Genomic DNA, 144,179 nt, shown 5'->3' on the forward strand with positions numbered 1-144,179 from the left:
ATTAATAGTGAAGGCAATTCACAATTCTAGTAATGACACACGAATTTGATGCACAATTTGTTTTCGCCGGCCACATAAAATGATGTGGCGGGCCGTATCTGGCCCCCGGGCCTTGAGCTTGACACCTGTGATCTAGAGTACTGAACGGGTACCTAGAAATGCGTTGGATAGAATCCAATATGTCCACAACTCTGCTGGTCCACACACACTTAAAGCCTTGGCAGCTCTTCACCCTCACCATCAAACTTCTCCTAATTACCTATAAATACCTCCATGGTTTGACCCTACCATACATCATCAGTCACCTTGTGTGAAAAGCAACTCATAGATACACAGTCAGTTAGTGCCTGTATATGTAAATATAATAAGTGAGCTGTACTGCAGGCAAGCACCAACACACACACAAACAGTCAGCTCTAAAGTATGTATCACTGGGTGATGGTGCAGTGGCAGAGGTTGACAAGTCTCCAAGAGTGCCACCAACAGGGTGGTAGGTGTAGAAATCTGGAAAGAACCCTCTGGCATATGTTTATTCATCAGCATTGAGTTGCTATAGACATGTTTATTTCAGGGGGGTCAACCTACTCTACCGCAGTGGCTTCTCCACTGCAGGAAACTTTTGAAGAACTTTTCAATTTACCATGGCAATTTGAATTGGCACAGTTATTTTCTTATAGAACAATGAGTCTGCCAATAACTTTCCCACTTCACTGCCCAACATGCATATTATTATGGTGTTTACTATGGTATTATGGTGTGATGTGAATGAATATTTAGTCTTTTATAATTCAAAGTTTTAGAAAACAAAAATAAACTGAAAACACAATAGATATACAAGACTGAAGAAATGAAAAAAATGAGTTTCACACTGAGAAATAAACAGATAGAGCCTGAAGAAACTAACCCAAAATTGTCTTGCAAAAGTTCTGTAAGTATATCAATACAGAACCAAAACCTGCACGTTACAGTAGATAAACTATTCATATTGTAACAATGCACATCCCCCACACAATGCAATGTCTACTATTTGAGCTCACCTTGTACTCCATTACCAGGTTGAAGACCTGCACCTGGTGTTCCAGGTGTGAAGGTAGACCCCAAGGGTACACTCCTAATGACTTGCCAGAAGGAGAGGGCACTCATACAGCTGCACACTTTACAGCCATCTATCTTCATATACACCAAAATTTAGAGAGGATGCTGACGATTTGTTTTCCATACAATACAGAGAACGTATTTTAAACAACGCATATTTTATATCAATAAATATGAGTAATGTCTCTTGTTCGGATGGGCTCATCTTCAATGAGGCATGATAATTAAAGGAGTCAATCAATTACGCTCGTGCATAATTTATTGCTCTATATGTTAAAAATTGTAGGCGATCACAGCATGCCAACGGCTGCGACAAGTAATTGATGACTGCACCTCACTTGAGAGTGGAATACATTATCACCAGCCATTCATTTACAGGAAAAAAAAAACATATGGGCTAATGATTACAAACCACTTAGGTTAGAACTACAAAGCTGTTAATTAAAATATGCAAGATAAGCATTTAATGGAGCCTTTCTTAGAGGGTTGACACATTTTTGGCACAAATATAAATGAGTTTTATTATGCAAACGTTAGCGATAACCTTTAAACTCAACGCAAACTACAACGACATTTCTCATTAACCAACTATAGGAATGGCATTTCACCACTTAATGGTGAGTGAAACATGGTGGTGTACCAATTAAGGCCATTTTAGTACTAAAATAAATATATTGTCTTTCTTGGATCAGTATAACGATTAAGTTTCCCATACCATGTGTTTGCTGTGATTTGTATTTGAATTTAGTGTATCCTACATTATTGTTGGATGAAAGATAACATTTCACTAACAACACATATCGTCTATATTGTTGTAATGTATCACAAGATACTACCATCAAAATAGAAACAAATGTGATAACTTGACTACCACAGGATGATGTTTGCATTCCTCAAGCACCAACCACAAAGTTTTCATTATTGTCCCATTCCTTCCTGACATCAAATCCTATGAATGGTTATTCACTGCCTCTTTTCAATCCTGAGTGTCTCAGTGTGTTTGACTTTCACATACCTGACCCAATTATTTCAGCCCATGCTCATCTCTGGTCACAGCATCCAATTGACACCAATCACACTGCAGATCACAAAGGTCAATTGATCGCAATTGGTCTCTGCCGACTCTACTACACACCACAGGCTGTACGTACATTCATCTGATGTCTACCCCACCTATCCTGGTCAGGGTTGCAGGGAGCTAGAGCTTATTCCTCCTGATTTTGGTTGAAAGGTGGACTGCACCCAAGAGCGGTCTCCAGAGCAGTCAATGACATAAGACATATAGAGAAAAGCAATTCAGTCACTCACATTCACAGATGGAGGCAATGGAGCATAACGGAAAATGATGTTCTAAAAATGCTGTTAAGCATGATTTGATTGTTGAAGTATTGTTATTGACTTTCGAGGCATGTATTTTAGTAGTTGCACTTTTTTTTACGAGTGTCTGTTCTCCAAACAACCATAGAAAATTCTTATTTAAACTGATCAGAATACTGATTCGGCCAGAAGCGAAAGTCATCACTAACACATACATCCATTTTCTGAACCGCTTTATTCTCACGAGGGTCACACAGGTGTGGGAACCTAATTCGGCCAGAAGCGAAAGTCATCACTAACACATACATCCATTTTCTGAACAGGTTTATTCTCGCGAGGGTCACACAGGTGTGGGAACATCCTGAACTGGTTGCCAGCCAATCGCAAGGCACACACAGACAAACAACTATTCACACCCACGGACAATATGGAGTGGTCAATCGGCCAACCATGCATGTTTTTAGAATATGGGAGGAAATCGGAGCACCTGGAGGACACCAAACCAGGCACGGGTTGAACATGTAAACTCTGCAAAGGCAGGCCTGAACTGGAATCAAACCTTGCACCTCTGAACTGTGAGGCAGACGTGCTAACCAGTGCATAATTGTGCCACATTATTGACCTTGTTGCTATAATTAAAAGTCTAGTATAATATTTAGTCGACTATATTGAGTGTGCTCGGCTGGCTAAACAATAATATCGGAGCCCAATTATATGCTTAAAAACTTGCAAGTCGATATTTTCTGAGCTGCTGTGACCTCGCAATAAAACATATATTTCCATTTGACTTTTTAATATAATCTATTTACATGTTCCATAAACCTCCCTATTTAAGTACTATTTTAATGTATACTTAAGGCATAGGCCACATGCCACTGTATTTGTTTAAGAGTTTAGCTCTTGCAGTAATAAATGGCTATGTTTCTTCCATTACTAATCAAATCCCAGGAACTATGCAACAATGTCTGATTCCACTAATCACATCCTAGGAACTATGCAATGTTTCTGTTTCTGCTTCTAAAATATGCATTAGCCTAAATATTCCCCTCTGTACTTCAGAAGTCTGTTCCAGCCCCCTCCTCCCTTGGCAAGGATGACCCAATTGGATGTCACTGTACGGAAGCTTCCCCGACTGATCTGGACAAGATTGGAGGTTGGTCACCTCCTTGAAGGCACTGCTATAGAAATTTCCCCACTGACCAACCAGGCTGGGTTTTGAGGAGGACCGACTTCTACAAAAATGTCCCCTCAGCAGCGCTTCATCTTATTCAGTGGACTCTTTTTATTTCAATTAACAATGTATATATTTTGTTAGATCTTGCCCATCCTGCATCCAGGAGCTACTTCTCAATGTTTGTCATATTTCTCCCAGATTTATTTTTAGGTTTGGATTGCCCTCCTGCAGGTTAAGGGGACGCCGTTAATGAATGGGTTCCTGTGAAGACCTTTCTGTGATTAAATGGGATATAAATCAACTAGCTGTTTAATGTACATGTTCTTCATGTATCTTAATTTGTATTAGTAGTTTTTTACCATTAAACCAAATGTGTAAAGTCTGTTAATTAATCTGCTTTGGTGAGGTAGATATTAATACGCAATATCGGATGCTCAGTTCATTTTGCTGAAGGGGCTGCAGAAAAACGCAACATTGAGTCTAAAATAAATAAAAAATGCACCAGGCTTCGAAACCAACATTTCAGAAAGCACATAAAGTGATGACGGATAACTAAATATGGACACTAGAGGGCTTTTCAAATTCTCTTCAGCACTGCTTTCATTTTCTATCTGTATCTCCATTGGGATCCTTTGCTTTGATCAGTGAACCTGTAATGTTCTCATGCAGATGCACTCTTGACAGTATGAGAGGAGGCAACTGTTGGGCAAAGGCAAAGCAAGGGACTGTAATGCGAGATTAGATATTCAGAACACCAACGTCAAGGGCAGAGAAGGCACATCGTGCTGCAGGCAGCCTATCAGAAAATTGCTAGCTTTAAAATGGTTCAGAAACTGAAAAGCAATACTCAAATCGCTAACATGTTTGAACATCATGAACAAGGCAAAATAATATATATATATATATATATATATATATATATATATATATATATATATATATATATATATATATACATTTGTTTATTCATTTATTTATTTATTTATTTTTAAGAATGAAAAACCTAATAACCTAATAATGCCGTCAGCGTCATCGAATTTGGGTTATGTGTTTGGTATGCCTCACTCAACTGTTTAAACCGGGTTTTGTGATAATGATGTATAGACACTCATGTATGGCCAGCCATGCATGGCCCACTTTTGTAATTATTCCCTGATGTAATACGATACCGATACATCAGGTGCTGGTAATATGGTGCTCAGAGGAGCATATAATTTTAAAACCCCAAATTACTTGAAAGTTTAACATCTTAGGAAAGACCATCTGTCACAACTTCCAGTGTCACTACATGCTACTTCAATGTTAGTCATCTCTTATTTGTGTCAGTGTTAAAGGGAATGTTTAAGAAAAATGATGCAAAGATTGGTATATAATGTGTTCTATTTGATCCACATGTAGAAAATCCAATTTTTTAGGTTTTCAGAATTGTGCAATCATACATAGAGGACGTCACAAATATATTTAAGATTGGGATATGATGCAAGACTTTGTAGTATAATGCAATGATTACTGCGAATTTTCACAATAGTATCACATTATAATGCAATACTATTGCACTCTGATGAAGGCGAAAGTACACGGCGAAACATGTCAGGTAAATAAAACAACCTAAATAATTTGTGATAAAAGAACCAGTCAACAAATACTATTGCACTTTATTGCAACATTTTTGTGTAACAAGATATTTTCTGTTTTTATTGTGTTATTTCGTAAGAGAAATACTTATTACAGAACTAATAAATAAAAATAATTCCACTTACAGCGCGAAACTTTATTGTACAGCTGCTCTGGCAGTAGCATGAATGACGCTTTGGGGAGATTTTTATGCTCTAGGGATAGCCCACACGAGAATATACTTTGAATGCAAAAAGAGGGGTGTAAGTGGAGTTCCTTCACAAATAGTTTGTGTTATTTTGCAATCATTTCACTGTGGCACAAGGCCATTGCATTATATTGGAATAATATTGCCTATTACGCAATCTTAAATATTTCCGTGATGTCCCCTGGCAGGCTCTGTACAATGGAGAATTGCCTCAGGTAAAGACAAACAAAAAACAACCTCAATTAGAGTTAACCTTGAGGCAGTTTGTTTGTTGGAAGACAGCATGTAGTACATTCACAAACACACAGTGATGACTGCATTAAAGGCATGAAGGTTGCCCGACCATATCAAGAAGATAGCTGATTTTTGTTATCCCTATTAATACAGGGCAGAACTTGAATTGTGTGCACTCTTTGGGAAATAAAGGAAAGCGCAAATTAAAATGCAATGGATCGCTTTCATATGGGCACACTGGGAGCTTTGCACTTGCGTTTCTGTCTTAAAAAAACTGTTTATGGGCTTAAAATACAGTTGAGACAATGTCTTTTACTACTTTATGTGCTTTAAAGTAATTTCTTGCTCACAGGAGATAAAGACTGCGGACCCTTGCTAATACTGAGATGTTGGTATGGTGAACAATGACATATGATCTGCTGTGGATATCTTATGACTGAACGGATTATTTTGCACACAGTTGTAAAAGTGTTTGCATGTACTTAATTGATGTTATGTTAATTAGTTAAAAATTAATTTCCAACTACTAAGGATTCTCAAAATTAGATATTTCCAAAATAAAGGTATTTCATCACGGCACATACTATTTAGAATTAAAGTAAGAGTGTATACATTGTAGGCCTATGCCCTTTCTTTCTTTAGACTTATATGGCCGTGTGCCAAAAGAAAGTATTATGTGACCTAAATTAAAACATTAGTGGGTCACATTAGCATTTTATTGCATTATTCTTTTGACCTTAGCTGGAATTATCTGGAAATACATAAAAATAGTTGTTAATTTATGTATAGACCTATTAAGGAAATGTATGCTCCTACAAGTAAGAAACACAAACAAAAAAAAAATATTTTGGCAGCAAAGGACCTTTAACAATTGTATTTTTCATGTTGCTGTGTTGAGAAATTACATATCAGTATTTTGACTCATATTTTAAAGTCCAGATGGTGATTTAAAGTACAGCAATCGTAATGGTGCAATGCATTTGGATGAGTTAAGTGATTAATGGGTTGAGAAAATGCTCCGTGGGTTGCTTTCCCAGTTGCTAATGAGACTGAAGCATTAATGTTTGGGTTTTTTGGGGAGGTTGGTGTGAAAAGAGTCTTTTGTAAGAACTATAATTTAACATGGTCGTGGTTAGCCTCCATTGTGGATAGAGAGATCATCGAGCGGCTCCAGTTTGGGGGTAAACCATGGCTCAGAAGGAAATATTTCTGGATTCTGAAGGGGTCAATAAAGTTGACATATTGTCATTGTCTTACGACAATATCACCTGGTGTCAGGAGGTTCTGAATCCAATTGTTAACATACGTTAGTCAGTGCAGATGTATTTACTGACTTAGTGTTTTAGAACGTAATGGTGTGAGTGTATGTTGTGTCTAGGCTTGGCAATATTGAATAAAGTAAAGTAACATGACCTCTTCAAGTATTTTGACAGAGACACACACACACACACACACACACAAAAGTGATCGTGGATTTGGGGTAAGTCCGCGATCACTTTTGGTTTACAGTTTAAGCACCATGTCCCGAATCAACAAGAATCTTATAATGTTGAAGGTGCACCTTGAAAGCACTTAAGTCAGACTATTGGTCCTATTTTGCCAGACAGGCTGTGCGGCCAGCATAAAACTACGGGAGCAAACCCATTTTCATGCACGAGCATGTATAGTTTTTGGAGATTTGGCAAAGCATGTTGTGCCTATTTGCGTATTCTGGCGCATGCTCCTCAACCAATGCACCTAACAATTTGGACTGCGCTCTGCATACAAAGTAATGCATCCTAATCTTTGTAGCAGGGCAGGTTCAGTTGAGCGTGTTTGTAATTTTGGCAGACCATGCTATGACGCAATAGGTGTTCCAGCCTATTGTATTGCACATGGTGGGCGCATGTCAATCTGTCAGTAAGCAGGTAACATGTTACAGCCAATCAGGATTGAGAATTACAAATATTCATCACATGCAGGTGCTGCACAAGCAGAAACTTAGCCCTCCCAAAAATAAATGTTTGGTGAAATAAAAACAACATGGGATGATGTCATTGCCGTCTGTGGACTTAATATCTACTTGTGCAGTGCCCGCATGAGACATCATACCAGTAAGTACATACCCAACACCGCCATTCACTAGGAAAGAATGAGCAGGTATGAAATAATGCCAAAATGATGACTGACAGATCAACATTGGTTATAATATGATATTACTAAGAATGATTTTAGGTTCAATGACTATGTGTAGATAGGGTGTCACCTTAGCACCCTCTATTTACCAGCTGTCATCTGGTCTGTAAATTGTGGCCAGTTTTCAAACTGAAGGAAGTGCATTGACTGTCGTTTTCTTTACAGGGTATTATATTCATTACAAGCAGAAGTATATTATGTGTATTACTAATAGTGGCATCTAAATGAGTCAATTTTTTATAATAAACCAGAATTGTAATTTCTTGCTGATACTACATGTACTATAATCAATTTCTCTCTGAAACACAGCCTTAGCAGCTACTCCATACAGTTGCTGAGAGTCTGCAAATAGCCACATGTATATGTTGCTTGAGAATCCTCTACAATGCAAAAATAATTGTCACAAACAGCTCCACTCCACTGGGAGGTGACTCTGGTCTCCTCACGTTGGTAAATGACTGGTGTCTGGGAGTGGATAATGGAAAACTATTCAAGTTCCTAGCCAGGAAATAACTTGCACAGTTTTGTGCAAAATATATTATTGTTTCCACCTGGCAATTTGTTGAGTGCACAGTCTAGTATTAGGGTTATTGGCATATGATAAGCAGGAACATAATAGATCACGCTGTGAAGTCGGCAGAGTTTGTGATGTGTGCATGTGCCACATAGACACGTTGCAGTGGATAAACTGCTCCCAAAACTTCATTCCCGGTTGTCAAGGTGACAATACTTGCCTGAAGTTTCTGAGGCGTCACCCTGTCTCATGCTTGGTCATGTGCAAACAGACTAATCTCTGTAAAACTAGAAGCAGGCTCGGTAAAATTTTCTCTAACCATTGACGAAAGCACATCACAGACATGTTCTTAAGATTTTAAGTTAAGAAAAAATGCAAAATGCAAATATCTCCTCCTCCATTCTCGTGATGTTTATGCCTGAAATAAATATGATGTATTTAGTTACTACCTCACTATAAAACCAAACTTACTTACAGTATAGTAGCAGCAGGCTATAACATTGGTTGGACTCTTCACTGAACAGTCTATTAGTAGGCTACTTGTGGCCAGTTCTGTTCGGGGAAAAAAAAGTCAGATATATAATTTGCATGCTATTAATAGCCCTTCTCTCATTTTATTTAGGAATTAAATTTAAGGAGCACGAGCACATCTTTCAGGGTAACGATTTGTATTCTATGCCACTCTGTCCCACTGTCTCTATACACGTCACCCAGCACAAGCTAACGAAAGAGAATAAGCAAGGAAGGCGGATGGCTGAAAAAGGGAGGGAGTGTATGTGAGAGCGGCAGGATGAATGTGATGCGTTGCAGCAGAAAACTGTGACAGAGCAGGCAGTTATTTAAGCAGAGACTGCTGTTGTAGCAGGAAGGGCACAGGAGCAGCGGCAGCAGCTGCAGTAGTCAATAACTTAAAAGTGTTCACACCACTGCTGACGACAATGTGGACAAGGGTTGGAGGCACACACTGGGATCAGTAATGTCTGGAATTCTGTGTTGCTGAGCTCTTCAGATTTGCCTTGTAGAATATAATTTCTCTGTTGCTTCTCCGTTGTTTTTAAGGAGTTTTCATTCCAATGGCTATGCGGCTTGAATAGAAATGAGCAGTAGTCAGACATTAGTACCAGAAAGAGAATACTCAAGAGACAGTTTGCTCATCATGAGAATGTGCTGGGGATACAAGTTGTGTTATCCAGTAGGAAGAAATCACGGGAATATGATAACACGTGACTAGCTGTTGGCCTTTGCTTTTCTTGTGTTTTGTATGAATGATTCACTTTTGGAGATTCAGACAAATACAACATATTGAGAGGAGTTCTACTTTTTGTGAAAAGGGATGTGACACTGGGATGCCACACACACTGGTGAGTCATCTAGATCTTACTTTTTTGGCCTGCTGGACTTGCCTTTTGTTATGCAATAGTTGTCTTCTAGCTTGAATGTGTTTTGATTCATAGAACTGCAACAGGGCAGATCCAAATGTTACTTGGTTACTGGTGTTTGCTGTGTCTTTGAATGTGCTACTGTCAAAAAATAGCTTCATTTACTGTGTTTGCACATTAATAAAAGTAAATAGATGCTTTTAGTTGGAGAGTAATGTTTATCTGCTACTTAATAAACCAGAAATAGACCTGCTGGAGTCCATGCAGAATATTAAAGCGCGCAAAGTACGTTTGTAAGGGATTGAAATAGGTGGATGATGAAAAATTGGCCTGGGCGATCACAGATCACCAATGTCGACTGGGCACCTTCTGCTTCTATCGTTTATGTTCATCGGAAAAGCTTTATACTTGATTCAGGTGTCCAATATACAGCTCATGATAACATCCATATTTTTCTCATTTTGAATCTCCATTGTTTAACATTCCAGTTCATTCATTCATCATCTGAACCGCTTATCTTCATAAAGGTCACATTGTGCTGGAGCCTGTCCACGCTGCCTTCGGGAAATAGGGGGTGGACACCCTGAAGTGGTTGCCAACTGCGGGGCACATATTGTAATGTTCCAGTGTTTAAGAAAATAGCATACACATAAACCTTTATTGCCCGCTCGGACTAGCTGCTTTATTGGTTGTCTGTGCATTATTCACTCTCACTCAATGTCCTACAATGAATAAGAACCCCATATCCATTAAGGCTATACTGCCACCTATTTGTGACATGTGTTAACACGCATGACGACAGACGGACAACCATTCACACCTATGGACAATTTGGAGTGGTCAGTTGGCCTACTATGCATGTTTTTGGAATGTGGGAGGAAACCGGAGCACCCACAGGAAACCCACACAGGCACGGGGAGAACATGCAAACTCCATACAGGAAGGCCAGAACCATAATCAAACCCTGCACCTCAGGTCGGGATGGCCGGCAATCGGGCTTAGTCATTGGACAGACAAAGGTCAGGACAGGTGGCAATCGGGCTTGGTCGGATGGACATGGATTTGAGTCGGCAACTGGGGATCAGACCGAAACCAGAGAACTCAGGGCACAGGAACGGACAGGTAACTCATAGGGACGATCTAACAACAGAGTGGTTGGATTGTGGTGTTCAGAAAGTGGACCAGTAAAAGGCAAGAACAGATGTGGGCGATTGACTTGATAGCCGGGGCGTGGCTGTGAACGGTGTCCATGAGGAAAAAGTGACAGGAGCATTACCAGGAGATGACTGGTGGCACGGTACGTGAAATATAGCAATGTGGACAAATGCATACCTATGTGAAGACTAAATCAAGTACAGTCAAACCTCGACCACAATCGCGCAACTGCAGCGCATCGCCGAACGCGCAACCATAGCGCGTCACCGACCGCTCAACTGCACCGCGCTAGTCGCATTATTGTGACAGAGCCGTCGCTGAAATTGAGAAAATCTTTTTAAAGTCCTGATGTACTTTCGATCATTTAAGTGGACCTCAGTGCGCAGGAAGTTTAATTTTGACCGATCGCACAACTGCAGCGCACCGCCGAAAGCGCAACCGTAGCGCGTCACCGACTGCTCAACTGCACTGCGCTGGTCGCATTATTGTGACAGAGCCGTCGCTGAAATTTAGAAAATATTTTTAAGGTTCTGATTTGGTTTCAAAATTTAAGTTCACCTTTGTGCGCAGGAAGTTTAATTTTGTACGATCGCGCAACTGCAGCTTACTGCCGAGCGCTCAAGCGTTGCACGTCACCGACCGCGCAACTGCACCGCGCTCGCATTATTGTGACAGAGCCGTCGTCGCTGAAATTTAGAAAATATTTCAAAAGTCGTGATGTACTTTCTGAAATTTAAGTGAACTTCAGTGCGCAGGGAGCTTAATTTTGTCCGATCGCGCAACTGCAGCGCATCCCTGAAGGCGCAACCGTAGCGCGCCACCGACCGCGCAACTGCACCGCGCTGGTCGCATTATTGTGACAGAGCGGTTGCTGACAAAGTTTTCATGTCAAAAGCTCTTTCTCTCGGCTTGCTGGCTTTGACCTGCCACATTGATTAACACAAATTTTTCCACATTAGACCAACTGTAATTTTCACATAAGAATAGCTTGAGCGCTTATTGTATTGTACACTTTTGCCGTACAGTTGACTAAGGCACCGGCTAAGGGTGGTTAGTATCTACTACAATCAAATTTCTTTGTCACACAGTTCTGTTGAGATAAGAGGGAGCATTGCATTTACACACAGTACACAGGGGACACATCCATCTGTTTGGATGCAGTCAATACATTCAGAGATGGAGGACAAGTTGTGTGTATATTTAAGCAACCATTCAGAACCACATCTGTGCACTTAGGAGACCTGATTATGAAAAGATAGTAATTGCTGCTGATTAAGCTATAAGAACAAACGTTTAAACATAGATAATAAGTCACGTGCCATGTTTAAGAGCTGACATACTTCAATTAGTTCAACTCTATTTGATGAGAAGTACAATGATCTCAATTTGCCACCATTGCCACCGTGTCTATTATTTGCACAAATGATATTGATTACAGCTCTTTATTTGGTATACTTTAACAAACTATGGAATAAATTATCCAATGTTGATTTTAGTTTGGTTTCCATTCTACTCTCCTGATACTTAAACAGCTCCAACCTAGTAATCCAGTGGGGAGCTGTGCATGCCAGCTTCGAACAATGGACAGCAAGCCAGGCTTTTGAAGCTAAATCCAGCACAAATCCCTCTCTAAAAACAAGTTCATAACAAGCATATGTGCTATATATTATTGAACAAGGGAAACAATAGGCACAGCATCAAAAAACAATAGTGAGGCAGGAGTGCACAAGTGGCCCTAAAAAGTAAGCCACAACTGACTATTATCGCTGCTGGTTTTATGTGAACCTGGTGCAATTGGCAACTAAATATCATGGTCTTGCTATCTTTGATTAAGTCAGATTGTATTTGTAACCATGCAAATCAAGCTTTCTAGAAAAGCCATTCATGGGAACAAAATTAGTATGATGTGATTTGCAAAGCTCTGTACAGAAATGGCGGTAACATTCATGAGTTCCCTATCCAGATCTAACTTGAGGTCCATAAACTGCGGGTTATTTTGGAATCCACCCTATATTTTCAATCCAACATCAAACATATCACTATACATCAGGCTTCTTTCACTTTTCACAAAAAGCTTTCCAGATTCCATCAATCATTCCATGACCTTCATAAATGCCCTGATAACCAATTGAATTTTGTCTGGAATGACTAGCCAGACCCTGGAAAAGCACTCTGTTCCATCCATAACTCTGCTGTCTCCTTGTAGTCTACAACTCCTCCACCAAATGTGCAAACTGGCTCATATGTATGCATATTCACTGTCTTCAGTCAAGTTCAGCAAAGTCAACCAAACCCTGCCTACTCACTTTACAAATCCTTCCATTACTTGGCCCCAGAATACATCCTGTTTGGACCTCTTCCCCCCCAACAACCCTGAGAAGTTGCATTTATCAGATTCTGCCTTATTCTCCATTCCAAACAGGCAAATTGCAGACCTTAGATGACAAAACTAGGACACCCAATCGAACCTTTGCCAGCGGCATGAAAGATAAAAGCATGCACCGCTATACAAAATCGACTTTGTTACCTGAAAGATTGTTGTCATTGTGAAAAGCAAAAGCCCTGTACTGTGTTGTTATTTTTGTCATACTTTATCACCAAACAGTAATTACACATTATACACACTATGATTTTCAAATAGCAACACCTGTTTTTGTCATGGATCTGCATGACCGGTACTCTGGACAGCTCATCTCTCCTGTCCCTCACGTCCTATCAGCAACATTTACAATGACTGCTCGCACTTGGGGCCTTTTCCACACCTGCTTCCAGCTTGTTAGCCACCCTGTATAAACCCTGCACAGCCAGCCCTCTGTGTCAGATTGTTCTGTTGCCCTACCAGTCTGTTGTCCCACGCTGCTATCCTGTATGCTATCTGTGGGGTACCCCGTTGTCTGTCCTGTTGTCTGTCCTTGCTGCTTCCTGTTATTCTGTTCTCCACTAATCCTTTCCCTTCAATAAACCCTTTGATCCAAGCTGTATTTGGTTTCCTTTTGTTCCAACTAATCTGTAGTTTCTTATTTTCACAATGTTGTGTGACATACACCCTTAAAAAATAACCAAATATAGGTCAAAGAGTTGACTGACCCAAGAAGTTGGGTCATTTTGCACAAAACAGCCCATTTTTTTGTACCAAATGTTCCAACCTATTGGGTTGTTTTTCTGTAAAACAACCCCAATTTGGGTCATATTGCACATACTGTATGTCTAAAAAATGGTGTCTGAATTGCAAAACATATCTGAAGGCACTCTGACAAGTCTTAGGTGTGAGGGATGGGTTCTGACAATTCCCACCAAATGCTAAAGTACAATAAAGTGGAACATGTGAGGATATGAGTTGATGTTGACTCTGGTGGAGGTTTCTGGCTCCCGGCACCCATATAGTTGGAAACAAAAACGAAAGGATTATTTCTAATAGTTTTATTGTGAACTGCTGTGATAACTAAGTTAATCACAGTAATTCATTTACACAAACGTACTAACAGCCATAAAAATTTCATCACTTGATGTTGATGAGTGCTCCCACTTTTAGCACAAATTCACACAGTGCCTGCAGGAATTTGTTCTGTCCAGAACAATTATGGAGATTCAGCCTTTGCCGCGGTCTTTCAACTTAATATACTTCAACAGCATTAGACGTTTCAAACAATGGACAAAGTGTTAATTTTAAACGCAAACCAAATGAGACAGTTAGAATCACAACAGTCTCAGGTCCTGTTCTCTGCTTATGCAAACAACCATGAAAAAGGTCTCTTCCCTTGACATCTTTTGTGCTTGCTGCCATTTGGAGTAGTCGTTTAGGCCCATAGTCTCCTATGTGAGTGAGAGAGAAAAGGTGCCCAGCTGTGCGCTTTTCTGCTAACAAGGATTCTCCCGTCTACTTAAGTCTATCATTTGAATGCCACACCTTCATTCCAGATATGTGCTCTGGGTGGAGGAATCCCCAAATGTGGCTGTCTCCTGTCACATCAGACTTTCGGCATATTCTCCCACTGTCTTTAGAACTTTTCTTATTATGCGCTTCTGAGACTGTATTACGTCAAGCACCCTGGTTGGAAGAACTATCTAAATGCACCTTTAAAGTATATGCCACAAGTACTGTTAAAATTGAAAGAGACATCTAGAAAGCTATCAAATGTATTTAAACTGCCACTGTCACAAAGTTGTTTTTTATTTCACGATAATCTTATGTGGTATGCTTATATTGGCATACACCTATACTACTATACTTGTCATGTTGGCAATCCATGAACTTGCTAGTACCATATTTTCTGGACTATAAGGCACACCAGACTATAAGGCCCACCTTCAATGAATGGTCCATTTTAAAACTTTGTCCTTATATAAGGCACACCAGACTATAAGGCGTACCATTAATGTATCATGTCAGATATTTAATCCAAATAAAATCATTCTCCATTTCATCCTTTTTATTTCAACTTCAGACGCAACAAATTACTTGATAATCACAAAATAATGATCATAATCTTTTTGATTCATGATTCATAGTCTTCAGCGGGCCACTTATGATTGATTTCATGACACAATGCCTTCTTTATGTAAACAATCTGGGGAATCTGAGCTGCACTCTCCTGTCTCTGGGGTTAAAAAGGCTATGCAAGGATAATATCTGCTCAGAGGTCCTTAAGGCTCTGGGTCTTGTAAGGTAAAATAGTCACGGCTCCTCTGCATTGGGAGAAGCCAAATGATATGGCTTGGGTATCTGATGAAGATGGCTCGTTTTTTGGATCCATAAATATGTTCGTGATTTTCAGATGTGTTTTTATCGTTCTGTGTGTATTTATTATTTGTAAATATTAAATTCTGTGCGTGAATTGTCGAATATGTGATGGTGGATCAGCATTTATTTTTGACGCATTTAGCGTTTTCAAGTGACCACCCCCCCACACACACACACACACTTCACTCAGATTCTCATGTGTAGAAAGGCAATCTGTCTTCCATCCGCCGAGAGGCAGTGTTGCTGTCTCCATTAAACAGGAGCGAGCCAACTTCTGTTTCTCTGTTTAAAGTTGGCGATTGAAAAATGGAAAACGAGCCAAATGAATGACATTGACTTGACTTGAAAAGATCACTCACTTTTTGATTTAGTGCTTATTTTCTATTAATTTTCAGTTTATTAATTATAATACATCTTTTTGGGGGGGTTGGTTGAATCACAAGGCATGCGGCCCTCAGTGTTGTGACTGTAAGTCTGTGAGTTGGCTGTATGTATACTTTGTTGGCAGGCTGTGGGAGTTAGACAGAGTTTAACATTTCCTCTTCCTCCTCTTCAAATCCCTCTGTCAAACGCAAGAGTATGCAAGAGTATGAAGAATAGGAACCCAAATGTATTGGGCTTCTGTGTAGGTGGGAATAAATAGATGGAAAATTGCAAAATGTGCCACAGGATATTTTCTGTCACCTGTGGAGGAAAATGTGATGTTAAGTAAAATGCCTAGGGAAACTTAACAGAAAAAAATAAAACAAAATTTTAGAAGGCTTGAGCTTTAATATGCCTCACATACTATACAGAACTTAAAAAGGAAATTGTGATTTTGGCTATTAGATGTTCTGCTTGGGTCAATGTATCTCTTTTGTTATTGTGGTATTCATGAAACTCGTGATAGCACTGTTTTAGAAAAATATCCTATTTTCATAAACTTGGTATATGTACACGTTTAGATATATATTGAGGCATTCCATTCATTCTTATGAATGATTTATTCTGTTAGTACCAAATATGTCAACAGAGAAAAGCAAAGACTGAATGTGCACTTGTTTTCTCAGTGTCTATTTGTTGCTCAACTTTCTGGTGTGTGTGTATATATATATATATCTATATATATATATATATATATATATTGTATGTATATATATATAGATATCTATATCTCTATATATATATATATAGCCGGTTCAAATCCTGCTCTCTTGTGTCCTTGGACAAGACACACATCTTGCCTCCAGTGCCATTCACACTGGTGTGAATGTTTGGTGGTGGTCGGATGCGCTTTAAGCGTACTCTGGAAGTCACCCCTCCATCAGCTGTAGCTACATACTTCGCTTACCACTACCAGAGGGTGAGTGCATGAATAATCATCCATCTATTCAAAGCATCTTTGCATGTCCAGATAAATCCTATATAAATCTGCATTATTATTATTATTATTATTATTATTATTATTATTATTGAGTGCCCACTTCACAGATCTGTGATTTCCCTATAGCCAACTTCATATCATTCACCTGTGGAGATCTTGCAGTTCTTTATAAATAAATATACTATATGCAGTTTAGCCTCCCACCAGACAAGAGCAAATACGTACGTCATACCGCAAATGTATTTGTATGGGTGTAAACGCATATGTTTCTCTCACATTCATCACTTCCATCACACAATCCCAAAATGATTAATTAAAAACCATTTTAATGCAGTAAAATGTTAAAAGGCCGATTGAAAGGGCAGTTAAGCCTGCATTTTATTTACAGCAGCTTTCAAAAGTACTTTGATCCTTAGTGAAGAGCAGGGAAAACATTTTCTTTCAACAGATTGACATGAACATCAGACTAGTGGAGAATGAAGCAGCAATATGCAGCCAGCCGAAATGTCAGCAACAGGCAGCAGCAGAATATTCTCATATATCAGTACTGATCCCACTGGACATTGTAATAGGACTGTGACATTTAAAAGAAAAATGACGAAAAGCAATGCCAAAGAATATCAAGCACAAAAGATGGACTAGCAATCATGTTCAGCCACTCTCACTCATTTGCAATGCAAAACATAGCTATTTAATGACACAAATTATTTCCATCAAAGATTTCAAAGTGCTGCATCTTTTTGTTTGGTTTGTGTTTTTCCCCATGGGCCGTAGATTTTTTTTGTCTTTTTGTCAACACAAAAGCATTGCCAAGGGAGTGTAATATTCATTTGACAGTGATGAATTGCTTCCATAAAATTATGAATAGCTGTTCACTCCACAGGACAGTGGTCGGCTTACATCCAGACAGTATATGAGCTTTAATCATGCAGCTTTAGGGTGTATTCAGAGCTGACTTTTTGGTCCGCTTTCAACAGACCAGGACTGGATTGTAACGCTGGTCTGGATCTTTTGTGCAGATGTGAATACACGCAAACGAATCCTGGTGTGGATTAAAGAAACAGACCAAGACCCACTTTTTCAAGTGGTCTCAATTCGCTTCCAAACGAACACTGTTGCAGTTCTCTTCAGATGAGAATACAAACAGCGTAGATCCGAACCAACAGCACAAGAACACAGTGCGTAGGACTTGCACGTTTTCCTCCATTTGTGGGTCTCTGCTCTGTGTGCTGCCCTGGTCATTGCTGTCCAATGGGAGCACAAATCGTCGCAAGCGTGCAAGGAACTGCACCAAACAAGTAGACTAAATGGCTTTTCTGGTCTGAATATGGGTTTAAAGTACTTTGGTATGAGTCAGACCTAATTGGAGATAATTAATTAACAATAATGAAACAAAGTATTCCCTAAATGATGTTAATTATATTTGGCAAGGCCCAAACGTTTTATTTTCTGAGCCAAAGTTTTGATCCAATAAATATAGAATATATATATTTTTTTACATTTGTTTCAGAGGATTTGCTTGACTACTGGCTTTATGTGTGGCAAATTGAGAGGAAAATATTGAAAAACATTTCTGTTTATCAGTCAGCCGAGTTTGCCACAATACAAGGTTTTCTATACTGTACTTGGGCATGCCCTCCCCCTGATTGCGCTCTCCCCAGTTGTTCCTTTTTGACAGAGAGGTTGACAGATAGAGCACAAAGATGCACAATCATTGCATGGTCGGGACTAGGATAGAGTGCACCCATTATTCTAAAGCAAAGCTGTCTGGCAGGGAAAGGCTTGCGTGCCACATGGTGCCGTGATAGATGGGACCATTAATCAATGTGCGACGAAGCCTGGAGATTGATGTACAGAAATTCAAATGCTCAAGCAGCATTTGTAAGATTAAGGCTAGGTGGACAAGGTTGGGAGGGGGCTACCTTACTGTTGTGGGAAAACAGGTGTAGTGCGGAGGCCCAGAGGTGAGGTGGAATGAGTGTATATTGGAAATGGTTTGCCCTGTCACTGTGTTGCTTTTAATGTTCTTTTCCCACAAGGCTCTCATGTTTCATATCGAATCAGATGTCCTACATTTGTCATTGTCTCAATGACTTTTTCCTCCAGGGTGTTTTGGGCTCTGCAGGTGCTTTTCCATTTCTTATGGTTCCAGTATAGACTGGTAATAACTTTAGTCTAGATATTTTTGTTCATTTTGATTTAAGAAGGTAATGCTGGAATAATTAACATAAAACATCCATAAAACCCCAACCCATCCATCCATCCATCCATCCATCCATCCATCCATCCATCCATCCATCCATCGTTCAAAACATATTACTGATGACAAATTACATTGTTTATTTGTTATGAATCGTAAGTTTAAATACTAAACCTCAAAAGGCACTCATGGGATTTACCTTAATTTTAAACTGTGGTAATGGATATGCAAATAACATCAAATTCAGTGTCACAGTGGAGCACTGGTTTGCACGTTCGGCACACTGTGCATTAGTTGTGGGTTCGAATCCGGGCCCCAGCCTTTCTATGTGGAGTTTTTATGTTCAGATCATCTAGATTGCCCATTGGTATCAGTGTGAGAATGAATGATTGACTAGCTACCATTCCTGCTGGTACATTACATTTTCACCAAAATCAACTGGGATAGGCACCAGCTCACCCATGACCGAGTGGAAAATAGATGCATGGTGTTCAACTTAAGCTGAGCTGCTTGTCAGTCTGTAAATACCTTCTACCGGCTACCTGACACTGCAATCCCGCTATGAAGGATTACTCTGAATGCTGCACTTATTGTAATCATTTCTTCTCCACACCTACCCTCCAGTGATGCACACTCAAATGTAAGACATTACAGCCCACAAGCTGTCAGTATTGATTTTTATTTATTTAGTTGACACTAACCGCATCCCTTCTTAACACTATTATAATCATCTTTAAAATATGTCAAACAATTTCAATACGTGAGTGACCCCAATAGAGATTGAGGCAAGAAAAAAAGGTTATGTTCAAATTCTCTTGAGGTTGTTGCAACTTTTTTCTACATGACTGAACAAGTGTTTCTCTTGTCTGTTCCTTCCCCAAGTTCACCAAGTTGACTGGCAATTGAAATACAAATTGACAAACCTTTTTTGAGAAGTGAGTGGTGTTTATCTAATGCAAAATGAAAGACGGTCATGTCCAAGCACGAAGCGGTCATCTTGCTTTGATAAAATGTATTATATCAACAACCCACTGAAAAAGCCCTGCTTTATCAATTTTATATTGTTTCCATGACAAGAAAGACCTTCAGCAGCAGCAAATCTAAACCCACCCAGAGAAGCGCATTGTTTCTGAATATTTCTCCCCCAGGGAAGGCTTAACTTGAGAGAGTGAGAGAGTGATAGAGAGAGAGAGAGACAGAGACAGAGAGGAAAAGGTTGCGAGTCAAAACAGCCAGCACATCTGATTAATATTGCTCCAGGGAAAAGTGCTACTATAGAGGTGCCAACATTCATCTCACACAAAACAAGCGGGATATAGAATCGAGAAGCTACCATCTCACCTGTATCGTTGTAGTTACTATTTGTACAGGCTTTTTGGTAAAATTAAGATTCAATTCTCCCAACAACAGTGCAAGAAAAGACAATATGTTTTAGAAAAGTAGAATAAACAGAATTTGATATAAAATGTATCAAAACAAGTGTCGCTCTTGTTTCAAAACAAACATCAATGCTAAATGTGAGGTTTGTAACAGGGGTCTTATAGTAAGAATAAATACTATAAAGAGAAATTTGACATTAAAAATAAAATCTAAGGAATTTGGAGAATACTAGCTGACAGGGTATTAGTTGAGTCTTCTGGTTTTGGTGTTTGAATGTAAAATCCTCATGCTGCACATTTTTTTTCACAATAAAAAGACTACTTTTCAAACATTTGTGTTTTCAGAGTCAAAGGTTTCTTTTTCCTTGTTTCTTTCTTTCTTTCTTTCTTTCTTTCTTTCTTTCTTTCTTTCTTTCTTTCTTTCTTTCTTTCTTTCTTTCTTTCTTTCTTTGTTTTCCCCAGAATGTATGAGTACCTTAGTTTACTTTGCCAGGCATTATGGGCCATGTTCTTCTCTGTGCACAAGTTAAAAAAGTTCCACAGTTGCACCCAGCAATCTCCCATGCACTTCAATCAATCTTTTCAAGACAGATACGCACCCTGGGTGGAACCACCTAAAATGTGGGCGTTCCCTAAAAAATCTGGCCCTGTGCCCCTGGCGATGGCATTCTCACAGTAACTTAGGCACTAGTCTTCCTCATTCGAGAGAGAGGTGCATGGTTTTGAGCAGGTATCTCAAATTGATTAGAATCTAGACATTTAAAGTTGTCAATGTATCTTCTCTGAGTATTGTTGGTCAGCTATTTTAGCTTTCTATGCTTTGCTTCTGAATGTTGTTCTGTTCTGTTTGTAAATGCTTTTAGGTATTGTGTCTTTACTTGTGCGAACCTCATTGAGTTGCCTTGTGTTTGAAATGTGCTATATCAATCTAGTTGCCTTGCCTTGTCTTGAAATGGCGGTCCACTGTCGTGTTCGGACCAAGGTCAATTGCTGTTAAACACAGATAAAGTACCAGTGCCCATCGTCGTGTACCATCTTTTTCTCTCACATCAACCTCTGTCACACACAGTGTACACAGGTATTTTTTTTTTATATGCTGGTATTTATTTTATATTTATTTTACACCCGACTGGTTGTTTGTCTCTGTATGTACCCTGCGACTGCCCAGCGACCAGTTCATGGTATAATCTGCCTCTCGCCCAATGTCAGCTGGGATAGGCTCCAGCACCCTTTGGCCCCGTATAGGGTAGGCAGTGTTGAAAATAATAACAGAATGATTTGCCTTGGGTAGGACTAGTGATATGGTGAATGTCATACCAAATTACATTTTGCTCACAGATTAATACTCTCGCAGAGTATATACTTAGACCAGTTTTTGCTTCATCCTTCTCAGATGAAAATAAACAATGTAATGTTATTATGAAAAACTGCTGACCGAGTGAAAAGGAAACAAAATAAGACCTTGGGGACTGAAAACTCTAAGACTTACTTACACTCTCCCTAGCCCCATTTCTCTTTCAGTTAAACACAAGCCAAAGGGAGATGGTACTAAAAGTTGCTTCTGTTGAATGCACTCTGCCTTTATTGCTTCCTGTAATTTATTCACTGTTCTTTTTCTTTTTTTTTTTTTTCTGTCTAAGAATTGAACGTTATAAACATGGGACAAACAGCAGCTGAGTCATGGAATTGTAGGTAACAAAGGTTTCTAAAGTCACTCTGACTTACCTCTGAGTACATATGTAAGAAACTGAATAGATAAAATAAATTTTTGATACAAACTGAATTCAATAGAAGTTGTATTGTACTCTATTGTAATCCATTTATTAAGATTCATTATCTCTCTAGAATCGATATGATGACACAACACACTGACTTCAAGCCTAATGTAGAAAACAAAAGTCGAGTAAAAAAAAAACCATATATAGATTTTTTTTTTTTTCTCAACTATATGTATATCAACTATATATATATATATATATATATATATATATATATATATATATATATATATATAGAGAGAGATAGATAGATAGATATAATTAACATAAAAATTCTTGTGAATATTCTCACTCTATGTTGCTGAAGATGGTGGTGGGTAGATGGAGGTTGAGAGTTGATGAAGCAGGCGCTGGGCACTTGTCTGGTTTGAATGAAGGAGGGATGAGAGGTGTATGGATGTCGTATAAGACAACTGTACGGCAGGACTAAGTAGCTGCAAAAGACGTGTTAAAATATAATCTAGTATTGACCCGTCTTCTCTGAACAAAGGATGCTAACAATCTTCTATCTAGTCTATTAAGCCTGTCCATAAGTAAGAACACCCACGTTTTTGGAGCAAGTTACCATGGAGACAGATGCCCTGTTATGACTTGTCACACTCATTCTGGCCTGCTGTTAGACATTGTTATTTGTTTTGTTTAGCCTGTGCTCATCAAGCAAACCTTCTTTCTTCACCATCTTGATGAACCACATTACTATCTACACATTTGAATTTTGCTTTATAAGGCTTGTGTATATTTTTTGCAGGTATAATGTTATTAGGTATGACATTCACCGCATCACTAGTCCTGCTTAAAGTCAAATCATTCATTTATTCTTTTTTCATTCATGGTTGTTTGTATTTAAAAAATATATATCACACAAAAAATTCCAAGTTTCATTGCATGCCATTTGTACTCAAGCATCTTATCATTGGTTGTGTTCACTTTCATTTGTGAACCAGGGTGTACAGTAGGTCTCTCCCGTTGACATTTTTGTTCTTAATGGTGCTACTGTGTCAAGGGGGCTTTACAGAGAGCCACATTAAAATTGTTTATGAGATCATCAATAGCATCAACATTAGAAGAAAACTATCCAAGAACTGTGGGTATTATTTTAGACAGCATAGTATTAGTGCAAGCATGAATATAACAGCTGCTACAGAGTTGTTGTGCTTGGATCAATGGCAGTGGGCCAAGACCTCACATTTTGAGAAGGAGTGGCCAAACATAACAGTGGAATACCATTACCATAAAATTGGAGGCTGTGATGTGATTGTTGGTCCCATGATTAGGGGTTGTTTGAAGTATGTATTACATCCATGAAGCCAAAAGTATATATGTATTTTTTGTCTGAAATACAGTGGAAGGCTCAGGTGTTGAGTTCATACCAACATTAAAATCCTTCATGGTTAACTGGAGTATTACTAGATGTGTATGGCTTACCAGATCAGCAACACATTGGAAGAACTACTCTAAAAAGCCAATGGGGGCCATGGTGGCACTACATCACTGCAGGGTAAATTGGCACACGTATTTTAACTTTATTTCTAGCAATTGAACTTTGACTTGACTTTGTCGGCATCTGAACCGGGGTCTGCCATTTGACATAGTAGTAGATAATGTAAATAACCTCACCTTGTTGGGTTGGTGACGTGCTGCCCAAAAAGTCCTGAAATGAGACCTGTTGGAAGAAAGTTGCGATCAACAGCCCATCGTTGAATCCGATCACTTAGAATACAGTTGGATTTGACAGCCATCAAGGACTTTTCCAATGCTCGTCATTCTTAAAGATAGTGGGGACATGCCACTATGTACTCGTGTCTACATCAAAAACATACATGCAGAACAACATTATGGTCCTTGTAAATCCCATTTTAAGATAAGTTGCCATGGTCTCCAAATACGTCTCACCTTGCGAGTTAAGCTCGACAGCAACTCTGAAGCAAGCCAAAATCCTAATTAAAAAGGTATGGCTTGAGTGATAAAAACTGTTCATGAGGTCTCCACTCCTCTAGAGTAAATTTCCAAGCAATCTCCAAGAGAAAGCTAGCTAAATTAGTTAAGACCCGGGCCATGTGAGAAGAGAGCAGAGTCATAAAAACATGAACAAGTGGATTCAAAACAGCTTCCTTATGACAATGGCCTTCATAATTGCAAACATGGAGGCTTTTTAGGGAATGGTAAAATACCATAGAATACCTCTTCATTAATCATCATTTAAATTGCATTAACCTGTTTTACCGACCTATAATTGTATATTTGAAAATCTTAAATCTAGCTTTGTTCATTGATAAAACACACCTTAGCGCAATCTACCATACATGTAACGGCAACCACTATGGCCATGCAAATGGTAACACTAAGTCAAGGGAGGAAAACACACTTTATAACCTTCCTGGCTGGACACTACTTACTATCTGAACGTATATTCACACAACTGAGAGTAAAGCAGGTGTCAGTTTGCAGTAAAAAATATTAAGTTGTGGGTATGCGGCCAACACAAGTACCCTTGCAGAGTTACTGTGGTCATTGGATTTTAAAAGTGTATATTGATAGGTTTATGACGCATTTTAATCATTTCAACAATGCTCTGGCTAAGACACCATTTGATGCTCCCTGACCCGGAATGAGAAAAAGGAAGTTAATTTATTATTTTCCAATATTTTCACTCTTGTAATCATGTGTTGACTACTTTAATGAATGCAAAACGTTGACCTCCACTCTTTAATTACTTGCCAATCAATAGGCAAAACTCACATGGCTGATTGGAGCAATGTACTAAATGGCATTTAGCTACCGTATGTGACTTAATTGATTGCAACTGTCGCACAATTTTGCAAGAGATTCAATAAACAATCACATAAGCATAGGTTTTAATCTTTACGTTGTGACCCCTTTTGCCTGATTAATGCCTTCATCATGATTTGCTGACAAACCAGGTTACATTTAATCATTTGCTACACGGACCATTTCACAATTTATTTGGCTAAAACTTGTATTCACCATTTTTTAATTCCGCTTCATTGAAGGTTTGATGCAATTTACATGGTGAGTTATGTTTTTTTCATGCCAACAATAATACGACATGTATTTACGACATCTTGCTGCACGGTACAGCTATATCTTTGGGTTTATGTGTGTCATGAAAACCTTGGTTGTGACCATTTATGTTAGTTAGCGTGATGTCACAATTCATCTGACCATGAAAAGTGTTGGAGCATCTCCTTAACCTAGCATAAAGATTGTTACACTTGAACCTGACACAGGGGCACATAGGTGATTTTGACAGCGATAGTGCACTGGCTGGGTTGGAATTGAGGCTGCAGAGAATGAGATGCCACCAGCAGATTTACACGCCTCCACTGGCTCACCGCACATCATTAAAACCAGAGGCCGCATGGAGTGGCTTCATCTCTGTCCCAGCCCACACAGGCTACACTGGGCCCCACACACTGATTTATTTCATCTGTCTTTCGCAACGGCAGTGAGAGCATGATAGCGTGAGAGAGAGCGAGAGAGAGCGAGAGAGAAAGTATTGAATTTATTGAGTGAGGAAATAGGAAATAGACGAGTTTAACTCATGAATTTGACTTTGGGTGGTGAACATGCATCCTCTGTCAAAGGAAGCTTTTTTTTTTTTCACCTCCAGAAACATCTTTTTCATATGATGTTTGGTATTGCCTTTGATAATTCATTGATTTGTAAATGAACCCAAACATGGAGAAAAATGTAAAAATAATCAAATGAGGATCCTAACAAATTGTAATTATGAAGAATGGCATTAGGTTAGCAACATTTAGTGTTAAAATAGCACTTCTTATCTAATGCTCTTAGTCTGGAAGACAAGGTGCACCATTTCCAGTAACGGAAATAGCTGACTTAGAGTTCATACTATTGATGATTTTTCACCAATGGACATAACATAAAGTAATTACCGTAAGTCACGGTTTTTATCATAGTTTGGGTGTTTTTTTCACTTTATTGTAGATTTTATGGCTGGTGCGATTTATACTCCGGAGCGACTTATAGTCCGAAAATTACGGTACACATACTGGTAACAGTCGTTTTGGCTAACGGTAACAATGAAGTGAACTTGTATCTTGCTACTAAATTGACACCCATAGCCTAACAACATTTATAATCGGGTACAAACACACTACCAGTTGAGTCACACACGAGTTTTTATTGTTCAAGTTATCACATGAACAAGTGGGTTTTGGGTCAGGGGGTCAAATTATCCCATAGCAAATATTTAATTCTAGCAGCGGATCAAGCGAATTGTATCTCAGTCCCGTTACTTAGATTTAACTGATTGAGCTCATTTAGCATCTTGGATGGAATGCAGTAGCAAGAACAGCCAGGTAGCAGCTACTGGCCAGCTGGCAAAGCTTTTATGGCAAGGCATGTGGTTTCTGATGAATGAAAGTTTTGGGTTTTTTGCAGGCAATAAAGCCACGGACCTTAAAAAGAAAATGCTGACTTTCTCTATACCTGGAAAGATGTATACAAAAAAAGTAGAGTATAGTACATAAAGAACAAGACTGTGATAAGGAAGAGTGAGATTTTATTTTATTTCATTTGCATTATATTTCTTCAATTTGACTTTAAATAAATGAGAGATGCTGCAGTAGCTGCATCTATTGTGTATGCTTAACTGTAAGTTGTTAACTGTATTTCTAAAGGTAATTTAAAATGTGTTTGAAACGATATTTAATTGTTTTTTGCAATAGATGTAGGTTGTGTTATATTCAGAGTTTAAAAATGTATAACTGGTATAGGCTATTATAAACCTTTTGGGGGAGGTCGCTACATTTTACATAATTTGCTATTCACAGCAGCGTTTTGAGTCCTGATCCTCCAAAATAACAAGGGTTGACCATATTGCTGTTGTCATGACAACCTTTATTTGCTTCTTCTTTCCAATTGTTTATAAGTAACAGGATTAAGTAATGGCCAGACTGCCTTGTTTCTGATGATATCACCTATGGATGCTTCCCCACCCCAGGATTGCTGTGAGATATAGTTGCTGCATCATGACCTGGGATGACCTCTGGTATCCTCTCAGTTGCACATACCTGAAGTACCTCAACAGAGAGGCATTAGGGATTCATTCAAAATAAACAAGCCAAATCACCTGGCTCCTCTGGATTTGGAATCTCTCTACTTTGAGTAATTCCTATATGATTGATGATAATCGTGAGCCCAGCCAGCCTACGAAGGAAGCTCATTTAAGCAGCTGAACAACTCATACCCTAAAAATTGTGACTAAATTACTGAGGATCCAACTGACAGTTTAAATTAATCATCCTTCAAGGTTTACCAAACTGAGACTGAGGCCCAGCACAGCTCACTCATGACTGCTGGACTACATATCTACTTACACCCTTAAAAATGTTGGTTTAAAAACATCTGATTTGGGTTAAAAATTGGACCGACCCGGGAAGTTGGTTTAATTTGACCCATCGAATTGGGTTGCGGGGCTCGGTGGAGCACTGGTTAGCACGACCTCACAGTTAGGAGGGTGCGGGTTGGATTCCACCTCCGGCCCTCCCTGTGTGGCGTTGGCATGTTCTCCCTGGGCCCACGTGGGTTTTCTCCGGGCACTCCGGTTTCCTGACACATCCCAAAAGCATACTTGGTAGACTGATTGAGTACTCCAAATTGCTTCGAGGTGTGAGAACGAGTGCTGATGGTTGTTCGTCTCTGCTATTGGCTGGCAACCAGTTCAGGGTGTCCCCCGCCTACTGCCCGATGACTGCTGGGATAGGCTCCAGTACGCCCGCGACCCCTGTTGGGACAAGCAGTATAGAAAATGGATGGATGGATGGATGGATGGATGGATGGATGGATGGATGGATGGACGGATGGACGGATGGAATTGGGTTACTCAAGTTGGGTCAATTTGATCCAATTTACTAAGTGGATCCATTTTTTAAACCAGCATTTTTAAAAGTGTACAATATGTATCTGTATCCAGATCTTTTTTGTGCAACCACTTGACAAAAAAAAAAGTAAATTCAATACATTTTCCTTCGGTGTAGATCTGTTAAGCTGGGCAACAAGAAATCATGAATTAACATTATTTTTGGACCTAGTGCAAACAAACATGAGAAACACTTTTATTTTTATTGCAGTATACCCTCTGTCCAGTTGAATTGAATTGAATTTGAATGCTTGAGGTGCTGACACAGGCCTCATAATATGCTTGTTTGTTTGTACTATCTGATCAAAGAGAGACGAGTCAGCATGAGTCTTGGAAAATCTTTGAAAGGCTGGCCCCACTTTACTGGTTGCAATGTTCAACTCATTTCCCTTTCTGCTCATTGCTTTCGCTGGCCCACACACTGTTGATGCTAACATTTGTATTTATATAATATCTTTTTTTTATGTAGGATAATTTATTAGGATCAAATTTTGAACGTTTGTGAAATGCTCACCAAGATAATACACAGTAATTTATAATGTGTTGTTGTTTGAAGGCCGGCATTAGCGGTTTCCTGCTGGGGGATTGTTTATTGTCTTGTCAACACTTCCCATCTTGTACTTGTTCAGCAAGGCTAACCACAGTTCTGCTGTTTCTACACTGACTGTGCATACAGCTGACAAATGACTTTTTTCCCCATCGGACTTCTTGTGACATTTTGTAGTGGGTAATATTACTCGCAGGAAAGTTTTTCGATACAATCTCAGCTATTTAACCTGCCCTTTTGGCCCTTACTTTCTTTTTCACTTCATTACATCACAGTACAGACTGGAGACTAGTGTTTATGTTAAATTTCAAATTACCGAAGCATTTCAATTTCAATATCTATTTATTTTTATTTTTTTAACGCGGACTTTGGTGTCTAGAATTTGGGAATCGCGTTAACCCCGAAAGTGCGTTGTATAGAAACGATACACATAAATCTTGATTTTATGCAGACTATGGGGTCCAGAATTCGCGTTAACCTCAAAAGTGCATTGTATACAGTATACAGTAAAGGCATGTTTTAAGGCAGCCGAAGAATCCTTTGTTACGTTAATTTAGGTCAGGAATGTTATTGGGCACCCGAAGGAGTCCGTTTGCTTCGGACACATCGGTCTGTTGACATTTTATTAAAAGAGAAGCAAAACTCACAAGACAATATTAGGCTGGCTGAGTATGTCATTTTGATGCCATGTGAATTTGATGGAAGGGACAATATGCAGCCACTTATTCTACTACTGTGTCCAGCCACGCCCTTTGACTTGTGAGTGACTGTGTGCATGAGGTGCGAACATAGCCCTTTCCAAATCAAACATGATGCTAGCTATCCGTTACACTGTAATAAAGCAGTCATAAAGATCAAACAGTCTGACTTCTTATTATCTAACGCTTTTAAATTGGTCATGAAAGTTCATTTAGCTTCGTAGGGTCCTTGTGTCATCCATTGACCAAACCGTGTCATAGAAATAAGGAGCCCTCCAACCTAGGCCCTCCACCTTAGACAGAGAAATAAGGAGCCCTCCAACCCGCTTTCTCTCTCTCTCTCTCTCTCTCTCTCTCTTTCTCTCTCTCTTTCTCTTTCTCTTTCTCTTTCTCTCTCTCTCTCTCTCTCTCTCTCTCTCTCTCTCTCTTGATTCTTGATTAAATATGAAATAATTGTAGCACACAACAGCTATTTAGTTTATTTATGACACAAAGTTGTATAATATTTTGTATTCATGTTTCTATCCATTCTGTGGTGAGTAAAACATGTTTTTTTCAAGACTTTGTTGCTTCCAACCTATCCACCCATGCATAGAACTGTATCAGCTCCAGCTGTCTCACTGCTGTACACTTCTCTACACAGACACTCCGACAGGCCCCTTCAGCATTAATTACTTTGGTCATTAATCAGACCAGCACATAGCTGTGTTATCCCCCCTAATTCAGTTTTCTGGAATGGGGCAACAATGTTAACTGGATTTGATTGGACACTTGTATGACGCAGCACACGAAACCTTCTTAAGGTAATGTGGTAGTCACTTTGTTCTTTCAGCTAAGAACTTTTGGATTTCTCACAGCATTAAAATTGATGTCCTCACCGAAATAAAATAATTGTACTTACGGTAACTGCATGGAAGATTCAAGGAAATTGATGATTAAGGGTAATTCTTAACGTGAAGCCGAATCCAACACATTTAAACAGCTTTTTTAAATATATATATTCTTTATTATTTGTAGATATGATTAAATCAACAAAGTGTTTACAGAAAGAATGAAAATGAAACATTGTGTCTGCATTTGCTTATAGGGGCAGACATTTTTAGGTTTTTCACTGGTGCAAGAGTGCAACTTTGAAAAAATGCATTCACCAATTCTGTCTTGTAATCCAACTTTAACTAAACAAAACATACAGCACTACAAAATATTTCACAATGGAATGCAACGTACATGTTATTTCTGTCAGGCAGAATCCTCTCATCTCCACAATCACTACTTTTCAAAAGTCGCCCTCTTGTTTGAGTCACCACACATTGTTCAATTTGGCATTCGACCCTTTACTATTGCAATCATATACATTGCACACGACCATTATCACAACACCATCCCAAAATCATGTTAAATCACTATTTTGAAACTCAACACAATTGCTCATTTATTATGCTGGTTGATTAAAATGGTGAAATATGGCACGCAAATATGGCTCGCTTGACGTCTTCCTCCTAAAAGTTGTTCAAAGGTCTTGGCGCCGTGAGTGATGTAACATGAAACGATAAACTGAATAGGCTTTCTCATTAGCGGAAATCAATCTGCAGCACTTACCTTTGTGGCTGACAGGGTTTCTCAATCCATTGTTAACAAAACTAACTTACTCAGACTTTCTAACGTCCGTAACTCTTTTTACTTCTTACTGTCTTAAAAGAAACACATCCAGACAGAGGAGATGAGGTATTAAAACACCTCAGGCAATGGAGATAGTCAATTGTTTACTATTTTTAACATTTTAAATTGGTTAGTAATGCAGAAAAATAACAGATGGTGTGGGGACAAACCAATAGTGCAGCACCTGCAAAACCCACTCTCTGCAATCTGTTAGCGTAAACAGTTCGAACACATCACTGTGGCACCAGACAATGCTTTTCCTTCGCCGTCACTTACAATCTGCAGCTTCCACTAGGGTTGGGAAGATTCACCAATATGCATCGGAAAATCGATACGACCTGTAAGATGCAGTTGCATTGTATCGTATCGCACTGTATCGCATTGTTTTAAAATTAAATCGTACTGTATCGCACCGTATTGCAGGAGATGGGAGAATCGTATCGCATCTTATCATTGGCAATTTCATGAATCGTGAATGCATCAAATCGTTGGCAGTGTATCGAGATGTGTATTGTATCACTTTGATGGTGAAGATTCCCATCCCTAGTATACACACTGTAGTAGGGTTGGGAAGATTCACCGATATGCATTGGAAAATCGATACGACCTGTAAAATGCAGTTGCATCGTTTCGTATCGCACTGGATCACATTGTTTTAAAATTAAATCATACTGTATCGCAGGAGATGGGAGAATCGTATCATTGGCAATTCCATGAATCGTGAATGCATCGAAACGTTGGCAGTGTATCGAGATGTGTATCGTATCGCTTTGATGGTGAAGATTCCCATCCCTAGCTTCCACCCAACATGCTGCCACCCTTAGGTTGATTTGCTATTTTTTTGTTTAATTCTTATTCCAAAAATGCAACATTAATTAGAAAACCATGCTAAAGACTGGTTCCAGCACATACAATGTCTTTATGATTGAGAATTATGATTGATTTCCTCTTTAAATTACATTAAACTTTCCTTTGAAATGCTTCATCTGAAGCGTTTTTATAACGAAGCTCTGAAATCGACAGCAAATGTTCAAATATCTATCTTCGCTACCAAACAGAACAGCAACTCCCTCCGGCCACTTCCAATGCAGTAGTTTCATCTTTTTTTTTCTGTTTGTCAGATTAGAGTTACATTGCCGTAGTATGTCTTTTTTCTGTTCAAGTTCATATTGTGTAAAAACCCTTCAGCCAGTTACATTTTACACCAGTGGACCAAATACATTTGAAGAATTAGGACTAAACAAAAAGCATCCAGTCTGTTGGAAAAAAGAACTCACCAACCTCTGAGTACGTTTGACATGGGTATTGAAACCACTGTGTTGTGTCAAAATGTCTTTATCAATTTACTTATTTCTGCTTTTGTTATGTATACACACGTTTTGAACAAAACTATATAGGAATAACTGTCACAGTGCCGCAATTATGGGGAGGCATCCCCCAAATTAGTTATTTTGATCCTCAAATGTGTACTCAAACAGTTATTGATAGGGTACTATAGGCAATGGTCATTCAATTATGGGCGCAGTCCGTGGCTTATCTGCGGCCTTCAGTTACTAAAAAGACTGCAGCAGTTGGAATTTGGGCAATAAATGTCACAATGCACAATGAGTAATTTAATGATCAGTAAAGACCCGCCCAAGAGCAGTGAGTCAAAGCAGATGAAAAATAAGATATCACTATTGTCATGCAAAACATAACCACTTAACCTCGTAAATAAGATGGATCTTTGTTCCAACTCATTGTCCTGGACACTAATTGTATATTTGGCTGACCTTGACAGTTGAGACTGGGATCAGATGAGTTCTCCACAAGACTAAAAGATTCATAGTGGACCAGATGCCTGTCTCGCTCCCGGAAGAGAGTGATGCAATTTGGATGTCACAAACTTCCAGGATCAGAACTTGCAGTGAACAGGAAATAACAGAACACTGAGAAATACTGGTCAGGTCACAGCATTGTAGCATTTGGTGATATATGATTTGATAACAGCATTATAATCCATTACGGCACTGGATCTGGGTACCAAGTGCACTGACAGCTCATTGCGACATTATGTTGAGGTGAAAAGGATGAGGGTCTTGAATGGCTTCGATCTTGTTAAAAGGTACAAGATTAAAGCAGCTTGGGACATGCAAAATGATGCTCTTATTGAGACAGTCATTGAAATAGAAAGCTATGATGATGTGGGAATGGATGATAGCAAACCAACTAACTGAGCAAAGCAGCTTGATTTGGTAGTCCGCATGCTCCAGTAAAAAGCATTGTGACAACTGACAACTTAAGTTCCCCAAAATACTTCAGTAATACTGCAGTTGAGTGACACCCATTGGAATGTGTGTATACATGGTGGTACTTTTATAGCTGTGATACCTCACTGTTTACAAATATCTAGGGGTGGGGGCATCCGGTCTACTTCTCTAACTCACACAGATAAAAATATACCTTTAGACAGTGCAGAAGACATCCATTACGCAAAATAGGCAGGGACTAAGGGGGGCTCCAATTCTCTCGGGGCTGTAAAACTTCACCTTCAAAATGCTATAATTATATCCAAACAAATTATTCCAAATGAGTCTTAATTTAACGTCAAAAGGAAAGACGAGCACATTGAAATTGATGTAAACAATTTAATAAGCGAAGGGACATTAGATGAATTAATTTGAAATTCGTCAGACACAGCACTGTGCTGATTCATTGATCTAACTCCTGAATTTTATATTCCTTAATGTTGGAAGGTTGCAGTTTCACTTTCAATGGTATAGGAAAATAAAATAAAAAATACATAGTAAAGCAACAACATTCGAAATCGACTAATTTTAGTAAAGCTATTTGCATATTAAAGCATCTATCCATATACAACACAGTATATCCTGTTCTGGGTTGCGGGGGGTGGTGGAGCCTATCCCAGCTAACATTGGGCAAAAAGCAGCCTACACCCTGAATTGGCCGCGAGCCAGGCACAGGGCACATACAGAGAGGAACAATCAGCCAAACCCACATGCACACCGCAACCGAGCGGGAATTGATCCCACACTGCCTGTACACAAATCAGGCAGGTGTACCCCAACCCCATCAGCGGCTTCAAATTTAAAGCAATGCCAAATAAATAGTACTACAATTGACAATACACTGAGATACAATACACTCTGTTAGATTTACATTTAAAAAGTATTGAAAATGCACGTATTAAAAATGTTTGGGTTTGTCCCCCCCCCAAAAAAAAATAAAAATAGAAGTCGGTGTACAAGTGTGCCTCAGTGGTTAAGTGGTTGACTTCCAACCCAGAGGTTTGGTGTTCAATCCAAGTGTCCTTTAGCAAGACACTGAAACCCCAGTTGCTCCTGATGGCATGTCATTAATAGGTGAATGAGGAAGCATTGTGAAACGCTTTGAGTACCTAAGGTAAAAAGTGCTATACAAGTATAGCCCATTTACTATTGGGGGCAACAATATGGTGCCAAGGGCAAGGGCACCATATTTGCTTGGGCCAGCACGAGATTGTGTTTCCAACAACTGTTCCAGACTTCAGACTTTATTTGAGGTTTATTCTAGTGTTGTATTTAATCTAAACTGAATCAAACTACAGCACAACTTGTTTGCGAGTGGACTAAAACCTTACTTTTCAAGTGATTTCTGTCTGCTTGTTTGATGTATACCAGGGTTGAAATTATATCACACACTTGATCAAACTGAATACCACAGTTACAGAAAGTAGTAGTAGTAGTAGGAGGGAAGGCGGAGGAGTATTATGACCTTGAATATAAGCACTGTGTGTGTGTGTGTGTGTGTGTGTGTGTGTGTGTGTGTGTGTGTGTGTGTGTGTGTGTGTGCGTGCGTGCGTGCGTGCGTGCGTGCGTGCGTGCGTGCGTGCGTGCGTGCGTGCGCGCGTGCGCGTGTGTGTGTATGTGTGTGTGCGGGCGTGCATGTGTGTGTGTGTGTGTGTGTTTGTGTGTGTGTACAAAAATATCCTGTTTGTTCTGAATTTTTTTCTGTTCTGTCACTTTGAAGGATTGGTCATGTTTCATCAAAATCTCTAATTGCAAATAAGCACTAATTACAATACAATTACAGTAGCCTCATCTCACTGTAATGAAATACAGGAAATGCTGTACTTTTCACTTTACCTAGCACTCTATTTTTCCATTTTGCTAAAAGTTATTATTAATCACCTCCACTCTACTGGCTCCTGTGAGTCACATCCTGATCCATATTACACATTATAGTGCTTCATTTCAGGCATGGGACATGAGTGAAGCAGATTGCTTTGAGGAAAGTCTATTTTTTAAATAAATTGCAGCAGCTCAAGTGAATTTTGTCCAGTTTTCATTGGGTCAAATTTAGAATTGCTTAACTAGACGAAAACCCTAACCCTAACCCAAATCTCACGACAAACACAACAGCAATACATCACAGCCCCACACCTCACCAAGGAGAGACATTGCGTTCACCATTTGGGGGTCAACATTTCCACGAATATGCAGACATCCATTTTGTTATAGTTTGGATTTTACTGAAGACAGCTTGATTTTTTTCAAACACATTTGGCGCATAATATTTTTTGGGGAAAATTAATAAAAGCTATAACATTCTTTCTTTTGTAAATATAACAGGGACAGGGACAGATGTGAACGAAATAATGAGGAAAAAAAGGCTAGGACACCAACCTGAGACCCACCGACAATATCTTACAATCATTTACAATCTTTACATTGAATTACAATTTGTTCCATGAAATTATGTCATGCTATCTATGTCATTGATTTTCTCTTTCTTCAACATCCAGTGCATAGATGTGGACGTTAGATTATTATTTTTTGTCTATTCAGATTTTAATCTGTACGAGCACACAAGTCCAATGTATCTGTCCAGCGCTTTCTGAATGAGTCGTGCTGGCAGACATAACTTGACTAACTATAACTATATTAATGATGGGACTGCTCCTCGAACCAACAGAGTTCAAATTTGAAACCGTTATTCTTGACTTATGTTGCATGATGCTGTGTGACACGCCGTCCACTGCTGTCAACATGTCTTTTTTGTTTGTTTGTTTGTTTCCGTCATTTTTATGAACAAAGTCAACGGGAGACAAAGTACAATTGCCAAATGCTGCTGGATATTGGTTTCTCTGACAAGATTTCTGTTGAGTTTAACCATGATGGACATATGAACCCCTTCCACTTGCTCCTGTCAAACATCCCAGCCAGCTTCTCTGTGCACCAGTCAGGGCCCTTTGAATAAAGTATCACAGATTCCAGAGTAAACACACAAGCCTGCTGCTAAGGCTGAAGAGCAGGTTGAAAGGGGTCATTAAACCTCTTACGAAGCAAATGGAAGCATTTGGTGTAATGGGTCATGTTGTCCCGATTCTTTTGCCAAATAACATCCAATTAGCAAACACGGTTTTTGTACGTGTCACCACGACATGCTATAACAATTTTTGTTTACTGCACGGATGTGCCCTGACAGAGTTACTTAATATTTTGTAAGCCAAATTTAAGTATGGCGGTGTGTACCGTAATTTTCTGACTATAAATCGCATTTTTTTTTCTTAGTTTGGGTGGGGTGGGGGGGGGCGACTTATACTGAGGAGCGATGTAGCAAGGAATTCATGTAATTAAAATTTCAAGTGACGTCAGCAGCGTTTGTTTACATAAAGGACAAAGATTCGATCTAGGGATAACGAAGATGACGAAGGGCCCCACGGAGCTTTCTTTCACTTCCGTGGATGGAAGTCTGGGGCCGGCGCTCGGCCGGGTGGCTGTCCGGGGACGGTGGATGAGGCTCGAACATGGCTTTTACGCACGCCTGGTCCTATTCTATGGAGCTCTCTTCCACCTCCGTGGATGGAAGTTCAGTAGTTGTTGCCTCGTTGAACTCTTGTTTTGTTAAATAAAGAGCCGTTTCCCAAACCCACGTCTTTGCTTGTACTTTGTTAACGCTACAATATAGTTATATACTAGATCTGTGGAATAACGACGAGACTGACGTCAGGGCCCACGCGCGGCTTTGTTGACAAAGGACGAGGAATTTGATTGATGGATTTAATGATTTGGAGTGACAGATGGTTTTATAATATTGTTCTAATATGATAGTTATTTGAAATATACTTTATATATCGTTATATGGGTCTGTGGAATAATTTGACTAGTCAGACGGCGCGCGTACGCAGCATTGTTTACATAAAGGACGATCGATTGATTTAATAAATTGGAGTGACACAGATGGTTTTATGAACGTGTTATTAATGTAATAGTTATTAGAATAACTCTGAATGTTACGTCAGGCCCGTTCTCAGTTCTTCGTTTGCGTTTATGTCACGTTAGCATACCTATCGTTTAGCCTGTTGTTGCTCGTTCATGTCTGTTCTTGGTGTTGGATTTTGACAAATAAATATGCCCCAAAAGTGCGACTTATACTCCGGAGCGACTCATATGTTTTTTTTTTTCACTTTATTTTGCATTTTATGGCTGGTGCGATTTATACTCCGGAGCGACTTATAGTCCGAAAATTATGGTATTATGGGGTGGCACATGTAAAGAGACTGCACAGTATGCCAGACTGTAAACTTGACCTGGAAGAGACAGCGACGAATAACACTACAACAGAAGCCTCCTGTGACAGATCGATGGCAGAATGTGACTTTTGTCAGTGTAGGCGTACTGAAATCAACCACCAGTTGGAAGAGAACTGAACCCTGAAGTGTGAGCTTGAGCAGAGAAAAATGGATGAGTTCTTGAAGTATGACCCTGTTAAAATCAAATGCTACATTGGATATCTATGTGTGTGTGTATGTGTGTGCGTGCGTGTATTTGTGTGTGTGTATATATATATATACATATATATATGTATACAGTCATAACGTATTTTTTGGGGGACAATTTAAAAGCCTGGTCAGGCATCCACGACAATCATTGCCTGCCGTGTTTACTCGTCCCCTTGCATCATATTGTTGTTGTCATGCTCGTGCCATTTTGTCCCTGGTGGCCAGAAACATGTTTGTTGTGGCCGCCGGAAACAGAATGTAAACAACATTGGATCATCAGATGAGCCACTGTGGGGCATTCACTTGGCAGTTACAAAATAAGAAATGGCAACTATTTAGCCCTGTGCAGTAAATGAAGAATATGAAAAGTGGGTTTTGATAGATTTAGTTGATATCCATATTCTGTCAGCCCTCTGACATTCAACTAATACAGTACAGTATATGCAGGCTGGTTTCATTTTGTCTTCTTCAAAACTTGTTTTTCTTTTATTCTCAACCATTCTCACTTTCAACATCTAATTTTAGTAACATATTTGGACTGTTCAATCAATCAAAGGACAAAAAAGCTAACTTTTTAAAATGTTAATGGGATTTTACTGCGATGAGGGAAGTGAGAGTTCATTGTTTCCAAAGTTCTTTTTGGAATGACTTTTTGGAAGTAAAATGAAATTCATATTTTAATGCACAATCAACATTCAATGCCAGTTTGAAATGTTTACTTAGTTTGAGTTTGAATTAAACATATCTAAAATCCTGGCGGGCAGAATTTGCTCTTTGCAGAGATGAGATTAAATGTATCTTCATAATTCATGGTTTCTATTTTGTCATCTTGCCATAATGTGTTGATATACTGAACTTTTGTAGGGGTAAAAACACCGGACATTTCGACTGCAGGATAAATCTTTGCCATCAAAACAAAACAAAAGGAACACTTTTTGATCCATGGAGCGTTACTCATACAAATGTCATAAATACTAAACACACAAATCATTGAAGGGTAGATCAGAGCCATCAAAATGATGGCCACCATAGGGTGGAAATGCCTCCCCTGATGTGCTAAATATTTACCCCCACCATACACTAACTTAAAGCTTGCAGCTTTTCATCCATTCATGAAAAGGTAACTGTTGGCATGTAGCCTGCTGCATCAAAGTAACACTTTTGATTCGTCTTCAGTCTGATATGTTTGAACATTTACGTAAATTTCTGTTGAGACATGTAAACCGATTATTGTGATTGTTTCAAAAACTGCAATTTTGACCTTTTGACTGCATGTAAACGTAGTCAATAGTAGCGTTGATTGGAATGACACCAATGTGTGCCAAGCATAAAAATGTGTCCCGGTGTGTGCCAAGCATAAAAATGTGTACTGTGGAATGCTTGTTAAGTGTCACAAAACATAGAAGTTCAGAAAATGATGAGAAATAACTAACAAAAAATTACCAAGTTTTTAAATAACATATTGCGATGGTATTAAACTTGCATAATTATGAGCCATACGGAGATTCTTTTCAGTTATAAGCAACGAACAATGAAGACATATTTTCCACAGGACTACAACCCAATGACTTTGATTAATCATTCTCATTGGAATTATGTCACATGTCCTTTATTCGCTCATTTTGTGTGCAGACAGAACAGATGGTATTTGGGAGTAACGTTTTCTTATTAGGGGTTCCAGAATCTGAATATCTGAAAGAGAAAATGAGAAAAAGGAGGAAGCAGGGGTTAAATTTATTTTGGCATGGATCAGCTCTCTGACCTTCTGTCCAGTTTGCTTGTTGATGGGCAGCAACAAAGATAGAGCAGTGGGAAATTCTGACTGTTGCCAAAGAGGAATGCTGCTAGAATGATCTGAAGTCACTGGCTTGTGGCTTTCATCTTTTCTGACAAAAAAAAAGGCAACACTACCCATTTGGGTATGCAGTTTATGTAAATTCGTAAGAATGACATCTGCCTTTCATGCTTTAAAGTGACGGGCAACTCCAATTGTGGAATGTATTCTTTTACTGCATTTCACTAGGAGTTGACTGCCAAGATGTCTCTTATTGTCTGAAAACCTCTTGACTTCGCGGAGGAAGGATTTTTAGTGCCAGTCAAAGAGATTCACTTGAAAAGTATGGAGCACCACAGCAGGACCTTTTCTGTCATTCCGAATACCTATTGAACTTTATATTGAACTTTAGTCAGCTAATAAAGGCAATGTAACTGATACTATAATATTAGACTTTAATTTAGCCATAATGGGCACGTAGAAAATGATTGCCACAAGCTTAAGACAAACTTTTATAGCATTAAAAATGCTGAACAGAAATCTTGCCTGCAGACAACAACCATAAAAATAATAATTGTAATTACAGTATTTTCCGGACTACAAGTCACTCCGGAGTACAAGTCACACCAGCCATAAAATGTGTGTAAACCTAAGCGCTAACGATTCGATGAATTTCTGTGACCAATTCAAAAGCGTTAGATTATAAGAAGTCTGACTGTTTGATTTTTTATGACTGCTTTATTACAGTGTAACGGATAGCTAGCATCATGTTTGATTTGTAAAGGAGGATGTTAGCACCTCATCTACACAGTCACTCACGATTCAAAGAGCGTGGCTGGACACAGTTCTAGAATAAGTGGCTGCTTTGTTCTCTCTTCCATCCAATTCACAAAGCATCAAATTGACTTACCCAGTCTGCCTGATATTGTCATCTGTGTTTTGTTCCCCTTTTGATAAAATGTCAATAGACTTCGATGTGTGTGGAGCAAACAGACCCCTTCAGCTGCCCAACAACATGGCTGACCTAAATTAACGTTAACAAAGGACCACTTCGGATGCCTAAAAGCGTGCCTTTCTTAAATAAAAAACAAGACTTTCTATACAACGTGCTTTTGGGGTTCACACAATTCCCAAATTCTGGACCCCAAAGACCGCGTAAAATCGAGATTTAGGTGTATTGTGCTGTTTTATTTATTAGTGTTGGGGGAATAACATACATGGCGACAAGGAAATATGATGACTTTCTTGATTTGACTCAGAAATTATCGATCAGAAGACTGAGTTCTCAGTTGGCAACAGCTAAATATTTACTTAATTATCAGAAGCGCCAACATGAAAATTAACAAATCAGCTTGCTTTGTAGATTTGTCACCAAAGCAAGCCTTTAATCAAACCAAATTTCCCGAGTGCTTAAACGCCTAATCTTAATCACATGTTTTCTTCATTATGTGATTTTGTTTGGATGATACAGATACATTTGGATATGATGATTTGGCTGTATAAAGAACAATTTATTTAATCAGAAATGCCTGAGGATAATGGAGTATACACAGAAAAATATTGCACCTACAAAGGAAGGACAGTGCCCAGATTCAAATCTCCAACCTTGGAACTGTGAGGGTGTGCTGTATATTTCACTCCTGTAACACCGTCAACACAGTGAGAAACAAATGTATGTCTAATGACACGTGACGCATTTCAACAAGTCATGAACAAATCTGGAAACAAGCATAAGAACTGCTACATTCCAGGAAAACACCCTAATGGATGGAAGGATGGATGGATGGATGGATGGATGGATGGATGGATGGATGGATGGATGGATGGATGGATGGATGGATGGATGGATGGATGGACAGATGGATGGACAGATGGATGGATGGATGGATGGATGGATGGATGGATGGATGGATGAATGATCTCTGGTCATAAAAATTGGTGCAGAAACAAACGATGTGTTTATATTGTTGTTGAATGTAACAAAAAGCGTTTTGACAGGAAACAATCTACTGCTGGGGTAGACAGGATGTATGCTCAAATGTGACTTTAGATTCTAATGTTTGAAAATCACCCACCTCTGTCACGCAGTTGAGCATTTGACAATGCTCACTGAGCAATCCACAACTGCCCTTTGAACATGGCGGCAGCATCTCACGCTAACATTTCAAACTCAGTCACCAAGCCAACATCAACAAAGAGAAAAAGCATTTAAAAGCTCCATTGGTTGGTTCATTATATTGTTGGTTTAAAGTATTCAAATGATATGTATTATTACTGACCTAAACCAATGTCCTAGAGTAATTGAAAAATCATGAGAATCATCTGTAACAGTAATTTTTTTGTACTAAACATTCTAGATAGTACTGCTGTTAATGTGGAGCTTTTTTTTTTTCGTTTATCTTATATGATTTAGGTTCTGTTGGTCAGCTCTCAAAAGCCCCCCACTTTCACTCATGACTGAGACAAGTGATTTCACATGTTTACTGAGGCACATGCAGATTTTAAAAAATATATATATTTCAGTGTAAAAACGGCCCTACAAAACCTTAGTTTGGTTGACTTCAATTTTCTAGGCATAATAATTTCGATGTTAAAGTGCTTAAGTGCATACCTTTTTTTTTTAAACTTGTTGGTTTACTGTGCAAGCCTTTTTTCTAATCAATAAATTGCTCTCAATACTTTGAATGTAATCTTAATATCAGAATGGTGAATGGTTGAAATGACTGTTTCATATTTGATCCGTAGATATATTTTAATATGGGTAGACTATATTTCCATGTAAATATGGTTAATGATTGCATGAACATATTTTCCGAATTTGTTGCGGAAGAAAATACTTTTTTTTGGTAAACTGCGACAGGTATCAAACTAAAAATAACTGCAAAAACAATAACAAGAAAAAAACAATGAAGTTAATTAGTTCAAACATTAATCTTTTCTTTGTAGTGAATTCAAATGAATACATGAAAAATATTTGAAAACCACTGTATCCAGTTTTTCTCCATTGTGTTGTAAAACAACAAGTATTTTTTTTAGATTGGGATTTGTTTGTATCTCCCTCCCCTAGTACTTTAAAAGAGCAATGATAAGACAAAACCCTTTATTTTTTTTTTTAAAAATAGGGACGGCATAGTGGTCGACTGGTGAGCAGGCCGACCTCACGATGCAGAGGTTGCGTGTTCTATTTCAGCTCCGGCCTTCCTGTGCACAGTATGCATGTTTTCTCAGTGCGTGGGTTTCCTGCGGGCACTCCGGTTTCCTCCCACATGAATGGTAAGCCGTTTGACCCCTCCAAATTGCCTGTAGATGTGAGTGTGAATGTTTGTTTTTCTATGTGTGCTCTGCGATTCGCTGACGACCAGTTCAGGGTGTCCCCCGCCTACTGCCCGAACTCATCTGGGACAGAATTAGCACGCTCGCAACCCTCGTGAGAAAAAGTGGTTCAGAAAATGGATGATAATAATAAAGCCAGTCTATACAAAACACAAGAGTGTAGATTTGTAAGATAAATTGCATTTCAGCATTTCCTTTACTGACATTGCGGGACAACATATAATTCCAAAGGTTCCTGTACAAGTTGACCTTGTAAGATGAAAAGTGGTTTATGAATGTGCAAAAACTGTGCTGTAGTCTGCAGGTACATTTGAAAAAGGTCTCCGAAAAGTCACAGTTCAATGTATCAGACATCATGAAAATAATAAAAAATGTCTCCGGGTCCATGACACCAGGAGCCATCATGTTTATGATGAAATAGCAGGCAAGACCTTAGTCTCTTAATGGTCTCAAATATTTTCCTGTACTTCTAACCAGGCTGTAACAGTTACTTTGTGTGTGTGGGTGTGTTTATGTATATGTATATGTGTATGTGTATGTATATATGTCTTTGGGTATGTGTATATATGTATGTCTGCATGTCTTTGTTTGTGTGTATTGTTTGTGTGCGTGTGTGCATGTGTGTGTGAGTATTTATTTTGTGTGTGTTTGTGTGTACATGTGTGTGTTGTTTTAAAAGTGTATTCATAGCCAAAGGCTTCTTAACACATACCATTTGAACACATGATGACTAATCATCATGTTCTTGTTTAATTTTTGTCTGTCCTACACAATTTTTATTTTATGAATCCACAGATATTACTATGTTGTTCATTCATTTTTTATTAATTTGCATATATGTTTCTCCCGTGGCATGTTGTATGATATAAATGCATCTCCTTCTATATTCTTGTAGGAAAAAGAAATACAATCCTAGAAGTTCACAGTATGGGAAAATTGACTATAATTGTCACGTAGACATCATGAATCTCATCGAAGTATTTCGAGAACACGCTGCACAGAGGAAGAGCAGAACCCGGATTTTAACCAACAACCTTAGGACTGTGAGTTGGCTGTATGAATCATTTTTCAACATGCTACCTGTCCAGAAGTTCAATATAATTTTCTACATGAGGTGTCAGAGTTCAGATTGTGTACCATTCTTATACAAAAACAGAAGTCATAGTTCATGAGGTAGAATGAGAAGCAGAGCCATGAAGTTGACCTCATGTTCCCTCAGTTGGTGCATTTTTAGTCCTTTGTTCTTTGAATAATGGCATTTAGCTAATCCCTACCCCGAAATGCAGACACGCCGATTAAAGCACAGCACAGAAAGGTTGAATGATTTTTATTTTTTTTTCCTCAACCCAAAACTCAGCCAGTCAAATGCAGACTCAGAACAAAGCTTCACTCAGTTTCATAAAGTCAGTTGAATTCCTCAATAATAAACTGCCATGGGTTTTCTACCCCAAGGTTAAGTGAAAATAATATTTTAGGAATATTGTCTGAATTTAATGCTAATATTATGCAAACATTTCTGAGGTTGGCACAGCAAGCGTAACTGTAGAATTCACTGTTTCAACATTTTCATTTAATGTATTTCAATATCTTACAAATGACTGGAACAGTAAATAAACGAACCAGTCTTTACAAGAACAGTGAACTGCTAACTCCTTTGTCATGATCAGTTATAGTGGTTCAGTGGTTTTGCATTTGCTTGTGTCAATTTGAATTCACTGATGTCAAATGCACAGTGCATACCTTTCTGTCATCTACAGTCTGACATTTCTTTTCTTTCAAAAATGAAATATTTCCTTAGAAAGTGCAAATATTTAATAAATGTATAAATACAGTACATACTGTACAATCAACTCAAAATGTCTGTTTACATTAATGCAATATATGGCACAATATCAACTCCTATATGAATAAAAAAAAAACTGCATTTTAAAGCAGATCCTATTACTTTAAATATGAAGATTCAATACAAAAAACTAGCCTATGTCCATATCTTTGAACAACAAGAAGAAAAGAAAGAAAGCATAGCAATGCAACAGCCGTCAACTCAAATGCTTTTGCCATGTGGGCATTCACTGCTAGCAGGACTGAAGGCTTCTATATAGTGTATTACATGACCGACACACTGAGTCGCGCAGCACCTTTGCAACTGATCAGCAACACACGATGACGGGCACACGATGGGCACCTCGCGTGTGTGTTTATGTCATCAGTGAGAAGCTATAATTTCAGGACGTTCTTGTAGTGATGTTGGTAGCAACTCTGTGATGGCAATTAAAACTGGGATAATGCAAGCCGAGATCTCAAAAAGGTTAGGACACCACTCGCTACGAAGGCCTACTTCAAAATAACAGCTTACTTAGGTTCTTGTAGTTAGCCCATGCGTTGGTGGTGTTACATTGTGATTATATTTGCAGCTTCCTTCTTTTTTGACATGTCTAAATGACAGGGGCTCATGTGAAGTCCCGTTACGCCTCAAAGAGTACTGGTACTCTTGAGGCTAAAATTGAATAGTGCCAGTGCGCTCTCTTGAGTCACTGGCAAACAACACTGTGAGGTAAACTAGATTGGACTCCCCTCCAACAATTTGGAAATAATTCCTTTTTATGTTCAAGATTTTGGTAATTGAAGGCAAATTGATTGCTGAAAAAAGTCATGTAAAAAGACCAGAACATCACATGCATTTTGTTCAAACATTCTTCCTTCTGGCAATTTGTTTTTCTTTATTTTAGCTGTAACACCATCTTGGCAGAGTAAACAAGCAATTTGGAGTAGCTTGGGTTGAGTGGGATACACACAGTATTCCTTCTGCTTGAAACCCACGTGGCATACCCAACACGATTATTACATTATCTAATTCCATCCCAACACATGTATTATTCAGGCTCTGACAACATAATACTCAGAGGAAAAGGAAGAGATCTGCATGAGTTGAGTCATCTCTGAAAGCCACAGTGATGCGTTTTCTTCATTCTGTCAAAACATCATAATTTCAGTGATGTCGACATCTAATTTTTGCAGAGCATGGTGTAGTGAAAACATGTATATTATTATATATGTGTATATATATATATATATATATATATATATATATATATATATATATATAGACCGAGAGAGAGAGGGAGTATTTAAAAGTTGGACGCAGCCTTGTGTTCGAAATCACATTGTTAAAGCCATTTCTTTGTTGTGTGCGCTGAGAGTATAACTGATAATCTATGCTGAAGTATGACCTTAAATAAGGGTCTTGCCCTTACCACTTCAGAAATAACTGCCCCCAAGAGACTTCTACTATGTCTCGTCCTTTAAAAAACAAGGTCACGGGGCTTACAGTACTTTACAGTCCTCTAAGGGCGTAAACACCAGCATAAAGTTGTGTCATACAACCTGAGGACCTCTATATTAACACATTTTATTTGCAAATGTATATGTGATTTGGCTGATTAACACATCTCACATGCACTTAAACAGTGATTAAACTGATTGATTTGTGCAACAATAATTGAGGATCCCAAAGCATCACTTTAAACACTTAAGTGTTTCCAGCAGCAACGATACTGTGGTCTCAAAAGCCACATAAACAAAGATGAAGGGTGGTGTTCTCATGGATGGCTCCCATGTTGCTCATAACGCCAGAATCAGGAAATTTGGTCACCAGAATTCCACATTTTATGATTAAAATGGCTTACTTTTACCAGGACACAACTCTGCATTGTAGCCAAGGGTAGAATCAAATCCAAGTCCGTTATTGTTATGTCATATAAAATGTTTTCCGGTGACCATTAGTGGCATCCGGAGGTTGAACCGACGTTCTCTCTGGGGAAAACAGTTTTCATTTGTTGCCATGTGTCACAAGAGAGAGGCTAATGGCAGAAATTTCATAATTCGTCAAATAAACATTTAAAGCTAATTAACTGCACCCTTAAAACTGCTGGGTTAAAAATTGGAGAAACTTTGGGTTGTTTTAGAAAAAAAATGGGGGGTAATTTGTTGAAAAATGATGTTTTTTTTTTAGCAAAACAACCCTGGAAGTTCTTGAGTCCATCCAATTTTTGACCGAAACTGCATCATTTTTGATTTAGCAATTTTAAGTGTGGCTAATTTAGGATTCACATCTACGTACTTGACTTAAGTGCAGGGGCACCCACTTCCGGGTAAAGTTCACATTCTGTGGGAATATACGTAGTGTTTTCTTTCCTCTCTTTGTTGATAAAGAAATACTAATAGCTATCCATTAAATACAAGGATGAACATGAAGAAGGTAAATACAAATACACTATTTATTTTGGGGACACACTTGACAAAGGAGCGTGTTTCCAAAAACGGAAACCCCTATCTTAGTGTGCTGAAACGGACCAAAGGACGGTTTAAGGTTAGTCGGCATTTGACCTAGATAGGGACAAATAGACGGGCAGACAAAAAACATTTCTGTCCTCCTAAGTCTCTACCCTCATTCTTTGTCCACAAAATGGTCATTCGTCCTGGATGGACTGCCTCATCCCTAGGACGGAATGCTCACCCCTGGTAATACTATATGCCCTGGCATAGAGTAAAATAGTCATGTCAGGGCTACAGTCACGTACCAGGATACAATAACAACCCCCCTCTAACCCCATAACAATGTAATTGTTTTTTATTGCTTTTTATTTGGTAATGAGCATTTTGTGAATGAGGGACCATCTGCCACCGGGAACAATCCATCAAGGATTGGGGCAGGTTGAGCCAAATTCTATGTGTTTGTTTGTTTGTTGGTTTGTCTATTCTACCTGCATTGAGAGTACTACTTATTAGTCAATGTTGATGCCTCAGAGTCAATGCAATTGGATGTGATGAGTCAAGTGGAGTCACCATAATACAGGAAAATCACAGCCATGTTTGGATCAAGGTCCCTGAGCGAAATGGATGTTGTAGAAAACCCCATTAGTTTTTGGCAGTGCTTTGTATCTGTTGCTCTATGTCCCAAGGCATTTCCAAATTTAAATATGCAGTATTAATCTGAGATCTCCGCAAGTAAAATGTATTATGTCCTTTGCGCAAAGAGCCCCGGGCACATGCTCACTGCGAGTGGGTTCGGTAGGTGGCAGTCGTGTCCTTTTTGCCAGACACATTAGCGGTCCAATCTGCCATACTTACAGCAAACCTCATTTCTCCCTTGCTGTCTCCGACCCTGGTGCACCCCCCCCCCCCCTCCACCCCCTTAAAAAATCTATTTTTGACACAGCATAAAAGCCAACAATAAATACAATTTTGCAGAAAATGTGTGATGCTCCAAACTAAGTATGCCTGTTTTGGGAGCTGCGCAAGTTAAAGTGAGCAACACGTCGACTGAGAAGAGAAACATCTTGCTGCTCCGCTCCTGATTCAGCAGCAGTGACTGAGGGAGTACTTTGTCAGTGGGAGGTAACCCACATAACTGCTTATCAATTCTACGCCTGTCCACTGTGCTGCACCGTCCGGAACACGCTCTGAGATGCTGCTCCACATCACGGTTTCATGCAAGCCTCCATGCGCGGACTGCAAACCGGATCTTGTGGCACAAGCCCGAAGCGATTGCAGCCAAGGGTGGAGGCAAAGGACGGATAGAGGGACACTTGAATGAGAAGCTCTCAGTATTATCCCGCGTGTGGATCACCTGAGTGGATAGGTGAGACTTGATTTTGAGAGATTTACGCACGCGTGGCGCAGAAGTGAAGCGGTGACTCGATCGGGTTCAGTCTGCACATATCAATGCACGGAGGGGAGAAGAGTATTTCATGTTTCAGAGCAACATTTCACACGGAATGTTAGAGGCTGTAAAATGTGGAGACTTTTTTTGCGCATCCACAAATCTTGAGGAGACTAGGCAAACTAAAGCTACACTGAGCTGTGCAATCAAATCCATTCAAATTCGGTGGGATATCGAAGGCTAAAAGTAAGAGTCTTGTTGAGTACTGACATTTATTTACAAATACGTAGTAGGAGGATATTTTTAAAATATGCCATCTATGGACGCTGATCTGCGTTGAATGGGGTTTTCTTTCTTTTTTCCAGGATACATCATTCTGGAAGGTGAACCACCTATCACATGGGGAGCTTTATCCATATCAGATCTTGTGCATTTACCGAACTGAAGAATAACAAGTGTGCAACTCAGGAGAAGCGCGGGGCATTAATGAGTCGAGCAGTTGCAGCAATGGCACTTGTGGGTCCTTCAACGCAAAGAGCGTCGTGGAAAAAGGCAATATCGGATATATCACCAAAATTTTGAGAGTTATTTCCACATCTGGACTGATGGATGGAATGTTTGTTGCTCTAAGAGTGCTGCTAAATAGCCTCGGATTGTACAACCTCGCCTGAGAATTGCAGACTTTTTTTTTCATTAATGCAGTTTTTTGTGCTTTGACCAAAAGGCGGATCGATCTCGTAAAGCCTCATCCAGCAGGATTGCTGTCTACACGAACAAGTAAGCTTGATTGTGTGCGTGCGTGTGTGCGTGCGTGCGCGCGCGTGTGTTATTAGTGTGCATTTGCCTACGTCCCTCTGCCTGTCTCATGTCTCATTGTACAACGGCAAATTCTATTAGACATGTCACAGTTGTAAACGGTGTAAAGGAAATTTTAGCGCCGAAACATCAGACTTTTGAAACAAGGCGTTCTTTATGATCTGAGACGATATGTGATCAATCTTTAAGAGAGCACTGATTTGACAGATGCGAAAAGCTGCACCGCGCTCCTATAAGTCTTGCTGCTTTTCCATTTCGCTCCCGAGAGCGTTAGACTCAAGCTCACGTGGGGTGCAGAAAAAAAAACGTGGTTTTGCTTTATGGAGAAGTATACAACATTAAGAATCATAGGCACCACCATGGAATTGTTCACTGCACCACGTTGTACACCCCCTGAATGCAAAGTAGGCAACAGCTATTTATTCATCACGCAACCAATCTGCACCAAGCCAAATTCATTAGAGTGTGTAGTATAGCAGTGTTTTTGTGACTTATAAATACAATGTGAAATACTATTTTGCTTGTATTTCAAGAGAGGCAGTGCTGTTATCACATAACTGGTTGCCTAAATCGTCAGACATCGCCTGTCACGTCGTATTCTCCTGGCATGGCCTGGATCTACACAGAAGGCACTTGTTCTTTGCTTCCATGGCTAGGTCCTTGTGACGGAGCTGTCCCATTTTGAGGTGCTGAAATAGAAAGCAGTGTTTTGTTTCTTGCAGCAGCATACTTTATATGGCGGTATGTTTTAAGATGTATGCCTTCATTGGTCAGTTGTTGCTTCTGAATCTTATTTCACCAGTCCAATCTATCACATTCCTGATTCAACAGCTGTTTGTGGCTCAAACGTGGCTGTGCATTTGGCAGAGTGGGGCCCTAAATTTGTAATCAGATAAGTTTACCATGGAAGATTTATTTAAATTTGTTTTTTGGGTGTAATATATTCCTTGTTTCATTGTACAAGCGCTACTACTTCTACCCCCACCCCCCAGAAATTCTGAGTATGTCTATCATTATCAGTAAACCATACACCATTGCTGGTGGTAAATGCATAAATGGGGTGAGCTGTCACATTCCACATAAAGAATGAATCTCATTCACTGTGTGAGAAATATGGAGATTGTGTAACCCGCTCAAAGAAAAACTTTGATATGTATTAGAATGGTGATTTTGCTGTTTTTAAGCAATGAGGTCACCATCATAATTCCTCCCCACACACTCACAAGTATGCCGTTTGTAAAGTGTTGCAGGATGATTCATAGCGGTTCAAAGACAGATGATTCACTTTCCAAATTGTAGACCGACATACAAAATGGACATCTATTATTGTCAATGAAAACATCTTAACTACTTTAAAAAGCACAGGTAATGATGTTCTTTTATTATTAGATTAGCCCTCCATAGCAGTTGGCCTTTGAGCAGTTCGGAGATCAAAAGTGTCTTCCTGCTGTTCACACCAAGACAGTGTTCCTCAGGCATGTGTTTTGAGTCCAATTTATCTAGTTGTTGCTGTCTGATTCATCTATTGAAAATTGTTCCAGTCATGTCAGGAAATTAATGACGTTGCAACTAAGGAGTATAGCAATGAGAATCCGGGGTCATGACATACTCTACTGTATACACATGTTCGCTTCCAACGCTCTTGTCATTTATTTCCCACTTTAGCCTGTGGCCCGGTTCAAATCGAGGCCAGCACTTTGGGTCATATAATGAAATGATCATTTCTCAAATCGGATTAATCTCTACAAAGCCCATCTTAGAACACCATTAACATTCATTCCTTTCACTGATAGGGACTTGTTTCCATAATAGAACTACTGCTAAATTTCCTTTATTCTCTACTTATGAATTGTCTCGAGAGTTCATTTAATGACAATATTGCAATGGCATAGATATATTTTCTGTTCCCCATTCTTTTTTCTTGAGGACAAGCGGATCAATTTGTCAGGGTTGAATGCTGGGAGGAGCTGGAAGCTCCAATGCACACCGTAGAAAAAAATGATTAAGGTGTGGACATGGACAAGATAACAGGATAGATTGAAAATGCAAGTGCTTTAAACTGATGACAGGGCTGGACAAATGGATCAATACATATCCAACATGTGCCATAGGAGATATTTTGTATGTTTATTAAAACCGTCAATTGAGTGAATATGTGAATAAACTCGCTCCTCATGATTGTCAAAGTATAACAATTTGAGTGATTACGTCATGTGTTCACAAGTGCTGCCACGTCATCAACAGTGACAGAAGACGAGGATGTACCATGGACTTCACAAAATCAAAACCTGTGTGCTTATAGTTTTTTAAATTATTTTACAAGTTGAGGTGGACAATAGGAGGAATGTGCATATGAATTTTGGTTGCGATCACTTGTAATTTTCAAACATTTAGTGACACTAAAGTTGTTACAGCTGAGAGTCAGAGAGGCAAACCTGACACTGCTCCCATTTGCTCCTATCCCTTGTCAAGGCAGAATTAGCTTCTGACGTCTAAACGGTCAAGATTAGCAGAACCATTCCAGCTTCTTACCAGCTAACCACGGGGCTCTGTCGCAACCCTAAATCTCTGAGCCCGCCGCCGACTGCGTAAGCCAGCCACCGCCGGTGAGGCAACCATGAAAACCTCCCGACCGCGTCGCCCAATCAGCCACACAGCGAAGATGCTCCCTGCCCTCTCCGTCGCGGCTGCCTCCCCTCCATCCAGCTGGAGCAGGAGATGCAGCTGTGTATGTCGTGCTACCCTGGTCAGACGGCCCATGTGCATCAATTAGGGGTAACTAACTACGAGACTACCACTAGCACTCACCTATGAAGCCAATCATGCGAATAAAACCCATTCTATTATTTCTTTCTATTCATGTTGCGTCATGCGTAAGAGGCAGCTGATGTGATTGTGATAAAAGCTCACCTAAATGGATGACAGCTGCACTTCATTGAAAAGAGTGTTGTAGTCAGACTTGTAAATAACCGTTGTTGATCAGTTTATTGTCACTATAAAACCACAAAGATAGTCACATCTGAATTTAGCAGTGTATCAAGAAATGATTTTACATTGGAATGAAACAAGAAGTTACGTCACTGTGCAAGATACTGAACTTGCTCCAGAAGCTGCGTCATCAATGTGAATTCTGTGTAAAGCCCTTTGTGGGCCTTAACAGATGGCAAACCTCTAGACACGTGAAAGACCATTTACCACTGGATGTTGTTCAAGCTTGCATAATTAAAATCTACAGCAACCAGAAGAAAGCCAGAGACTTCTCCAACCTGACACAGATGGACACGATCGGTATCTGCAGTCGCCCCCCTCATTAGTCATCCTCTCCAGCGTGTCTGTCTGAATGTCGTGTCCGAGGGAAGAACAGCTGAGCAGGGGGACAGCGGCAGAACATTCCACAAGTCGATGGATTAATCAATTGGTGTTCCAGCTCACCCAATCCATCTTAAACAATAATCTGGTCGACATCATAAAAGTGCTATTCTGCCATTATAGAGGCCAGGGATCACTTGTTCTTTTTTAGTCTTACCTCCTCCTCTTGGACGACACTCATCATGAGAGCATGAGTGGATGAATTGGAATATACTGCAGATGTGTTTTAACTCAGTAGGCTTAAGAATAAGAAGCTTGCTTGTGTCTTTTGCTTTTTTGACACAATGTACGTAACTTTGGGTGTTTGCATCATTGAAGACTACCGTATTTTCCGGACTATAAGGCGCACCGGACTATAAGGCGCACCGTCAACGAATGGCCCATTTTAAAACTTTGTTCTTATATAAGGTGCACCGGACTATAAGGCACACCATTAATGCATCATGTCAGATTTTTAATCCAAATCAAATCATTCTCCATTTTATATTTTTTATTTCAACTTCAGAAGCAACACATTTCTTTATAATAACAAAATAATGATCCATAGTCGTTTTGATTCATGATTCATAGTCTTCAGCGGGCCACTTATGATTGATTTCATGACACAATGCTTCGGGCCAGTTTAAATTTAGGAATTTGGTCCATATATAAGGCCGGACTATAAGGCGCACTGTCGGCTTTTGAGAAAATTTGGGGTTTTTAGGTGCGCCTTATAGTCCGGAAAATACGGTAAATGGAAATTTGAAAATCAAACAAGCAGAAAACTCATTTATTTCGCTTTTTTCATTAATTCAGTCAATCTTAGTGTCCAAAATTATGGATGTATCATTTTTTACCATACATCTCTTTGTTCAAATCAAATAAATTTGTATCTTCCCCTCCAATGCCAGTTTCTCTCTCTTGGCACCGCAGGAATGTCACACAAGGCTAAAATGGAATGGCACCACCCGAGATAGGACTAATGTGGTGACTCTGATAATGCATTTGCATGAGTTCACCATAAATACTCAAACACTCACCCAAACACACACGTGAAAAGACGTGTATACAAATGCTCTGTGCAGGAGGCATTTTCTCTGCCTTTGGGGCCTTTGTGCATCTCGTGTTTAAAGTGCTACTGGCTCAGGTCAACCCATTATTTCCTGCTGGCATGTTTGGTGATTGAATTGCAAGTGAAATGGTCAAGAGCTAGTTTGTGGTGCTTCCCATTACTTCCCAGATATATTCAAGTAAGATATTTACATACCTAAAAGAAGAAAACCAAGCAAACAGGGGGGGAGGGGGACTCCCAAAAGCTTTCTCTATGCCCCTGTCATCTACAATAAAAGTTACAGACAAGTGGAATTTGGATAAACAAATTCAAACAGATTTTGGTATTTGCACGACTTTAGAATGATAAGTAGTGTATGCCAACATATTCCCAGATGCTCTTCAAAATGAACGTTGTCAGTGGACACCAGCGATGGGCATCAATCGTTTGCTTATACATATTTCCAAATATTCATTCTGCATATTACATCTAATTTTATTCCACTTTCCAGGAGTAGGATTGAGGGTAATTGAATCCCAAGAATCATATAAGGATCTATTTTCGTGACCAGTGCAAGTGTGATAAATCTGTGCACTGTCAATCTAGGCAAGAGCCGTCTAAACTTTGTATTTGAAATTTTGGAAATTGCTGCAGTTTAAAATGTCATTTTGTTGCCATTGTCGGTCTGAACACTGTTGACTTGATTTGCCACTAATAGAAGTATTTTCAAATGATATTGGTATTTCTGAATGTCTATGAACACCGCTACAGATAGATAATGTATGGATTGATGAATGGATAATGAATCGATACTGTTGGTAGATGGGGAAGGTCAACATCTCCAAGTATTGTATTATATTACCACATGCTCATTACTAAACAAGAACTGATGATGTAAGTACATGATCATCAAAATTAATTTGCTGGATTTAATGTTTTGCCACAGGGCTTGTGCATGTGAAAACTGAAATACTGTTTGCTCTCCTTAAGTGTTGTCTTCTGCATACTCATGGGTGCAGATTGAATTAGAGTCGAAGATCTGAACCTTAGTCTATACAAATTAATTTATACAAGTTAGCCATCAGTAATATAAGAAAATATGCAGCAGGGAAACTTCAGCAACCACAGCCACACCTGTAACCCTACTGAAATAAAAAATGGCAAGTTTGTTTCTATCGCACATTTCATGTACAAGACAATATAGAGTGTTTTACACAAATGAAAATGATGAAAACAAAGCATCTAAAAGATTTTTACCTTCAGATGAGAAGCATTGTCACAAGTATCTACCCTAACCCTAACCCTAATATGTGCATTTACCGTATTTTCCGCACCATAAGGCACTTAAGGTTAAGAGGTGCAGAGTCATTTGCAGGGGCTATTCTGTACTTACTCCACACATAGGGCCCACTGCATTATAGAGCGTATGCATGCCATGGCTTACAGTAAACAAACAAACAAACAAACAAACAAACAAAAAAGAACAAAACAGCAGCAAGACAATGAGTTCAGTTGTGGTTTATTCTATGATTTAACCATGTAGTGTACTATTCTCACATTATTGTTAATCGATATCAATACGCAAATCCATCAAAGTCCTCATCTTCTGTATCCGAATGAAAGAGTTGGGCAAGTCCCCCATTAAACTAGCCAAGTTCCCTCTCGTCCTTGTCTTGTCGTTGTCATGTTGCTTTTCGGCAATTAACCCGGCTTTCCAAAAAGCTTGAATTGTGCCTCGTAGGCATGTCTCTTTGTCAATGCCATTTTAGAGGGTCCTAATGCTGTTTGATTTGCACAAACCGACAGTAACTATTTATCAATAGCGCCGGAGGCACGTACTATACGTATTGCGTGCAGTCCTCTGATTGGTTTTTCTGCCCCAATCTACTTAAAAATGAATGTCCTCTGATTGGCTCATCAGGTCTCCATATTACACCTACATATTACATCCCTGTGTGGCGGCAGTCACACCACAACATTTACAGATTTTGGAATTTGGTCCACACAAAAGGCGCACTTTTCTTAAAAAGCGCACCTTGGGTTTTTGAGAAAATTAAAGGCTTTTATGTACACCTCATGGTGCAGCAAATAGGGTACATGTTTATCTGCATGTTTATCTGCGCAATTGTCAGTGTCTTGATGGCTTTTGCTCAATACCCACTCATCCTGTTAGTCTATGACCCTAATGCGTCACTCATCCTGGCACCTGCATGTAGGCAAGGCTGCCCTACAAAGATAGTTTTGATCTGACATGGATCGACTTTCACGTGATTTAATTCAAGTTGTTTCGATGGTGGTAGTCTGTTCTCACCACTCAGGTCAAGGCCCTGTGTCAGGAGCTATCAGTTTGCCGCAATAGTAAATGTGGGGGAGCGAGTAAAGAAATACGCCTGAGTGTAACACTAGTCGCCTGGACATATTCGAGCATCTTGCTCCGTATTTGTAGACAGTGTAGCTGGCGCATCTTGATTTTCATGTTGATGCAAGCCTTGTTTCATCGTGTTTGGGAATTTGGCGAATGGCTCTGTGCCATGCTGGGCATTACGGTGGACTAAAGGCGCTTTCTTTGACACACATACCCACCTGACAATTTAAAAACTAGAATAAACATTACACCTGCCGGAAGCAGGTTCATGTTGTGAAGCAGGTGCGGTAATGTTTTTTTTTTTTTTTTTTCTTATTTTAACCACTAAAATTGAGGATAGCAAGTGTTCTTTTTTAGTGTATTCCACTCATTACTAGTCATGCACTACAATATTGTAATGTTCTAGAATTCTAAATCTTTATTTTGGGACCTTTATCACCCACACACAGAATACTATTGGTTTGCTATCTATGTGGAGACATAGCACCATTTACAGGTAATCTGTCAGCAGTGCAACAAGAATTAATGCTCAACAAACCATTGCCCTTGTTTCCAAACTTGCAGCTGTGTGTCAGAGGATGCTCTTTGTCATGAATGAAAGGGCTGCATTTGATTAATTGTGCTGCAAGTAGTCAAGCGAAAGAACAGATATGTAGGCAATCATGTTTGATGACAATAGTGTGCGCATGTGTGTGAGAATGTGGATGTGTGTGTCTGTGTCTGAGCATTTGTGTGTGTGCGTGTGTGCGTGTGTGTGTGTGTGTGTGTGTGTGTGTGTGTGTGTGTGTGTGTGTGTGTGTGTGTGTGTGTGTGCGTGCATGTGTCTGTGGCAGACTCTTCAGCATTTAGCTGCAACCTGTCATTAAAAAAAAATAGAACATAGTACTCAGGCACGTATTTTGATTCTCTGAATACATTACCAAGATGTTAACTTTTAGAATACAGATATTTTGTTTCATATTTTTATCCAAATAAAACACATGACTGTTAATGTGTTTTATAGTATATTAGTGATTTTGTTTTTTTATTTTTACAAAGGATATGTAAAAGAGTTTATAGCATATTAGTGATTTTGTTTTTTGTTTTTACAAAGGATATGTAAAAGAGTAAACCTCGGTAGGCACTCTTCAACTTTAACTTTGACTGAAAATTCATTACAACAATATATTCAACACAGTCAAATGAGGAATGAACACACAATTAAAAATGAACATAAATATAAGTTAAATTAAATATGAATGAATTATACACAATGTAATTTTACTTTGTCAAAGGCTCTATTCCTTTCGTGACCTGGATTCTTCATCAAAATAAATGTCCTGCCAGAAAAGCTAAGAAATAATATAATGTAAATAATAGAAGTAATAAAATCTATAACAAATTCTAAATTCCACTGTCAGATTTTATTTTCGGCTTGTTTTTATTTGTAGTTCTACAACGCAAGATTGGTGTTCAGCACATTGGTGTTGTCATTTTCACATTCGTAATGCTGCCTGTATATAGTAAGCGCTCTGTGTGAAAGTGACACACACACAGTTTGTATTTTTCAATTTGTGTGTATTGAGAAATTCAGTCTGACAGCCCTAGTCTACTCTGACAGATTGAGTCTTCTGATAGATATTTCTATTTCTTTGAATTTACCAATATTTTGCTGTCAATTCCGTTCAAATTCCCCGTCCGCTCACAATTCTTGTATTCCTTCCACCTTGTCCTGCTTGATGCTCTGGTGCTCCATGTCCCCAGTCACACTACCAAAGTGCCGGCACCCTTAATAACCAAACGGCGCATGGAAGCTTTGAATATCTGAACAGCTGGAGTCTAGTAGAGTGTGCTAAGAAAGCCTTTCTAAACGCATCCTTGGTATCTATACTTTGTGAGCATACTCGATATCCGATTGATACACAAGAGAGTTTTACTGTAGAGATACCATGCAGAAGCAATATTTCTATCACAACAGCCTATTGTGCTCTATAACCACTTTCTCCTGTGTAATTTATTTATGATGATTGCAGGTGCAGACAAAAAAAATGATTTCCTGCCAATAATTTCATATTGACGCTGAGAACAAGATGAAAATACTATTTATTTTATGTATTTTTTTTTTAATGAACTGGGCTCGGTGCACCGACTCATCTGATTCATCCATCCGATGCATAAACAGCATCAAAGAAAGCACCTTTCCCTCTGCACGGGGTTGTCGTGATTTTATCTATTTATTTTATTTATGTTGATGTCTATCACTCAGCCTTTAGATTTATTCCTGACGATCCATGTGGCGCCCATCATTGTGTCCCATTCGAGAAATTGGGCTTGCTGTCAACCTACATTTTGTTTATTGTCACTCGGTGCCTAAAACATTCTCCAGACAACAGTACTAGATAACTTTACATCATCCTTCAATTGAGAGAAGGCTCTCTGGGTAAATCTGAGCCTGCTTGTTGTCTATATAAATGTAAAAGAGGTTCAAGTGACCTTCAGGGTAAAGACGATCCCTAGTGATTGGAAGAACGTAGAAACCTCAGATCAGATAGTGAGAAGGTGTCACTGTTCTGCCTTACTATAACTGAGGTGCCCTTTAGCAAGGCGATTTTATTATCTCATTATTATATTGATATATACTGTCCTCGGGTTTCATATGCTAATGAGATCTTGAACTCAAAGTGACTTCTTAAATAGGCAATGAAATGCAAATGTCTGAGAAAATAAGCTCTGATAACTGTATTATCCTGAATGCAGCACAATTCTTATATCCAGACCGCACACACATACGTACATATGAACAGCCCCTAACACACACGCACCTCTTAGGTTCTCACAATCTTCAGCATTCAGAGTATGGAAAGATACATGAGCACCAAATCACACGTGACTTTTTTAATATGGCCGACCACAGCAACATCAATTGAACATGGATTGATGGATTTTTACCATTCTTAATAAGAAAACATCCAATATGGAAGGTGACATTTGACCTTTGTGTCTAATCACACCAAAAGACAATTTGGGTGATAATTGGTCTCTCTATCTGTGATTGTGTGGTTTGATCATGTCCTGCTCTGGAATCTGTTCCAGTGATATACTGATTATGTATTGCGACAAGGGAGCATTCCGATGTTTGTGTTGACTGCTAATTGGGCTCCAGTGTAAAGACTGTGTCATTTTAATGACCCAGATCCAACTCATGGTAATATTCATGAAGTGCGCTGCATTGCCTTTTCTCTGTGGACCTGCACACTACAGAGGTTTATAAGTGTGTTTATTGTATGTGTGGAACAATCGTTTCTATTGTGATGTGTAAAGGTGTGGCTGGAAAAAAGATAATCACTGCATGTACGCAGGTCTCATCTTCACTTCAACCTAGTGTGTCTCTGATAAGTGGGTACAGTGTTTGCTGTCATTACGTCCATGATGTAGGTGTCCTATTCTGTGAGTGATGTATAAAAAGGTGAGCTTGTGTTATTTACATCAACTTACAACAGCACTATGGCAATTGTCTCTATTTTGTCATATTACATTGCGAAAGAGACATGAATTCTTCAAATCAGCCACTCTGTCATGATTAACAGCTGTGGTGTGTGTATGTGTGTGTGTGTGTGCGTGCGTGCGTGCATGTCCGCGTGCGTATGTCAATTTAACTTAAGAGGGTCTTCTGTATCTAATAAAACAGGTGGTATTCATTAGCATGCTCTCGAGGGATTTTTGCATTCTACCAAGTCTTATCACACCCCAAACACCGTACTTCTCCTCTCTGAGGCTATACTCATTTTATTTATGGTTGTGATGCAATGTAGGGTGTTGTCATTGAAGGAGGTCAAATGAATGCAGTGTCCCTTGTGTCGGAAAAAGCATGGCCTAAACCTCTTAAGGAGCTAGTACATAGTCAACTTTATGCCTTTCCTTTATTTATGATTGGACATTATGTATTAATTCAAATACATACTTTGTACCAAGAAGTAAATGTGCCAGATTTTCCTATATAGCCTTGTTTTATCTGCATATGACATATTTGACTTCATCTAGCTCTGGTCCTTAGTGCTGTTTAATGGGAGAATTTTACTTTTCATTACTTAGTTTCTCCTAACCTTGTTGATTGATAGAAAAGACACTTCAGTTGCCATTTATTGTGATTATGAGAAATGAATTCCCACCTCCCTTCTTGTCATCTCCTTTACTCATTTTTTTTTTAGAAAAATCTAACAAAACATTATTACACTTTTGGAAGACTTTTTAAATACCTCTTTTTCCCTAATTGGGATTTAGCTTTGAACCTTGTTGGCTAATTGAGTTTTCTTGTACAAAGCAAAATGATGCATAGGAAATTAGAAGTGTTTTCCAAAGACAAATTAGATTTTAATGAAGAATGAAAGTGGTTCTGGGGACTCTTTGGCTTACTGTTGCGATTCAGCACAGTAAGCATGTAGCGTACATTCATTTTAGTCATTTAGGAATGGCAACTATCAATCTGTATAATGAACTCCATAAATCCCATTTTGCACTGCAAGTGCAGAAAGTATATCCATCTGTGTCAAATATGCAAATAGAATTGGATGATCAAAAAGAGATCAACCACTTTTTGTTTCCTTCCTCTCAAAAGAGTCTGTGATCCCTGTCCTGAGAGACAAGACAATAGAGAATTTTGTCATATTGAGGAGAGCAGATTTACTAGTTTATTGGAGATTTTCTGTGCTTTGTGAAAGGAGGATCAGGGTACAATTTGTCATGAGAATGCTGCGCCATTTTTGGTCCCATTTATTAGAACATCAAACGGATCAGATAATTTGCAATTGCAGCCTCTGCAAAATGCACTGTAATCCAAATTAATTGGAGCACTGCTAAAATATGATCATTGGTCAGTATTCATTGTTTCCCTACATCATAAACAATTTAACAATTAAATATAACTGTATATTCACATTTGCAAAGTTACATTAATTTGAAATTCCACATTTTATTCATCTCTACTTGTTGTGATTAAAAAATGTGATGTCAGTTGCACTTAAAAAATATTGTTGGTGACTATTCTGAGTTTGATTAGTTCTGGATAGCCTTAACGTGCTGTTTTACATCACTGGGGGTCTTTGAAGCATTCTTTGTCTGCTCACATATCTAAGACATTTGCTCTGAATGACACTGCCAGGAGTATAAAGCTCCAAACAACTTAGGTCCTAGGCAAGGCAAGGCAGATTTATTTATATAGCGGATTTCACACACAAGTCAGCTCAATGTGCTTTACATAAAAATAATTAAAAAACAAAGAACATTGAGCTTAAAAAAGGGAAAAAAATACAGAATAGTATGCTTACAAAATCAAGAATAAAATATATTAGGTCCTAATACCACTGCACCACACAAACCCTTCCACCACAATATTGAGATCGCTCAGAGATGACGTAATGTCATGTAACAGTGCACTTATTGTCTGTGAATTCTACTTTTGCCATCATTATGTGATCATGAAAGTAGCTTAACTATTGAAAATCAGTTGAAGAGGTTGATAACTTTGACACTACTTAAGTAAACCATGTAGTTAAACCAGTTGTGTCACTTTTGCTCTTATTGGTTACGTATAGAGCACAACATAAGAACTCATTGTTTTGTTTTGAAACTATTAAGCCTCACGCAACGGGTTGCCAGCCTTGTGATAGTAATTCCATAACTTGGCAATCAATGCCTGCAAGGATTTCTGGTAGATGATTTGCTCCATATACAGTTATATATCTGACCTTTACCAATGTATATTGGGTTGTTTGTTTGCCATCCCCAACTTTAGTGTTTTCCTGCTTATATGTGCTGTATATTTGATTAATATGAGATGAATACATTTAAATATTATAGTGTAAGAAATAAATGTTATCCTTGTTAATATTCCAGGCACTGTGGAATTAATCACACAAAGCAGTAAAGCAGTGAGGGGCAAAGAAGAGTAATTGTTGTTGAAAATGGAAGGTACATTAATTTTAATTTAAGCACTGATGTGGCGCACCCTAGATCACCTTTGTAGAATCAGGACAGCATGTTATAAAGTGGCAATGAACAAACGAATGAATAGAACTTGCTATAGGCACATTATTTTCAATTTCATGCCACTGTAAAATTTCACCACCACCTTGAGCATGATTTTTAAGGCGCAGTATGCTATCTGTTTTAAATTTCTTATGTGGTAAATGTGGTCACTGCAGCTTTCAGTGTCAGATTAACTGGGGAGCAGCGAGTATTTACGTGTGTGTGTGTGTGTGTGTGTGTGTGTGTGTGTGTGTGTGTGTGTGTGTGTGTGTGTGTGTGTGTGTGCGCGCGTGTGTGCGTGTGTGTGTGCGTGTGTATATACTGCACCTTTATATATATATATATATATATGTATATATATATATATATATATAGAATCATCTGATAAAAGCTTTTATTTTTTTACGTTTTATTTTTTACGTTTTATTTTTTAACCCTAACCCTATTTTTTTCCAAATCCCCTTAAGTGCTTTCTAATGAATTACCATCATGATTATTAATAATATCATTATTGTTATCAATATTATTATTATTAGTAGTAGTAGCAGTAGTCAAAAAAGTATTTTTTTTTTATGTGGTGTTTTATTTTAGGTTTATATTGTGTGGTAAATGCAGAGCAGAGAGAAATTGCAGAATAATCTGTTTTATAATCTTCTATGGTTGCGCTGCTGTATTTTTGCAAAATTCCCATATCTCAAATCTCCCCTAACTTACTCAACGGTTCATGGTCTCTCAAATTCTCACCACTATTCTATGTCCTATATGTCTGTCTTCTTCAAAACCAACATGCTTTATGGAACTGGGAATTCTGAAATTCCAGCACCCAAGTGCCTCATGTAAGGGGAAAGAAACCTAAAACAATATGCTACTGCTCAAACATTATGCACGCAAACAGGCCAGGCTCGGAGGCTGAGCTTCTGGAAAAAGCAAAGCACAGCAGTGCTATTGTTATCACACAGGGGGAGATTAGCGTTGATGGCTGTATGTGAGCTACCAGGCTTGGCTGGTGTTCTGTGTCGGATGCTAACCCAGCCCACCCCTGCTGTCACTGGTGCCATGTCACAATTAGCGAGAATAGCTGCGGGCATGAGTTCTCGCCCTGGTGGCAAATGTACTCTATCCTTCTCGAATCACACAGATATCACCACTCTGGAGATCATTGCCAGCATAATGAATACTGCCCCAGTTTTCACCTTTCAGATTATATTCTGTGCCAGAATCGGGAGTAATAGCCTGCATTGTTCTTTGCTCTAATTTCTGAGGCTAACAAGCTCACAGAAGACACAGTCATCCCAAAGTGAATCCTCCACGTAAGGTAATTTATGGCTTTTGCTGTCCAAACATACACAATGAGGCAGGGTGTGCTCTTTCCTCGTTTTTCTTTTTTTTAAGTTATTCTAATGCATCTTTTGTTCGTCCATCCATCCATCCATCCATCCATCCATCCATCCATCCATCCATCCATCCATCCATCTATTTTCTGAACCGCTTCTCATCACAATGGGTGTGCTGGAGTCTATCCCAGCTGACTTCTGGTAGTACCTGAACCGGTTGCCAGCCAATCACAGGGGACACAGAGACTAACAACCATCCGCACTCGCACTTAGGGACAATTTGGAGAGCTCAATCGGCCTACCAAGCATGTTTTTGGGATGTGGGAGGAAACCGGAGTGCCTGGAAAAAGCACACACAGGCATGGGGAGAACATGCAAACTTCACACAAGGAGGGCTGGAGGTGGATTCGAACCCGCACCCTCCTAACTGTGAGGCAGACGTGCTAACCAGTGCACCACGAGCCACGGAATGCCTTTTGTTGTTTTTTGTAATTAAAAAGATTGACTTTCCTGTGAAATTGCACTAGAAGTGTGCAAATAATTCTAAAAAGAGGCAAAATGATCAGCCAGGAAGTGTTAGAAAATGTCCCTGACTGATTACAGTTGCAAGAATAATTAGCAGAGAGACTGCTAAATGGTACTGAACACGGTTAGATGTGCAGAGATAGACAAGAGTCTCCATGGAACACAACAGTGTCCTCTTTGCCCTTCTCTCTCTTGTCCACAGTCATCCTCTGCAATCTTTTTCTCTATATTAGGCCCTTCTGGGTTAATCATTCCTAGAGGACACCAGTATTAAAAAGTGACACACATTCTTTCTAGTGTAGACACAATTATACATCACAACTCTAATATCAACGTGTTTTGTTTCAGACTCCTCTGAAATCCTTTCACTTGACCTTATTCCCCATTTGTTCCCCATTTGCCCCTCCCTTCACTTTGGAATGAACGCACACGACTCTCTGATGTTCACATTATTATTTAACATTTCTTCACCTTTGCCAACATCCTTGCTCCCCACTTTGCTCTACTGAGTCATGAGCCCCGTGGGAGGCGGGTGCTCTAATTCATTTGTTTGCATACGGGAAAAATGTCCAGCTCTGATGGATGGCTCTGGCTCGTGAGCTCGCCTCTGTAGCCCAGGGTTTACAATGGAATTTGCTTAGAGTCTCTCAAAGGACTGCATCCTCAAATAGAGAGGGATAAATAAAACACCCACAGACACACATGCTGTACACACTGTAGACTGACATGTAATTTCCTCTTTACAATCACGTTTGCACATGTACTACACACCACATAGATACACACATCTACTGTACATGCAAAAAACACATATGCACACACTGGGCCGAAACATGAAGAAATTCACTCTATAGCAATTTAAGCCACATTATATATTCACTGACTGATTGTGTGACGTTACAGTAGTCACCATTAAAGTCTTCAAATGTCCTTACATAAAATCCATTAATTGCATAGTCCAATTGATGTCCAAATTAGTCTGAATCATGAGGTTTTTAATCAGTGAGGATGAAAACAGCTATGTGACGTGACTGCTAACATTAAGTCATTCTCTCTATTGCACTCCTCATCTCACCAACATTAACATGCACACACACGTGCTTATGAGGACTCTACAAAAATAATAATAATAATAAAATGGCTGCCAGCTGAACATGTTTTTCAGTTAAAATCCCCTCCAGTTGAAGCAAAACAATTTGTCTGCCAGATTTTGGTCAAAAATGTTTGAGGGTTTCCAAGAATTTGAGTACTAGTCCCTTTAGAAACGCTACACGTCTAACATTGTGTGTGTGTGTGTGTGTGCATGTGTGTGTGTGTGCGTGCGCGCGCATGAGTGTGTGTGTGTACATGTGTGTGTCAGTGTTTTGTCTATCGGTTGAAAGTTTGAGAAGAAATGCGTGCCATGTATGTTTTGTCCACTCGGATAGAATCAAACATTCCATCACATTGCAAGATCATGCCATTGCACAAGATGGCACTGTTACTTCTAACTGTAAATCTTTTTTGACTACTCAGAACAATAGAACAAAAGTAATGTGATGATGGGCCAATAAAGTCATTCGTGATCGAAGTGAAACCGCCGATATTTCAGTGTTTACTAATGGTTGTACAAGTATTATTGATTTTACCATTGCAATATTAAAATTTAGAGAACAGCAAAATGCTCTTTACATACATTAAATACTTTATTTTGCAGACCATAAGCCGCTACCTTTTGCACGAGTTTTGAACTCTGCGGCTGGTGTATCTATTGATTTGTCGTGATTTTTGTGATGTATATTACAGATTCAATACACTGCGATGTATAATACTTATACACTCGTTAGTAAAAAGGTTGTGGACCGCTGTTGTATGGCACCGTTTTGCTGGGCGAAGGGATATGTGACCAGACATACGGTCACTGGGGGAAAGAGTGGTGTGTTGATCACATGTCTGTCTGCCAGGCAAATAGTAGCGTACTGCTGACACGAACAAGAGATGGACCGAGATCAAGACGGACATTACTGGAGAAAGGAAGCTTTTATAGACATACCATTATGGGGGACAAAAGAAATGCATATGATGCCGCTTTTAAGTTAAATGCAGTCAATTTGGCTAGCTTCTGCATGTACTGTAGAGCTTTTCCTCCAGCCACTCGAGGGAACTGGGCTATTGTTGATAACATCTTGTTGCGTCACCCTGTTTTAATTTTAGCATTTGTTCCCTGTCATCTCCGGAACTTTACGTGAAGCTCGTATCACATTACCAACTTTACCCCTGTAAAGTAGTCCCATTTTATTTATTATTAGTTGTGTGTCGCTAGTGTTCTCTGCACATTAGTCTGCTTTTAGTGTAAAACTCAAAGGACAAGGTGTCGTAATTTTCAGACTATAAACTGCTACTTTTTGTACAACCTTGTGGTTTATGGTACAGTGTGATTTATCTATGAATTTTTCATGATTTTTAAGATATTATAAGAGGATTTGTACTGTTAATACAGGGACTATAAATGAGGGTATTTCATTTAAAACACTTGCGGCTATAGTCCAGTGAGGTTTCTATATGAACAAAACAGGATTCCCCTAATTCTAGCTGGTGCAGTTTATCAGAATTCAGGTGTGGTTTATAGTCCTGAAATTACGGTATGTTCAAAGTCTAATATCAAATGTCCATACATTTGTCCTCAACAGCTCACTTATTATACTGAAAAAAAAGTTTTTAAGTATCTGTGTACTTTAGCATTTAGACCTGAATAAGAGACTTTCTAGACACACACTAGAAATGAGAAGGCATCACCAGCTGTCACATATTGATGGTGTGTTGGTGGCATCGCAGCTTTGATTGTACAGCTTGTAGCACTGAACGCTTCAGCCTCATCTGTTATAGGATAAGTGTTCCAGATCAAACCAAAACAACATCCTATTTCTAAAGCAAATTTGAAACAAAGGTGCATCTGCTTTGATATGTGATGTATCCTTCCGCTTGCCAAATTAAATGCACAGACCTTTGAGACAGTTCTGCATCTGTAACACTGGCAAGGCCAAGACATCTGTGACTCTGCGGGGTGAACGGCAGGCACGTGGCAGGGGACATGTATTTTCGTGGTTCATTTCACCCCTGCTCCCTCTGTCCGTCTTCCTCTCCCTCTGCGGTCATGATTCTTTCTGAGGCAGAAATGTAAAGCTTTAGTTTGATCGCGATAAGCCAGGAAGAACCAATACCATTTTGAGAGAGACCATTCACACACATTTTTTTACATATATTAACTCATCGTATATAAAGTAATGAGAAGCAAGACCCCAATGATTCGCCACAACTGAGAGTTGATGTATGTTTAGCAATAATCTTTAGACTTTTTAATCAACAACCAATCCGAATGAGTACATCATGTGAGCATCAACTTAAAACAAAATGCAAATTATGTGGGGAATATATGAACCTATGAAGCAAGTAATTCATAAGAGGTTTGATGCATCCCTTTTTTTAATTTTTATTTCTGGCATAACTGTGCCCCAAAGCGCAAAACACTATCCATAAATGCATGATTCAATGAGTTTGGTGTGGAAGATTTTGGGACTGTTCCTGTTATGTAATCACCGGTTGTTCAAATACCTCATCCCTTCTTGAGAGTTTCTTGTTCAGTGTTCTGTGACCTGCAAACAACATTCCTTGACATTTTGAACTGAAATTGAATTGGATGTATTTCCATTTTCCTATACCTTACACCCCTTAATAATTCACCTTAATCATTCATATGTTTATCAACATATGAGTCAAATATCAACTCTACCTTTAGTACGCTCACGGATGTAGCGTAACCACAAGGAGAGTTCCGCATACAGTGTCCTAGTGATTACAATGGCTGCCTCACAGCCAGGAGATTTATTTTTTATTTTTTTTACAAATACAAGGGGTTCAAGTATGTGGTTTAAAAAAAAGGCTCATCATTCAAACAACAGACTTTTTACAAATAAAGGCTTATACATTAAAGAACGGCGCTCTGGAGAGAAAGCTTGGTCTTTCTGTGCTTGTGTAAGTTCTCCAAATTGCTCTCAAAATAGAGAGGTAAGGTAGATTGAACACTCCAAACTGCCTACAGTTAGAATGTAAACGTGAATGGTATTTTTTTGCTATGCGTTGGTACCCAGCAATTGACCTTTAGTCCAGAGTTTGCCACTTTCTCATTTTAGTCCTGAACCCAATGAGATCAAGCAGCCTTTTTCTAAGTATATAACTAGTGTGTGATATGAGTGAAACCATAAAGAAACCGAAAGCTCTTTTTTCTAATTCATGATTAAAACTTAATTTATAAATTTTTGGTTCTAAGACTACATTTACTGTATGTTCTCAAACATGCCTACAGGCTTTGGCATGTTTTTAGGCTCTGTTATGAATTAAAACTTACTGTGGCAGGAAATGTGAGTGTGGAAAAATAAGTGAATAAGTCTTGGTATTCTATCCACAGTAGCTGCATATTTTGGAGCAGCAGTCAAACTGTAATCTGTTTGTTTTTGAAACAAATAAATAGAACTGTAGCATTTTATTCATGTAAAATTTTGCCATGCCAACTGGCCTGGCAGTGCTCTCTGAGAAAAAAAGAGAGGCAAACCACAGCTGCTGTCTCACGTTTCACATTCCACTTGGTGTATCGCTCAAAGACACACGGCTATAAAATCCACATGGGGGTACACTACACTCTTAGATGTCCTGTTTAATTTCTTTCCTATTTGTAACCCACAGAGTTCAGCCATTTACACAGGATGGAAACCTACTGTTATTGAGTGTTTAATCGGTTGATGTCATAAGTTTGAAGAATGTCATTGTTTAATGACAATGTTCTGGAAACTTAGATGCACAGTTTCGCATGGTCACCTATTGCATGCAACTATCCACTTTTATTACAACACAAACAATTTTAACACCTTGTTTTTGAGAATATCAGGAGTGTAATTTCATTCCACTTATAATTATTTTACACTTAAATTCATTCTTCGTAGAACTAAACACTGCTTTTAACTCTGGTTATTGCTCAAGGGTAATATGGTGCAATATATTCCACGCTATTTTTTTCCCCTATTGCCATTTCAGTGGATGTTTTGTAGAATGTGATGGCATCAAGCCAGCTCATGTTAAATCTATAAGTACTGTGAGCTGGAGTATATTGGTTCTGTTTTTATTAATTTGTAATGAAACTTTATTGCTATTTCATTAGGATTTTTAAAATTTATTTATCGTGTAATTCCATTTGGGATAGAGGGACAAAAATAAAGTGCACTTTAGAGTCTAATTAATGCTGGCCTCGCAGCAGTTCTGCATCCTCAGCAGCTCTACTCCTTAGCCGAAGGTGGGAAATGCCATGCAGAGGGAGATATATGTCAAGGTGAAAGTGTAAGAAGAAGGAGGACAAAACAGGCAAAAGCCTAAAGACCAGCAACATGGTTTTCATCTGAGGCGGAGGGAAAATGTTTTGGTTTTTTTTACATGTGTTTTGAGTTGGTCAGTTTTGTTTCTATTAAAATAATATCAATGTTTCTTAACCTTATTTTATTCACGGCACACCTTTTAATTGGAAAAAATCTCGAGGCACACCGGCAACAAAAATCTGTTAAGTGTTACACCAGCTTCTATATTAAAACCCGTTATATTACAACAAGACGTAAAGTTCTATTCCTACATATCTATGAAGAGTTGAACAATTGAATAAAAATAAATACTAAATGTTCTTTAAATTGTATTTCTCTTTTAAATAAAAGTGACAGTTTTTCAAAAAAGGTTTTAGACAGTGTAAGGAAGGTTACTTTTAAAGACGCTCTCGTTTTGAGAAAAAAACATGGCAATTGTAAACTGTAAGGTATTGGGAGCCAGGTAAGAATTCCTACAGAAAAATGTTGTCGCTCAAGAGTGCGTCATTGCAGCAAGAGTGTCATCTTAATTGTGCTTTTGCTGGGAACATGAACCGAGACGAGTCTAAGATCGTTCCCAAGGCTTTCTCCACTGGAAGTATATGAAGCCACATTATATACTTTCTGCAGCAATCTTTATTTTTAGTATCTTGACTTTTTACAGCTCTGGGGAACCTCCCAAATGGCCTGAATGTAAGGATGTATTTGACATTCGTGTTCATTAAGAGAAATTGGGAGGAGAAAGGCACGTTTCCATGAGCTCCCATGACGACATAAGTGCGCCCCGACAGGCCACAGAGATGTAGCTTTGCAAAGCTTATGTAGCATCATTCTCGTCCACCTAATAATTCACTCCGGTCCTGGTGGAGTAAAGGTGTCAGACAAGACATTACACAGCTGTTTCATCCCCAACGCAAGGCAAGGAATGATGAAAGGAAAACACCAGAGGGGGAAGGACAAGTAACTTTTTTTTAAATAACTGGAGTATGGTGGGGATTCTATTAATGAAGAGGCCTGGGATAAGAAGCTGTACTTCCCACACAGCGAAAGGCAATCCTTGGAGGAGCCCAAGGAACCACTCGCCTTGACTGCATGTGGAGAGAACCAAAGAGGGCTCTGCCGACCACAAATGTATGAAGCGGAAGAAGACTGACTGAAAGGAAAGCAAAGATGGCATCGGGAATGAGCTCTCTGTCTTTCTTCTCCTCTTCTCCCAGTGAGACAGTGGCAGTTCTCTGGTGAAGATCAGAAAGGTGTGAGATAGAAAGTGAGGGGGGGAGACGGTAGCCCCCGGAGAAAAGTTCTCCAGTCATGAATTCCACTGGGACTCCCTCTATCAGTGCTCACTTTCCATCATACGTTAAAAAATAAATAACCTCTTCAGTCAGCCTCCTTTGAGAAGTCAGCTTTTCCCACGGGCAGGGTTCACTTTCCATGTAGTTATCGCTCTGCCGTCCCTGCTCATGGCGCCTTTTTCACACTCTGACATGCTATATTCATGAATTCTATGGATATAATTCATCCATATTGTGTTGGATCCTTATTGCGCGTGTAGGCTGCATTTACACTTGTAGTGGTTTGGCCCTGACCAAAGTTAAAAATATGTAAACACGGTAGGCTACCAGATTCTCCTTTGAGATTAAATTTATCATCAAACTGAGACTGATACGTATCATAAGTTATTACAAAACAACATTTGCCCAACAAAAAACATGTGTGCCGTCCATATCACAGCTGGTCTGATGAAACTGTCAAAAATAAATGCTAACTTCCATTCATTCAATACACTAACCCACAATCTTAACGAGGCCAAGACGTAAAAAATGGTTACATGATGGATGGATGGATGGATGGATGGATGGATGGATGGATGGATGGATGGATGGATGGATGGATGGATGGATGGATGGATGGATGGATGGATGTTTTTAGCAGCCAAAGTAAGGTAAGTACATAGGCTACCAATAATCCAGTAAATCGTATTATGATCATATTTTATTATTTCTAAAATATTATTCTGGTCACTTATCACACATGGCAGGCTATGTGTTCTTCTCGGATTTGTACGAAAAGGTCAGGATTTATTTTCTTAAATGTTAAAACCATTCAATATTTACAATCACAAATCCGTGTCAGCACTGAGTTTGGCCGAAGTGATTGTGGTGTGAAATGACAGTAAGAATGCAACCTCTAACTTGTGCTGTTGCATAATGAGTCACTCAACACAATAAAAACAGCAATGAAATTTATTTTCCTACTCTTTCTTCCTCTTTGTATTTTGCCAGTCTGTATGACTTATGTGCACACGCCGCTTTTCACAAGTCAGTCTTGGTACTACACCAGATTTTTGGTTTGTGGGAGGAGCCTCAGAATTATTTATGGAGAGATCATTTTGTGTGTGCTGTGCTGTGTTGCTGTCATCTCCAAATCACTGCATACTTTAAGCATTCTAAGAACACGCATGCTGTCTTTCTGCTCTTAATGTATCAGGGTCACTCACATTTTTTAAATTAGGACGTTTAAACCCAATTTAGGATGTCACAAAATAATTCTAAAACTGTATTTAAATAGTGTAATTACCCATATCTTTGGTCTCAGTCCTTGTTTGGTGTGCTACTTATTTGAATGATGGATTTTCCACTTGATCAAATGAGAGAGTCATTGCACTCAATTACATTCATATAGCGTTTGAGTTCAAGACAAGAATTCATAATTTAATTTAATAACGTTCTATCCTCCTGTGACCCAGCAATTCATTTTTGTCCTCTATTGAGGACATATGTTTTTGGATCTTTTTGGTCCGTATCTCTGAAGGCATACATGCCACAGCTTTAGTTCCTGTTGGCCCTTACAGCTTTTCACATTTGCCATAACCAAGTCCGGATGTCCTCTCAAAAGGACAAATTGTAAAACATGAATAAAAACATGTTTGAACATTTTTGTTTTACTGTAGTATTTTTTTTTTCACCCCTAAGAATTATGTGGCGTAAAAAATAAAAAATATATTTTTCTTTAGGTCTCAGGAGCTATGAGGATTATCAATATAGTGGTATTTTTCTCATCGCTAACACAAATTAAGTTGTTTGAAGATGACAAAAGAAAAAAGCAATTACTGACTTTTTACATGTTTTAGGTTATTTTCTGCAGACAATCTTGTTCAGAGATCTGGAGCTCAACTTTGAGCTGGTTCACTATAGGATAGATCCTGCATAGACAACCATTTGTACCCACATTCTTCCATCCATCCATCCATCCATCCATCCATCCATCCATTTTCTATCCAGCTTGTAGCCACCAGGGTCGCGGGCGTACTGGAGCCTATCCCAGCAATCATTGGGCAGTCAGCGGGGGACACCCTGAAATGCCACACAGGCAGGGCCAGAGGTGGAATTGAACCCATACCCTCCTGACTGTGAGCCGGACGTGCTAACCAGTGCTCCACACATGCCTTTACATTCACATCTTCAACCGATTTAAAATTTCCAGATAAACATTTATAATTTTGGACTGAGCCGTGCTGCAACATTTAGCAGCATTTCAGTCTTGAATGCATTTTAGAGGCATTTTGACTGCAACAGAAGGCTAATTTTTTCTAACAAATTATCAAAACTAAAATTATCTTAACACATGTGGGATAATATAGCAATCATCTTTTTCTCTTTACTTTTCCTCAAATCATCCATAATTTGTTTACTTTATGCGTCACTCTACCTTAGCCTGTGTTATGAGAGATTCCTGGCCACTTATCCAGGACGAGGGAACCTTTTTATGTAATCCCAGGCTTTCATGCTAAAAACTAAACAGAGGAAAGAACATCTTGATCGGGTACGCCTGGTCCTGATTGTCTTTTGTAAATCTAATTAGTAATACACCTTCAATTCAGTAGGAATACATTCAGAAGAACACATGTTTTGTAAAAAAAATACACACTCATGCATGAATATGCGCACACACACACACACACACACACACACACACACACACACACACACACACACACACACACACACACACACGGGTCATGGACTCAAACCATTAACATTCTATTTACTATAGATAGAAACACTTTCACTCTCTTTCTTTAGATTGTATAAATCAGTTTAGCACTTTTTCTGGTACAATGTCAGCATTTACTGCCTTAATGTGACAATCAACTTAAACTCCAGGAGTCAGTCAGGAAAGGTTAGGTTAAGTAATACCATTGCTGTGAAATAAACTTACTCGGGATCCCTTGCATAGAGCCTATATGGAATTGAGTGGCTACACTCACCCTACTGAAAGGTAGCGTTTGCCTAGTGATTGCAATGATTGCTTTTGTGGGGCTGGATGGATGGAGACTCTACATGGGCTCCAATGGTGCTGTTTGATGTGAAATAATGCTTAAATGCAATATCTGAACTTCTTTCATCATAAAATGCAAATTATAATAACAGCTGTCTCTCTTCCTACACGTCTTTTTTCTTAGTATTGTGAGAGATCAGATGATTTGTTTTTGTAACATGAATGAGTACTTGCGCACACTCTCTCCTTTTATTTACAAATAGCAGTAACAGTATTCCGGGAAAACCAATGACCTAACAAGAGTAGGGAAATGCTACCATACAGTAACAATCTAAATCTTCACTCAGAGATCGTTGCAAAGGTGATAAGGTGATATGCATACTGTATGCAAAATCACCAATCATAGAAGATATAAAGCCAAATTAAAGCCATTTGTTCTAAGAAGCCACTCAATCGCCACTGAGAGTCTTAGAAACCCACAACAAGTAAACCAAATGTGGGATAGCTAAACAACTAGTGTGCACTCCATAAACAGAGATTTTGACGGAAATTCCCGAAAAAATGTTAGATTTCTCATATATACGGCTTCATGCATTGAGTTTGAGGTAAAAAATAGCAAAAATACAGATTATGCGGGCCACCTACCCAAGGTATAGGTAGAGGAAACATTGGATTCAGTGTGTGATGCTGCTCAGCACTTTTATTGGAAGAGGATGCACATAATTGTCTCAGTAAATGTGTGAAGTTCTACCTTCATCCCGAGGTCTTGCCCTGCAGTCTTTTTTATTTTTTTATTTTTTTTGTTTTGTATTTTTACTTCATTGCTTTGAATCAGCATCATTTTTTCTCTTATGGCCTAATTTATAACTGCCACATATTCACAAGCAATAGCACATTACAATACCTTTCCAATATCTGGTGACCTTGAAAAAGTGACCCAGTGACTTTACTGATTATGGTCTTAATTGAAAAAAAATCGAATCTCTCAATATAAGGATTTTTTTCACAGCAAAAGAGAGAGGTGCTTGAGCACCTTGGAACATACATGTGTACACGTGAGCCTAAATGTATTTTTTTAAGTAATGTTATTATTTAAAAAAATATATAATCACTTTTGATGTAGAATAGTGAGTATTCTGTTTATTACAATTTGATACAGTCTCTTTGTTAACAGTGATAGAAAGACCCCATAGTGGGCAAGATTTCTTTAGTAAACAGGGCACACCCTGGCAAGAGCACATGACATACACAAGAGTCACTGCCTCACACGTTGGCTTCAATGGAGGCTATTGAGCTTTCCAATTCAGTGACGGCTCAAGCATGCCCTTTGCCAAACCACCAGCAGACATTTTCCAGTGCTCTTATTTTTTTCATCTCCACCCTTGAACTGGATCACATTTTTAAGATATCAGTTTGTGCCCTGTGTGATTAAATATAGCATCTGTGCTGGCCAGAAAAAAATAAGCTGTGCATCACCTCCACTAAAATGAAAAATCACCTTTTATGAGTCACAAAGCGTTCATACTGTGTTTTGTGAGTAAATGTGGCCACATTGTGGTTGGAATATTCGGTTGATAGAGCAAAGAGAAGGTGGGGTTCAGGGTTGTGGGATGGGTTTGGGTATTGTGTGTATTGTGCATTATGTATTTACAGTATATTATACTTATTTATCATTTTTATGTTGTTGCAACATTGTGTTTCAAAATATATACAGACAAGAAGTAACTGGGGTCACATACTAAAGCTGCGATAGGACCCAAAGGCAACATGAATACTGGTATGAATTGTGAGTACTGAAAAATTGTAACAGGGTGATCTCGGACCACACTGCCCAAAAGTCGCTCTGTATCGCCAAGTTACATCGTTAATAATGCTGCGCTTGAGTAAGGTGAAGAAATTCCCGTATTTTTGCTTTCCTAGAAATTCCTTCATTTCATAAATTATATACATTGCTTTTTCGTTCTTTTGGAACTCAGCAGACAGTCTAATTTTGTTAATATTCATATATTGTTATTAATATATTATTCTTATACTTTAATTTGTTTTGACTTGAATTTTTTTAATTCAGTTGGTTTTAATTTCCTTTTAGAGCTGGTTTGTTGGTCTTAATCTATTTCAAAATTCTTACGTTTCAAATTCATTTAAAAAAATTCATTAACACATTTATTTTGTCAAATGTATGTATTTTTTTACGTTATTAACGAACTTATTTTCCAACTGAAATATTTTCAAAGGCTCTTCAAGTCTGTTTGTGTATCACACACTCACATGTATTGAGATTCATTTTCAGGGGTTGAATACTACATATTTGTCCAAGTGACAGAATTGAAACCATTTTAAGTAACTGGAATAAAAGCCATTTGCAGTCAATGACTAGATGAAGTCCAGAGATCACAGACATAATCAATTCGACTTTCCTTCTTGAAAATCCTATGACAGGCTCTCTGTACAGCCACTTCAGTTGCTGTGTTTTTCTTCTTTTGTGTTCCAGTTCATGCAATTGGCTTGGTCATTGGAGAATACAGTATTGAATTTGTTTGCTTTCATAAAGTCTTGGCAAAGAAGACTGAGACCACCTCTTCAAACAGTTGCAATCTGCCTGTTACGTGAGCACCTGAGATTGGAAGTTGATCATAACGGACCAATTCTAGCAGTTTGTATCACATATAACAAAGCATGACACGTGTGAACACAGTACCTGTTTAAAATGTGCCTCCACAGTTTTTTCTTGCGCTGTTGGCACTTATTTTAATTTGTATTCTCCTTTGGTCCCACTTGAAGGATTTATTCTCTCAGCCTCACCTCACATTTCCTCTTTTAATGTTATACCTCACTATACTTTTTACACCCCACCCCCCAAAGAATGTGTCTCAACTTCCTCTGTGGAAGTGGAGCGATTCTTAGTTATCAGTGATTCGTATTACATATTCTTATCGGCTTAGCGTGTTAATCCTCCTGTATCTCAGTAGAAGTATGGCAAGCCTTCAGAGGCATTTTTCAGAGGCTTTTGCCAGACTTTAAAATGACGGACATTTCGTGAAATAAATTGAATATTGGTCATTTTCTCTTTTACATGCTTACTCTGCAGTGTATGCCTTCCATTTTATGCACCTCTTTGTAAAACTGCCTTTTAGCAGACCTTTTGCTGATGAAACTCATTTTGACCTCAGAATATTTCCATTTGTGGCCTCATTGGTAGATTGTTCACCACCTGTTTATCTTCACTTTACGTGCTTAAGGCAGAAAAGGTGCCTAGCAACGCACTTTTTTGGGCTGATTACTAGGGAGGCCTTCACTTTTCTACTCGTACAACGGCTCCAAACATACATATATTCAGTCATACCAGTGGCAGGCAAGTAAATTAAAATGTTTTCAGACATATAAAAAAAATAATGTAGACTACTAGTACTTGGTTGTTTGAGTTCACTTCCAATTGTTGGGCAGGTACTAAAAAGGTATAACTAATTTCAAGACATTTCAGTAGTTTTCAGAATACTTTCTCTAATGCTTTGGCTTTGCTATTGTTGCTAGATATTTTGGAAAATTGTTATTTGTCCGCAGTTTGTGGAAGGCCACTTTCTGTTCCAACCAGGCTGTATTGTACCATTTTACCCTCCAGCCTTGAAGCAGCTTCACTCCGAATGGACTTATCAATTGTCATGTTTTGTTTCATCCAAGATGGGTACTAAAAATCTGACAACAGTTACACTGGTTAAGTACTACATTATGGTGGCATATTTGTGGCTACAAGACTGGCTATTGGGACTATGATTATTGACGGTACAAACAAGGGACTAAGATTATTGACAGTAAAAACACACATAAATGCGCACACGCACTCACTCACATGCTCTCTCTGTGGGCGATAAATAAAGTGCGCCATAAAAGTAGTATGTGGATTCACAAATGTAGCATACGAGAATTTCATAATTAATAGAGTTGATTTTGCTATGTACTAATTTGATTCAGTCACACCTCACGCAAATAATATAATTGGAGTAATGAAATTGCTTTCTTTGATCCACATAATTGTTTTCAGTCTTAATTCTTACACTGAAGCCAATTAATTTGTTTTATCTAGTCGCTATTGTCTTACTTAGGCTCATTTATTATAAAATATGAAAGGAAACACAGTGTGCATTTGCGTTGTGTTAAAGAAGGAAATCATTGGATTTCATGCATCTTTTTAAACTCATTGATATGATATCTCCGCTTTTGTTACAAAATAATGAAGTATTTGTGCCGTCATATTTTTGACATCGATCCATCCACCCTTACATCAGCTTGGCAGGAACCTTCAAGCAGATACAGATGGATTTACCATTAGATCATGACAAATGGCAGGCACAACTGAGTTGATTTCAGCACTTACTACTCCTTTGGGACACTGTGCTCCCTACATTAGAACACCACTTAGTCCAGCCTGAACCAGAGATCTTAATTGAATGGGTGATTGTGCAGCCAATTGATTCTGCCTTGCATACATTTCTGCTCATTTCTAGCAGATGATGCAGTCTGACCTGCAGGTAAAAAATTAAGGGTTGTAGTGCGTAAGACACTGACACCAGACTTGATTTTTGTTGGACTATTTGTCGCAAAAAAAGGCACCATCTCATAGAATAAATGGGATATAACGACATCTGACTGCTGGAGAGGATTTGTTTCTTTTGACTGCCTGTTTTATGCATAAGCTATAATATCGTTCGCACTGACGCAGTTAGCTGTAGTTGCAGTATTTTTTATATCAAAATAGCCCAATTGAGAAGAGCAAATTAGAGACAGAGACTGGTTGAATAGTGATATTTCGTATTTCAAACCCACGCTTGGTATAAAATGATATCAAAGTATCACATTGAGTGACATCCCCTTAAAGTTAATCCTGCTGTCAAAGCAGCAGCTCTGTTTATGACAGGGACATGTGGTCACTGGAGGCAGAGCTACATATATGTATATCTACACATTATGTGTGTGTATGTATGTATATTATACATCTATGTATATATCATATATAAATATTGACATCAGCAGATCATGCATAGAAAAAGGTTGACAGAAAAACAAATTACTACATGACACTGACTATTTGAAGATCGTGAAGAGATTTTTTTAATTACATCCTTTACAGCTTGGCTGTTTCAAAAAATATATATAACCAAGCTCTCAGCACAGTGAATTATTTATATTGTACTCCACAGAAAATAAAAGCCCAGTATGTTGAAGTAGTAACTTTTATTTTTCCTCCTTCAATTTCAGGGCCGGTATTATGTTGGATTGGTGGTTTTAAATGAGAATGACCAGAAGACCACTGAACTGTAATTGACTTGGCAGGTAAGAACTCACTCTTTGTGTGAGACGCAATACAGTTGATGTGATGAAAGGGACACAACCAGTGTTCCACTGGCCAATTGGCATTGAGAAAGAGAGAAGAGTAATAAACTCAAGAACGTAGATTTTGGCTTTGCTTTGCGTGATTTTTCTATTTCATCCGGATTCTCTCTACTCAGTGTTTCGTTTTGTTGTTTTTACCACACAACAACACTCCACAACACTAGGTGGCAACACACCACCGCTCAGCTTCCACTGCCAAAGGACATTTCCAGTTGACCTATTACATCATGTCAAAACATGGTAGCTGTGAATGGCCGGCAGTAATAAAATGAATGTTTCCGCTTTCCTCATCACGTGCATACTTTCCGTTTTACTAACATGCTCTTTCCTGTTACGTAAAATGTGTGTAATTTCTTGTGTCATCGGAGCTTCAGCATCCTATTATTGGGTCATTGGGGACAGCAGTCTCTGAAGCACTATCAGAAGCTCTTTCCTCTATTTGTAACCCTAAATGATAAGAATTTCACCATTAAATTGTATTGTTAATATGTATATTTCAATATTGATAATCAGTTTGGATTTCTGGGCCCATGCCTGCAACCTCTTCTCTCTATATATTTTTGGCACCGTACATGTAGTATACATAAATTTGATAAAGTTGCAAAATGTAAAAAAATTATGATGACTTTCCAACACGATTCATTTCTGCCTCTACTCTTGAATTTCACTGGCAGAGCAAAAGTGTGTTTTTAAATGCATCACCGGTTTTGTGACTAAGTCAAACTATGCCTGAATCCAACCAATAGGTTTTTATGAAGACATTCCATAATGTCTTGAATCAAAACATGCATAATGACCAGCCATCCTAAGTTTATTATGAACAAAAAAATTCAGAAGACCATGAAAATGCTGCATATGTCACAGTATGCCAAAATACATCAAAACTAATTAGTTCAACAAACTATTGACATCGAGGTCCCGACTAAGAACGGCTAACATAAGGTTGTGTTATATCCATATCTGAATTTGGTAAGAACAGAATACAAGATGGAGTGGTTGTTCGCCAATCTGGCAAACCATTACACCTACATTGAACCCTTTAGGAAATTTACATTCTACAATGAGCTAAATATGCATTTTTTTTTTTTTTTTAAATGTGGGAGGAAACCATACAAGCATCTGGAGAACATGTAATCTGTACACAGGAGAGCTTGAAATGACAATCAAATATGGGACCTTATGACTGTCAGGTGTATTGTATGATAACATGATTCATTGCCAGAGTTGATCAACTTTGCCATAGTTACTAATCAACAACAATGCCAGCCTCTTATGTGAAGACAATTTACTACTTTTGAACATGTTCCTTTCTTCTCGACTACTCGTGAACACTAAAATCAGAGAGCCAGCATAAGATACAGGAGTCAATTGCTGCAAGAATAAAACCAAGTTATAAACCCAAAAGCAACATATCCCTGATTTAAAATGATTTAATTGGTGGTGTGAGCATTAACACAGGACTTAGCAATATTATTCAGTAGAAAGACCACTGTCAGCCAGAGTGAAGACTCTGATGTTTCAACAGATCTCTGGAGACTACTCTTGCAGCTTCAGAAGTATGAGCTGACCTCACTTTGCTGATGCATATTTAAATTACTTACAAAAAACACAGAAAAACACTGAAGCAAATGTCAAACGTGCAATATGAGGTTGAACAAACCAGAAATAAGTTTGTGTTGCAAATTCTGCTCTCATAATTTATTCAAATGAAACCAACCTTATCTTACATGAGAATAAAGTTCTAAAAGTAGGCAAGTAAAATAAATGAAATGAAATGCCAGAGATGACATGTAACCGCCACCCATTAATGCTCAATTTTTCCCAATTTAAAATTTGCCATTAAATCAAATCTGAAATACTACTGTAGTTTAGTTCTGTGCCACACACTTAGAATTTTGCTTGCATTTCATTTTCACCTCCACGTTTCAGTCTCTACTCTACTCTCACTTTCTAAAGGATGAGCTTGATGCAGGTTGATTGCTTGACAAAGAATCATCACAGGTATATAGTTTTCACAACAAAAAATATTATAACAGATGATAGATAATGCCAGGGACAATTCAAAGTCATTCATGTCTCTCATTAACATTGTCAGCATTGTACTGGGTCACAATTCTTTGTCGAAATCATTGCCGGGATACAATTGTGTTACACTAATATGATGTCATCTAATTACAACCACAGCAACTGTAGCCATGGTTAAGACATGCTTTCATACTATGAGGGGGTCCTCCCTTTTTGTCTAATCAGAGTCTGGCAACCTTTCATACACAAAGAGCCACTGTCTCATAGAAGGAAAAAAAATCACGGGGAGCCATTAACTCTTGATACGAAAAGTGCAGATAACCCTGCATACATCTTATTTTTGTTTTTTGTTTTTTTACCTGATGCTATGAAAACACTGTGTTGCATTTATGAAACCTATGAGCTACTACAAAAAAAAGTCATTTTTTTATTTCTGTTTGTATCACAAGCATTCTAAATCATGGTGCTTGGTTGAGGCTTACTTTCAAAGAAGATAGCCGTTGTCTATTTGTATCATTATATTCATGAAATGAAAGTCAAACTTGAATAATCCCTCTGCAGCAAACAAATGATGCCGTCTGCATCACCATTAGCTCACGAGGGCCGTAAGACATCATCTTCACATTCACAAGATTGTAAATTGTGTGTGGGATGTTTTTTTGTTGATGTAAAGTTCAAGTCGGCTGGAGAAATAAATGTTCTCTTTTCTTGAGAACTCTTTTTTTCTTGGACATTGTCATGGTGGGCGGCACAGTGCGATTTCAGTCCCATCTTTCTCGTGTCGAATCCGCTTGTACTCCGAGTACCAGTGCAGGTTTTCTCCGGGTGCTCCTGTTTCCTCTCATATTCCAAAGACATGCATGGTAGGTGTGAGTGGAAGTACGAATGGTTGTTCATCTGTGTATGCCCTGCTGGCTGGCGACCAATTCAGGGTGTCCCCCGCTTATTGCCCGAAGTCAACTAGGATAGGCTCGAGCATGCCCGCGACCCTCATGAGGATTAGCGGCTTGGATGGCGAATCATTGAATGACTCATTATTTGCTGTAGTTGCCAAAGTCTAAGAGAGCCACAGCAGAAGAATCAAAGAACCACATGAAGCTCTGGAGCTGCAAGTTGCAGACCCCTAAATGGACACCATTTTAGAGAATGATTCTCCTTATTTTAACACAAGTGAAATCCAATACTATGACTCAAATCATGAGTAATGCAACAGCCATTGTAAAAATATCATTCATTGAGAACTACAGCTCTGTGCCCTGAATTAGTCATGCAACATTTATACCACTATGGGAAAGGGAATGTGCAAACGGTGTTTGATATGGTGGGTATCACTACTCCGCACGAACCCATAAAGCAGGTTTAAGTTTATATTTAGAGCTGTTGGAAGAATGGAGGCATGATCATGAAGTGACCTGATTTGATTTTTATCTCATTAATCTCTTCCTCTCTGTCCTCACTCTTCTCTTCTTCTTTCAAGAGTAGAACACTGGCCAACCTTCCCCATAATATATGCCTCTCATTCTATAATCTTCCATCATTATGCCTCCTGCATATCATGCAGGACAAAAACAGTAAGTCACTCTCATATAGTAATACGCATCATCAGTTAAGACTAATTTTCCTCATGTTCTTGTGCCCCCCCCCCCTTAAAATCACCCTAAGAAAACTAAATGGGTCTAGTGACAATGAAAGAGAACAAACAAAAAGGTATAATACATAAAGCCTACATCTTAATTTCCCACTGCATGATCAAATGACAATAGCAGTATGGACACTGGTTCATTTGTCTGAAATAATAATTCTCTCTATCAGCCCCATTCCTTTTTGTTAAGGCCACTTGTACTTTTGACAGATGAAGAGAAATTGGCACATTCTGTTAAATATATATATTCCGTCATGCAAAATGAAAAATTTAATCAAATCCCTAAAATTGTTTCAGTAAACCTGGCATGTACTAATTGCTTTGTAATAGTGCCACCACCTCTGGTACTTTAATTTGGACATGATGATTTATCACTGTCGTTTCAAATAGGAATTTGTGGTTACAAAAGAGCCTCTATTAGACACATTAATTATTACTTTTTCCTTTGAAAATACTGTATTTGTCGGGTTTCGTGGAGTAAACCTGCATTTTATATACGAGCTAGACTCCAAATGATACTAGTTTTAAAAATATTGCTTGAAAAGTGTAAATAACTACGTACAAATACACTACTGCCAATCACACTCAGGCACACATTTTTATTTAAATCTATCTATTGCCCCCATTAGGAGCACTACAATTGACTTTCTGTAGTTGAGTTGCCTTCCCCATGTTCAGGTCACTGAAACCTCTAATATCAAGTCCAAATGATAGTCCAAATGTCGGTTGCTGCTCTGCTCCTTTCCTAATCTCATATACTCCATAAAAGAGTCAATGCAATTGTGCTGTACCACCAAATACTCATATACGCCAAAGGCTATGACGATTGCAGTTTATTGTTATTCTTTATGATTTTAAAAAGACCTGTGCATCATCTAACACAGATTGCCTTGTGTTTAATCTCATTCCAGCTGTCCCCGATCCTCTTTCCAGCAAGTGGAGGACCAGTCAATGAATTATGATTGTTAAACAAGATGACCTCCTCTCAGCAGCAGCAGATGATGCGAGGTCCTAGGTGGAACCGGGCCTTGTCCAACCCTTTTTTTGTGCTGCTCCTGGCCCTACAGCTTTTGGTGGTTGCGGGTCTGGTTCGTGCTCAGACGTGCCCTTCCGTCTGCTCCTGTAGTAATCAATTCAGCAAAGTCATCTGCACACGGAGAGGGCTACGAGAGGTCCCTGATGGCATTTCTACTAACACACGCTACCTGAATCTCCAAGAGAACCTCATCCAGGTCATTAAAGTGGACAGCTTCAAACACCTAAGACATTTGGAGATCCTACAGCTGAGTAAAAATCACATACGCAAAATTGAGCTCGGAGCCTTCAATGGACTTGCTAGCCTCAATACCCTGGAGCTTTTTGATAATCGCCTCACCACCATCCCAAATGGGGCATTTGAGTACCTGTCCAAACTAAAGGAGCTATGGCTGAGGAATAATCCCATTGAGAGTATTCCCTCCTATGCCTTCAACAGGGTGCCCTCATTACGACGGCTGGACCTTGGGGAGCTTAAAAGGCTATCCTACATATCTGAGGGGGCCTTTGAAGGGCTGAGCAATCTTCGCTACTTAAATCTGGGAATGTGCAATCTGAAGGAAATTCCCAACCTTATTCCCCTGGTGAAGCTGGATGAGCTGGAGATGTCAGGGAACCAGCTGTCTGTGGTCCGGCCTGGCTCTTTTAAGGGGCTCATTCATCTCCAGAAGCTATGGATGATGCATGCCCAGATCCAGACTATAGAGAGAAACTCATTTGATGATCTCCAGTCATTAGTGGAGCTAAATTTAGCCCACAACAACCTTACACTCTTGCCCCATGATCTGTTCACTCCTTTGCATCATCTGGAGAGAGTGCATTTGCACCACAACCCTTGGAATTGTAACTGTGACATCCTCTGGCTAAGTTGGTGGCTCAAGGAGATGGTACCAGCAAACACCAGCTGCTGCGCCCGTTGCAGCTCCCCAGCTCACCATAAAGGGCGCTACATTGGTGAGCTTGACCAAAACTACTTTCACTGTTATGCTCCTGTTATTGTGGAGCCCCCAGCTGACCTAAATGTGACAGAGGGGAGCGCTGCAGAGTTGAAATGTCGAGCCAGCTCTTTGACTTCTGTGAGCTGGATTACACCCAATGGTTCCATCATGACACACGGTGCATATAAGATTAGAATCTCAGTGCTGAATGATGGCACTCTGAACTTCACCAACGTTACCATGCAAGACACTGGTACATATACATGCATGGTCAGTAATTCCGCCGGTAACACGACAGCGTCCGCCACACTCAATGTGTCCTCAACTGAAAACAGCAGCTTCAGTTACTTTACCACAGTGACCGTAGAGACGATAGAAACGCCACATAATGAAGGTTTCACCACGATTGTGCAACAGAAGGTAGGCCCCACTCCCTCGGCTCATACATGGAAGTCGGTTTCGGCCACTTCTTCAACTACCACAGTGCAGACCCCTGTCTCTACCCGTGCCACAGAGAAGACCTACACAATCCCTGTCACTGAATTTGGTGGTGAAGGCTCCCTCAATGGCTTGGACGAGGTCATGAAGACAACCAAGATCATAATCGGCTGTTTTGTTGCAATTACGCTCATGGCAGCTGTCATGCTGATCATCTTCTACAAAATGCGTAAACAGCACCACCAGCAGAATCACCACGTGCCCACGCGCACGATTGAGATCATTAATGTGGACGAGGACTGCGTTACAGGAGGACCAGGCATGGAGGGCCACCTGACTTTGCCTCCTCTTGAACATGAGCACCTAAACCATTACAACGCCTACAAAACAGCATACAACCATGCCTCCACTATCAACTCCATACACAGCTCAGCGCATGAACCTTTGTTAATCCGGGCAAACTCAAAAGACAATGTGCAAGAGACCCAAATCTGAACATTCTTTTCTCAAATAATGGAATGACAGCAAGACTCAAACATGAATGAACCACCGTATGTTCGACCAATCAGTGCTTGGTGATGTTCATTTGGAGACTTTGGTAATTAGGGTATGTCTATTACAAGAAGTGTCTTTAAAGAAGTTATTTATTTAAAAACAAAGACTATTGTTAAATCATGGGAAAACATTTTTTTTTTCTTCAACATTTTATTTTTGTCCCACACCCTGCCCCTCCCCTCATTATATTGGTTGACTCATGTTTCTTAGATTATGCCTAGTGACAATAGGTCCAAAAGAAATGAAACAAGAAGACTGTTTGTTTTTGGTAAACTGTCAACTTTGTTTTCCCAATCAATCGAGAGCACATGGCATTTCTCTCCAACTGTGGAGTAAGTGGTAAAGTATTTTCTGAACAGTCAATGACTGCATGACATAAATATCAAGTAACCTCTTATTTCAAGGTGTTAAGCAGAATTGTCAGTAATATTTGATCAGACTGTGACATATGAGCAATATGTCCCACATTTTCCTATTGGAAACAAAGAGCATTGAGGATTAAGAATGACACATAGATGTGATGAATATTTTAATTTTTCTCTCCACTTATCCCATGCGTTTACTTTGCAGAAGAAGAATCTTACACTCAATTTCCTAGCTTCCAAATGACCACCCAGATCTCAAACGCAAGGCAAAATGGAAGAAAACTGTCAAGAAAGTGAACTGAAACATTTTCAATATTTCATCCTTATTCACACTGATACCCATGATTTGCTTTCCGTATGTTTCCAAGCTTCCTAAGCTACCCTTTTAAAGCATGTACCCCTTATCTCATCTACAGGGCTGTAGGACTGCATGCTCGCAGGTAGACTGGTGAGCTTAAACCCTTTATACAGCTGTCTCAGCACATTGCCTGTAATCCGCGTACCACATTTTCACATGGGCAGTGCCTGGCAGCTCCTCATACACACCCTATTCCTGCCAGCCACACAACTTGGCCCTGTGCAGCCGGTTTTGTGGCTAAATGTGGGGAAACGGGCATCAGCCAGATGTTTATGCTACACCTGCCTTACTCTCACGGCTCCATTTACATTTTAATTGACCAGTTTGGCCCAAGGGCAAAACTGTGCAAAGGATCCTGTTCAGGAAAGCGTTCCCAAAAGCCCATCATGAAAAATAATGCCAAGCAACATAACTTGAGGGGCTCGGTGGGCAATCGGGAAAGCCCAACACTCTTCAAGTATATTCAACTTAGAATTGTGTATGTTTTCCCATCTTGCCAACCTCCTACCTCCCAAATAATATCATAATGAAAAATGCAGCAAGATCACTGTACTAATATTGCCATTCTTAAACTTTAGTCAAACAACACAAGTGTACAAGTGTATTAACAGCCCAGGTGTTGAAGAATATTGCAGCGTTTGTGATGTATTTTGAGAAAAAAAAACTGTTTTTAAAACAAAAAATGTGTCCATTGGCTTCTATTTTTTATTGTACTTTTTTATATAAAATATATTTTACTGTTATTTAAGAAACACATGGCTTTGCAAATCTGTTTAACCTACACTATACTGACAAGCAGAGATAGTCATGTCATACAGTGGCCAATACAGGTGTTCAGCAAATGTTTGTGAAAAACTGATGCTTACCCGAAAATATATAGTTAATTTTATTAATAGTTTAAACGATAGGTATAGCACAAACTATATTCCCAAAACACTTTAATAATTTTTCAAATGCTGACAGACATCTTCATACCTTTCCAAACACAATAAACAGCTTACAGCTAAGCATGCACAAAGACTATGTAGAGTCCCTGACCAGATGTCAATAATTACAAGATGGTGAATTATTAGAGCCTGCGATTGGCTGGCAACAAGTTCAGGGTGTACGCCGCCTACCACCCAAAGATTGCTGGGATAGGATCTGGCATGCCCCCATCCATCATGAGAATAAGGGTTCAGACGATGAATGAATGGATGAATGAATGATTATAACGGTGAAAATTTGACTGCACCGGAGTGACTGCATATTGATGGTGCCAACAAAGGATGCTTCAGGGGCTGCGTTTTTTTATGTTAGTCTGTTGCTTGATGTTGTTATTACTACATTGATTGGCACTTTGGTGTATATTGACCCAAAACTGCTGGATTCATTCAGTGAGAACAGAAACTGGTGGTGGGAGATAAACTGTTGTTACGCCCTCCACTGGATTCAGTGCCACAGTCAGTCTCTTGTTAGCCAGTGTTGACATGGGCGCTTCATCTTTCTTTGCTGTTCAACTGTCAATCGCAGATTTTACAATTGTAGATCAGGTGAGAGAGTGTTTGCAGGTGGAACTTCAGCACAGCTTTGGTCGAGTATTTCGGCATGTTTATGAATACGATTAACAAGTTGTTATTCAGTCACAAATTAGGACCCCCTCCCACACACACACACACACACATGCCCACACACGCACATACACACACACACACACACACACACACACACACACACACACACACACACAACAGACTTCTAACGGACAGCTAGTTTAGTTTTTGACAGGAACCATTTTTTCATTTTATGAGACACTTAAATACAATTTAAATATCATGTATACTGTAGACTATATGGTCTAGTAGACTATGGAAATGAGTTTTCTCTCTTGTTTATTTGGTCACTTAACAATCCACAAAGGATGCCAAACCAAAAATATGCGGGCTCTGCTGTACTGTCTACTGTACTGTACTGTGTACATAATACACCCTGAATCTCTGCTTGTTTTGGTGGGGTTTTCATTTTAACATTGGTCTATATGTCTATAGGTCTGTGCTGCATTCACATTTGAGCTGAAGTGACCCATTTTGCACCAGAGTTCACTAGCAAGCGAACAGAGAGCCCCTCTCGAAGCGGTCATGGTCTGCTTGTTTGGTTCACACCAGGGTTCCAATGATAGAGATTACACACCCGCAGTCAGATCAGTGGCGTCAGACCTAACATTGCCTGCCCAACTTGTGTACAATAATTAATAATAATTTAAATCACATCATTTTTATTTAGAAAATGTTTACATAAAAAAAAAAAAACATTCTCACCTCAATGGTACTTCTGAAGACGAACAATTGTCTTTCCCCCTCCAGGATTATGAAGCATCAGTATAGAATATGAGCACTTTGAGGTGCACAAGATAGTGAGTCTACCCAGCATGCCCACTGTTTGTATCAATATTGTATCGGCTACTAATATTAAGTTGGCAGTGCTTAAAAGAAATTATCATACATGTGTGCTGCACGTAAAACAAATGTCATACATTCATACATGACTAATTCATTGATATAGGTCCGTCCACACTCCATAGACAATTTAAATTTTATCCTATATTGTGCTCTGTGCTGGCCACAAAATCGTGCTCTGTGGTGGCCACACAATAATCATGAAATTTGATTTATTATTCTCTTTATTAGTTAATTTATTTGATGCTCCGGTTCTACTCATTTTACACACATAAGTTTGTTACTCCAATTTTGTCTTTATTTGCAGTTTTGTTGTCTGGAAATTTAAATGGTCAAATAATCGCATTTTAGTCCCTGATGTGTGTAAGATATTGAAATATTTCTGTTTTGACATAAGCAATTTTTGAGACAAAATGCAGTTGTAGTTGTAGATTTATACAAACATACATTTTTAAGACTGCATCATTTAAAAGAATCAATAACAGGTGTTTTTTTGTTGTGGCTGTTTGTTTTTGTTCAGATTTGTTTTTACTTGTACCAACCAGCCGTCTAAAGAAGCAATGTGCTGTAAAAGACTAAGAGATTGATTTTCATGTAAGAATTGTTACACGACCTTTAAGAAGATATGGAGATTGATTATAGAGACCAGAGTTTGTAGTACATACACAAAATATGGTTAAAATAAACTCTTGTTGTTTTTTTGTACTTGCCTGCAGTTTGTCTTGTTTTCCATCACAAATTAACAAAAAACATGTTTTAGAATGTTACAAATTTACATTAAAACTTGAAATGAGTGGTTTTCCAATCAGAGGTTATGATGCTGAAAAATACAGATAATTCATTAATGATTTTATCTGATGCAGATTTTGATAGTGGTTACATGGATTAGCTTCACATTTTTTTTATTTTACTGCTCCTCACTGGTCACGATTATTTAAATAATTGATTAATCTGTAAGCAGTTCTGAAAATGAATGATTTTTTTTTTTAAAACATGCAATCCAAATGTTCGTTCCTTTATTATACCAAAACAGGGCATGATTTCAGTTTGATAGTTCAGAAAATATATATAAACATATCCAGTATTATGATTACATAAGTTACTGGTTTAGTCTGTGACGCGCATTGTGAAGAAAAAGGAGAGCGGGCACAGGACACACAAGCTGGTCTCAAGTTGGCTACAGAGTGATAAGTTTTTGTGATCGGAACCAAAAGGCATTGATTGACTTGTCAATCAATTACTTTTCTTTGGAAATTAATGGTCAATCAAATGGTGCACCACTAGTCTAAATGTTAAGTTTTTCAAAACCAACATGCATTCCAAAATGTATCACATTTTTCTGCAGCAATATATTTTCTTGCTGTTCTTAAAGCAGGGGTCTCAAACTCCTGGGGGCCACCGGAGGTAGAGTCTGGCGTGAGGCTAGGCCGCATTGTTTTTTAAGGCTCGGATAAAAACGTTTAATGTCATCAAATGTAAGAAAAAAGTTATCAAACAGTAATAAATAAATAAATAAATAAATAAATTTCAAAAAGTGATAATAATGAAACCAATAATAATACAACAGATATAGAAAACTGAAGAAACCACATATACTAGTTGCTGACTCAAGAAATGTATTATTATTCACAGTCACATGTTGGTATTAACAGTTCTTTAACCTTGGAAGGAATATTGATATGAACATGGCTTCTGCCTACTTCTTGCTGCTAGAGATCTTCCTCTCGTATAGCTGAGCCACATTTAGTGAGACCCTCAGTAGGGCTTGAAGATGCTCATCAGTAAGTCTGGATCTGTACTTGGACTTAATTGAAGTTCAAGGGAGAAAAGAGCTTTTGGCACAATACAGTACTGCTATTTACAAACTTAATTGGTTCCACAATCAGGTTTGTGAGTAGAAATGTTTGTAAGTAAAAACAATAAATAATGAAATAACTAATGCCATCAGAAATGCACACTTAATGAGGAATATGGTCACGCCCATTCCACTTGGTTAATGTCTTGGTGGGAGTCACTTGAGGGAGCAGTCACAGTTTGTTCATTGGAAATCATTGAAAAGCTCAGTGGCCTAGTGGTAGTGTCCTCCCTGAAACTGGAAGGTTGGGACCCATTGCCTCCCTGCTTGGCACTCAGCATTAAGGGTTGGAATTGGGGGTTAGATCACCAAAATGATTCCCGAGCGCGGCTCCGCTGCTGCTCACTGCTCCCCTCTCCCCCAGGGGATGGATCAAAATCACATGGGGATGGGTTAAATGCAGAGGACTAATTTCGCCACACGCAGTTGTGTGTGTGACAATCATTGGCATTGACTTTAACTTTAAGACATCGCTAATGACAATAACAATAAAATAACAATGGAGATCAACCAGCCTCAAAATGTATGTGTTTGGACACCCCTACTTAGGCGCACTTCATCCTCTAAAACTCTTAAAACAACTTGTCTTTCCATGGCTGACTTAAAAGAGAAATAAAATGAGCAGCCTCCCTAAAGCTAAAGAATGCAAATGCAATGCAATGTAAGCTGAATTATATTTTCAATTGAAATCGTTATATTTTCAATTGAAATCTGTCAGGGTTCATTTGATTTATATTTCTACTGAAGTCCATATATGTGCTTGCCCCTCTACTGCCCATCCAAAAAGAAGGTGCTTTTAGTGGTCACAATCAGCTGAAAGGTCGGCCTCCTCGCTGGAAGGCTGGTGCAGAGAGCGGCAACGCAGCATGGCCACGTGAGCAGCCGGCGGAAACGGTTGCCTATCCGCAAAGTAGGTGCTTCAAGCGGCCACATTCAACAAGGGTCCGCCTCCTCACTGGAAGTCTAGTGCTCCAAATCTTTTCAAGTACAACATTTCAATATCCGGGGGTTGTCTCGAAGTTATTTATCCAAAATTGATGCTGGTTAGCACGTCCGCCTCACAGTTAGGAGGGAGCCGGTTCGATTCCACCTCCGACCCTCCCTTGTGTGTAGTTTGCATGTTCTCCCCGTGCCCGCGTGGGTTGTCTCATGGCACTCCAGTTTCCTTCCACATCCCCAAAACATGCTTGGTAGGCCAATTGAGCACTCCAAATTGCCCCTAGGTGTGAGTGCGAGTGCGGATGGTCGTTTGTTTCTGTGGGCCCTGCTGGCAACCAGTTCTGGGTGTCCCTCACCTACTGGCGGCTGCTGGGATAGGCTCCAGCACACCCGTGACCTCCGTGGGGACAAGCGATATAGAATATGGATGGATGGATGATGAGCCGGCTAATTAGCAGCACGACATTGCACACGACCAAGCTAAATGGCAGTGGGACATACTCCGCCGCATAGCGGGCAGCCGCCATGGATAGCTCTGGAAAAGAAACAGGTGACGCGTCACTGGTGTTCAAAGTTCAGCATCCCTTCTTTGGTGGTGAGGTAAACACAAATAACCTTTGTGCAAATACACTCACATACTGGCACAAATATTGACAGTACTATCCCCAGTATTTTTTGTCGGCGTTGTTGGTCAATTATTTCTTAGACATGAATGTTAAATAAATATTCTTCATATGTTGATAGTATGTACAGCTCAAACACAAACAGTGCACTTGTCACACCTGTCAAACAATGATATAATTTTGAAATTGCACAACTCTGAGTGGAACAGATTATCAAAACTAATCTTTTCCATTTTGTTAGCCTCTGAATAAGTCATTAGTGTATTGGTAAAACATCTTGTGGCTGAGAATATATCCAAGGCAGATCTCAGCACAATACAGAGTGATTGCACTTTAATCTATCATCGGCTTTCATGATATACTTGGTGTTGGCCAAATAAACTGAGATGGGGATTCTCGAGTGATTAAGTGATTTTGCACAAAGAAAGCCTACAACAAACACTGAAACCCAAAAGTGATGCTCTTGAGCCAATTTCCAGCAAATAAATGTTTGTTTCAAAAAGCCTGGGATAAGGAATTTAATTACAGGATAGTGAGTGATTTATAACGTGCTTGTGCTTGATTAAATAATTATCGAATTGGAGTCAATCAATAAACTTGCTATTCTACTAGGACAAAAAACAGTGTTTTTGTGTCAATGTAGTTTTTAAGAGCCTTTTTTTCAGTTTTTTGTGTTCAGTATAACTGATACTTTGTCAAACTACTATACTTCACATGATTTCAAACAATATTCTTTTTTTTTTTTACTTCTGCATTTGATTTTTTTAGTGTTTTCTGCACAAATTGGTGGAAATTTGAACTGAGTAGCGAGTTGCCAAAAAACGAATGCCGAATTATTAATTACTTTGAGTAACACACACTGGGACAGGATGGGGCTTAATTTCTGCATTTAAAGATAGTATACTCATTGATTCAAAGATGATCTATTTACTTATTATCGATAAATTGATTGATTGATTGATTGATCGATTGATTGATTGATTGATTGATTGATTGATTGATTGATTGATTGATTGATTGATTGATTTTGACTCTTTTACTCACCTGGTATCCATGTTGCATCCATAGTATAAATGTGATGCACATTTCATGCTTGAGTAGTCTGCGTTGACTAATTGATGTAGCTAATTACCAAACAGCAGTGCTAAATTGTTTGCTGATTTAGTGCAATAGTCATTTGAAACATATGCTGCCAGTGTACAATAAATAACAACATTAATGAGGTTCAGTATGACAATCACTAGCCTGGAAAGGGTCTCTTTCTTTAAATCTTGAAAAGTGATCAATTATTATTTTATCATTATCATCATTGTTTACATAGATTATTTAATAACATGCTGCATAATGTAGGCCTAACTTTGGAAGGCAATTATCTAGGCTGTTATAACATATTCATATAACCATTTTTTCATAGATAGATGGATAGATAGATAGATAGATAGATAGATAGATAGATAGATAGATAGATAGATAGATAGATAGATAGATAGATAGATAGATAGATAGATAGATAGATAGATAGATAGATAGATAGACGAACGGACTCAAATATTTACAGCCGGACCTGGGTCGATTAGACAAAATTTGCTGTCACTATTATCTATTAGGGTTAGGATTCTTATTTGAACCCTCAACACAGTTTATATCGAATGTTAATTATGAATAAACATTGAATCAACATTGCAATGTTGAGGGTACCTGATGTTGATGAATGTGACATTGAAACCACATTGATTTATGATTGGCTATGGTTGGTGAATCATTTACTTGACAGCATTGTTGATGAACGATGATTGACAGCAATCCTGCTTTTTATTAAAAAGCCATGGATTTATAGTTGAGGAGAAAACAGCATGGGGGAGCCTATTGCCTGGTGAGTAAGATCGAAAATCAGATGCAGATGATTATGATTGACTGGGAGATAATTGCAAGGAACAACCGGCAGGACCCCTTGATCGAATGACCCTGTAAAACGGAGTAATTCGCTGGATTCTATCTAGTCACATGATATATGTGCAAATTGTGTCATCAATTCATTAATTAACACTCAAACGAACTATACCATATATATATATATATATATATATATATATATATATATATATATATATATATATATATATATATATATATATATATATATATATATATATATATATATTTAAATAAATCTAATAAATATATGAATGAATGAGTAAGTAAATAAATAATATGATTATTTCACCACTATATGGCATAAAATTCTACACACTGTCCCTTTAAAACTTACTTTTTTGGCTAATGAAATGCAAATCCTGCATTTTGTTTGCTTAGTTTCAAACTAACCCCTTCTGTCACAGGTTTGAATTTAGCTTCTTATAAAGTGGGAAGAGTACTGGTCAGACTAGTGACTACCATAACCAAAATTATCACTTAGCCACTGAGGCCATGCTTCTTGAAGTGCAAATAATCCAGATCTGCATGGTGGTTGAATGACTGTTACAGTTTTGCAGAAAAAACGAGACATCATTAGGGATGAGCCATCCATCTCTGAAGTCATTGAAACATGAGCTGCTTTGTTTAGTCATGGTATAGGTCATCCTTTACTAACAGAACGCATCATAGAAAGCAAGTCATTGTTTTACGACTGGAAAATTAACCTATTCAAAAGATTTTTGACTTTTTTTTTCAGTCAGATTTGTGATAATTTTTTTATTCTCTGTTTTTGACAGTGTCTATGTCAAGTCTTGTTATGGTGTGGCTATGTCATGTACCGTCACCAGAATCTGAATGTGTGAGCATATGAATAATGCATCCACTGTGAGTGCAATGGAGCTATATAAATGTTATTGATTATTATTATTATTACTACTATTATCAAACATGAGAACCATGAACCAAGCATCATACACTATTCATCGCATGCGGATTTGTCTGAACAACCACATAAACACCCCATCTCTTTTACTTCAATTTACACATTTGCACAGCATTATACTTCTATAATGATTGCTATGCTATATGTGCGTGGGTGACCACTGACGGTGCTGTCAGCTGCTGCAGTACTCTGTGTCTGTGTTCCTGTGGATACTGTGATAGCAGGATTCACTGATTGAACATATTTATATATTTGTTTTATAAGTGCAGCTGTCATAGCTTCCTAAATCATTTGTACTGTAACTCATTTGGACAACAGCTTGTTTAAATAAAAATAGACTTGAATCTTCAGTTGAGCAAATGACATGATTTTATATTGTAATTTCCACACTTATCTACTCTTTTATATCTGTATACCCTTGGCAAATAGTTATTATTGTAATTGTACATTGTTTCTGAGGAAGCTTCTTGAAAATTGATCTCACTAATATCTGACAGACAAGAACTCTGAACTATTTCCAAGTCGATCTAATCGAGTTCTTCACAATGATTTTAGTTTTGTTTGTCTATTGTTGTCCTTTACATTTTACAATCAGCAGCTGGGTTTGGTTGGGCAGTGTTGCATTGTTTGAATTTGGACAAATGCACGTTTGACTCTGGTTACTCGATTTAGTAAGACTATTCCGCCCAAAATAGCTTGGGCTTTGCTGAAAGCGCTCATACACTGACATAATGGACACAAGGGTCTTGTTAAACAATCAACCAAACAAACAAAAACATGCACCATATAATAGGGTAAAATGATTAAAATATTTCCATTGGGGGCGGCACGGTGTAGTAGTGGTTAACACGTCGCCTCACAGTTTAGAGGTGCAGGGTACTCTGGCCTTCCTGTGTGGTGTTTGCATGTTCACCCCGTGTGTGTCTGTGTGGGTTTCTTTCAGGCATTCCGGTTTCCTTCAACATTCCAAAGATTTGCATGGTCAGCCGGTTTCTGCCAGCATTCAAGTCATGCATGGTTGGCCAATTGACCAGTCCAAATTGCCCGTAGGTGTAAGTGTCAATGGTTGTTCGTCTATGTGTGCCCTGTGATTGGCTGGCAACCAGTTCAAGCTGTACCCCGTCTGCTGCCCTGAGATGGCTGGGAGAGGCTCAAGTTCGCCCACGACCCGTGTAAAGATAAGCAGTTCAGAAAATGGATGGGTGGATGTATGTTCTGTGAAATGTCTTTTGCAAGTGCTAGTCTAAATTACATCATTAGCTGGAAGAAAATTCTGCACCTTGTGACAACAAATTGGAATCTTGTGCTGATAGCTCATAGGAGGGTTCATGGCATTGTCTCAGGAAAACTAATTAACTGATGCATTCCATTTCATCAGTCTCGGGACTCATCCATCACACTCTGACGCAAATACAAAATATAGTACTCATGTAAATTGAAGTCTCACATAGCTCCTGGCTTCGTATAGATCATTTTCATTCACCTATTATAACTTCACAGCTCTCTGATGAGTCAGTGGCTTGACCATTGTGACCCCAAGTGTCTTTTATTTTAATTTTTTTTACCTCAAATCAAGGGCACTTTAACAGTTACACTATTTATGTGTATAATGCTGTTGCAGTTCCGTGAAACAGTACATGAGCCGTTTGATTTAATTGGTTGAGAGAGAGCGAGAAAATATGCAGAACTTAGTTGAGTGCAGTGTCTCAGACGCTGCCTGTCATGGTCCTTTATATCATCTTTTGTCAAGGGCATTAACCCTTTATCTTACTGAGCGAAGAATGCTTGGGAAAATAGCAAATCAGTAATTCCGTTAGTGTTCATAAAAAGTTGGAATCATCCTTGCAAATACAGTGTTTTGATAACGGTGGCAAATGTTTGCAAAACTGTTTTGTAAGCATTGATAAACCGTCATGAGACTTCTCTCCAAAGTTCTTTATTCGACACTGGTAAAGACATGACAACGGTTTTAGTATAATATCGATGCCCTTGTGCGGAGCCTTCACAAGCATTTGCCAGAATGTGATATATCAGCACCCATTCTCCTTATTGATCACCAAGCCAGGGGAAACAAGGTGCAAAGAGGAAGGCAAAGTGGAATGCGTGGAATGAATGTTTGGATGCGTTCAAGACCAGTAACAAAAGAGAGTGGTGAAACAGTTTGTGAAAGTTATGAACACATTCCATGTCCCGAGAGCCAGCCTCTGCAGCCGGGGATCGGACCGCCAAGGTTCTCCCCGCCTTTGGCCGCCACCCAGCTCACTTTGCACCCTACCCCTTTGGCCCCTCCTACAGGTGGTGAGCCCATGGGAAGGGGAACCCATGTTTTCTGTTCGGGCTATGCCCCGGGCCCCATGGGTGAAGGCCCGGCCACCAGGTGCTCGCCTTCGAGCCCCACCTCCAGGCCTGGCTCCAGAGGCGGGCCCCGGTGACCCGCGTCTGGGCGAGGGAAAACTAGGTCCATTTGTCTTTTTCGTCATGAGGGGTCTTCTGAGCCGTGCTTTGTATGGCTCCTCACCTAGGACTCTTTTGCCGTGGGTGACCCTACCAGGGGCATGAAGCCCCAGACAACATGGCTCCTAGGATCATAGGCACGCAAATCCCTCCACCACGATAAGGTGACGACTCACGGAGGACAGAATTTCTAGGCGCAGTTTGGGGACCTCAGCATCGCGTCTCTGCTTTTTGCAGATGACGTGGTGCGGTTGGCTTCTTCAGGCCATGATCTCCAGCTCTCACTGGAGCGGTTCACAGCCGAGTGTGAGGCGGTCAGGATGAGGGTCAGCACCTCCAAATCCGAGGCCATGGTCCTCGGTCAGAAAAGGGTGGAATGCCCTCTCCGGATCGGGGATGAGATCCTGCCCCAAGAGGAGGAGTTCAAGTATCTTGGGGTCTTATTCACGAGTGAGGGTGGGATGGAGCGCGAGATCGATGGCGGATTGGTGCAGCATCGGCAGCAATGCGGACTCTGTACCGGTCCGTCGTGGTGAAGAGAGAGTTGAGCCAAAAGACAAAGCTCTCGATTTACCGGTCGCTCCTACCCTCACCTATGGTCACAAGCTATGGGTCGTGACCGAAAGAATGAGATACAGGATACAAGCGGCGGAAATGAGTTTCCTCCGCAGGGTGTCTGGTCTCTCCCTTAGAGATAGGGTGAGGAGTTCGGTTATCCGGGAAAGACTTGGAGTAGAGCCGCTGCTCCTCCACGTTGAGAGGAGCCAGATGAGGTGGCTCGGGCATCTCATCAGGATGCCTCCTGGACGCCTCCCTGGGGAGGTGTTCCGGGCATGTCCCACCGGTTTAAAATGGTTAAGCAGGGGACGGATGGATGGATGGATGGATGGATGGATGGATGGATGGACGGACGGATGGAGGAATGGATAGATTATTACACAACAGATGCCACCATTTATGAGCCAGCCATCTACAAACAGATCCATTGGCAAAGATCACAACAGATTGTATGCATGAGATTTGATGGGATTTACAAGTTTAGCTATGCAAAATTATTATTGCTGTGTGAAACAATTGGGTGTGGTTCATCTTATAGATTTTTTTATCTTCTAGTCTTACTTTAACTTTATTTAATCAATGGAGGGCAATTGAGACCAAATTCTCATTTGCGATGCTGACTTGGCTGCAGAGTAAAACAAAGCAAAATAAAAGCAAGAAAAAATTAATACTTGCAGCATAGGAGAAACTGTAAAAAATGGATGTGAACAAAACTGAAAATTATATAACAGCAAACAGAATATAATATGTACATAAAACTAATATTAATATAGTCATAATGCAATTGTCTTGTTCATTAAAATGGCATAAGATACAATCAGAAAAAACATATGTAAATAATAATAATAATAATGAATACAAAAATAAACAAATAGTCAAATATTGCTACAATTTTGAAACTACTAATGGTTTTGACTAAGAAAAGCTAGAGATAATTATTAGTTGGCAGGTCACCCAATTGATTCTTAATATGAATCTTTCCATTTAAAACAACAGCTGATGCACTTTGCAAAACACAAGAGTAGCCAGTGAAATGGCATAGACCTTTTGTTATTGACACATCACAGTGTCCTTCTCTTCTTAAACCTGCAAACATTTCGCTCTAATGTTGCTAGTCTGTTGATTCAAATACTTTGAACCAGGCTGTTTTGCAGTTTGATCTGCAGATCAGGTTGGAAATAAATCTTCTTAAAGAGCAGTTTGTATTGACTACAGGCCACACTCTGCTGTAAAAATCATTGCACAATCGACAACACAGGTGGATCCCAGATGGATGCATAAGGCCATTGGGACACTCCAGATAGACAACAACAGAATTCTTTCAGATGTATTATCTGTTCACTCAGTGTAGGGTGGTAAGGTGTCCCACGATAGCAATATTTTGCTGTGACATGCTCAGAACTATGTTGTGTAATTTGTTAAAATAATTTTAATTGTGCTTTAAAATAACTCAAATAAAATCAATGTCGTAATAACAAGCAAGATGATTAATTCTGGCATTGAGAGTCATGTTGAAATGTGGAAAAATACACAATTGAAATGTGCAGAGTGATCAGTCATCTTCTTATGTCAATCCTTGACATTAGTAATTTGAGGCTGAGCAGGCTCCTAATTGCCTCTGGTTTCTGTTTTTATTCTATCTAGTAATTGTCTCTGTGTCCATTTGTTTAATAACTGTCATCTCACACTCAGAGATGTTAAGAATGTGACTGCAGGCAGTAATGCCTGGGTGAAAATCAACATAAGCCCATGTTTCCCTTACGTGTCACGTCAACTAACAGAGGCAGAGATCACCCAACAAAATACCCACTAGTCCCCCTCCAGATCTGTAGGGGGCAGAGGAAAAAATAAACTTCCTGTCAGATGCCAGGGACGGCCATACTGCCTACAGACCAGTATAAAAGCTGGGCAACAAAGACGAGAAACCCTCTTAGTCGAAGAACTGAACAGAGAAAAGAAAAGAAACCCAAAGAGACTCCTCAGTTCCTGGTCACACGCAACCGGTAGGAAATGGACTTCAATGCTTAGTTTGGTTGAAATGTTTGGTTTGTTTGAATTGTTTTGTTTGGGTTACAGGTTGTGTTTGTCTTGGCTTTGAGTGGCTCAATCATTTTGTGCTTCATGTTTTCCTAATGCATTTATGCAATTTCTGAACTTAGTTGAACTTAAATAATGCAATGTTTCCTTTAAGGTTATCAACCTGACTAATCATCCTCTAATTAATAGTACAATACATTGCAAAAAGAAAAAGGACGACTGAGTTGTTCTTGCATTCTAAGGACCAAGGCCCTTTTTCAAGTTTGGGCAAAGAACTGTGGAAAAAGAGGACCACTCGACATACATTGTGCATCCAATTGGCTTTGGTGAATCTATGCATCCTACCATTCTCTGGCCAAATACAGTTTGAATGTATCTAGTGAATTGGAGGGTTGAGTTACAGTGGTCCCTCGCCACTTCACGCTTCACCTTTCGCAAATGTGCTTTTTCGCAGGTTTATGAGTGATGGGAGAATGTCATTTAAATAAATACAGGTTGATGGTGCGGGCACGCCTCTGAGCATCACTGCGTACAAGCGCGCCAGCCAGCCTGTCACAAACAAGGCAGGATAACCATGTGCAACACAGACTGTTTAGGAAATGCAAAAAGAGGAAAAAGGGTTAAAGTAGGATGACCAGACATCCTCTTTTTCCCAGACATCTTTTTCCCAGACATTCTCTTTTTTCCCAGACATATCCTACTTTTGAGCCCCCAAAAAATGTCTGGGGGAAATTTCAAAAATCATCCAGGATTTGGTTGGACTGCCTCAACCATAATACATGTACAGTACATTGTCAATGAAATTGCCACTCCATTCCATTTCACTCAATTCCAGATTCACAAATAAGTCACGGCCTTCTCCTCAGCCGGCCACGCACACCAACCGGTGCAGTGCAGAAGAAGTCGGCGGACGTGACACTATCATGAGTTTGTTCTTTTATTTACTCTATAGGTACATACAATACATGCACAAAACCGTGCGGGAATGGTTAGGGAATAGGAAAGGTTTATGGAAAGTCAAGTATTGGGGAGGGTTTTAAAAAAAACTAATAGTATAGTGCACTGGACCACAATGCAACAGGAGATTCATAAGCAACGGTGATGCACTTTAGTTTCACTATGCATGATGATTAGTATCGTGTGGTAATTCTAAGGTTGGACACTTTGTATTGCTTGGCAGGTAAACTGCATTTTTAATTGACTTACAACACACATGGCTTCTAGCGGCCAACAAGAAACACTATGTGTTGGAAATGTACATTTTTAACGCATTGGTATTTACATTTTTAAATAGTACATAGACAGTTCCTACTTAGCGGATTTTTGTTTTTCGTGGATGGTTCTACAATGCAGCTCCCGCAAAAAAACGAGATCACTGTATTGTGACTTGACCTTCAGTCACCGTTTCAACTGACTTGAAATTTGGAAAAAAAACAGAGTTTGAATATTCAAGTATTCAACGCACAGGGTAAATCGTCATGAAGCTATGATGGTAGTTTTTAATCAATAAATAATTATTTTAATGATTTAAGTCTTAAAAAAGAAACGTGACTGATATCTATTTCCATAGTCATCCTGGTAAATGATGAAGCAGGTATATTCATCAGAAACATGCACGCACTCAGACGCACACACACAAAGACAATTCAGTCATTTGGAAATTCCAAATTGATGGCTTCAGTCAATTTCTGTCATCTCAGATTCATTTGGTTTAGACAATCTACTGAGACTTTCAGACACAATAGCTCTCCTCCTATCAACTCTCCAACCATTGTTTCAATTTCGCAGTGGGAGAAACTGACTTGTTTCCTTTGCTCTCCTCCATTCACGTCTATAGAATGAATGAACAGTTACAGTGATTGATACGAAAATAAGCTAATTTGAGTTTTGTCACCCTTTATTTATGGCTGTGGAAGAGGGTTTTTGCACACTTATTTAAAAGATATCTGTCAAAATGAGCACATATGATGATGTACATGACTTCAGTGCATGCAACGCGGGTTCCGCGACCGTCTAAATGCGTGAATGGTGTGAATGCCCTGCGACTGCCTGGCGACCAGTCCAGGGTGTCACCTGATTAAGTTGTATTGGAAACGTGTGCGTGTGTGTGTCGGTGTGTGTGTGTTTAAATCAATAGAATGTTCTGTAATGCATCAGCTCCACAACTCACTCAGCATGCCATCAAACTGAGTGGCGAGTCAGCAAGATGAGAATGTCAGCAAGACGAGAATGTCAGCTGCTCATTACACACTTGACACGTGGCTCTTTACACATTTATTGACACAGGTACATACAAGCGTCCCTATTTTGAATACTTTCAATTTTCAAATAATAACAACAATAATAGGACTCCAAATTGCTCGTGAGCGCGTTTGTGAATGGTTGGTCGTCTACTGCTTGATGACTGCTGTGATAGGCTCAGGCACGCCCGCGACAAAGCTGTACGGATAATAGATGAATAATCAACTATCTGTTGTTGAATGTATTTTTTCATCTTCAGATCAAAGATCTGCCTATATGAAATTTACATGCATATGTACAAACCCAGTATAAAGTAAATACATGTGTTGTTCCCACAAAGAATAATCAACATTGAACTTGCATAGTAATTAGGGCAAAGATTAAATCATTATTAGCATATCAATGGCAGAGACAGTCTTTGTTTCCTTTTCACTAATCCTCTGCGACCCTTTTGCTCTTGCTTTAATCCGCTTTTATCACATGGGTCATTACACAGAAGAAAAAGCTCCCAATTTCTTCTCCTGTCATCTACAGTAATTATATCATTATCCATCCAGTAATTGCCGATTAAAGATTGGTTTTTCTGCATGTCATGTTGAAAATACACAAGACTATTATAATTTTAAACAATTCATCAATGGATTCATTGGATGATTTCCATCAAACGCCTGCATATATATTATATATAAGTAATAGAGAGAGAGACAGTGTTGTACTGTATATTTTTTGTATAAATAACCCAGCCAGTGTCTTACAGTGTGACTGACCTATCACTGTTTTGCGACATTTAGGTCTCTGGTTTTTATTTTATAGCCAGCCTGAGGTCAGCCTCTGGGCACATTTGTCTGGCTCCAATGACCAGTAAATTCTACAAGCACTTGACTCAGGAGCAAAGCAATATACATTTTTCCCCTCCACAAGTTAAGTATCATGGACAGTCTACACATTTTCTATTCAAGTATAGCAAATTGAATACCCCATGCTGACTTGTTAAAATTTGATGAAGAGATGCCACACAATTAAGTCCAATGGCGTAGGCATTGGATGTTACAATGGTCACTCAAACATCCGTGGGATAGAAATAAATTGCTATTTGTTGGAAACAAATTTGTGGCACAAACATAAACAAACAACTATTTTAATTCTTACTGAACATGGAGCTGATGGTCTTTGCATTGGCAGTCTAAATTGGACTCTAATAAGTCTTCGAAATCGTCAAAACACTGCTACTGGCCTTTGTTCATACCCTATGAGGACAGAAGAACAATAGATTTTCATTCAGGAAGTATCTCAATATCTTTGTTTTCATTTTTTGATTCATGTTGTGTTCAGACATTGATTGTACTAGCTGGTACCGCTACAACAAGGCATTGTAAAATGTGTCTGTTGGAATTCTGAGAACATTGACTTTCATCCAACAATTGCAATTTTGGACTGAATTGTGATGTAAGACCCTTGGTCTCCTGTTGAGAAAATTGCCAATTACCATCATTTATGCCCTGTCAGTGTTTCTTTTAATAGGACACTGCTACCTAGGGGGTCAAACAGCCTTGTCATTACTAATGTGAGCAACTGCTCTCAGTAGCACTGTTTGATTCAAAGGCAGTAATACGATGGAAAAGTCTTAGACCAAAGCAATCAGACAAATGAATAGAGAAAGGTTAAAGGCAGGTATTGCTTGAGAATATTGCAAAACAAATTATTTGATTAAATCATATGCACACAGAAGGGGATTTTGGACTTTTTGACTGTTATTTCCAAACCAACAATGTTTAAGTAGCAACTAGGTAACAAGTTACCTAGGGCTTGCACAAATGGTTATTTTACTTGTTGACTAGTCACCAATAGCATTTGCAATTCGTCAACTAATCAGAGCATATTTAAATTGTGCCATATCACACTAGCAAGAAACATTCAATTATATAACCATAGTACTACCAAGTACACAATAAAATGAATATAAAAGCATAAAAAAGTGGATTTTCCATGATACGTATTCAAACTAAAAATAAAGACAAAAATAAAATTCTATTACATTCAACTTTGATTGTCGTGGCTTTTGCCAGCATTCCTGACATATTTATAAATGGTGCTGTAGCTTCAATTGAAGGCAATATTTGGGCTTTAACACTTTAGTTGTACATTTTAGTGTTTTTTAAGATGTAACCAAAACTAGTCGATATAATGTGCACATTTGCAGTATCAGTAACCCCTTAGTGATTCAAAACATCTTGATATCCAAAACAACTTTACAGTCTCACGTACACCCATTCACACACCCATTCATACCCATACTGTGTTCTCATGCAGTGTCCACGTTTGGACATAGGCTCACACCAGCACACTGTTTTTGGTGCACTTCACTCGCTATGCATGTGGTTGTGTCAGAAGTCAAGGCGAGTTGAATCGCGGCACTTTGAAAGTGCATGAGAAATGGGTCTAAAAAATTCAAAGCTTGAAAGTGAAATTCTGCCCCTATTGGTGTGGCCATAATAAAATAGCAAATAGTTGAGACATGTTAAGCAAGGAATGCAAGTAAATAAAGAAGTTATTCAACATAATGTTATAAACGACGTAAAATAGCTTGTCGGAGAACAACTCCCAAACCACAGGGTCTTAATTGCGCCAGTATTATCTGGGGATTGAATGACTACTTTAATGCCAGTCTCTTGAGTACTTCACACCAGATGGAGACATGCTTTAATGAGAGATGGAATCTTCATTAGAAAAACACAATATAAAATGCATTCTTGGTAGCATTTGCTGAAAGGAACTTGACCTTTGTAAAGAGAAGCTAAATACTCACCATCTTCATATGTTTCTGCCCTTTCAGGATTCTGGACTAACCTTTAAGATTGATTAAAACATATGCTCTGTTGCAATTCATCACAGATATGACCATACCGTTGACTCCAATTCATTAAATCGACTTTAAAATATTCAATTGCACTGGTAAGAGTAGTGGTATATGCTACTTTCCTTCGCACGGAGTACAGGTTCATTGACGTATTTAAGCCAATCTGTGAAGGTTTAACGTTTTAAAATATTTAATTAATCTTTATCCTATTTTCTAAAGGTTGGTATGAACAGAAAGCTTGAGCAACACAGATCCTGCCAAAATGTGAGAATGATCTATCATTTTTGAAGAATGCCGAACGTAAATTTGAAAATGTGCACAAAAGGCGTGAAAAAAAAAAAAAAAAGAGCCATTCACTGGAAAAAAATGCAGAAGTTGCTAAAACAGATTCTAAGCAATAGAAAAGCACTGCAAAAATGCAATTGTAGTGGATGAACTTGGTGACAGTGTTGTTTGTGTCTGATTTGTGCGTGCGTACGTGCATGCGTGTGTGTGCGCGTGCAAGCAACCTTCGCATTTGTACTACATCCTCAATGAGAATCAATACTGAAATTGGAAATAATGCCTACAGCATAGTCATCTATTGGCATGGTGTTTCATGTTGTCACTTATGTTGCAACAGACTGGGGGAAAAAAAGACAAAAAGACTGACATCTCTGAGAAGACTTACAATTGCACTTTTTCTGTCTCAAGAGAAGAAACCCAGGGCACCTGGTTTATGTCACGTGCATTGTATATTCTTTCAGGAATTTGTATCTTTAAAAATACACCATCAGCCACTGCTTCAGGCGATCATACTGCTGAATCACGTTTTTGTTAAAGAAAATGGGACATATCGACATGTGGCATGCTGCTGAGAAAGCAAGTTTTCTTAAACTGTTAATTACCAGTAGAGGTCATGATTAGAGGAAGGCATTTCGCTATACTAAAGTTGCATGCTTTTCAAATAATTCTATATCTATAATATCTATTATCATACATAAATGGAACAATAAAAATTAAATGCATTTAGGGTACTTTTAAAGCTTACTAAACAGACTGACATACCACCTTGACAAGGAACTGGGTTGTTCTCAGAATGTGTGGTCAAACCTACTGGTCAAATACTGACACATTTCAAAAGTCATTGTTGTCTTTTCTTCACAATCAATCACCAGCTTTCACTGCTTACAATATAAGACATATGACAGAAATAACATGAACAATTTGAGATTTGTGGTGTGGTTTGTGTGTGAATGTATTTTAAGTTGTGGAAAAATAGCACATTGTAAGAAAACACACAATGCTTTAAAGCTATGATGGAAAAACACACGCCAAAAGTATTCTGAGGCAATGAAAAATTTTGAAATATTTCTTACTGAGTCAATCCTATCTACAATAAGCTTTGTAGACTTTCCATGTTGAGCTTTGCCATTGTTGGTCTTTAAATGACGGTGTGTCCCTTGCCAGGATCTCAAGTTGGGAAAATGATTAATTTTCCGAAGATAAGAATTTTATTTCCATGCTTTATTTTAGTATGATGTTTAATTACTTTTCAGGTGACATAAAAAACAATTTCTTATAGCATTTTTGAAAATTACTTCACATTTGATCATTATTGAGCTCATCAATACTGTGTTTGTTTGTTTTCTTTTTTTTTTTTTAGCCCCAGGCCCAGTTTAGTATCTGGGCTTGGTATCCATCCCCAATTACAAAACTTAAAATATAGCCAAGGCCAAATTTGTTTGAGTAGACTAAATTACAGTATATCAATTATTATAGGGCTATTATCACTGCAGAGGAATACACTAGAGGTAATATTGGCAGGAACACGTCTGTGAATCTCACTAACGTGATTAATAAATACTGTAAGCAGATGTCAGCAGATATGCAGTGTGGGCTACCTTGTATCGATCTCAATCTCATTCTCTTTGCCAACTCAGGATTTTTCTCTCTTTCTCCAACTGATGGTTGCTCCCATGTGTCAACATGAAGACTAAAATCTTTTGACTAATTTCTGCGGTTTATAAAGTACTCCAAACCATCTCTAAATGGTTAAATGTTTCCCCTAAAATTTGAGATGATGGCTACGATAATATGGACACATTTATTCTGATTAAAAGCCTGATAAGAATAGAAATTCTACATGTATGCACAACATTAGAATATCCTAACTGGAGTAAGCTCATTTTGATCAAGCTTTTATTCCGAACGAGTTTCCAAATGTCAATTGATAATCCGATCGGCGCGCATGAAAACACTTACTCCGAAATTTCACAAACAAACGTCTGTATACATGTTTCTGTTTTTGCAGGAAGCTGCCGTCTCCCTCGGTTCATCATCACATGCAGAAGAATGTACTGCTGGCCTTGTGTCTTAAAAATCAACATTAGCAAAAAACAAAATTGCAGTCTGGAGGATACGTTGCAGCTCCATTACTCGACATAACAGTGCAAATGGGAAAATATGCAAAATAACGTTAAAGTGTTTAAGGTAGAAATGGATGGAATGATGTTTTGTTGACACAGAAGTCTATTTCCAGTACATTTGGTCAATCTGCACGTCAAAAGGATTTGTTCCCACCAAATATTTCATGAATGAACATGCAAAATCTTAATAGGATCAATATTTTTGGTGTACATGAAAACAATGTATACGATCATTTCTTTAATCTGAACTGTCATTGGATTATCAATGTCAATGTTAACGTAGCCAGTACAAGTAAGAATTTCACCTATTGCATGTGCAATGCCATCAATTTTTTTTTTTTTTTTTATTAATATGGGGTGTTTTATTTCTGGTGTTTCAGCTGCCAAACATCTCCACACATAGGTTTAAGGCTTTTTCAAACAACTGCATACATGTCCAGGAACAGGGGCAAATGACTACTCAAAAGAGCATGAGCCTCATGTCTGTCATTTGTTTCTTATTTTAAATTGTTTCTCATCTCATCATACATACTGAACATTTAGTCATTTACAGTCAAAAAGATATGAATAACCGAATAAAATCATAAGATAAGAGGTTGCACCACTTTAATTCCCTCTGTGTACATTTTTGGGGTTATCTATTTTTTTAAGAACAAAAAAAGTGCCATTCAAAATACCTTCACTAAATCAAATCTTTATTTATATGGCACTTTTCATACAACGATTATGATAATAATAATATAATTATATTAATAATAATAATTATTATTATTTGTTTTACAAATTCTAAAAATATTTTTTACTTTACTTTTGAATTAAAATAATCTCCCCACCCAAAATAATACTTTTCTTTTAAGCCTTTTCATGCACCTATGTCCTTAACATCATGACATTCTATGAAAGCAATTTGAGCAATCTCTGTGACAGTAAGGGGACCCGCTATGCGTAGCCATGATGACAAAACCAGTACATCCGTACATTTCAGTTGACGTGCATCAGAAAGTCGAAAAAGTCATGCTGTTTTTTGTCAGTATGAAAGTGCTGATGTCAAACTGTCAAATCAGGAGGTATTGGAGCTTGCCATTTACCTTAATGTGCCTAAAGTGCCTTTTAACTGTGAAAACGCAGATATTTGTCACTTCACAATGTTTTGCTAAAAATAAATGCAGAGGCTAATGCTTGGTTGCATCTAAAATAATTTGTTGACCTTGAATACAGTTATTTCAGCTTAAACTCTAAGTTCTTATAACATACTCGTCAATTTTATGGGTCTAAATATTTTAGCTGAATGTTCATAAAAATGTTAAAACAACATTCCCATGCTTCCTTTCTGATTGTTTTTTTTTTTAAACATTTGTAAATAATGCCTACTTATTTCAGTGATTTGTTGAACCAGGCTATTTTGGCACCTTAGTTCCCAACTAGTGTGCCGTGAAAGATAAATGGGCTTTCACTTCATATATTGCGCTTTTCTACCTTCAAGGTACTCATAGCGTGTTTACACTGCCTCCTCATTCATGTACTGATGACGCAGCATCAGGAGGCTGGTGGCTCAAGGACATGGTCACAAGGGCTGAGGACCGCATTCACAATTCACCGAATTCACTTAGGGTTGTGAAAGATGGTGAAAAAAAACGCTGAAACAATGGTGAAACAACCACTCTGCCACCTGAACCATGCCCCAATCAGATCAGTAGGGGTGGTCTCCAGTTGCCCACGTCACATGCGCGGCTATTTCATCTTCAAGGGAAACTCTTGTGGTTTACCAGCATAAACCAACTGTATACGGCAATCTCATGCATATATATATATATATATATATATATATATATATATATATATATATATATATATATATATATATATAACATTATACATACACACACACACACACACTATTTGGAAATAGCTATTTTCTGTACGACTGATTGGTGGCCATCTTCAAAGCGATTCACCAATCTGTGCTCATTTAGATGGTCTGTCAATCAGCCAAATGATTGGATGCAAGGAACACTCTCCATGAATAAGATGCACCCGCTATCCACTGCAGGTCTTAAAAAGAACTCTGTAGACTTTTAAGCAAGTAGGGGTTGTACAGACTTCAAACTAGTCGATGTGTCAATTTCAACATTTACCAATGATGTTTACTCAACTTGTCACTAATCAAATGTTTTGTGCAGAGTAGTTTGTGCAGCCACATGAGTGGTCAATCACCTTAATTGATTTGAAGTTATTTCCATTGCAGAATATGCTGTTCTGGTGAGGGGAAGCCAGTTAAAGTAAAAATTAAAGTTTAAAAAAAAAAAGCCAGGCGCCAGCAGAATTTTATAAAGTTCAGCAGCTCACTATCAAAGCTAAAGGATACTGGGGAAGTATTCAACTTCACTAAAGGTCCAATGCTTTGCAAACACTGCAAATTCAATTACCACCATACAAGATCCTCTGCTGTGTTAGGCCCTGATCGAGGAGTAATTGTGCAAACATTATCTGGCTTTTTCAGTCGCAAGCACATTTGATACCATCACGTGACAGGGGAATCCCACAATCAGTGAACGTCTATTTTTGTAATTATTGTTTTAATGTTACCCAGGCTGCCAGTATGAATTTTGGTTGAATTTGCTTGGATTTGTAATGTGCTTTAATTTGTCCTTAGATTATGTTAGCTTGCCAAAACCGTTAGGTGTTTTTTTCTCTCTACTGTAATCTATTGAGTGTATATATAGTTAATTTGACTCAAAGGCTGTAAAGTAATTCTGAGGGTTTTTTTGTGTTATTGGCCAGTACTTCATTCACTGCTATGCTTCCCAGTTAAAATTCATCATTGGCGTCGATAACTGTCAAAGGCAGTGATATAGTTTCAAGAGCTTGGTTTTGAGCTTGTTTGGTAATTAATTTTTTTTTTTTTTATAATTATATTCTGGGATCTTTTGTGTACAATATACTGTTTTACTCTATTAAATGTCCACTGATTTACATGATCAACCCGAACAGACTTGTGTTTAAATACAGTGTTGTCTCAAAATTTAAATGGCCAGAATGCCGAAAAATTCCCAAACTCACTATCGTTTAGAAGACTGAAGGATATTTCCATTGTAAGTGTCAGTCAGTGTACTGGGCTCAAACAGTACATTGACAGGAATTCAACAGAAGATTGGGTTCAAATTTGGCCTCTACTTTCCTGTCAGGAGTTTAGATTTTCTCCCCCTGCCTCTGTGTTTTTTCTTGGGTCACTCAGGTTTCCTTCCACGTTCCAAAATTGTGCATTGTAGGTCAGTTGGAGTCCCTCAGTTGTTCGTAGTTGTGAATATGTTTTATTTACATGTGCCCTTTGATTGGCTGGTGACCTGTTCTCAATGTACACTGCCTCTCCACCAGTGTGAGGCCCCAGCTAACCAGCATCTGTAGTGAGGATTTGAATGCAAATCTAGTTCAAGTAAACTTTAGCATGCCACAGTCGGCTTTAATGTAACATAACACCTTTATGTAGAATATCACGTGACCAAAACCTGGAAAACAGGTTGCTGTGTGTGCTGTGATAACTTAGTACCTACCCACTACCTGTAGCCCCTGGCAGATAAAATATAGCTTGAACCTGAATTACGTAGCTAAAAGTTAGTTTTTAAGTAATACGTGTATATTTATTCATATCGTGGATGTTATATGTGTTGACATGAACCTCAAACATGGGGCAAACCATCTGGATGTACAGGGAGGTAAACTTGGTATGACCTAGTGTTTAGGTAAAACATTTATCAGATGAAGTCAGATCTGACTATTTGCCACAAGGTGTGGTGTGAGTAAACAGTTACTGATAGACTAGCATGATCTTTGTTTTTATGTATTTATTATTTGTTCTTGTTGTTTATGATTTTTTTTTCAACCTATCAGAACATCCAACAATGTGCCCAGAAGTATTGTTTCTAGTATTCATGTTTAAAAGACTATTTTTGTCCTTAATATAAAGTTTGAGCAAAAATATCAATAGCTTTTTGATTTCACACAATGTGTGCTTTGCGCATTTATGAAAGGAAAGTTCAATATCTCAACTCTCTGCATATCTATTTCCTATTCAGGGGGACTCCAAGTGAAATTGCAAAATAAAATAAAAGTGCCCTCTTTTTTATTGCAGGCTTGGCTGCTTCTTATAGATGATGCTGCCTCAAAGTAGTGAGTAGAATTGGATTATCACAAAAATGTGGTGAATGTTGTGACGTAGTCATCTTTGCACCATTTGACCCGTTTTGTCACCGTTAAGCTCCCTGCTGGTAGTCAAACTTGAATACAGCTTGTGTGTGCAGCTTTTGAGACAAGCATGAATGTCAGCAGATGAGAAAAAGGGAGCAGTGTTCCATGAGCGGCAGTCTAGTGGCTCATGCTGCTCATTTGACAGCTGTAGTAAAAGGTTTTGTCCCTCTATGTTCAGGACACTCGGTTGGTCGGAAAGTACTGTCTCAAGTATATTCTCCTCAATGTTGTCTTTATCAAGGCCCATGTGATAAACAGATTATATATACATATTTACGTTTTTTACATATCACGTACCAATAATTTGCACCACATGGAGCCACATGTTTAACTATACGACACTTCAAAAACAATAACAATAATAGGAGTAAGAGACATCTATCCATCATACAGTTATTATACAGTGCCTATACAGGGTCATGTATAAACTGTAGTGTATCCCACCTGGCCTTGGGGCAAGAGGTGGCGTGCACTCTAGACTGATCAATCATAGGGTACATCCAGACAAAAAACTATTCACCTTCACCTATGATGAAGTTTCTCATTACCTATTATGCATGCTTTTGGACTGAGAGGAACCTAAAGATCCCTGAGGAAAAACTGACATGCAATCAGCGTAGTGCAAAGAGAGGTCTGCATAGAGATTCAAATCCCACCTTTAACTGTCAGGCAGACAAGATAACATCCACCATGTTGTCGATTGATTTTTATTTTTATTAGTAGTAGGACAATTAGAAATTTAAGCTTTTTGTCACATTACACAACTGTGACTAAGATGCAATCAATGCAGTGTGCTGACATGTGTTTCATAGTTGGCATTTGCTTTTTTTCATATTCAACATGCAGCAACCCTACCCATAGTCATTATGGTAATTAAATCCATTCAACACAAGCCCAGAGGTACTGTGTATGGGGAGGGATGAACATTGGTTTATTTTCATTAGAGACGGAAAAAATATGGTATGTAAAAAAATAAATAAATAAATAAATAAATTAAAAAAAATAAGTCCGCCCATTTTACTGATGGATTAAGGATGAGAAGGTTTTGTTTTATAAAGGAAGGACTTAACAAAGATGGAAGTGGGCTTTCGTCTGTCCCTGCAATTGTTCCCTACCGGGTCATGTATTGTCAGACGGCCCTTTCACTAATAACTTACAAAAGCACACCCATCACGCCTTGTGTGTAATACGCTAATGCACTACTTTAGACCAAATCTGAAATGTCATGAAGCGCCACTAGTCTTGTACGTGTTCACTGTGTTTGTATGAGTGATGGCGTGAATCCACTTTGCTTCAACTAGAAGGGTTTGTAATTCATTGCTCCTGGTTTAAATCGATGCAGTCAATGGGGAAATTTGTCCATGGAAGAAACCGTGACCACATTGAATATACCAGCCATCAATCATCAGATACACCACACACAGGTGGCTCGTCGAAAGGCTCTTTAAGTGCCATTCAGCCCTGACCGACAGTTATCAACCAACATTTCTGACAGGCTTAAAAACAACCTCTGTATCAGCATTTACTGTCAGCTCATAGTGAACGTTGAAATTTTAGGTGAAAATGGGCTGCAGAGAAAAACAACTCGGGTATGGTCAAATGTGTACCTTGTGGTTGTGTTATTGTTTTATTTGTATGAATGCAATTATGCAAGTCCACTGCTGCGATTGCTGTTCAAATAAAACCTGGGAAATTTTACAACTGAGGAAAGGCTATGCAAACATTTTATGGTGACAATTAAATTCAATAAGTTTTCTTTCATTATGCCCTTTTGCAAACATAAGCCTGTACGCACTAAGATGACTTGAGCACTATACCGTAAAATTAGGGCTACAAGAGGGGTAAAAAAACTATTCAAGATAAAACTATATTTTGCAGGATTAATCTCACTTTTTAGAAAAATTCTTACACATAACAATTTTGAGACATACTTAAACACAATTTGAAAACACAAATGTTCATAAATCAGCACACAAGTACACTAACAATTTGATTAACAAAGGCTTGTGCTGTTTGAGGGAGAACAGTTATAAACAGCATGCCAGACTCACTCCTTAGAAACAATATAAAATAATAATATAGTAATCTATTTCTCAATTACTATTCTATCAAGTACAGTACCATATTTCCTGCAGCATATGGTGCACTTAAAAGCCTTTGATTTTCTAAAAAAACGAAGGTGTGCATTTTAATATGGTGCGTCATTTGGACCAAATTCCAAATTCTGTAAATGTTATGTGGCTTCCTCCACGGGACGTAATATGTATACCCAAAGAATCTATAAGAGGGCATTACGTTTTTCGTGGTTCGGAGTGGTAAACTAATCATAGAACTCTACGTGCAAAGGCAAATGGCATTGGGAGCCTTTAATATGGTATCGACAAAAAGACGTGTTTACGAGGCACAAATCAAGCTTTCTGGAAAGACGGGATCATTGCCAAAGAGCAATGTGACAATGACAAGTCAGTGACTTGGAATGTTTAATGGCGAACTTGCCCACCTGTTTAATTTGTATATAGAAGATGAGGACGTTAATGGATTTGCGTATGACTATCGATTAATAATAATGTGAGGACAGTACATGGTTAAATGGTAGAATAAAGTACAATCGAACTTACTGTCTAGCTCCCGTGATATATATATTTTTTTTTTCCCTAAGTCATGGCATTTATGCACCCTGTAATGCGGTGGGCCCTATGTGTGGATTAAGTACAGAAGAGCCCCCGAAATTGAGTCTGCACCTTTTAACACGAAGCGCCTTATGGTGCGGAAAATACAGATATAACTATTGTGGCCTTGCCACAGTATCTTACGCTGGACCCATCAGCCACACAACTGATCAGGGCCACCTTCACCACCGTGCCCACGTGTCTAGGGCAGTGGTTCTTAACCTTGTTCGAGGTATCGAACCCCACCATCTTGCATCCGTTTCTTCGGATGATGTGGAGCTTATGTCAGCAATAATTGCACATAGACGATTGCATCGACTTTGTAACAAAAAAGAAAGTGACTTACGCCGTGTGGCAGGGATCCTGGCACCCTCCTCAAAGTTTCTTTTTCTCAGTAAAAGCGATACAGACGTCATCAGGCCATGACTACGTTACCATTAAGTTAAATTGTAATACGTGATTGTCCAATAAATAGTATTTTCAGAAGATCCAAATACCAATATATTCAAAAACTGCTACTCTATGTAAGAGACATTAAAAAGTTTATTTCTCATAATAGTCCCGCTTTAAAATGATCTGTCTCTTTTTGTGTATCAAAAAAAGAAATACAATCTAAGCATTTACAACAACTTTTATATCATTAAAACAATGAATCTACAATAAATTTATAGTGATCTACATGCATTTGGAAAATCTTCAATACCACAAAACAACTTATACAGCTTTTTGTCTTTGCCATCCCTTTGTTGTGAATGCTCTATTAGTCTATCCATGGGAAGCAATTTTATGCTTTCTTCAGCACAATTACCTAACAATGACAGTCCATTTCAGCTTCGTCAGACTCCTCACTTAACTTTCCATATATATCCATTATCATGCAGATTGCCCCATTATCTACTGGAAAAGGACACTTGTTTTCGAGTGAGATGTCATATTGAAAGTCTTCTATTGTTAAAGTGTTTTTGTTGGGTACCTGCATCTTATTTTTTAACATTAAAAACAAGATTCTATTCCCCCATGCAAATGTTATTATTTCCCATGACCTAAGTACTGTTTCAAAGGGAGCACTGTTTGCTTATTCTATCTTACATGTTGCTTAGGTGCTATCCAGCATCTCTCTTTCTGTCTTTCTGTCTTTCTGTCTGTCTCTCTCTCTGTCTGTCTCTCTCTCTGTCTGTCTCTCTCTCTCTCTCTCTCTCTCTCTCTCTCTCTCTCTCTCTTTCTCTCTCTCTCTTTCTCTCTCTCTCTTTCTCTCTCTCTCTCTCTCTCTCTCTCTCTCAAACCATACATTGCGCATTAATAATGACTTTGGGGAGCAGCTCCTCACAGCCATACTCTGGCCGTTTCAGGCGTAAAGCCTTTATCCGCCCTTGCTGCACACCTTCAACTGGTATACGGTGCAGAGCCTGTACTGTCTTATTTGTATGCACATTTTTGGTTACCTCGGCCAGGGAGAATGTAACTCTTTTTTATTTTTTCATTGGTGACTCGCCTTGAGGCGTGCTTGCTTGCATGGTTCTGTCAAAGTCCTTCCGAACCAGATACTTCTGATCCCTCGGGCTGACAGGACAATCCATCTTCACCTGAGGAAGAACTTTGCACCGTTTGTCTTCAGCATGCGTCCTCTATCAAGGAGAACCAAAATAGACATGATAAAATATTCACAGCTTTCTCCCTGATAATGACATTCAAGAATGTGTCCTCAATTCCAAATTGTATTTCCATTATTTATTATTGTAATATATTTCTGATACAACTCATGATTGTTTTACAGTGTATGATCCAACTTGGTCAAACATGTTTCAGAGTTGAAGAGTCAAATCCAGAGTAAAAGCGTGAATAATTAAATTATGTTCATTATATGTAAGGTTTCTCGAAATGTATGTGATGATCTTAATGCTGACATCATTGACTGATTTGTGAAAGTAGAGTCAAGGGCTTGTGTGTCTTGTGATGGTATTAGAGAGCAGATTCTTGGCCATTCATCAATTTTTGATAATGATCATCCTGTTCAAGTTCATGGAGAGCTTATGCTTGTCCCAGATGAGTTCAGACAGGGGTCCAGAAATAACCAGTCAATCACAGGCTCAGCTACCTTGAAACAGACAGCTGTTCACACTCACATCTACGGGCAGGGTCTTCATTTAACCTGAGTGAGATGGGAACAATTGATCTGCTGTGGCGACCCCTAACGGAAGCAGCTGAAAGATGACGTTTCCGACGGTGGCAGAGACTAACACTGCAAACAAACGCCACACAAAAAGACAGATTCAGACAAGGATTAAAATGTACTTTTTCTTTTGGTCAGGTAAAATAAATAACAGAACCAATCCAACAGCATTTGTTACACAGTTTTGTGTCCCAAAATTCATATTGGTAAAAGAAATTTGATGTGGTAATACAAATGTGTGGCTGTAATAACATCTCAACCAGAAAATCGGCCATCAGTTTACAACCTAAAGCTGAAGCACACTGCAATAGCACAATGATAATAAAAAAAAACACCAAGTGGACATCAGAATGGATTTAAAAAAAAAAAAAAAATGACTCCCTGTCTTATGTGAGATCAATGAAACATCACCCCTTGGCCAGCCTGAAAGAGTTCAATAACATTGTGGAGAATGTAGTTAGGAAACCATCATGCTTCTCTGACAGTCCTACAAATCTGTGCCTTTTGCCCATCGACTATTTTTCATCATACATAAACTGTGGGAGAAATAAATTTCAATCAATCAACTGCTCTATTGCTTTATTATCTTCTTAGGTCAAATGTATCAACCAAAATTGCTTGATAAGTGGACTCCTTGATTGGCACTGCAGGATTAACATAATACAAAGAAAACATTCAGTTGGTGCAGATGACTCATGATTATTCCATGTGTAAGAAAGAAAAGGCAAACGCGTGCATCAGCAGTCTGTCACTCACCTCCATGCCAGATACATGCTTTAGGTGGAGCTGCCATAAAGAATGTCAAATCTATTCTTATGCGCAGTCTCCGATAGCATTTTTGTCTCTCACTTGAAACTAGGTGAGGTAGTGATCCAGGTTCTTAAACCCCCTGACAACCACCATTGATCCGATTCCAGCTGTTTCGATGCAAACCCAGAGACACAGAAGCCTTTCATGAAGTCACTATGACCTTAACTCAGTGGAAGTAAGAGAGATCGCAACTGCTATTTTACATGAATTTAAGGACCAGTACCGTGACACAGATAACACAAAGATTCTGTTTCTTCATATGACCACTGCACTTGACCCACACATAAAATCTTTGACTTTCTTGAATGAGAGCAGCTGCACTGATACAATCTTCAAGACACTGACTAACAGTATTCTGGAAGACTGTTCAGTCTATTTTTTTTCGTGTACCACTATTTTGTGTGTGCATTGTTTTTTTTACCCCAATGATAAAGCAGATGACAATAGCTAATCATTTAACAATAGTCGTGTTCATAACATTTTAGTGATAGCCAATTATATCACCTAATTCTTTTTTAATGAAGGATATGTAAAACAATAATGATCCAAATGCACACTCGAACTTTATTTCAGACAAGCTACCATAACATTTTAGACAATGACATTAAAAATGCTGGAAATAAAGCCATAAATAGTTAGCATAAATATTCATTCATTCGCCTTCCAAACAGCTTATCCTAACAAGGGTTGCGGAAGAGCTGAATTGTGGTTAGGCGGTTGCACCCTGAACAGATAACAAAACTATTCACTCTCACAATCACATCCACAGACAATTTGGAGTGGTCAATCTCCCTACCATGCATGTTTTTGGAAGGTGGGGGGAAGCCAGAGTACCTGGAGGTAACCCACACAGGCACAGAGAGAACATACAAATTCCATACAGGAAGGGCAAGGCCAGAACTATACCCTGCATCTCTGAAATATGAGATAGATGTGCTAACATTGCCACCCATTAAAAATGAATGAGTTACATGTATCTCAAATATGAACTAATTAATGAAAATTACATTTTTTATGAACATCAAGTCTTTCTGCGCACGCTACATGATGTGATAAGCAGATACTCTGCCATGTGTGTTCTCTATGTTTTATAAAAGCCCCATCCCATCCATAGAGAAAGACAGGTTTACAAGGTTAGATTTTAATGAGTCTCTTTGCCTGGTCACACACTCATCTGATATGGCTCTGTTGCTGCTGTTAAAGCCAAAATCATGCTATCGCTGTGTATTCAGGCCAAGCCAGGTCCATCATTAATACTGCTCTTATCATTGTGTTCAACATGATTTCCATCCAATCCATTGTTATCAGTGAAACCCATATCAAACTGTGCCTGTCTTGTTGGGACATAGAGCAGAAGATTTGCTACTCGGCCCACAGTCTGTGTGCTCTTGCCTGTTGGCCAGCAGAACACAACAAAACCTTGACATTAATGATTCAGTGAGCACAGTAATTGAGTGCCTTTCTCATTTCCTGGCAGCTACAATACATTGATGGCACTGGGTAGACAGAGGAGTAGAATGATGGAACCATGCCGGTAAAATTCTCCTAAGATTAAGAAGAAGTGAGAGAGTGGGATAAGGGATATGGAATGGGAAATAAAGAAGGGCCATACAATAAGAGTGTGATTGGTTAAAGAGAAAGTCAAGTAGACAATGTTCTTCATTTAACACAGAACACATTGCATATGTCCTATGCTCATCCACTAGTCTAACAAGGGCCTTCTGAATAAGTTTACGTTTGTGGAATGTGAATTAAGCAGCCAAATCTATCTGGTTTTATCCATCTAAGTGTGCAGCCATTTTGCCACTTGCTGTCACTGTCACTCACAGCTCAGCTTGCAAATGTCACATGATGAAACTCTGAAAACAAGTGACCCATGATTAGTCGTTACCTGAGCCATGAGCAACTGTGATGTCATTTTCACTTTACAGCGTGTGACAAAATGGCCACCACTTGAGATGGATTAAAAGGGGTGGATTTTGCTGCTTAATTCATATCTTGCAAACACAACATTTTTCAGGAACTAGATCAGAACTCCACAAAGAATAGCAAGTAAAGCCTACCTCTTGGCCATTTTAACTTGTGTGAATGCTATGAGCATACGTGAATAAGTAGATTTTACTATTTCACACAGAGAGGGCTCGCTTTAACTGCTTCATGTGCACATATTGGATGTACATAATACAGAATCACTATTATACAGAAACACTCATCCAGCCACCAAAAACTGACTACTAGGTTTGGAAAGATTCACCGATATGCATCGGACAATCGATACGACCTGCAAGATGCAGTTGCATCGTATCGTATCGCACTAGATTGCATTGTTTTAAAATTAAATCGTTCTGTCTCGCAGGAGATGGGAGAATCGAATCGCATTTTATCATTGGCAATTCCATAAATATGCATCATTCCAATGTTCACCTCTCGGCACAACGAAGGCTGTTGGCCAGTCGAGTCTGGCAGTGTATCGAGATGTGTATCGTATCGCTTTGATGGTGAAGATTCCCATGCCTACTGGCTACGCATAGCTGCTTGCTGCTATTACACTTGAGTATTGTATATGGAAATTAGCACAACCCTTTTTTAAGACACTTTAATGATCAAATCAGACCAGCATGTCTGTTATTAAGAAAAACATTGGCAAATCTAAAATGACCACAAATCATTTGTGAAATATACTCATGATATACTGACTGCTTGTCAGGAGAGTAATTATTAGGACAGCTCATGAAAGAGTGTTTGAGTTTGCAAATCTTTTCATCATCATCATTATTATTGGCATTACTGGTATTTTAAGGGGTGCTTAAAAGGTTGGTTGGTTGCAATGGTGCACTGCTAAAGGTAACATTTTACAGTGTTCAGAACTAACTGGTTGCGGTTAAAATTAAATAATTCCGTGTGTGTCCGCTATCACAATCTTTTTGCCTCTGCATTGATTGAAAATGCCCCCATGATTCCCTCATCATTCTTATCAGAATTGGGAAGTAAACAAAAGAACATTGCACAAAACTATAATGCAAGCTGGATATTGAGTGAGTGAACAAAGAAATGGTAAATGGGTCAGTGAATGAGTGTAGCTCAGTGCAGTGCTATGCATTTCTTCTCAGGCCAGCCCATGCGACTCAGCTGCCTGTCAGCAGGACGAGGCAGATGGGAGACATAAAACGCTTCATGTCTTGACAAGGTAGTCTGTCAAACTTAGGGAGAACAGTCACAGGGGTAATGTTTTGACAAGGCATTAAATGTCTCCTTCGCAGACGTCCTGTATGTCATTGCATTAGATGGACGTAGAGATACAGATGGCTTTTCATGCATGCCGATAGCAATTCTGTGTGTGTGTGTGTGTGTGTGTGTGTGTGTGTGTGTGTGTCTTGAGCTGTTGTCCTCAAGACCACATTAACGACACTCAGCTAATGATGAGCCTTTAGCAGTGTCACTCATAAGTCTCAAATGTCACTATGTAAGTGAGTTGTTAAAACGCAATTAAACCCAATTTGATATGGAAGATCCCACCGTTAAATCAATATTAAGACATCTCCACACATCTCCATTTTCTACACACACACACACACACACACACACACACACACACACACACACACACACACACACACACACACACACACACACACACACACACACACACAGTTACATGTTGCATAAATTCAAGTTCATTTCTCCATGACTGAAGGCTAGGCTTTTCCAATATGGCTTTCAGGTCCTCAAACCTCTGTTCACCAGCTACTATACTCAATATTATCCCTTCTCACCTCTTACACAGCGTTTGTCTTGAGCCTAGGCCTCGTCTGCAATATGGCCAGGCAAATTGAATCTGCCAGTCAGTTGAAGTGCCACACATATCTAATCCAAGCTACTGTGCTGTTCTTTATTGCCTATGCATGACATCCTCCGTGTTTGTAACATAAACACCCAGCAGCATTTTATTTTTTACAAAGCATGTTTCCCACTCTGACTACAGTTTACATTAAGGTCTATCTATCGTTAATGTGATTTTTTTTTTCTTTCTGTGTTGATTTTGCATTTTCTGATGTATTGAAAATGGTTGATGGTTTAATAATGCACCCTATGACTGAAAAGGCCACAGTGTGGTTTCTGTCCACACAGCTCAGGTGTCCTTGAGCAAGTCATGTAGAAGCTTATCAAGTGTTTCCCAGACTGTAGCCAGCCTTTTTAGCTAAGACAGGGATCTCAGAACCGCGGACCAATTGCGGCCCACAGGACGATAGTTTGTGGACCTCGCCTCAATATGAATGTTTAATGTTAGTTTCACCCATGATTTTGGTATGGTATGGTTGTGTGTGGTGCTGATTTGAATGTGTGCTTTTCTTGGGAGCGCATACTTGTATGAAAAGGTCTTTTCTACCTTGAAGAGGGTGCACTGCCAGGTCTCTACAGGAGTTGGGATGGGCTCCAGCACTCCTGTGATATTTGTGTGGAAAAGCAATTTGGATGGTTGGATGGATGGATGGATGGATGGATGGATGGATGGATGGATGGATGGATGGATCGGGTGGGTGGACGGACGGACGGACGGATGGATGGGACTAGACCCTTTGAGAACAATTTCTTCTTAAAATGTCTTACAAAGGGAACAATACAATTCCGTGGCACCAAGCAGCACTTTTCCTTTGAGTGCTTCTTATTCATTGATACAAGCCTTTTCAAAATAGGAATTTCTTTTTTCAGTAGATCTGGCTGGGCAAACAGCAGTGTACGCTGTAGTCAAGTAGGTAATTATACACAACAATAATTTAACTTCCAGAGCATTGCACAGAAGCACATTCTATGCAACTCTTCAACTTATTATTTTATGTTTTCATGTCTTTGTGACCATTTTGTGTTTTGTATTATCTAAAAATGTATCCCAAGAGGAGATTCTCCCTGCCAAACCAAAAGATGTCTTTTTTTTTTTGGCTTTTGAACAGCCTCTAGTTTCTCGTCAGCTGGCATGAGGTCCAGCTCTATGATATATTCTTTTGCACATAAATACTGTACAAACACTCTTAAGCATGAAAACATAAGAGGATGAGACTTTCGCCGAGTGCTGTTTCAAACAGTGGCATCTTTGGTAGGGCTGGTGAGCAGCACTAAGCTCTCACCGGCCTGAAATGAGCTAATATTTCGAGCACAGAGCGAGATCTAGTGCGCTGGAGGCAAAATTGGTCAAACGGAAGTGCTAGGAAAGCACAAAAATAGCCTGAAATGGAGCCGCTGTTGCATCACCGAGTCAAAGCCAGCGCACTGGAAGCATAACTATGTACTCGGAAGTGTGGGGAAAGCTCAAGAATAGCCAAAAATAGCAGCTCAGTAGAAGGCTCGCGGCTCAGCGTCTCGACTCTGTGTGATCGCATGGCGTGAGGCCCCGCTGTCCTCTTCTTGTCGGGTGTCTGTGCCGGCTGCTCACAAAGGAGACTTGGTTTTTAGGCTGGAAGTGATTGATTCCTTTCCAATTCATTTTAATTGGAAAAATTGCTTTAGTTTGTGAATACTCTGAATGAATTATGTTGTAAACCAAGGTTGTCAACTGCATTTTGGTGCCCAGTGAATTGTCAAACTGGGCATAATGTTACTGTGGCTTAAGTTTGTGCCATGAGGTTTTGTGCTTTTGCTGTATAGCATAGTAATTTTTAACTATTAAGTGCAAACCATTTACATTTATTTTTTATGAACTCTTTGTATCACATGCTGATTTTTAAAAAAAAATGCAATTCTTATGTGCAATACATTTTAACTGCAACAGAACATTGTTTCATTTCCCTTTATTCTAGCAGTTTTAATGTTCATGGTGGTGTAAGTGTGAATGCAATGTGCTTCATTGCCTGTGTGCAAATCCAAGCTGCATTCTACTAGTGCTTGGAATCGCTATTTAAATTCACATTTGTTATTGATGTAAGTAAGGAATGATTTGCAAATGGAATGGACATTGTAACAAAACACATTGAGCATTACTGGTGAAAATGTGAGGTTGCTTACATGTGACCAGTTCCCACTCATTTCAAGCTACTGGGATAATATCAGAGGAACTATAACCCGATTCTTTATATATGGGATAACCTGAGCTTGTGTACTAGGTATATTGAATGGTTTGATGCTGGTATTAATTTTAAGTGGAAATGTCTTCAAAACGAAATGGGAAACAGGTTGAAGCAATTCTGCTTATTTTGTCCCGCCCCGATTTTAACCAAGGAGTTACATTGCCTGACTCAATAATTATACTTCTATTAAGTTGCTTATGATACCACAAAAACAAACAAAGAAAGAGGAAAAAAAGAAACACAAGGGTGACATTCAAGAATTTAGAATGTATACAACAAGATAGATTCATGAGAGTCTGTTTTTTTAATTTTTTTATAATTATTCATGCAAATCTTGATGAGATTATGCAATTTTTGTTTGACTATAAACAGTGCTTAATTACTTATGTTTGCACTCAATTTTTGTTGGCTGCATTTGGATTCAAAAATACAATTTCTTACTGGCCTATTCAATTTCTTGACTGCTTGTCTGTTTTCATGTATGTTTTCAAATGACCCATATAATTATCACTCTTTACATTTACTGCACAACTAAAACAACTTGCATGGACATGTGGCCAAAATGCAGATAAACAACTTCACAACACAAAGGCAAATGATAAATAAATGCATGATTAAAAAAAATCAATATTTCATAATATTTGGTTGGCATGGACTGCTTCTTTCCCTCATTGGTTATAATGCAGGTCACACAAGCATTAGTACTCATCATTGTCCTTATTTAATGGTCCTTGCACCTCTAATGTATTAGATTAAGAGCATCTTTAATGGTCCATGCATTTGCTGTGTTTTAAGTTCAATGCAGGTACTTGTTCTATTACCATGGGACACTTTTTTGGGTGCCTTCAATGTTGCCTTTCTGTGCTTAAGCATTTTTAATTGCTAAATAACTTTGTTAGCAGGCCTCAATAACTCGCTTTCATGTTTTACATGCTGTTCATGGCTTGGCCCAGCCTCAGTGTTAATCATTGCAAAATGTTTTGACAAATCTGAACTTGTTTATCCCTTCACATATCCCACAATAATGGCTAATCATTGATCTTGAGAGACATCCGATAAGCAGGCCAAAATGGTTGTTATGGCATGTGCTTTCTTATATCATTGGCTTGTACATTTAATTGTTTCAACATGTAGCACATTTATAATTCTGTTGACCTCTGTAGATGCAAGCATAATGTCAGCACATTTGGAACTCTACTGAGTCAAGGTGGTTCCAAAAAAAGCAGATCTAGAACAAGTTAGAATTTTTGAACTTCACAACCCTCCTTTTGATTGTTGCCAACATTTACAGCACGCACCACGCCACAATATTTTCCTGTCCTGCTGTTTTTCATGCCGCTTGACAGAATGACAGCTCTTATAGAGACACAAAATGCTGCCAGCTGTCAAGAAGAGAATGAAACAAAACTGCTTGTGTGTGTAGTGGTCCATAAGGGAGACATCAACACAATTTAAAAATCAGTTTGGACAAATAGACGGCGATATATTGAAAAACAATTACGGCAAATGGAGAAGAGAATTTGACTGGCCATTGTCTAATTGACAGTATACAATTACACAAAGTATATGATATCTTTTTTTAGATGGAAAATATAAAAAGGGGTACAATTGGAACCCTCTTATTGGGAAATCCTATTGTTACGAGTATGAATGGTATCTATTCATATACACATTTTAGAGGACTGTATGTGAAATAGTCGTTTTCTACTTTAGGTATTTGCCATACTTTGCATGAGTAGAATTGGGCATAACATGGCATTTGTGATTCAATGTGGAATAGAAGTAAACTTTTCCGATCCAATCATCGTGGCACGCCTCATTTGCTTTCAAATGGAGGCAGTCAGAGCACAGTACATCCGAGTAAGCCATGCCTGACATTGCAAAAACAGAAATAGATTTTCTGTGGACCACGCATGACATTGGTAGTTAAATGGCAAGATCTCCCATTGCGCATGATGTAATTGGCCATGCTTGTAATGTAGGGAATTGTAGACCACCTTGAACTCACACTACTTTATGTTGATGAAATTGCGGTTGAACTGCATGCAGGTATTTCCGTCAGTTCGCAAATGCATCACGGCCGTCAGAGCCGTGTTGCTCGCCTCACAAATTTATATAACCAACAATACAGATACATGTATGCTTGCTTTAAACATGTTCAACACTGTGGTACTATGACGGGAAGATATAATTCAGCCTCAGTTAAGACACCATAAGGATGACTTGAAAACCATTACCATCTATAATGAAATGAATTCCCATGGGTACAATAGATGGACAGTTACATAGATGGGAGGTGATGAAGAGGACAAGGTGACATAGGAAATGGTTATAACCCCAGTCCTCATAGCTATTTATTTAACAGTGTTTTCTGAAACCTACAAATGACTTTAACCTTAAGTGTAGGATGAGCTTCAAAGCTTTTTGTGACTGCCTGTGGAGCGCTGGGTTGAAATGGTGTGCAATTATATTTACAAAATGCCATGCAGTTTGTTCAGGGCGAGTGGCCATATTGACCATCTTACCCAGAAACCCTCAAGATTTGACATTTAAAATCGAGCTGAAGTTTATGTTTAAGGACCACGTCTTGGGGGTGCATATTGCCAGAATTTACTATTCAAATTCACGAATGCACTAAATATAAAAGCAAGATGTCCAGGGCGGACATGCAAAAAAGAAAAAAAACAGTTGCAGTTCACCTTTTTTGTTTCAATTATACGGCACAATTTGCCTGGCGGATGGACATGCGATCAACACACCACTCTTCTTCCCAATGACCGTGTCACATATCCCTCCTCCCAGCAAAGCGGTGCCGCACAACAGCGGTCCACAGCCTTTTACAAGTGTATAAGTGATCGAGTCATCACAAAAATCACGAAAACTACATAGATACGCCGACCCAGAACTCAAAGGACTATGATGATTCTGTTCACTGTATTTTTTTTTCCCCCCATGTGGGTAATGAAGACACTTGGTCTTGGACACTGATTATATATATAAATATTATAGTTCACACTTTTGCCTCTACAATTAGTTGAAATAGTAATAATACACAGGACAAAAATAAGGAATTAACATGAAAAATCAGTCAAACTACCCAATAAGCAAGTTCTTAATAAGTGCCTCTCCATCAACAAATGAAAAATAATGTGCAACAACAGTAATATAAAATATCAATGTAGAACTGGCAAAGCATATAATTGTATTCAGAAATATATTCATCACTTTTACTGGTTTATTTCAATTTCATCAGAATTATCAGTTCATCAAATGGTCAGCTCTAACAGGCTGGCTTGCAGATCAGCCGTTGTGGCCCATTTGCATTCTGTGTTCCAGTCCATTGGTATTGCTTAGCTCTTCAATAAAATAAACAACCATAGATAGCCCTGTCCGAAAGATGGCCAGGAACTCATGACATTGGTTTAAACACAACACAGTAGTATTGAATGCCCTGAGCTTCATGTAGGATCTGTGGGCCATTTTGCAAAGTGAGTGCATTTTTACTTTACTAATTAAACAGTTTACACACCTAAACATTTCTATAAATAACACATTTTGACTTTAGACAGTGGTCTTAATGTAACACACAGACTCACTGCTCCTGTTCTTTCTACGACCTGACATTAATGACATTCAGCCCTGAGCACTATTACTTAACATGTTTTCATTATTGACTACAAAAAAATTCAATTTCAAAAAGTCATTCATTCTAGAAATAGTTGTTTGTTTGCTTTTACAAAACACTGACACTGATCAAAGTGGTTTCTTGCTCGTGGAATCCCACACGTGGGATTTGTATTAAATTATATATTTTACTGTTATTTCTAACTAACAGTTTTAGTTGTGTTTATTGTGTTTGCAAATTAGAAAGAAATTAATTTGAAATGTATCGATATTATTTTGTTGTCAGTTGCCAAAAATATGATTGTTTCGAATCAATTTTTTTTAATACAATTTTATTATACAGTTGTATTGAAATGTTTTCTGTTGTGAAGGAAGAACAATGGCTTCAGGTTAGAAACCCATTCATGTTTAATTTGTAGTTTGAAGACTGCTTGAGAGGGTCAAACTAGCCTCCCAGGGAATTCTCCCATGCAGCTTTAATGCATGAAAGCAGCCATATGTTTTTCCTCATTGTCAGTGCTTGACAGAATCCCCCTAAGAGAATGTTAACAACAGGTGAAGTGAGGCTCAGGGGAAAAGCCTTATTGGCATAACAGAATAATCAATCGGACCACATTATGACCATGTTGGTAGCTCACAGTTGAGGAATTTCTATTGGTTTGTGACTCTAGTATACAATGTAAAAAAGAAAATGTGCCAAAATGGTTGCCTTATTTCCTTTCAACTTTTTTCTGAATATACTCCATAAGCGAGATTCAATGCACAGTAATTCAGTTTACTTTAGTACAGTCTGGAACAATGCCTGGTATTTTTACCTTTTTCTATACTGGTTGGTCGACTAAATTGTGTTACTTTGGTGTAGTAACTACTTGAATAGTGACAAAATTTCAGTACCAATTATTCAAATACAGTAAAAATGTGTTCCCCTTTTTTGGCATGCGGCTATTTCCAAAAAGCTTTGCTTGAGCATGCACTATGAATGATTCATTCATCCATCTTCCAAACCGCTGACAAGGGTTGCAGGGATGCTGGATCCTATCCCAGTTGTCATGCGTTGGCGGGATACACCCGGAACTGGTCGGAAGCCAATGGCAGGGCACACAGAAATGACCAACCATTCACACTCACATTCATACCTACGGTCAGTTTGGAGTGTTCAGTCAGCCTACCATGCATGTTTATGGAATGTGGGAAAAAAAACAGAGTACCCAGATCAAACCCACACAGGCATGGGGAGAACATGCAAACCACACAGGAAGGCTAGAACGATAAACAAACCTTGCACGTCTGAATTGTGAGGCAGACGTGCAAACCAGTGCGCCGCTGTCTCACCTGCACTATCAATGAGTCTTCAATTATTTAGCATGATGCAAAGCTGTTCTTTTGGTGCTAATGGTAAAATAAGTGGGAACTGAGGGCAATTTTAATTCAGTCAATCAGGTCATATCTCACACATCTCATGCCCACCCACCAAGTCGGTGGTGCCACCCTCTCCAACTTGAAGCATTGCCACCAAAATCATAGTAGTTTTTTGTTCTAAGGTATTGAGTTGTTTCTTACTCAGAAACAGGTTGTACAGCGATTTATCTACTCAAAGATGAAAAGGGGTGCACATTGAATTTTATTATATCTTATATTATTTATATTATACATATAATAACAGTCGTAGTGGGAGGAGTAATTTTTTCCTAAAATTGTTCAACGCTTATGAAATATTTTGAATGTTGAACTTGAAGTGAATTAAAGACTGGAGAGCAGTCATTTTCATTAATCGAACAAAACACTGCCTTTTAGAATGGTAGTTCTGATGGATCTTGAACAAGATCACCATAGTCACGTAATCACTTGTATCAGAAGGCCGTTGGGATTTCTATTATTTTTTCTGTGGTAAGGAAAGAGCAATGCTTCGGCCTGACTGAGCATCCTGATCAAATGTAGAGTTAATGTACATAGGCCCCTGAGAAAGCTTGTGCTGATTGGCTTTGTGGTTAGACCTAAGGTCAATTCATGGTCAATTCCCTCAATCACCAGAGAGGCCGGAATGGAGCTCAAAACCCCTATCCCACTGAACAGTGAACAATTGCAAGTGTTTCTGAAGGCAGCAAATGTTGCATTCACGTCAGAGTCTGTCAGTGTTTGTTCAAATGCACAAATGTTCACAAAACCTTCGCCAGACTTTTGCCCACAGTTTTCAGGCATTTGTTGTTCAAAATAGTGCAGAAAGCCTGTGCTTACCGATGGGGCCCATTCAAGAGTGATCGTGAATAGATTCATGTATGGATGCATTGATGGATACCTACTTGGTCATTCGATGGATGGATGGATGGATGGATGGATGGATGGATGGATGGATGGATGGATGGATACAGTGTCATCAAGAGCAATTGTGAAACTTGTTATTAAAACAACATTCTAATTGTCATAGGTCGTTTAATTTGAGCAGAGTTGACAGAGCGCGGGAAAGAAGATATAGGATAAAAAAGGTGAGCCAGCCAGTGTGTATCTACCTGAAGGAAAGACCACCAAAGGTTTCTTATGTGGAGTTTTGAGTTAGCTACTAATTTGAGAAGAAAAAAAATAATGATGGCAATTGAGGGCAAGGATATTTTAATTTCAGGGTAGTTAGTTCTACAGTTAAAATACTTAAAGCACCACGTGCAGAGATGCTCCCCTTTTCCTGGCTTTCTTTCTGATTAGCATGTGAAATGACGCAGAAAATATAAACCAGAGAACAGGGATTGGCAACCATAAAGAGACATTTTGACTGTCTCTCAAGAAAAAAAAAAAAAAAAAAAAAAAACACAAAGGGAAGTCACAACAGCCTTTTTGATGTCCAAAGTGAGGATAACACTGCATGCATATTATTTTTTCTGTATAATGAACCAGTGAGTTAGCGCGATTCAGAAAATGAATCTATTGTTGGAGCAGAATCTATTCTCTGTGAAGGAAAATAATTTAGTATTTCAACCTATATGATTGCATTCTCATTTTTAAATGATTGATGTGATTAATTCATTTAAATAACAAATTGTGATTGTAGAATACTGATCATGTGTAATTTGATTTTTTTATTAGCTTTAAAAAAAAAAGTTACAATTGGTGGAATTAAGTCTCCAATGATGTGTATTGCACAAGGACTGGTTGTGCAGGTCACACTTTTAATGAGAGTCTATTAGCAACCAATGATGTGTATTGCACAAGGACTGGTTGTGCATGTCACACTTTTAATGAGAGTCTATTAGCAATATTCTATGCGCTCAAATCAGAAGTATGTCATAGTTTTAGACACCAGCCAAAATTAATTACTCATCGATAACAGCATGATCCTGCTCATTTAAAACAGATATGCAATACACATATTTCTAAGTAATTTTATTATCATTTTTAATTCTCATTAAATTTTTATCCCATTCCCTGTGACACAGTTTGGTGGGTGGGCATTGCCCGAGCGCCTTCTATGGATGAGCCGTCACCGATCCTAACGCTACCTGACATAAAGAGCAGTTAAAAAAAACAACAACTAGCTGCAAAACCACCAAAGCTTCTTCTCTAAGTGCCTTATAATTAAATCATGACAAAAGACAGATCTTCAACATTGCTGTAGTAAGGGTAAAATAACAGTTCATTTTCCTGGCAAAAGGGAAGGTGAAACTATATTTACCAGTTGATTTATCATCCACCTGATGGTTGCAGCTTTTTTGTAATAAGTCACCTGTGGCTTCTTGTTTTGAAACCTCATTCTCATCATATAAAGAACATAACCAAATAAGCAATGAGAAAATGTATATCTATCTATGGTGGGATAGTGGGTACTATAACTGCCTTGCAGGAGAGAGGTTTTGGGTTAGAATCTTGGCTCAGGCCCTCCATTGTGGAGTTTGCATGTTTTTCTTTTGCACTTACTCCAGCTTCCCCACATGTTCAAAAACATGCATGTAAGGGTCAATGAAGTGTCCAAATAGTTGGTTGGTGTTTGTGTACTGCGATTGGCTGGTGGCCTATGTGGTGTTTAAATCTTGCACATAGTCAGCTGGCATAGGATTCAGCCCACCCGTGATCCTAATGAGGACTAAAGAATATGGCTGGGTGGAGAATCAAAACCTGTATGAACACCTCTGAAGCTCTCCAAAATGCATAGCATCAAACGTTCTAATAAAGTGGTGATGCTCAACATTTACAGTTACATAAAACCTAAATGAATTTGCTCTAATACTACATTGTTTGGCACTGTAAAACTATGAAGCTGTAAAGCACAAATCTCATCTACGTAGGTGGCACAAGCTCGTTCTTTGAGGTGGACCGTCAGATTTGATCAAATCCTATTCAAGCTTACAAAAATTCTGTATCACTACCAGACAGACACGTCAGAGTGTAGGAACAAAGCAGATGTCAGGGTGGAAACGTTAAAAGCTTTAAGTAACTCTTACTGGAAAAATGTTCACCCTCACATTGCTTTCATTCCCTTAAGGTAGTAAAATATAGAATTTTTTTTTTGAACCATCAACTATATCTACTTTCTTTTCTGTACTGTTGAAATGTACCATGTGGCAGATTACATTTTATGTAAAAAGTATAATAATGTAGCCATGGTGTGCCACTGTTGGGCAACTTACTTTCGAATGGTAATACAGTATATTTAATATTACTTGTAACTTGTATTTAAAAGTACGTAACATGTTTCTTTCACTAGTATTTGTGTCGGTGTAGAGTAATAAGAATTCATTTGAAGAATGATATATTGACAGACATATAGTACACACTGAACATTTTTTAAATATCTTTAACCTGAAAACCAAGGCTCTAGTCTTATTATCAGTGCAGGTCTAGTACGAGGTACAATGTAAATATGCGCAATGAGGGGCTGGACTGTGTTTCGGTACTTTTTAGAATGCACAGTTCTTGGTGCAGTTAGAAATTGTAATTTCACAATGTTATGGGCATGAACACAACCAACTTGGTTTGCTGCAAATCAAAACCAAATGATAAATGTACCTTACCATACTGAATTTTTCTATTTTATCAACAATGGTCATCATCCTCATTACAATGATGAAGTGATGATCATCTAAAAACATGAACAATTTCTCCAATATAAACAGAAAATTTAATTATTTAACATAAAGAATTGCAGAATAGTTCACACATTCATATCATTTGAAAACTATGACAATTTATTGGGTATTTTCTTGATCAAAATAGTTTTGCTAAGGAGTTGCACAGTTGCTACACACTTTCTATGATAATTGACATATATAAACATAATTTTCCCCTAGCCCAAACGGTAGTTACCGGGGTCCTGGAGGTTGGAGTAGCTGGTGAGTGCCTGTACCCATGGTGCCCAGCCGGGCTCAGTCCAAAAGGACAACGTGAATCCACCCTAAAATGAATTCACCCCCTGTGAGAGAGGCCAAGGGAATGGGGTTCAGTGTGAGATGGGTGCTACCCATAGGTGGGGGCCTTGGCCGTCCAATCCATGGCTCCTGAAGCTGGCTCTAGATGTGAAATGTCACTTATTTGACAGGAAAGGAGCCAAAACGGGTGAGCAAGGTCCAGAAGTTCCGACACACACAGCTTGTGGCTCTGTTATTCGTCCTCTCCAGAGGGTTTGGCCTCTCTTCCACTCTGGAGTTACGCATGGTGAAAGGCGCCAAGCAGTTAATGTTCTGTCTAATTTTCTATGCATCTGTGCATTCAAACAAATTCCCTGAGTATTCCCTATCCCAACTTATGGTCACAAGCTCTAAGTCGTAATTAAAAGAACAAGCAGCCAAAATGAGTTCCCTACAAAGAGTGTATCACAAAGAGATAGGGTGACACGATTGGTCATCCAGAAAAAAGTCAGACATGAGCCACTTATCCTCCACATTTAGAGGGGCCAGATGAGATAGCTCAGGCACCTAATTAGGATGCCTTGTAGATGAGGTGTTCCGTGTACGTCCCACCAGTTGGATGCACCAGAGAAGACTGAGGAGATACAAGAGAGGGACTTTGTCTCCCAGGTGGTCTGAGAAAGTCTCAGCATCTTCCCTGGAAGAGGTGGGTGAAGTTGCTGAGGGTCACAGGTGTGAAATCTTGGTCCAAAGCTCGTTTACCTGCCGACTGATTAGAAGCTCCTGTGGCTAAAGCCAAATTGTGGCTAGGTGTCTGGACCTGGATTTGACACCTCTGCAAGGGACAGAGAAGACTAGGCTTCTATATTCAAGGTACTACCCCCCTAACCCGAAGTAAATGGATGGGTAAACAAACATCCAATATTACATCCATCCAATATCTGAACCGCTTATCCTCAAGAGGGTCGCGGGCTTGCTGAAGCCTATCGCAGCTGACTTCGGCCGGTAGGCAGGAAACACCCAGTACCCGAAGTAAATGGATGGGTAGACAGACAGACATACAATATTACATCCATCCAATATCTTAACCACTTATCCTCAAGAGGGTCGCGGGCTTGCTGAAGCCTATCGCAACTGACTTCGGCCGGTAGGCAGGAAACACCCTGTACTGGTTGCCAGTCAATCACAGATTATTTTTTTCATATAGGGTCACAAATATTGTCACTCATTGCCATTGATTTCCTTTGTCAACGCATACTCTACTAGTTGCAAAAAATCCTATTTGACACAATGTACAACGGTCAGTCAAACTAAAGTAGATGGTTACACATTCTTTTTCACTTGTGACATTTTGGTCTACACTCGGCGGCGTGACGTACTCTGCAGTATGCTATTCTTGACAATATTGCACTGTCATTATACTTAATTTATACTTTCATGTTTATAGCCACTTAGAATATTTATAACTTTGAATAAAAGAGCCAAGTTACTTTCAGTATGAGATATTTTTTCATGTAGACCTACTTGAGTTGTGTGACAGCGGTAACCAGATACGGTTCCAGACCTACATAAACCAAACGCCCAGGTTAAACTATTCTGGCACATCTTACAGGCATTATCTTTTAATCAGACTGTAAAGCCTGAGTGATTGCTACCTGAGGGTGACTTTTAGCTTCATGCATTGACCGATGAGAGGGTGAAAAGCCGTAGCATCAGCAGGTTCTATGTCCTACATGTTGGGTCCTCGGCAGCTTCGCTATCTTTCTCTTGTAATGCAATTTGCCTTTAATTTCCTAATGTTCCTCTAATCACCAGTCCAAGTGCACGGGAGCTAATAGTGGGGGTCATAAGTTGAAGTCTGTCCCGAGGAATGAATTTAATGTGGGCTAAAGAATGCAACCTACATTATGAAATATGTCTGCTCTTTCCTCACTGAAAGCCTTCTTGCTTTGTATGTTTGTGTGATATTGGATGATTCTGCTCACTGGAAGTTCAAGTCAGTTTTCAGCAATGTGTGCAGATCTGAATTTGTTCATATGTTGAGCACACATCCATAAAATCCATATGGTGAGAAATGGATGCGTTTTGTGTGAAAGTATTGTGATCTCACAAACAACATCTTCATTAAAGGCATTTGGAATGAACTGGAACAGAGAGCCAGACCCAAGAACATGAGTGGTGTCTGACCTCCAAAAATTCCCGCAGCCACATTCCAACATTGTATAGATTTTTTTTTCTCAGAAGCTGGAAGCTGTAGCTGCAAAAGAGGCACTCTCTCCTTGTTTTCTTTTCCAGTGCTTGTACATTTGATGGGGTTAGGGGTCAAGTACATTTGATGGGGAAATATCCCATTAGAGGACAAAGGATGTCTTTTTGATTTAGAACTTTACCAAATTGCCTACCCACAAAAACATTCAGATGCTGGATGCTATAAGAGTGGGAAAAGCCCATTCGTAGTAGTGTGGAAAAACATCTGCTCTTATGAGCTAAAATACATCGCTCAGTTGCATGCCTCCAAAACTGTGCTTTCAATTTCAAGATACTTGTGTCAAGTCAACCAGGAAATTAGCACAGTTGGGGACAGTAGCTCAGTCCTCAATGATTTGACGAGCGCCAGATGGTCTAGGGTTCGAATTCTTCTCTGGAACTAAATAGTCTCTACTTTCTGAGCACTGTCAATATACTTTTCAGCTAAACCAAGGCACACACACACACTCACACCTCTGTCTCTGTCTGTCTGTCTGTCTGTCTTTCTCGCTATCGCTCTCTCTCATGCACACACACACACACACACACACACACACACATACACACACACACACGTCACTCGATTGCGTTGACTCAACGAAATACTCATTTGGCATTGACTTGCATTATCAAGTATACACTTGAGCATTCTTTTTTGCACCGCTGTACATACCATAAATATTATACACTCGCATAGAATTCCACTGCCCTGAGAATGTTTCATTCCATAACATGTGTTTTACAGAATCATATTTATATTGTACTTCATGTACAGTCGTATGCAAAAGTTTGCGCACCCCTGATCATTTTCAAGATATTTCTTTATAAATCATTGGTTGTTCCGATCAGCAATTTCAGTTAAATATATCATATAGCAGACACACAGTGATATTTGGGAAGTGAAATGAAGTTTATAGGATTTGCAGAAAGTGTGCAATCATTACTTAAACAAAAGTAGGCAGGTGCCAAAAACTTTTGTATACTTTTGATTTGATTTATTACGCATTTCACTACCTTGTACCTGTGATTTCCAATGACAATAAAGTTAAATCAAGTCAAATCTAATACGAATTTCCACAGAGGCAAGGATCTGAATGCTTCAGTATAGATTTATGAATAATTCAAAGCTCCCACATTTTGAACTGTTTGGTGATGTCCCCTTCCTTTTCCAACATAACCTTATACCAGAACATAAAGTACCACAAAAACATGGAGGAGCAAGTGCCGTGTAAATAAATAAGTGTGGAGAGTAAGTTTGTTAGTTTTTATTACCCCCCAAAGAAAAACAGCTTTTGTTTTGATATTACTACTTCCAACTGTATTTTTAAATAAAAATAAAAAAACATGTATTTTTGGTGCAAAACTAAAAAAGAAACAGTAAATAAATATTGTGTGATAAAACATTAAATAAAATATAAAATAAAAAACAAGTTGATTAACAACCATCAACAAGTCAATTAAGTACTGTAAAAAGTGCAATAAGTGCAGTGTATAATTCAGATTCTATGGTTAGATGCATCACAATTTAAAACCATTTAGTGCAGGTCCGTGTAGTTATCAACTCACCTGTTGCTCAATAGAAAAACTGCAGGGGGTCTACCAGGGCTCCAGTAATGATCCTTGGGTGGTCCAGCATGTGGCGTTCAAAGGAATTCATGACCAGAGATGTCAGACCAACAGAATTGCAGTCGTTCAGTCCTGATATAAGTTTCTTGAGAACTGGGAAAATGGTGGAGTGTTTGAATCAGAATGGGACTTCACAGAGCTCCAAGGATCTGTTGAAGATCTGTCCTGATGGGTGGGCATGGCCTCCAATTGCCCACCCGTCGTGATGGGTGTCATTCTGTGGGAGATATCTCCTGAAGCTTGTTTTCTGCTGTGTGCATGTGCCTGCGTGCGTGCACAAATGTGAACAATCAATACCTCTTTGACTTGAGTTTGAAGGGTTATAGCGGAGGCACACTGAGATTAAGCACTGTCTTTTAATTTACAGATTAAAGAGACAGACGCAAGACAATTCAACATGTGAATAGTTAACATTGATAAATTTGGCCGTGAGAAAATGTTGTCATTGATCAATACTAAGGTCATATTATTGTGCCAGAGAGTGTCAGGTAATAGTTCCTCACGGTAACATGCTACCCTGTAAATCAATGAACTGGCCAATATGCCATCATTAAAATTTTCTAGAAATGTACCGTGATTCATATTTAATAATTTTAAGGGAGGGAGGGAGGAATGTTCATATAATTTGATTAAAAAATAATAATATTTTTTTTTATCACTTTGGTACAATACAGGTCATATGCTTAAAACTCAGGCATGCACAAGTCTGTGCCTGTGGCATTATGGGAAAAATACTATGTTTGTAGCATTAAGCGTCAAGTACTTTCAAACATATTTACAAATACATTTGAACGTATTTGCCAGTGGGTTCGAACATACTTGTGAGTATGTTCGAACCTATTTAGAAGAACGTTCATACGTATTTGTCACGTGCCTGTGTCACATCCCACTCAGCTGGCAACTTTCCCGCAGCCACGGCGCTGTGATCACCATAACGACTGTCACTGTCTTGTTAACACTTGTATTTAAACCCTGCCCGCGTGTTTCTCCTTGTCGGTGTCTACTGTTAGTTCCTGTCTGTTTCAGTCACTGCTGTTCCTGTCCCATTCGTGCATTACCTCCGGTCTCGTCTGTAGGCTCAGTACCCACATCATGTATCTGTTCTGGTCCTGGTCCAAGTTGACTTCTGTTCCCTGCCCGCTGTCCGTCAGCCTCTGCCCCGCCTGTGTCTCTGTTCTCCATGACCCCCCTTACCTTCAATAAATCCTGGTTCAAGCTGCATTTGGTAGCCCTGCTCAATTCATACAGTATTTGTGAATTGAAAATGTTTTACTCCATATTGGTATCTCCATGCTTCCATGAGAGGAACTCATGGATTCAGCATTCCAAAAAATGTGATTAGCCACAGCGAATTGATGATTTAGCAAGGTGGTCACGTACTTTAACTTTTAATTTTTTTTTTTTTTTCCCCTTTATAAATTATATCTTGATTCATATAACTATTTTCTGTTCACTTATCTTTGTCTGATAATTTATTTTTTTATTGAAGAGGAAGAACTATACAGAAAGCTATGATTTGAGAAGAGGGCTAATACTTGTGTAATTGTGTGGGCACTGGAAAAGGGGAAATGAAGGAGAACACAAGACTGACTTGGGACTAGTATATCGAGCTGGTCTTCAAGTTGCACTGCAGATCAGCTCTTTTTTTGACCCAAGGGGCTAATCACAATTTTAAAGCATCTCCATGCCCCAACTCACCATGACCCTACCAGACTCATTTGAAAAAGGTGCAGTGATTTGGTCAGATATGCTGGATGCTTTTGATCAGCTCTTCTGCTCAAAAAAACGTAGCAGTGGGTTCACAAGTTCATGACCTTAACTCATAATAGAGGCCTCAGACGCAATAGAAAAGCCCGTTCACCACAAAGCGCCATCTAATGCACAATCTTGTGATGATTATTCTGTTCGTTTAAAACGTTTATAAAATCTCACTTCCTCCCACCTTGAAATATAATCCTGTGAGTCCTAAACTTCTGAGGCAATAGAAATTAAACAGAGTGTAAGCTTTGAAATATTCACATATTTTAAGGCAGCACTCATTCCATCTTGTATATCCCAGAGTGCATCTTAGAATTTTATGATATTCTATGCTTGCTTTCATCAAAGTAAGCAGTCCAGGAGTCAAACACAAAGATAGCAGTTGCTAAGCAAATGGGTCTCATGCAATAGCGTTTCCTATTATCCGGCTTTTTTTTTTGCCCCCGAGTCAACCGATTTCAGCACCGTGAATAAGTGCATTCTTTTTCCCCCTATAAGGACTAAAAGTCACCTTCTACAAATCTCATTCAACAAAAGTTGCAAAAAATAAAAGATAAACTCTACATTCATACTGCACACCGAGCAAAGGCTTAGAGAGCACATGGTTAGCACTTTTTAGTTCTCTTTCTCCGTCAGCAGAAATAGTGGGACTCAATGAGAGATGGAAAGAGGCTGGAAAAATGGTTAAAAACTCAGGCGAGTTGAACTTTGCATGTATCTCTTCAATACTACAATTTTATTCTCAGTGAGGTTCTTTTAATCACGTGACCCATGTTAACTTAAATTCACGTCTCCTGTCAATGCACTAGTGTAAATCAGTGAGACGTCTTCCTGTTGTCTCATTAAGTCACATGCAACTATAGTGTCGATGATCATCTTATTTCATAAACTAAACTAAGTCATACAGTAGAATCAAAATGGGACTAATTCAGACAGAAAATGTGACAGTTATATAAAATGGAAACAATCAAAGTCCTGACCACTGTTGCCTTGGAAACAATTATCTCGGGTTTTTATTGACAACTCAAATGGAGATACAAAAGCTATTCAGTCATCAAACCGATTAAAGACCACGTGGGACAGTCTTTTATGCATGGAAAACATCTATTATTGTGTCTTATTTCAATATATGTTTATGTGTTAATGTACCCAGGTCACTAGAAATAACCTTTTTTTTTTTAATTACATTTTATTTTTATTATTTAAGTTGTTTTACATTAACAGTATGTTGTAATTGATTTGTTAAATTTGGGCTGTACTTGTCTCGCTCTTTTCGACCTATGGTAGTCAAAGTGGTTCTTTCACACTTGTTCCTCATTCATCTACTGATGACATACCATCGGGTTCAGTGTCTTCCTCAAGGATACTTCGGCATGGTCGCGATGGTTGGAGATCGAGCCCCAAGCCTCTGGGTCGGGAGACAACCACTCTATCACTGAGCCACGCTGGCCCAAATCTGTGATATAAATTTTGATTGAAATATCACAGACGAGTTTATTGATGGTAGGCAAAAGTAGTGATATTGCTGAATGAAGCCCACCAGCACCATGTCTCGATTGTGTTGATAAACCAGCAACAAATCGTCTCTGCCTCATTAAGAGGGAGTCATTTGTTTTCTCTACACTTTGGTCAGTAGGAATCCCGAGGCATTCCCAGGAGAGCATAGAAACACAGGGCCTGACTACCGACTTCCCCTGAAACAGAGCGTTTTTTAACTGTGCCGTATTTTCAGACTGCTCCAAAAACGGATTGCAGGAGCTTGCGTGCGCCCAGGCCATCAGACAATATAGGTAGACACAGTTCAAGCATGAGCTGCTGATTGGTTTCCAACATAGGCTGCATTCACAAATTAATAGGAGTGGAACCCACTCTGCCGCTCTCAGAGTTGTGGTACAGCGACAGAGTGAATATCCAAAAGCACCCTGAAAGTGTTTGTGAAGTGGAAAAGAATGCTTTCCTCCCATTAATTTCTGGATGCAGTCTATGTTGTAAACCAATAAGCACCTCATGCTTGAAATGTTTTCATCTGAACTGGCTGACAGGCTGGGCTCTGGTCAGAATGAAGCAGTGAGCACTCTGTGCTTAACACATCCACATTTGGGGAAAGAGAATTTTGAATGGTGACAAATATCTGAGAAGGTCAATGTCCCACAAAGGTGTTCTAATAAAGGATGAAAAAGGTCACAGTATATGCAAAACAATTGCACAAGAGTACCTTTTCCTCCCTGGAATTTCTCTGGTAGAGCATGGATCCAACCCAGAAGTTCAATATGTCCACCTTGACGATAAACTGGACAGCACGATCGGGATGGATGAGGACGATATAAAGTTAAAATAAAATTGTTTGAGGATGGAAACAGACCCGACTGAACTTCTTTGAGGGACATGGTGGGACATCTTACACAAAGCACTCGCTGGCCGAACTCCTATACACTCGTCCAGTAATTTGTCAACCGAAAGTGTGAAAACAATTCATAATCTCCATCCATCCATTTTCCAAACCGCTTTGTCCCCAGGAGGGTCACGGCCGTGCTGGAGCCTATCCTAGCCGTGATCGGGCAGTAGGCGGGGGACACCCTGAACCGGTTGCCAGCCAATCGTAGGGTACACAAAGACGAACAATCATCTGCACTCGCACTCATACCTAGGGACAATTTAGAGTCTTCAATCGGCCTACCAAGCATGTTTTTGGGAAGTGGGAGGAAACCGGAGTGCCCGGAGAAAACCCACGCGGACTCGGGGAGAACATGCAAACTCCACACAGTGAGGGCCGGAGGTGGAATCGAACCCGCACCCTCCTAACTGTGAGCCGGACGTGCTACCCAGTGCGACACCGAGCAGCCCACAATTCTTAATATATTTGTTAAAATGAGAACCAGATGGAATCACATTCAAACAGCCTTTTTGGGCCGATTTATTGTTCGCCTATTTTCTTTTCTCCTCCCCCACAATATTTAGCCCTCCTTCTGTCTCAATCTACTTTTTGCATCGCTATTCAAGGATTCATTATGGAATTTTTTTTTTGTTCTGCTCATTTGTCTGGAAAATCTGCTCATCATCTTTTGCTCCCATTTACTCTGATTACTTGAACAATGTGTTTACAGGACAAAACTTCCCACGTAATGAGCTGACACTACATTATTGTCCACCTAATGAGTTTTGTAGCAAGTAATATGCTAACATTTTGCTGCAGTATTTAACGCAGAGAAAGGAGGTAGGTGTTGTAATGAAATTGCATCGCAATAAATAAATAAGCGGTAACTATCCTATAACATTAGCATAAAGATATATATATATATATATATATATATATATATATATATATATATATATATATATATATATATATATATATATATATATATATACACACACATACACAGGGTGGCCACAAAGTCACGCACCAATGTTAATTAAAAAAGTTATATCAATCTGAAATAAAAAAAAAAAAAAAAATTATATTAACAAAAAATAAATATTAACATTGGTGCGTGACTTTGTGGCCACCCTGTATATATATATGCATACTTCTGTATCTACTCTCCAAAGAAACTGAATTATTTTAAACACATACACACAAATAAAAATAAAAACATTAAAACATTCCTTGCAAAAATGTCAAATCTTTCTAGGCCTAATTTTAAGGAACTACATTTTTATGAATGTACATGGTTGCTATAATGCTGTACACTGCAATACTATACTGAGAGGTGTCATATTTTTCTATTTTATCTTTTATGTTTTATTTGGCAACGGATGAATGGCAAATATCTAAAATAATAAAGTAACACTTTTTATTACTGTGCAGGCTGAGCCTGCACTAATACGGAGTAGATGTTTTCTTCTTACTGCTCTGAAGCACATCAGGTACAGACATACCTAATGTTGTTGCGGGTGAACCTGAACCAAAGCCTTTACCGAATGATTTTTCTTAGCCCACATTAAATTTGCATAAATTCCAATCCAGTCTCCCTCTTCTCGTTTATGCTTATCTAGTCACCTAGCTGTATAAACTAAGACCGGGTGTTCAGCAGTGCGTGTTTTAATGGTGGTCTGTGTTGTGTGTTCAGTCACCCTGCTGTTTAACGGATGCTGTGCTTCAGCAGAAGAATATGGTTATTATAGCGATAGAGCTGGTAAGAAACACTGGTCTCCTGGGTACATATGTACTGTGCAAGGACTGAAGTGCATGATTATCACATTATGTGCTTTTGTTTTTGGACTGAAATCTCTGATTTTGTACATTTAGTTTTTTTGTTATTTTTCTACCGAGAGAACACTTACTCATCCATAAAATAGGAAGGTCTTATTTCAGGAAGTCACTACTTTAAGAAGGTCATATTTGTGCTTATTATTTTATCTTAATGTGGCACATCATGAAATTCTGCAGCAAATGTGTTTCTACTTTAATGTCTTACCTACTAGACGGATAGGTGTGCTTGTTTTAATCGACACCTTCAGTTTACAGTACATATTCAAAATCAAGAAAAGTCAATGCCAAGCCCTGCCAACAGAAGACGAAAAGCATTAACTGTCATTGATGACAGTTTTATATATATATATATATATATATATATATATATATATATATATATATATATATATATATATATATATATATATATATATATATAAGGGCGGCTCGGTGGAGCAGTGGGTAGCACGTCCGCCTCACAGTTAGGAGGGTGCTGGTTCGATTCCACCTCCGGCCCTCCCTGTGTGGAGTTTGCATGTTCTCCCCGTGTCCGCGTGGGTTTTCTCCGGGCACTCCGGTTTCCTCCCACATCCCAAAAACATGCTTGATAGGCCAATTGAGCACTCCAAATTGTCCCTAGGTGTGAGTGCGAGTGCGAATGGTTGTTCGTCTCTGTGTGCCCTGCGATTGGTTGGCAACCAGTTCAGGGTGTCCCCCGCCTACTGCCCGATGACGGCTGGGATAGGCTCCAGCACGCCCGCGACCCCCGTGAGGACTAAGCGGTTCACCTTGTTCATGGTTTTTAGCCTTTTATGAACCTTTTAACACACATCGAAATCTCGATTTTAAGCGTACTTTGGGGTCTAGCATTTGAGAATTGCGTTAACCTCAAAAGAGTGTTGTATAGAAAGTCTTGTGTTTTTAGGCAGCTGAACCTAACCTTTGTTACGTTAATGTAGGTGAGGCATGTTGTTGGGCAGCCAAAGGGGTCTGTGTGCTTCACACACATCAAAGTCTGTAGACATTTTATTAAAAGAGAAGCAATGCGCAAATGACAATATCAGGCGGATTGAGTAAGTCATTTTGATGCTATGTGAATTGGATGGAAGAGAGAACAAAGCAGGCACTTATTTTACTACTGTCGGGCCACGCTCTTTGACTTGTGAGTGACTGTGTGGATAAGGTGCTTCCGCAAACGTCCCCTTATTCGAAAAAAGAAAAACAATCCTAGTTATCCTTAACACTGTAATAAAGCAGTCATAAAGATCAAAGATAGACTTATTATTATCTAACGCCTTTAAATTGATCATGGAAATTCATCAAATGGTTTAGGTTCACGCCCTAGTCATTTAGCTTTGTACGATCCTGATGCCGTCCATTTAAAATACGACTTGAAAATGTATTCATGACAAAAAAAAAGGGGGGTCTATGACCAAACCGCGTCATGATCGAAGCGAGTAAAATAAAGATTTGGGTGTATTATGTAACTACATCATATTGACTGTTGTGCATGGATTTATCTGTATTTGCTATATTTTGCTTTTACTCCATTGTTTGCAGCCGGGTAAGCATTGCAATTAAATATTGGTTAAATAAGTTTATAGATGAACTAGTAAACTGTCTCAAGTCAATATCACAGTATTTGGGGGAGCGGGGTTGGGGTCATG

At 38.9% G+C, this 144,179-nt stretch overlaps 1 protein-coding gene across 6 annotated transcripts; it reads left to right on the forward strand.

The window, feature by feature from the left end:
- The first annotated feature begins 7,632 nt into the window (after window positions 1–7,632).
- LOC147055954 (leucine-rich repeat-containing protein 4C-like) lies at window positions 7,633–87,144 on the forward strand. Of its 6 annotated transcripts, none has more exons than XR_015066519.1 (3): window positions 7,633–7,735; window positions 43,901–44,048; window positions 49,033–51,591. XR_015066519.1 is itself a non-coding variant. In XM_085915158.1 (3 exons), the coding sequence occupies exon 3, from the start codon at window positions 83,801–83,803 to the stop codon at window positions 85,730–85,732; it is 1,932 nt and encodes a 643-aa protein (XP_085771284.1). In that variant the 5' UTR covers window positions 7,633–7,735; window positions 79,025–79,099; window positions 83,738–83,800; the 3' UTR covers window positions 85,733–87,144. The 6 variants fall into 6 exon arrangements, 2 of the variants coding, with proteins under 2 accessions (XP_085771284.1, XP_085771285.1); XM_085915158.1 differs by lacking the exons at window positions 43,901–44,048; window positions 49,033–51,591 and adding exons at window positions 79,025–79,099; window positions 83,738–87,144; XR_015066518.1 differs by lacking the exon at window positions 7,633–7,735 and adding an exon at window positions 42,830–42,945.
- Window positions 87,145–144,179: the final 57,035 nt, after the last annotated feature.

Source organism: Syngnathus leptorhynchus, chromosome 6 (genome assembly GCF_054491065.1).
Source record: "Syngnathus leptorhynchus isolate UIUO chromosome 6, UIUO_Slep, whole genome shotgun sequence".
In the NCBI taxonomy this organism is placed as follows: domain Eukaryota; kingdom Metazoa; phylum Chordata; class Actinopteri; order Syngnathiformes; family Syngnathidae; genus Syngnathus; species Syngnathus leptorhynchus.

Excerpts from the sequence above, each read along its gene's own strand:
- LOC147055954 (XM_085915158.1), top strand. The coding sequence starts at position 83,801 with ATGACCTCCTCTCAGCAGCAGCAGATGATGCGAGGTCCTAGGTGGAAC.